At 39.9% G+C, this 144,179-nt stretch overlaps 1 long non-coding RNA gene across 1 annotated transcript; it reads left to right on the top strand.

The window, feature by feature from the left end:
• The first annotated feature begins 103,472 nt into the window (after positions 1–103,472).
• Positions 103,473–140,155, top strand: LOC113924247. Its single transcript, XR_003520605.1, has 3 exons — positions 103,473–103,558; positions 111,959–112,026; positions 139,997–140,155. It is a non-coding gene; the product is annotated as an uncharacterized LOC113924247 (long non-coding RNA).
• Positions 140,156–144,179: the final 4,024 nt, after the last annotated feature.

Here is a 144,179-nt window from a genome sequence, read left to right as displayed (position 1 = left end):
CCCCAGGCTCCTCACTGCGGAAGAACAGGGAGACTTTCTTCGCAGTCAGGTATGTCTCTTTGGGGATGCACCAGACTACCCAAAGGCTTGATCTTAACACTGTTTGGTTTCTTATGATCTTAGTCTCTCTTTTCCTATCAGGCTTTGGGCACTTCCTTTGTAAATTAAAAAGGACACTGCAGTGTTTTCCCCAATTAAAAAAAAAACCAAAACAACAAACCTCCAAATCTTCCGCAAAGATAAATCTGTTATACCATCTTGAATGCAGAAATAGCTATCCATAATAGCTTTTAAAGTACCAGTTGCCTCATAATTAAGATGACAGGGCTCCTGCCCACAACCTGAGCATAGTAGGAGAGGCAATGAGAGAAGCAACTTTGTAGTAGAATGTTATGAGTGATGTGACAGAGGTGTGTGTGGGCTGCTATAGCACCACACAGAAGGAAGCATTTAATTCCACCCACTGGTCCCTGAAAGGCTTTGCAGCCTCACTTGAGTTAGGAATTTTCCAGGAAGGTAATGGGCACATAGCATTCCAAGCAGCTAGAGGAGGATGTGAAAATTGCGGAGGCATTCAAAAGCCTGGCAGGTGGGGGGAGTAATAGGTGTTGGCAGGACAGGAGCATGGGATGGAAAGATGGGCAAGGACCACATGGCATGCTCAGGAGTTGATAAGTAACCTTGTATTGGTGGTGCCACCATCAGAATCGTGCTGTAAAGACCGCGGTGGGGCAGTGCGGAGGATGGGCTGGGGACAAGGGAGACAGGGGCACAGATGTGGCGTCTGCTGTGCAGTCAGCTCCAGGGATGAAGGCCTGATCTCCAGCAGGGCATGGAGATCAGATAAACGGCAAGCCAAGAGACTTCATCTCTAATGTGGGGGGGCTGGGGCTCCCCCGCTAACTCACTGCTGTAGCCAATTTGCCTAGAACGGTGTCTGTGTTCAGCACATAGAAGTCAACCAGTAAACATTGGCTGAAAGAATGAACGGTGCAGTTGGACGTTGGTGTCCAAAGATGTCCACAGTGACCGTTATGTCATATAAATGTGGCTGAGGAGTCTTCACTGTACTGACATGCAGAACATGAGTTTTTGAATAAATGTAACACCTTTTACTCTGCCATTTTAAAGGGATAATTTGAGGGGGGTTGAATACACAAGTTACAAAGGCGTGGGTGGAGTGTGGGGAAAGTTTAAGTGATAGTGAAGTGTCTAGTCGTTGTCATCCCTCCAAGCCCCAAGAGACGTGGGGAGGTGGTGTTCCTAGAGCCTGAAAGGAGGAAGCTATGCACAGTGGGCTGCCTTGACAGACCTGCAACCTTTGGTGGAGGTTTGCCATCAGCTGGAAGAAGCTGAGGGAGCGAATACCTTGCCATTTCTTTCCTCTTGCCCTCAGTCTGCTAGCAGGCCTTTCTATTGGCCAAATTCGACCAGAAGCAGAAGGTCAGGGGGGCCTGTGGCCCCTCCCAGACAGAGGACAGAGTTTCCTTGCCACTTCCTACAGTTCTGCCTTTTTTTTTTTCAAGGTCAGAATGCATGTGGAGGCAAATAGATTAGACTCTAGCCTGCCCTAATCTTATGCTTCAGCTGCTGCCTCAAAGCTACCCGGGCTTCAAGTAGACTTGAGGCAGTTACGTGTTCCTTCTTTCCATAGCTGCAGCCCACTTTCTGACCTCTATATAACTGAGCGGTAACCACCTGACTGACGAGCCCGTGTCAGTAGTTGAGAGAGAGTCCATTTAGTTGGGTGCTTTATTCACACAGTAGCAAAGCAGAGATATCTTCTTATCTGAAATTTGGTTAGAAAACAGAAAATCTCTGACATAATTTAAGGCTTTGTATAAAAATCCATGCCATGATTGAATAGAAACCCACAGTGTGGTCAGCTTGAATGGCAAGGGAAGTGTTATTTGTTGGAGGTCTACTATGTTCAGATTCTAGGTCAGGTGCTTTACAAGACCAAGGCCCTCAGGTAGTTGAACTTGGGGGGTCCACATCAGTCATTACCAGTCTGTCATAGTTCTGTAAAAATGACCTTGATCAAACTTCCCATCTCTGTGTATTACTTCTGTTAAACTAAAAAAAAGAAAAAAAATCGTAGAACTTTGAAAAATTAAACTAATGTAAAACCTCTGTGGGGAATTGTTGCCACAGCTGGATGGAATGTGTCAACTGTTAAATAACAACACTTCACAAGGCAGCCAAGCGTAGAGCATGGTGTCCCACTGAAGCCACAGAGAAATCTAAATAGAATGCAGAAACTCAGTAGGAATTTGACTAGGCTAATAATATGGTTGGATATATAAACCTATAATTTAGCCTCAGGATTTCTGCCCTTTGTTATCCTTCTCTGCTTGGTTTTCTCATGTACTTTCTGACAAGGAAAATAAGGTTGTCATAAACCTTCCACCTTGGATGGTGGATTCATTGCAAGCTGCACAGACTTTCACTACAAACCACAATTAGGAGACAGTGGGGGTCAATGTTACTATAGGATTTTATGCAGTTGAACTTGGCGGCCATTTGATTTGTTGGGAGTCTCTTGATGTTCATGAGCCCCCACTTCTGGGAATTTTGTTTTTCCAGGTGAAGCCAACCAAAGAGAATCTAACTTTGATCACTTTCTTCAATAAAATGACAAGAAAGGAGGTGAATGAAATCATGTATCTCTTTGGTAGACTTTCCTACCCTGCAATTCCTTTGCCTGAATGAAGACGACCGCCTACCAGTTTTCGAAGAGACAGAAGTACGCATCTCTTTAACACGGTGTGATTAGAAGAAACATACTGACCAGATGCTAACATTTAATTATAGCCTTTCTGGCTTAGATAAAACCAAATTGAAATTGCATTGCAATCAATCAGGAGCTCCCCTTCAAAAATATTACTCTTCTAGGAACCTTTTCTTTAACTGTGACTTTGGAAGCCCTAGTTACCCAGTCAGGCGTGCACACACACACACACACACACACACACACACACACACACAAGATCATTATTTTTGGAGACAATGTGTATTGGCTAACTCTTGCTCTTACCTGCTATGATATGTACTCCATGGAGCTCCTTGTGAAATCACTCCCATCTCCCCCAATAATTTCTGAAAATTTCCATGGTGTGACTTAAGTGTTGTCACGAACCACGGCAGTCACTGACTCCTTGGTATCTGGTGGGCACCATACTTCCTGCTCCTGCTTTTTCTGGGCATCCCTGTATCCACCAGATGCTGCTACTTATGTCACATCTGTTGATGTAATGGAACACTTTGTCATCAAAGCTTTACTGCATTTTCTGAGCCATCGGTGTACCCAGCTATGCTGTTTAGGCTGGGAAATAAGGATAATGTTAGTCCCTATTAGCCAGGTAATAAGGCAGCATTGCTTATGCTACAAAAACCAAAAACATTTAAAAAATGAAAACAGCTCCTTCGCTTTTAATTTGAAGTCTATCTTTTCCCCCGAGGACCATGAATTTATAGGGATTGGAAGAAACATCCAGGTGACAGACACTGTGTTCTTTCCCACTGGCCACTAGTCTTCCTGTCCCCTTTGTGTCAATTCACTCCACGAGGGCACTCATTCTCTCAGGTGAAAATAAGCTCTTGGCAGTCCCGCCTCACCAGACTTTTAAGACACACTCGTATGTGAGGCTTAGCAGTGGATACCATTTGGATTTCCTCATTATAGGAGTGCTTTTAGACTCTCTCCAGCTCAGACCAAGTAGACAGTGGGATGAAGTAAACTGGAGGGATGGCGTCTGTTATGGGTGTTGTGTGCCCCTCACCTCTGCTGCCATTCATTTGTTGAGAGCCTAACATCTCAGTATCTTAGAATGTGACCGTATATGAGATGGGGTCTTGACAGAGGTAATTAAGTTAAAATGTGGTGGGTCCTAATCCAACCTGACTGATACTCTTATAAGAAGAGGAAATGTGGGCACAGAGACACACAGAGGGGAAATGTTGTGTAGACATAGGGAAGAGATGGCCATCTACAAGCCGTGGAGAGAGGCCTGGCCGAGATCCTTTCTGCACAGCCCTTAGGATATAGAGATTTCTCTATTGTATGTTACTATAGGATTTTATGCAGTTGAACTTGGCGGCCATTTGATTTGTTGGGAGTCTCTTGATGTTCATGAGCCCCCACTTCTGGGAATTTTGCTTTTCTAGGTGAAGCCAACCAAAGAGAGTCTAACTTTGATCACTTTTCTTCAATAAAATCACAAGAAAGGAGGTGAATGAAATCATGTATCTCTTTGGTAGACGTTCCTACCCTACAATTCCTTTGCCCGAATGAAGACGACTGCCTACCAGTTTTCGAAGAGACAGAATATGCATCTCTTTAACACGGTGTGATTAGAAGAAACTTACTGACCTAGGGTTGGAGTGCAGGGAAAGTTTAAGTGATAGTGAAGTGTCTAGTCATTGTCATCCCTCCAAGCCCCAAGAGACGTGGGGAGGTGGTGTTCCTAGAGCCTGAAAGGAGGAAGTTATGCATGGTGGGCTGCCTTGACAGGACCTGTAACCTTTGGTGTGGGTTTGCCATCGGCTGGAAGAAGCTGAGCGAGCGAATACCTTGCCATTTCTTTCCTCTTGCCCTCAGTCTGCTAGCAGGCCTTTCTATTGGCTGAACTCTACCAGAAGCAGAAGGTCAAGGGGGCCTGTGGCCCCTCCCAGACAGAGGACCTAGAATCTGAACATAGTAGACCTCCAACAAATATCAGTTCCCTTACCATTCAAGCTGACCACACTGTGGGTTTCTATTCAATCATGGCATGGATTTTTACACAAAGCCTTAAATTATGTCAGAGATTTTCTGTTTTCTAACCAACATACTTCGATCTCAGACTTCTGGCTTCCAGAACTGTGAGACAATGCCTTTCTGTTGGTTAAGCCACCTGGTCTGTGGTCCTTAGTTATGGCAGCCCCATTGCCCTAAAATATCCTAGGAACTGTTTACACCCTTGTGGTAGGGCAGGTCCCGAGAGGCTGAGTCTGCCTGCAGGTGTGGAAGCAAGCCACCCTGCTTGCTATGTGTGGTTTCTGAAGAGTGTGGTGGCAGATTGGAGAAGAGCCAAGGTGGGCCAGCAAGAGGTGGGCAGGTGGTCTGCTTGCAAGGAGGTGGAGCCCAGTGGTGAGGAGTCTGGAAAAGGCAAGATGCTCAGACTCAAGAAGGCATACGATGATTTTAGAGAGTCTGTCAGAGCCCAGCCTGAATGAAGAAATAATGATAGGGCTCTGGTTTTGAGGAAGCTGAGGATGGGGTAGAGAGCAGGCTGGGACTCAGTGGCTGGAAACAGGAGGAATGTGGGCACCTGGTCATGGGAGAGGGGTCATGTTCAGTTACTAGAATCTGATCATGAGGTCAGACTGGGACTACCAAGGTTATTTTCCGTCCCAAGCACATTTCTGAGCTGGATGTCCCTAAATCACCCCTGACTAGGAATATATGGGGTTCTAATGTCTAAAGCAAGCCTCAACCTGTAAGAAATAATGTCAGATGGCTTCAGCAATGAGTGGTAGTGGCCCAGGGAGGCAGGAAGGTCATTACGCTGACAATACAATTCTGCTGAATGAACCAGAGGATACATCTTCCATAGGAGCCATTTGCTTGGTAGGCTTATTAATTTCCAATGTGCCATTCTGGGATCTTTCCCAGAAATGTCATCCATGACTCCTGGGAAGAATTTTTCCAAGCAGGTGTCACTGCTTTGCTGCTTATAGAGGGAACTTCTGAAAGCAACAGGAGTTGCCTTTCATGTACCAGGTATCCCAGGCAGAAGCAAAAATGCCCAACATAGGAGAGATTGTAGAAAATGTAACTAGGGTTTCAGTTTAGCTTTGCCTGTAAATGGAAAACAATTCAGGCAGTTGCTCCACTGGTTCGTGAAAATAATCAGAGCTACTAGCAGAGAACACAGCCTCAGAGTTGCTGGGCTTAATACTCTAGAACAGCACTTTTCAAACATTTTACAGCTATAGGATCCTTTGTTCAAATGAATTCTTGAGGGGAACTCATAATACGACAGTGGGGGGAAAAGGAACAGCTTTAGTTGAAGCTGGGGCATGAGGCCCACATCCTTGCCCTCCACCCAGAGAGAGTTTTTGGTAGAGTGCAGTTTGAACACCACACAGAGCATGGTCAAGGGGGTCAATCAAAAAGAGTAGCTTATTCATTAACTGACCAAATTAATATATTACGGATATTGAAAAATCTAGGAAATATTTAGATTTTAAAATATGAGACATGTAATCTTAAAAGAAAAAAAGTTAGCTCAGTCGTTGTCCTAATTATTTTCTGTTCTTTAACAAACCATCCCAATGATTAATGGCTTGAAATAACAACACTCATTTAATTTGCTTGTGCATTGCCATTCGGTGAAAGCTCTGTCCCACTGGCCGTGGGCTGGGGTGGCTCAACTGGGGCTGGAGATTTTACTTCCAAGATGGTTCACTTATATGGTTGGTAAGTTGGTGCAACTGTCAGCTGAGAGCTGCTGGAGCCTTGATTCACTTTCATGCTCTTCCCTAGCCTGGTAACTGGGTTCTAAGAATTAGTGTTCCAGGGTAAGCAGTGGAAGTTAGTCTTGTAAGAACTTGGCTTGGAAACTGGCACAGTGCCATTTTTACTTTATTTAATTGGTCAAAGTAGTTACAGAGCCTACCCACATTCAAGGGGAGGGAACACAGACCACACCTCTTCATAAGAGTGTCAAAAAATTTGTGGCCGTCTTGATGGCACTGTAATGGTCCTTTCTCGTTTTCCTTTTCTCTTTTTAATATCAACATCTTCTTCCTCCTCCACGATGATGAAAATGTATGGAATTATTACTGTCTACCAGACACTCTGCTCAGTGTTCAGCAACACATATGGGAGAAGAGAGAATCACACATTCGCAAGAGAAGCTTTACTTCCTGTACAATCTATCACTGAAGAGAAAGAGTCACTATGATTCCTTACATTTACCAAATACCTCAATACTGCCTATTACATGTGCTGGCTGCTGGAGGAATAAACAGGATCATTAAGACCCAGGACTTACTTCAGTGAATTTATAGTCAATGGGTATTATGCAAGACAGAATTTGGCCAATTTTGTCGTAGATCTATAAGCAGTGTGTCAGGAAAGCATGCTGAAGAGGAGATGGATTTTGGCTGGAGAGGGGTAGAGAAGGATTCATGGGGGAGGCAGCAGTTGAAGGAGTCTCAAATGAGCGCTGAGAATGAAGAACATTCCAAGACAGAGGAATCTGGTGAGCATGTGCTCAGAGGTTGGAAAATGCGGGTTTTTTAGAGAACAATGCTTCAGGTGCTTTGGCAGGAGTTTTTATACACGTGAAGGAGAGTTAAGGATGATGATGTTGGAAAGATGGGTTAGGGCCTCGTCAGGAAGTTCCCAGGATTATTTAAAAATTTTCATTATTTATTTATTTTAAAAGACTTTATTTATTTATTTTACACACACACACATACACAGAGGGAACACAAGAAGGGCGAATGGCAGGCAGAGGGAGAGGGAGAAGCAGAATCCCTGCTCAGCAGAGAGCCCGATGTGGGACTTGATCTCAGGACCCTGGGATCATGACCTGAACTGAAGGCAGACACTTAACTGACTGAGCCACCCAGGTTCCCCTATTAAAAAATTTTTAAAACTCTGTTTTGGAATACTTAAAATTTCTCATATTTTATTTGAGAATAAAAATTTGTTCTGAGCTCACAGAGCTGTAGAGTTCCGGAATGCTGTCCACAGCTGTCAAGAAAGGAAATGTCACTTCACAGAGGAGACTAGCTGGAGATGTGGGGCAGTTCTTCCTGCGTCTTTGTCCAGTGCTGGTGTGGCGGTGTGCTGAATGCTCTTGGAGATATTCCATCTCCTACTGCAAAATTTATCGCCTTTTCCTATGCTTTTCTCTTAGAATCTCAAAGGCCTGCCTGCCGGGGTAAAAAAGCTTTCCAGAATAGCTATTGCTCACTTTGGGTGAGATGCCTGTGGTCGGCTAGAGAAAAGTAAGCAGCATATGGACCCGAGAATCTGTAGAAGAGATTGCTGTTCCTGGGTCTGCTGCCAGTTGACAGCAGGATCTTGGAGAAGAACAAAGAAGCAGATAGATGTGCTGGGGATGACATGGGAAAGTATTTTTCAAATTAGAGGTCAGGGTCGCTGGGGGTCCTTTGCAGTTTAGGCGCTGAGAGGAGAGGAAGAGAGTCGGTGATTATTTTGAGTTAGAAGACATTGCCATCACCAGAATTGCTGCATAGGGAATTTAAGAAATCACTTCAAAGGGAAATAAGAAGGCCAGCATTAGGTGATTAGTAGGTGATAGCAAGGCCTGCAAACATTTTGAAGGAAAAGATAAAATGCTTCGAGAGCTGTAAAGACACAGAAAACGAAGGAAAAAAGAAACAGTCCTTCAAAACTTTATTTTAATATCCCTAAATTTGGATAGAAAAATTGAGGAGGGTCTTCAGGAATGAGGTAGGACTCATGGTAGATAAATCGTGCATTTTTAAATTTTTATTACTTTCTTGGCCTGTATGCTTATGAGTGAACAAAAATATAATTAATATATTAAACCTCAATTTTTGGCATTTTGTGTACAAAGAGAGAGGTCATTTCATTTGCTGGGGGAACTTCCCACCCCCTGGATGATGTGATCACAAGCAGGACATCCCTCTGCCCAGCAGGAAGGAACACACATGAAGTCACTTCTTGAGGAGTGGAGTAGTCACTGCAGGGTGATTGTGGAATTTGTTATGTGCGTGTTGCCGTTGCCTCCTCCCCAAAGTTCTGACCTATTAGGGGCTTGTGCCACAAGTCTATGTGTAGGGCTCATCACAATGTGTAGTTATCTGGTTTATTTTCATTTCCTTTCCTACTCTCTCTCTCTCTTTCTCCGGTCCTCCCTTCGAATGAGGTTGTAAGTTGCCTAAGAGCAGGGATGTTGCTTGTGTCATCCACGGCTGAATATCAAGTTCCTAGCACAGTGACTGGCGCAGGCCCTCACTCTGCCGAGCGTTTTTTTTAAGATTTTATTTGTTAGAGAGATCGAGCACGAGCGAGGGGAGGGGCAGAGGGAGAGGGAGAAGCAGACTCCCCGCTGAAGAGGGAGCCCGATGCGGGACTCGATCCCAGGACGCTGGGATCACGACCTGGGCTGAAGGCAGATCCTTAACGGATTGAACCACCCAGGTGCCCAAGAGAGTGGTTTATTGAATGAATGGGAGCTGCCTTCACACAGACCTAGTTTTTCCATAACTTTTAGAGGAAACACTTTCCCCCTTGCTAGTCATGTGCTGTAACTTTCTAGAAATTGTGTCTCCATTTAGAAACATACACAAGGCCTGAGAATGCAGAGGAAAGGGGAGTGTTGTTGTGGATGGTAATAGAGCCATAAACGTCCAGGAAGAAATGGTAGTTGGACCCCAGGGTGGGTGAGAGGTATTGTCTTTGGAAGAGTGACAAGTCCAAGAGGATAAAAGGATTGGAAACACCATCCTCTTGCATGATGTTGTTCAGAGTCCTCAGAAGGAAAGCAGGGCAGGCCCGGCATCTGTGCCAGTTGACACAGAAGAACAGGCTGCCCAGAGTTAGGAGACGCTGTTGGTGGAGCTTGATTCAGTGTTTTCCCCAGCAGTTAGGACATATGCGAGGGACTGACCTTCTTTCCTACTATATGACACCTTGTGTCTACAAGATGCACAGTGAGAATTTGAAGGAATTGCTTCATGGAGGACGGCAGGAGATTCCTGCTGTCTGTGTGATGGAACAGTTAGTGGTCCCCAGGGCAGAGGGCCAGAGAGGTGAATAATCAAGGAAATTCCTAGCTTTCCGACTGAGCTCAATTCAGACAGGCGAGTGTTGCCTTAAAAATATGAACCCGCTTCTTTCGTTCCCCCCCTTTTTTTTTAACTTTAAAAAATATGTCCACAGAGCTGAGTGGGGGGGCATGTGGACACCTGGTTTCTTGTCATTTCTTGCCATTTCCTTTACAAACATGAAATACCCAGGCAAATTATTTGTCTATCATATTTCTCTGCTGAAAGCTGTCGGTTTCTCTGGGACTAAGACCCCAAGGTTTACTCGGTGTTACTTGTACTTGGTAGAAGAGTCATCTCTCCAGGCTCCGTGGTGTGACCGGGCCTGGTGTGAGAAGCAGAGGGAAGCTCTGTGTTTTCACTGGTTGTGCAAAGGCCACATTGTCTGGCAAGAGCTTCAGAAGCCACTGTAAATACAAATCCACCACGATGTCACAGTAATCCCATAAATTCAAGGTCATGGAATTAGGGGGGGCAGGGGTTCTCTCAGTTCAGCCAAGTACACACTCTGCAAATGTACATGAAGAAGGTTTCTCTTCCCTACCACTAATAGCCTAGATGAATCCTTAGCAGGAACATGGGAATAGCTAATTTCTGTGAGGAAATTTAGTACAGTGGTGGCAGGCTAGCAAGTTGGACTTTTATTTTTAAAAAGTTGTGTGGCATTTTAACTTACTAGCAAAACAATTTCAGTCAAGATGAGGTCTTTTGAATTACTGTTGATTTGCGTGGTTTCTTTTCGTCACGTCCTCATGTGAAATATGGTAGGGCATTCTCTGTTCCACATTTTAATTAATCTTTCAACTCCATTTATCTGTGAGAGAGCAGAGATTTTCAATTGCTTTAAACAGAAGACAACATTAAAACCCAGAGCAGGCCAGAAAAGTCCAAGCTAAGTGAGTGTTTCACTTTGAATGAGGTTGTTTAGGATTTTGAAGTCCTCTAACTTGTGATCTTCAGATGTCTTTTGAAGATGAATTGTGGGCATGCCAGTATAATAGGGTCAGTCCTCAACTGACTGTGGGTAATTGAAGTGCACAGACAATAATACCATCACCTCTCCATCCAGTTGTATGTAATCCCTCCACACACCCACCCCTCACCTCATATTTGTTGGAACTCTTAACAGGAAGCAAAATGACATCGTTCAAGTTTCCCGATGAGGTTGTCTTAGTCTGTTCAGGCTGCTACAACAGTACGCCACGACCGTGTGGCTCGTAAACCACATAAATTTAATCTCTCACAGTTTGAGGCTGGGAAGTTCTAGATCAAGGTGTCCTCAGACTTGGTGTATGGTGAGGGCCCACTTTCTGGTTCAGAGACAGCAGAATTCTCTCTGTGACCCCACATGGTGGAAGGGGCAAGGGAGTTCTCTGGAGTCTCTTTTAAGGGCACTAATCCCATTTACACGGGCTCCACCTTCATGACCTAATCAGCTCCCAAGGGCCCCACCTCCAAATTCCCTCACCCTGGGGATCAGGTTTCAATATAATGGTGGGGCGGGGCGGGGACGGCGGGCAACAAATTCAGCCTGTAACAAGATTTGTTCTCTGGTGTGCAGTGAAATAGAGGACAGAGTAAATCCTAGGAGGGAGGGGAGAAAATGAGACACAGAGTAGGCGGCTGAACTGTCTACATTGTCCTGGTCACTACCGTGTTCGGTCCTGGTTGGAGCTACCCACACCCCAGGCTTTTCCTGCCTGGCCCACAGCTCTTACCAGCTGAGAGGGGCTTTTGCTTGTCCTGGCAGGAATAACCCTTGAGCACCCGAATTGGGCTGCTCGGTTGTCAAATGGACACACACAAATATTGCTGGCTCTTTGGTGTTCTGGAGACTCTCATAGGCCTTTGTTCGAGGTTTGGACCTTTTGTGGAATCTGAAGAATCAATCTACCTTCTCCTTGCTGCCTGCCAAGCCAGGCTCTGCACTGCTCCTTTCTCTGGTAGGAAAGATAAACGAAAATCCCATTATTCAGCGCATGGTATTGTGATGGCAGTTTCCTTTGAGCCTCCTTGCAAAACCCTGCTTGCTTTAGAACTGTACATCATATTGGATCCATTGAGAGCCATTATTTATCTGACAGGATATTTATAAAAGCCAGCATTAGCTGCAGCTCCAAGTCAATATGTTTCTCTCTTGCTGACACACATCACACCAATAGGATTGAAATATTTAAATACAGTAGTCCCTTCAAGAAATCATTAATTTTTCTATCACCGATAGAAGTGATAATGTGATGGAAATGGATTTAGTTGAAATAGTTGAGCCGACCGGAGTGGATACTTTCAAGTGTCTGGACTTCAGAGAAGCCTGCACCAAACGCAGTGAGGGTCCAGTGAGGACCAGAACCCAGAGCCCCAGGCTTGCCCCCCAGCGCCATCCCACCCACTTCTGTCAGGAGGACTGCGCCCTCCTGAGGGAAACATTTAAATATCAAGGAGAGGAAAAGAAACAGAGGACGAACCACCTCGTTACTGCCCTGTCTGTCTCTTTCTGTCCCAGCTTGTCTCCCTCCAGTTTCTCTTCTCCCTCGCTCTCCTTTGCCCTCCTCTCTCTTTTATCCCCCCTCTCTATTTTTGTCTGCCTCTTCCCCGGGCTTCATCTGTTGCTCTTTGATCTTCCCCTTCCCTTATTCACATTCCCTGCTGTGTGTGGCTGCGCTGAAATTGAGGACAGTCTTAAGTGTCTGCGCCACTGTCAGGGCTCTGGAGAGGGGAGGGGCGGTGTTGGGGAACGGGGTGCGTGTATCCAGGCGATGGCTCGATCCGGCCAGCATGCCTCACACGAAATGAATGCAGAAAGTCCCCCTGACCCTTCACAACGCGGGACAGGGAGTCAAACTTTGAAACTTTCTGGACTGATGAAGGACTTGGACCTTGACTACATGGGCAGTACCTTGTGTTCCTGGATATGTTTCCTGACCGGAGGACAGAGGTCTGTGCAATCCCCAAGCTAACGTTATGTCCTTTACCAAAGCAGCTTCATACTAGCCTTTCTGTACCAGAAATCACTCATCCTTGCCTTGAAGGTGAGGCAAGCAGTAAGACAGGAGCCACGTTTTCCTGCAGTTCTTGATGACAAATCTTCCTTGAGCCAGGAAAAAGGGGGAAAAAAAAAACCCAGTTCATTGTAGAATTAAATTATCATGTTGGGTCAGCCTTGGCATTTTTCTCTCAGCCAATTTTACAGCGAAGAAGGAAACCAGAAGCCCAGAAGAACTGTAAGCGGGACGGTGAGGAAGATCCTCTGTTGCCTTCTGCAATGCTGTCCACCCTGGTGGCAGCGCCACTGGGACTACCAGCCCCGCTCCTCCCCTCGCGCTCCCTTCTCAAAACAATCTTCTCTCGTATCCCATTCCTTTTGTTCTTTCTTCTGACCTAATGTCAACAATCATTGTAATTAACTCTTAGCTCTAGGCCATTCAGAAAAAAAAAAAAAGAATAACTACCTAAATTCTGAGTTCAAAGATTGTACAACATACTTGGGATTTAGCTGGAGAGAGAGAAGAAGGCTAACAAATACAAGCGATCTATGATGAAAAGTGCAAGGAGGAAGCAAAGAGGGAAGCTCACTCTACGCTGTAGTGGAAAAAGGTTCGGCTGGGAGGTGGGCATTTGAATAGAACCTTGGAGGGTGGACTGGATTCTAGCACGTGGAGAGGAGAGAGCAGGGCATCTCAGGGGAGGGGTAGGGAGGCAACAGAGCATCAGCAAGGGCCCAACGTTAGGATAGAAAATGTAAACCTCTCCCGGAGTATTTGCTCACAGGGAAGGATTGGAAATGGAATAATCAAATCATTACTGGTGTGAATTTCAGGCTCCAGGACAGGTGGGTGGGAACTATGCGCATGGACAGGTGGTCCTCATTTTAGTGTGTTGACGGTGATTCTCCACCAATGCTTACAGTGAATTCTGCAGAGCAGCCTATCTGGCGAGCCACTTACCATGGCTTCGTATCAATGAAGTCTTGTAAAGGTAGCGTTCCTCCCTCTCCTTGCCTTGGAAAATGTCATTGTTGAACTCCACAGGGCTTACTTAGCGCCAGTTGTGAGATGTATCTCCTGTTATTCTTGCTGAGAAAGCCATTTAATCTCTGGATTCAACCTCAGAGTCCATGAAGAAAGAAGTGATTTAAGGTTTAAGAGTGTCGACGGTAGCATTCAGGCATCAAACCATCTTTCTGGGTTGACTTACCTCAGTTCACTCAGAGGCATAGAACATCCGAGCTGACAAGGACCTTAGAGACCACTTAATTCACAGTTTCTCAAACTAGTCACAGTCTTGAAGATCTGTGAGTTATGCACAGAATTCTTAAATTTTGAGTTTTTACTTAGATAATCTAAAAAAATCAGGCCATATTCTAAATGACCACCTTATTACCAAGTCCTCTTCTTTCCATGCCTGATGGTTTTGATGACCAAAGTGGCAGTAAGCAGTACGACTTTGATTGTGCTGGCTGGTGAGTAAAGAAGAGAGGTAGCCTTCATATGGAAAAAATACATTTGGATTGGTTGGAGGCCAGGTGGCATTATGAACTCACATGTGAACAACGATTTAATGAGGTTTCAATATAAATGCCTCCCTCCCCTCCAATATCCTCAGGTGAATTTTGAAGATACCTGTTTGATATTACCCTCCCGTTGCTTTCTCTTATAAAGATTGGGTTAATCAGCTGGGTGTAGTAAATGATTTCGAAATGGAGAATTTGCATTAGAAAGAGCTCAGATTGGTCCAACTGGGAAAGAAAGGGGAAGAGGGCCGAAGGAACAGAGGAAATACCTGAGTCTTTGGAGCCTCTTAGAGAGTGTGGGTAGGAAATTGAGGGTAAGGAAGAGAAAAGGAAAAGATTTAGGCCAGTGTTGGTATGAAAAGTCTGGAAAATAAAAGGAATAAAGGAAATGGGATTTTAAAAAGAGCTATTCACAGTGATAAATGGGTTCTTCTTATATATTCTGGGGCCCCAGAAGAATGAAAACTCTCAGCTAGAAGCTCAGCTTCACCAGGAATTAAGTAGTGATTGTGTTGGTTCACATCTTTCACTCATACTATCTGTGTGAAATTTTAATGAAGGCTGAGCTTTTAAAGCTTTAAAGGGGCTTGGGATAGTTCCCTTGCATGGCAGAGGGATGGGGGTGGGGCGAGGAGGGGTGAGGTAGACGAGCTGGCAAGGAGCAGGCTGCATACCAGCGAAGTATGTGGCAGGGCACAACACACGAACATTTATCCAAGGAAAAGATTAAGATGTAACTCAAGTAGAAAGAAAAGTCTGCTTAGCTTGGGGGGATTTTGAACACAGATTGGGGCTCATTAAGTAGATGACCCTTAGATGGGAAAATCTGCCATTTCAAGTTCATTTTGAAGCCCGGTACTTGTCATGTTTCCACTGCTGGTGGCTAGTTCTTCGTATAATGGCATTTTTTATTTTTAGGGGCTTTAAAGAGAAGAGCAGAGTGTTCAAAACCACTGAAACTGCTCCAGGAGGCTGTAGAGCTTTCAAAGAATGGCTTTCTCCAAGGGGAGGGAATAAAAGAAAGCCCTTCTTTTCCTAGATTTTTTAAATTGGAGCCACTATGCTTTGTACTTTTGGGGACTCCATAACTGTCCATAGTTATATGATTGTTTTGTAATCCAGGCAGGTTGACAGGGTTAGTTTGATTCCACAAGTTATCTTGGTCAGAGTGATAAAATGCTTGGCACGGGTGCCTATACCAGTTCTGTTTACCATGGAATGGAAGGATGCTTTGAAACTGGCCAAGAACTCGTCAACAACACAACGCCCTACTTCTTGGATAGCTACATGGAAGCTCCTAAGATTCCTCCGCCAGTTATGAAGTGACTTTGAAGTTGGTGATTTTTTTTTTTTTTACACTATGGTTGATAGTTCTGGTGAGTGCTTTTTTTCTGAAAAGCAACCGTAAGACCATATTAAAAAGCTACAGAAGAAACTAGTTCTTGCTAGACACAATTATGTGGATATGCCCAGTTTTCCTTTTCTTTCTTTTTTAAAGCCTCTGGATTTTTCTGTTTTTGGAACAGTAACACATATTTGTTAATGAAATGCCTACAGTCGGGGATTGGTATTTCTCTAAATGCATGACTCCTCTGACTACTGAGATTCCAAACACTGGAAGCAATAAAGAAACTGTTTCAAATGCCTCTTTGTCATTGCCTGGAAGTGCACATTTTCAAGATATCGGCCAAAGGCAAAACCTTGTCTAAGGATGTTGCAGGCTACTTTATCTACTTTTTCTAACGTTACAGCGTCCTGTGATGTCATTTGATCTTTACTTTGTCCGAGCGTATCATTTATGCCTTGTCTGCCTCCTGGTTTTTTTTTTTTTTTTCTTTCCTCAGTTTTCTCATTAGCCGTGACAAAAAATAATGGCATTTGGCATGATTTCCATCATAAATATGGATTTAAACATAGTCAATGAAATCATAAAGCATTTCTTGCTCAAACAACTCTAAGATGGCTGTCTAGTTCAATATTTAATTTATATCAATAAGTTATAATCAATATGAAAACAAAAAATTTTAAATTTAAAAGTTTTTATAGAGAACTTGCAAACCACTGAGAATATATCTGTAAAACCCATTGCTAGTTGCTAACCCCATATCCATTCTACCCTTTTTCCTTGGAGATTTTGATTTTTGAAAATTCACCAGATTACTTTACATCAAGGGGTACCTCTTGGCATGGTTCTGACTAATGAGATAGAAGCAGAAAATTGTTAGAGATTTCAGGGAAAGTTTTGTATTTCTTTTCTCCTTCACTCCTTCTTTCCTTCTTCTTGTATGGAATTTGGATGTGATGACTGGAGGTGCAGTAGCCATCTTGCAACCATAAGGCAACAAGCATGCGAACAGAGGCCCATATGCTGGGATGGTAGAGTGGAAGGATGGATGAGGTTGGTCTCTGATGACATCATCGAGCCACTTCATCAGCCCTGGATTGTCTACTCCTGAATTCTAGTTGTCAAGACATCTATTTATTTCATTTACTATAGTAAGGTTTTCTGTTATTTGCAGCAGAGTACAATCCTAAGTGATATTCCCAGATTGTTTGAATTTGCTTGCAGTTGTTCTTTCTTCAAGGAAAAGAAGGAAGCAACAAAATGATTGATAGGCAGCTTCTGTATTTGATCTTTTCTTAAAGTTATATATCATTAGTAGCTACCCTCAGCACCATTTCTCTGAGTCAGCTGATGCCAGTACCCTTCTGACTTCCTGCTCTTTGGCATGGCACTATCTAATGTCTTCAAACTATTTGTAACAAGAGTCAGGATTCAGGTTAGGAGCTATCTAAAGCTAAGCATAATGGATTGTTGTAGTTTCCACATGCTGTCTAATTGGACACCTGGAGTCATTGTTATTTCATTAAAAGAAGCATTTTGTGGCTGATTAGACATAGCTAAATTATCTTATGGCATGTCCATATGTCATGCTCTGTTTGATTTGCATATCATATTTTTTCTCCCTTAGTATAGTCATTATTTACACATTTAATATTTTATTAATATGTCCTCAAACCTGAATGGATGTAAATACTGACAAAAGATGCATAACTGAGATTTAATCATAGTGATTTGGGACTATAGTTGCTCCATATTGAATGAACTATTATTGTGTTCCTTTGGTTATATTAATTATTAGAAATATTAAACATTCTTATACTCTGACATGATAATTCTCTTATCTTTCTTGTTTTGAATTTTCTAAAAATTTGAGATAACCTTATTGGAAGTGTATACCTTGAAACTACAACAAACATACTTCATTTTAATATGAAATTTTGTTATTCAGTTAAAAAAAAACCCATAAAACTTAGAAGGCAAATCTGATGGTTATTTCCTCTTTTTAAAAAGGGCACATATCAGTGACAGTTGGGGTATAAGGAAGGTTGCAGCAGAATGCTTCTTTTGTCATCAGAGTATATGATAAGGAGGACTCAGGACTGAGGCAGAGGGCAGGAACTGGAGAAGACGGGTTTGCGCTCCATAATAAAGCCAGGGGAATTATTTTTCTGTTGCTGGGGGGGAAGAAGAAAGGGAAAGAATGGCGACTGAGCAAATTAGTGCATGTCTGGAGGCTAGCTTGTGGAAATATCTGAGAACTTTTTTTTTTATATAGAACAGCTTTATTGAGATATAATTCACATACCATAAAATCCACTCTTTTAAAGCATGAAATTCAGTGTTTTTACTATATTTATGGTACTATGCAACCCTCACCACTGGGTAATTTTAGAACATTTTCATTACTCACAAAGGAAAGCCATACCCACTGCAGTCACTCCCTACTCTCCCTCCCCACAACCACTAATTTAGCTTTTGTTTCTATGGATTTGTCTTTTCTGCACATCTCATATAAACAGAATCATACAACATGTGGTCTTTTGTCACTGGCTTCTTTCACTTAGCATAATGTTTCAGGGTTCACCCGTGTTGTAGCATGTATCAATACTTCATTTTTTTTTTATTGTAGACTACTATTCCATTGTAGGAATCAATCATATTTTATTCACCCTTTCATCAGTTCATGGGCATTTGGGTGTTTCTACTTTTTGGCTATTATGAATAATGCTGCTATAGACATTTGTGTGCTAGATTTTTTGTGGACTGACAAAGACTCTCTCCTTGACCAAACTTTATAGTTAGGCTCCTCTGAGTCCTCTTCTTTTTTTTTTTTTTAAGATTTTTTATTTATTCATTTGAGAGAGAGAGAATGAGAGAGAGAGAGCACGAGAGGGAAGAGGATCAGAGGGAGAAGCAGACTCCCTGCCGAGCAGGGAGCCCGATGCGGGACTCGATCCCGGGACTCCAGGATCATGACCTGAGCCGAAGGCAGTCGCTTAACCAACTGAGCCACCCAGGCGCCCCTGAGTCCTCTTCTTGACTAGGCCTTGACCTTGGCTCTGTCCTTGCCAGGCCTGCATAGCCCAGTGGTTGTAAGAATCCTGCCAGCTGAGTTTGGCCAGAATCTCCCCACCCTTGATATCTGATTACCCCTGATAACCGCTCAAGTTCCTCAAAGCCACTTTTGATGTGTAAGTCCGTGATCTACCTTCAGAATAATTATTTAAATTAGTTTAGCAAGAATCCCTCTACCTTTGACACCTCCTCCTGTCTTTCCATCCATTGACTCCTTCGCTCTGCTCATTGACTATAAATCCCCAGCCGTCTTTGCTGGATTTGGAGTTGAGCCCATCTTTCTCCCTATTGCAATAGTCTTGACAGCTATAGCAATAGTCCCGAAGAAAGTCTTCCTTATAGTTTTAGCAGTGTCAGAATAATTTTTTCTTTAACAGGACATATATTTCCATTTCCCTTGGGCGTACAAGTAGGAGTGGAATGGCTGGGTCATATAGTAATTCTATATTTAACATTCAGATTAGTTGTATCATTTTACATCCCACTAGCAATGCATGAAAGGTCCAACTTCTCTACATCCCTGCCAACACAAATTATTGTCCACTGAGAAATGTTTTAAGGATAGAAAAGCCAAGTAATTAATTTTTGAATTTTATGGCTTATCTGTGATATGATTGCCTCTGACCTCATGAACCTTCAGTGAAGTCTTCTGTGTCATAAATGGTGTATACAGTGGGCTTAGGGAAAGTGTTGGGTGCCAGACCCTGCTTCTGCGGAGACCTGGTCCTGGGAGAAGAAACTGGGGCCATGAGTGAGGCTTGGCTGAGGCTCCTGTCAGGAACAGATCCCAGGGGAAGAGTGCTCAGAAAACTGTGGAGCATTGGGACGAGCTGTTTCATTTGGTATCTGGGTGACAACTTTAAGACCTGTGGAAATTCACAGGGAAGAGTTGCTGTTGACTCCTAGCTGCCCAGTGATTCACTTCCCACATTTGCAATTATCCTTAAAACAGAGGTCCTCTCTTATTATGCTGAGCGAAATAAGTCAATCAGAGAAAGACAATTATCGTATGGTTTCCCTTGTATGTGGAATATAAGAAACAGTGCAAAGGATCATTGAGGAAGGGAGGGAAAACTGAAAGGGAAGAAATCAGAGAGGGAGATGAACCATGAGAGACTCTTAACTATAGGAAACAAACTGAGGGTTGCTGGAGGGCCGATGGGTGGGGGATGGGCGTTAAGGAGGGCACGTGATGTGATGAGCGCTGGGTGTTATACGCAACTGATGAATCACTGACCTCTACCTCTGAAACTAATGGTGTACTGTATCTTGGCTAATTGAATTAAAATAAAAACAAAAACAAAAAAGACCGTCTTCCTGAGAAAGGTACCTGACCCACACATGTTTTAAATAAAATGACTTTAATTTTGCTTTGCTAAGTTTTTGTATATCTTGTTCTATTGTTGGAATGATTAAATATACTACAGGAGGTAGGCAAAACCGAGATTAAGAATGACTGTTTTGCATAATATTCAGGCACAATCTGACTCTCCGGGTGCCTGTTCTGTTCTCAAAGGACACCAAAGAACTAAGAGAGAGGAACAAAGGCCTGTAGGAATAGGAGTTAGTGCCCTCCCTTCCACATGTTTGCTTTACCAAATGCGCTTGTATGTGTGTGCGTGGACATGCAGGCACTGGAATGTGTTTTCTAAGCACCGTGTGTGCAAGATTAGAAAAACTCTTCATAACCTTCACGATGCTCTCCACCGCTGTGGGGTTGGACACACAACAAACACAGTTGATTGATTCTCCCAGCTTCTGCTCGCTCTGTTGTTAAAAGCCTCAATACCTAAACAGCTTTCTTTCCGTAATATATATTTTTTCATAAGTCAGACACGGAACATTTATTTTCTTTTGAAATGGGCTCTTTTATGGACAAAATGTTGTAGATCAATTACTTCATTTAGAAAGATCTGTCTTTTCAGAAGTTGAAGAAGAGCAACAACAAAAGAACCTATAATCTTATTGATTAAAATTTTTAACTGGGGTAAATTTTTCTGTAGCACTGAAACTCAGTGCCTTTGAAGTAGGAAGTAGATGGTTTTCCATGAAGACACAGAGCTTTTAATTAATATTCATAACAATTGATATGTATAATTTTGGTCACCGGAGGACTACTCCAGTTTCCCATTGATGCAATAGAAATATATTGAGGACAACGGAAAAAGTAATTAACAACTGAATATGAGGGTCATAAAGTTAAATTATTCCCTAGTTCATAGTAAGCTCTACATGCATACAGAATTATTTTCTGAAAGTAAGACAATACTGAATGTCATGTTTTTCTTCTCTAAACTGTGTATTTAATGCTTTTCTTGAACACAGATGACTCTGGGTGCAGTAAGGATAATTAGATGCTGAGTGGATCAAGCTTGAGTGTTGAGACAAATTTAGGAATACTGATAAGAGATATAATAGATAAACGAAAAACTCTGCTCTACTTAAGTTTCCCACTTCTGAAACATAAATAGTGTTATTATAACTCAGAAATCAGGAGCGTTTTAGTGTTTGAAATAGTCATGTGGAAATCTCTGATCCCATTCAAAAAAATCAGAAATCCCTGATCCTTTTTCTATAACTGACTAAACTGGTGAAAATTGATAAGCTCTTTATGTGTTTGTAGGCCAGCAAATAAATACTCATTCATTTCAATTTAGTTGAATTCAACATAGCTAGAGAGCACCTTGTTTTGTTTGAGGTTTCTGGTGGTTCTGAAAGTCCTTTTCCGCAAGAAGCTTAGGAAGAAGCCTGTGGGATGGGATAGTTAAGGTTTACGGTGCCAACAAGCATTCGACATCTTTTCTCCCTTTGGTTTCCATTCTTTCACTGTGCTTTTCAGAATAGTTTTTTTGGATAACAAGGATGCTAGATAAAATATAACTTGTGGCATATGACAGTGCCCATTTGAAAATATGTTCTCTTTTTAGATGCAGATCTAACTCTTCTGTCCCTACGATTTGCTAATTACATTATAAAAAAGGTGAAAAGGCATGATTCTCCTAGGTGCTGGATGCCACACCAGAGGCTGGCTATGCAGAGATCTTCTTACACAGACTGTAATGTGCTTAGAGTCAAGCTGCAGCTTTTGAAGCATAATATTTAAGAGAACTTACGAAAGTAGGGACTTGTGTTTTGCAATGTGTATGTTTGTTGTTTTTTAACAAGGATTCCAAGGATTCCAATCCTTCTCTCCCAGAGATGACCTTCCTCGTTTTATTGAACGCCGTGTCTGCGGCCTAAGTGAGTAGTAATGTAGGCTTTGAGTGGGAAGGGGAGGAGGAGATGCAGGATTAAAAAGAAGCCTATATATGTTAATTTTGAAAATCCAGCATGCTTGTTGGGGGATGGGACGGACAGGAAGGGGATGGTGATGAGTTGAAGTAGAAGGTGCAAAAACCACCCAAAAGACCAACCCTTCTTACCTCTATCCCCGGTCAACCACATGTTCTATTAATTAGAGTGTGATTTTAGTTATTCAGCTTCTCTAAAATGCTATTTATTCTGAGACAACCAAAGCTGGTTATTCCAATAACCACGTAATCAAAAGAGGAGGGGGATAAGAGACACATAGAACATGAGTTTGGGAAATGGAGGATAGGTGATTGAGACTTTCCATGCGGACAGTTGGACAGTGAACTTTGAACATGGAGAGAAGAGGATGTTGGGTTGAGTGTCTTGGGGTCAGAGAGTAGGTATTATAATCTGAATTGTATCCTTCCCAAATTCATATATTGAAGTCCTAACTCCCAGTACTTCAGAATGTGACTAAATTTGGAGACAGGGCCTTTCAAGAGGTAATTAAGGTAAAGTGAGGTCATATGGGTGGGTCCTAATCTAATTTGACTGGTGTCCTTATTAGAAGAGGCAGTTAGGACACAGATAATGTACAGAGGGGGAAGACCGTATGAAGACAGAGGGAGAAAATGCCAGATACAAGCTCAGGGGAGAGGCCTCTGGAGAAACCAAACCTACTAGCACCTCGACCTGGGACTTCCAGCCTCCCAAACTGCAAGATAATAAACTTCTGTTGTTTAAGCCGTGCTCTTTGGGGTATTTTATAATGGCAGCCCTAGAAAACTAATACAGTAGGGGACAAGGAAGGGAGACAGATCATAAGGAAATAGGAAGATGATAGTGTTGGCCTTCTTTGCAGTTTGTCTAAGATCCTCAGAGCAGGTGGCGCGGCTGGCCACAACCGGTCGATGGCTGTGGTCTGAAGCCCGAGGCTGCCAGACTAATGTGGGAGGCTGTGGAAACTGATCCCTGACTCCACAGGCGAGGCTACTCTAGCAATGCTCTGCAGGAGAGCCTTGCTTCTCCCTGTTCTATACCTGCTCTTTGTCTCTGAGAAGGAAGTGAGGAGAGGTTATAATACAATGGAGAAACGAGAAAGGAGACATTTCCTATAAACTTCACTGGGGCGGCAATAAAGAGATGTATTGCCTATAGAGAATCTAAAACCTATAATAAAACCGATGATGAGTTGGTGTGCTTCTTGTCACCATGCCCCAGCAATCTTAAACAATGCCTGTGGTAAAATACTTCCCCTCCCCCTAAAAGAAAATATTTGGTTGGTTAAGTACTAAACAATTGCTGTGATTACTGTCAGTTTTATGAGTGTGTATCTTAGCATTCGGTGGAACACGTTTTTATCACCTCTCTAATAAAAACTGCATTCTACGTGGAAATTGATTTGGAAGAGTCCCAGCTATGCAGTAGGCCCTGACACAGACCAAGGCAGCTGGAGGCGTTGGCTGGGGGCGTAGGTCTGCTCGGGCTTGGAACCGCCTGGGCCCCCTTGGAGCGCAGTTTTTGCCTCCTGGCCCCATGGTACTTCATATTCCTGCTTTTAAACAGTAGGCTAGAAAGTACCAAGGAGAGCATGCCGTTGTGAAGATGGAGAAAAGGAATTTGAGTTACCTCAATTCTGTCACCCACGTGACCACGTAGAGTTTTTGTGTTTACTATTTTAAAGGGGGAGCGGAGTATGAATTTTGAGGTGTAATGCTTTTGCTTGGTAAGGGCACCTTTTCATTCTTACCTGCATTATTTTACTGACTTTGAATACTACCGTGAACATGAAAATGTGTTCTTCATTTTAAGCTGGTAATTTCCTAAAACGACAGAACACTGTAAGAAAATAATGATTATTATGGGAGAGAATTTTATTGTATGGAGGAGAGGGATATTAAGAAATGATCTGCTCCAAGTGTTAAATACATCAGCTTCCCCGCTGGGCCGCTCTTTGCTTCTATTCCTCTCTCTTATCCCTGAGGAGAGTAGGACATTGATATTGTTCCTGTATTCAAGGCAATATTTAGACCTCATGCCCTCGGAGCTTAGATGCTAACCAACTTGGGGAATGGAAATCCTATTTCCTCACATTAGCATTATCTAGACATTCAAACGTAGGGTGTGCTAAGGCCCAAATTAATGTGAGATTAATTTCACTCCTTCTGGTTCATTCCACAAACTCTCCTTGAGGGCTGACTGTGTGTCTGGCAGTTTGCTTAGTACTGAGAATACAAAGATGATTACACCTACGCCCTGTTTTGGGAACTCCTAGTCTAGTAGGGGAGATAGACACTGAAGCAAATAATTGCAACACAAGGAATAAACAGAGAGAGTATAGGATAATGAGCAAGTAATATGCCCTATTGGGTTGAGACTGGATGGTGGTTTTTAAGCGGTTTTTGTGTGTTTTTAAAGGAGTGAGTCTTTGCCAATGAAGACAGGACAGAACACTGCAGGGAGGAGGAAGAGATAGGGAGATAGGGAGGCATGGAAGCACAGAGAGAGATTAGGGGAGAGTGAGCACTTCTCTGTTGAGTGGGCACCGTGAGCAGGCTCAGGAGACAAGGCTGGGTGGGTAGTAGGGACTGGGTTTCATTCTGTAGTCTGGGCGGGGCCATCAAAAGATTTAGAGAAGAAGGAGGACTTGATTCACTTTGGGAATAGTGCTCAGGTAGCAATGAATCAGAAGGAGAGGCCAGAGGAAGGGAGAAAAGTTGTTAGGTAAATTCTCTGCCTGCAAACAAGGTCGGCCAGGTGGCTGGCACCAGGGCCACTAAGACCCCCTTTCCACAGATGATACACTCCCAAGTGAACACCGTTAAGCGTGTGTGAGTCTGCCCTGGCTGGGCTGCTTCAGCCTAAAAATTCTAAATTGCGTATGTCATTCTGCGTAAATTTTATTATATTCCTTATCTGTTAAATTAATCTTGTTTAGCTAATAAAATCAAAAGTGGGGAGACAATATTAACTCTTCTGAATCTATACTCTGGTTTCTTGGAAAAGTGAATTTTTAAAAAAATATGTTTTTTCAAAGTAACAGATATAAGTGACTTATTAGTAGGGTTTTACTGCCTATAAAGGAGATTGCAGCCCTACTGGGCAACCCCTTTTAACAGTTGCCTACCGGGCAACTCCAAACACTTCCTGTTCTCCTGGTATTTACTCCCATATTTCTAAATCACTGAGGAGAGCACAGGCAGGGCTTGCCCCCTGTTTGTCTTGGTGGTATATGTCAGATAGTCAGGAATTTCAGGCATGGAGTAGAAGGGGCACTTCAGCATTCAGTATTTAGGCCTATGCGTAACTCTTGATTTCTGTCCACTGTTTCCTTCTTTCTCTATATTGTGCCGGTTACTGTGAGACAGGCAGGGGCTTCTCACAGGAAAGGACTGCAGGAGGCCTAACTGCTCCTGCTTCTCAGACTTCTACTAATGCCCAGAGTCGAGCCCCTCCCTGCTCTCCACCGCCACCACCCCCACCCCCTCCCGCCGTGAGATAATGAATGCCTGAAATTCTCAAGCCTTTCCTAGTTTGGGGGTATAATTGATTTTTTCTCTAGACACTTGGCACTCAGCTTTCTCCTCACCCTGCTTCCTTGACTAGCTTTATATCTTCTAAAGACTTCCTGGATATTTCTCGTTCCCTGCTGTTTCTTTGATTTTTGTGAATTGTGGATTTGTATCTGTTAAACATTTAGTATTCTTTGGTGTGATTTTAGGGAGTAGAGGGAAATGCATGTGTTATTTCACCTGGTGAACTGGAAATCACCAAAAAGCAAATCTCATAACAATGACAACAGCCATGACAATCAATTATTGGTGTAAACTGTTGAATGAACTTTCACACCGTTCATTTTGTTTGATGCTTAGAAATCTCTGCGAGGATGTAGGAAGGGTTTAGTGTGCCTATTTCATGGATTCCTGTAAATGGGTAAAGTAACTGGTCCAATTTCATGGGATGGGTTAGTTGGTGGAAGAATTAGGACTGCAACTTGGTTTTCTGACTCCCAGCCAAGGCACCTTCTCTTATCCTGGCAGGTTTTCTGGAGGTTAATATTTTGAGTAAAGTATTTGTATCTCTTTTAGACATGAAACTGCAGATAATTTTAACAAGAAATAGGTCAGTTGTTCTCCTCCATGACTATTACCACTTTACATCATTGCATATTTCTACAGATAAGCATCTTTTCAGCATTTGTAAGGTACTACTTGCTGAGTAGATCCTAAAAACAAATTCTCCCTGTGGGCTTATGATCTAATGAGACATAGATGACTGTAAAGGCAGAAAGTGAATAAGGAGAAGTTGAGTAATTGTCCTTGGGTAGACATATTTGGCATCTGGCATGATGTTTGGAGGCATTTTGTTGTTCTCCAATCTTCAGGCCCTCCCCCACAGCCACTTACTTATGGAAAGGACTTCTGAGAAGTTTAAAGGAGGCAGAAAAAAAGGAATCACTGTAGACTTGGATATGGAGCAAGAGTTTAGGCTTAAGTTAGGTGAAATAAAGCATAAACTCTGCTTGTTTACACACGACAAAATAACCCACATAGAAATGAAAGCTCAATTAACACAGGGCAGATATTTCCAAATGTTTCATAAATGTTTGTTTCAAAACATTTCTTCCTTATTTATTATCTCAAGATAGCTAGAGTGTTATTCTGAAGACCGCTCCTATATGGTGCAGGAACATTTTCAAGCAAAGATGGAAAAATAGTAGGAAGCTGGTTGCCACTTTGAGAGATTCATGAAATAATCACACTAATTTCACATCTGTTTTCCCAGTCCCTCATTTGAATGTGCACTTTAATATCAGGATAAAAACTACCGAAGTAATATAGGCTCCAGTGCCATTTTTAGGGCAGTTTTTGAGGTTTATTAAAGTAAGGGACAAGGGAGGAGGTTGGGGCCTAAACAAAGGAGCATTGGATTGGAAGGGACAGACTTCATCACACCAAGTACTTCAAACCATAAATTTGCAAATTGCAAGGGTTTTCTTGTACTATCAAATGCCTTGTTGCATAATGGCTGTCCAAATTCTCCCCTTGCTTTTACTCCCTATTTCTAATTAACATGCAATATTTTTCTTGGAACATTCTGGGGCACTGCCTCTAGTGTCAGCCCACACTAGTTTACTTCCCTTTTCAGAGTCCTTGCCTTGTCATCATAGTTCTCCCAAAAAGCAGTTAATGAGGAAGGACATAGTGGGACACAGTTGAGAGAGTATGAGCTCAAGTATCAGACAAATTTGGCTTTGATGCCTGGCAGTTGCGCATAGCTCTGTGATCTCTATGGTCTGGGACTAATCACTGCCCCGAGACTCAGTTTCTTTATATGTGAAATGGATATAAAATAGTATTTGCTGTGTTGCACAGGTTTCTTTAGGAGATTAAATGGTATAATGAATGCATAATGCTAAGTCAGTGCCTGGCAAATAGTAGATACTCAACAAAAGGCAACCTTATTGTTAATATAAAATGTGTAGCTTTTAAGAGCCAGATTTATGAACAGAATTTTATTATGCTCCATTTCCCTCCAAGTTAAAAACAAAGCCCACAGATATGCCTAAGCCTTTTAATTGTAATACTTTTGGGTAAAGCTTGAAAGCTAAAAGAATCAAAATATAAAATAGTACTAAGCTCATATCAGATACTAACTTCAATGCTGATATGAATTATTCTATCAAACTTAAAATAAATGTTTACTCAACAGCTAGTATATGCCACATATTATATATGTAGAAAGAATGTAAACATGAATAAAATTAGTCTCTGGCTTGGAAAAATATTATCTTGAGGGCCATAAAGCTTTATCTATAGCTGTGTTACAAAGTGTGATAAGTCCAATATTAGGGATAGGGGGTACCATTAGAGTACAAAGAAGAAATGGCTAATTCTAATGAGTGGCGTGAGTGAATCTTCATAAGGTGATGGGTGTGGTTTGGATGAGTAGGGTTTGGATTTAGTCAGACAGGGAGGATGAAGGGAAGTCCAGATCTAGGGAGAAGCATTAACCAAGGGTATAAGTGCTAGAAACTCATGTTCAAAGGTGAGGCCTGGTCTGGCTACAGTGAAGTTTTAAAGAGGGAGATGAATGGAGAGGAAAGGTTGGAAAAAAGATGTTTAGGTCATGTTCTCAAGACTTTAAATAACTTGCAAGACATTCCTACTTTAGTTGGGAGGTAATGGGAAGCCACCGAAGGTACCTGAACCTACTGATGACATGATCCAATCAGAGTTTAGAAGAGATAGTTTTGTGGAAGAGTTGCGAAGTGCTGAAATAGAGTCGAGAAATTTCATCAATCAGCCAGCTTCTGGGGCTGCTCAGTTAATGTCTGAGAAGTCCTGAGCACGGGCAGGGGTGAGGACAGCAGTCAGGAATGGCTAGATGCGAACATCATTGCAGAAGTAGAATCCATAGTGTTGGATGACTAATTGGATAGAGGCAAAGAATTGTTGACATTTGGAAATCCTCACTGTTTTTCTTAAAAAAGTAATATATCCTGAATGTAAAAATTCAAATATCATCAAATATAAAATGAGGTAGATTAAAGTCCCTCAAAGACACCCTCTGGGTCTTTGGGAATATTTTGGGAGAGAAACTCTTAAAAAGAAGAGGTATCTTTTTAAGACCGTGGGCCTGTATGGTGTGTGAGGTTGTGTCTGTCTGGACTGTGGGCCTGTATATTGTGTGAGGGTTGCTCTAAGATATATTTCTGGAAATGGACCTGTTGGGCTAAGAAGTTACTTCTATTTTGTGAAGAAGCAGGGTGGGAACAAGGAGAAGAGACACCACAGAGACAGTGGGGAAAAGAAAAATGGGTTGACTGATGCACCTGATCCTGAGTGAGCCAGGAAGGGCTAGGACTGTGATATAAAGGACCTGGTTAGCTGGGGAAGGAGTGGGCCCACTACTTCTTCTAAGGCCAACAGGAAGGAGGGAATGGTGGATGGAGGGATGGGAGCTGCAAGGTGAGGGATTCTGACATTATCTCTTATTTCAGTGAAGAAAGTATTTCAGGCCAAGATAATTGGCTAAGAATTAATAGGGTTGGAAACGTGTGGGTAAAAAAAGGAAAAGGCTTGAAAAACTCATTTGGCAGGATAGACAAGAGAATCGGTTGGGCGTGAAGTCAAATATTTTCAAACAACAGCTGGTTGGGACCCAACTGAGGTTGTAATGCATGAATTTGTAGAACATCCAATATGCACGTAAAATCTGAACAGAAGTGGGCTATCATTCTCAATCCTATAAAACCTTGAAAAGTAAGCCTTCAGGCTTATCCTGAAGGTCTCTTGAGAAGGTAGAAAGGAAGAAATTATATCATACAACATACAGTAAAATTTTCTAAAGATAAATTTTAAGATATTTTTCCTTCCGTGTTACTTATTATGGCAGCCGCTGCCCCCCTGCACCCCCTCCCCCCAGTCTTTCCTCTTATAAAACCCCACCCAGCTTGGTTCTTGTCCTTATTTCTTCTGTCCCTTCTTTCCTACTGCCTCCTGGAGCCTCTTAGATTTTTCACTTTACTCTGAGGATAACTCCATGGCCTATTTTGTAGAAACCAATTTTAGCTTTCTGGACTTTCTCCGGCTGCCTTCTCTATCCATTACCTTGGTCATTTCAGCAAATGCCCCGGACTTGGACATCACAAGCAGAGAATTCTCTGGAGAAGGCAGGACAGAGGGAGATTGTGGACACTTGGTATTTTAGTATTTTTGCCTGACATACAGCGCTTCTCAGCAGCTGTGGAGCAGCAACAGAGAAAACTGGTGGTTTGAGCTGATCCAAGGGGATATGATCAAGCAACACAAGTATTAGACGTGTAATTATCGAAGATATATCTGAAGCTATAGAGTTATAGGGATCAACATATTTGCTAGTACTCTAGTTATCATAGTTGATGTATACGAATATGTCAGGGGTACGGCATGTATGAATTACTTTGTGTGATCTTATTCTCAAATGTTTCTTTCACCATGCTTTTATTTTACAGCACCTTCTCTGGCACCTTTCTGGGCATGTTACAGATAGCTCTAGTATTTTGAATTGCTGAGCTTTTACTTTAGTCTCGAGATAGATTTGCTTTGACTGATGGCCCTTGTTCCTTTTGATCTTTGGGATGTTGCCCTTGACCATCCTTTCCCTGAATTGTTCTTTCTCCAGGTCATAACTGGATAATTCTCATCCTTCTGCTTCTAATCCAAATATCACTGCATCAGAGGGGCTTTTCTGACTAGCTTATCTAAAAGAACACCAAACTTTCTCCTGATCTGTTTAGTTTGATGGTTTATTTGTTGGCTTATTACGCATCTCTTTTCACTAGAATATAAGCTCCATGAGGAACGGAATCTTTCTTGTCTCATTTGCCTACACAGTCTAGCCCTGTGTGAAGGACAGATATATTACAATCTCACTGTGAATGTGGTTTCAGTTTGATGGATTCTTTATGGATGTTGAGGTTGTTTATTTGGTAATTATGAAAGGTTGAGTTTTGATACTTTCTACACTAATATGTTCATAAACTTATGCTCCTTTTATTCTCCTTTTTTAAAAAAATTTATTTATTTTGTTAGTAATCTTTACACCCAACATGGGGCTTGAACTCATGACCCTGTGACCAAGAGTCCCATGCTCTCCAACTGAGCCAGCCAGGCACCCCTATTCTCTTTCTAAATTAAAAGCCAGTAGATAGATTTATAATAATAACTTACAGAAACATTTGAAATTCCTTTTATACTCCTGCTATTAAAAAAGTTTTTCTGAATTCTATGATTCTGTGATATTATTCTTCACTGAGGCAAAAAACCTAGATATGATATCAACCAGGTAGTTGTTTTATAAGAGAAAGTTGACTCCAAAAGGAAAGGCAGTTCAAGAGGGATGGGCCCTGGAGAGGAAATTTGGAATGCCCAAGTATGGAAGGTACGGTGTACGAGTTGTTCTGTGAACACAGATTTTAAAGGAGACCGTATAGTAGAGAAGAGAAAAATATGACAAAGAAGCACAAATCATGGGGAAAGAAACTGCTAAGTTTGTGAAACACAACAAAGAGATTCTTTTGGAGTTACGATAACAATAAAAGAAATAATCAAGATTTTCCTGCTTGTTATAGATGGTGTGATGCAAACAGATGAAAGGCAGGAGGGAGAGACTGTTCAAATTCTATTTTGATTCTCTTTTCTCTCTCAAGGAGAATGTGCTTAGACTGGGGAAACTGGAGCAAAAATAGGTAGTTGCAACCTGTGGTAGAAGAAAAATCATTTGATAATCTCTGACTACTCAAAAATAAAACCTTGATTTTTGATGAATGATATTATCCCAGGCCACTAAAAAACCTAGCACGTGTAATAGTGGACTTTTGTTTTGGGCAATTATTTTAAAACCATGGAGCAATAAAGACGATCCAAAAGATTAAACATGGGAAGATGATATCTGTGTTATCAAAATGGGCAAACCTGTCAGATATGTGGATGTTCAGCACAGTTCTAGAAATACACCGTGAATGTGAGTAGGGGGATTTATGACTAGTTGATTTCTATTCCCAAAGAATTTTGTCTAATGAGTGACTCATTCACCTGGAAAGCAGTATTTAGAAACTTTTAACAGGGCTTTAAATCTGTTTAAATATTGTTTAAAATCTGTCTTGTACATGTTTTTTTAATCTGTGACTTGTATTAAGACGTAGAAGTTTTGCTTATCAAATTTGTGGATGACAGAACCTGAGAGAGATAGATAATATGATGGATGAGAATCATCATTCAAGATGATTTCATCAGGTTGGAAAGATAGGTAGAACTCAACAAGGTAATATTTCAAGAGGATAACAGTTTTAGGGTTTAAAGCAAAAACAGTTTTGCAGGTATTGTTGGGCAAACACACATGATGAAAACACCTGAGACATTGTGTCCGCCCCAACAAAAGGCAACGAAAGTTTGCATTTCAGGCAAGCATAGAATCTAGATCAAAGTTGGCAGCAATACCTATGATAATCTGACCATATCTGGAGTGTTGTATTCACTTTAAACGGGACACTGACTAAACTGGATGGAAAGACAAAGAAGATAAAAGTCTCACAAATCACATCCCATGTGGAATAATTGGGGGAACTCTGCACGTTTAGCCAAGAGAAGAGGACCTACGAGAACTTGAAGATTCCTTCTCAATGTGTGAAAAGTCATATGAAAGATAAGGTAGTAGATATGATACCATAGAGTAAGAGCTTATGGCAATTATGAATGTAATATTTCAGTTTCCCAGGAAAGACTCATTGGAATTACTTGTGAATCCCTTGGCACATTTGCATCCCATTTTTGCCTCTTATAGCTTTTTTAGTATACCATCATCATCATACTTCCTTATGTTATATTGGGTTTTATAGGCTTGGATAACATTATATTGATTTGATTCTTATAACAAATGTGGGAGGGGCACCTGGGTGGCTCAGTCGGTTAAGCGTCTGCCTTTGGCTCAGGTCATGATCCCAGGGTCCTGGGATGGAGCCCCACGTTGGGCTCTCTGCTTAGTGGGAGCCTGCTTCTCCCTCTCCCTGCCACTACCCCTGCTTGTACTCTCTCTCTCTGTCTGTCAAATAAATAAATAAAATCTTTTAAAAAACCCCACAAATGTGGGAGATGGTGAGGGCATTGTTAGCATTCCCACTTTGTGTAGGGAGAAACAGTCTAAAAGAAAGCAATGATGCATTTTCTTGGAGGAGAGATGGCTCATGAGTGATGGAACTCTAGCCAGAATTTTGGGTTTCTGATTCCTAGGGCTAATGCTGTTTCCACTAACGTTTACTTCTAAAAATAATGCCTTTTCAATTAATTAGGACTCAGGTAGTATTTTTTTTTTTTTTGACAAGAAAAATGAGCAGTTCATACTCTTTCCAACAAGTCTTTCAGTTGGTTGCCTTGGGCATGTGGCATGGCATACACCCTTAATAGTTATTAACTGAGGTGACAGAATGCCTTGGGTGAAATGTACAAGTAAACAATGAGATAGCACACAATTTTAAAAAAAATGGGAAAGGCTCCCTCTTAAGGAAAGCCGGGTCAGTGTTGAGAGCAGAAAGAGCTTGAGAATGATTAGTTAGCCTTGTTTTCCGATTATACATTTTTTTTTTGTTTCAGCACCTTTTCCCTTCTTTCAGCAAATTGTCCTCTTTTGAAAGATGAATCACTTAGAGCATGTAAATCCTCTTGGAGTATGTAAATACTGCAGCAAAGACAGAGACAAATGTTCAAATTGTTGCTAATTGCCTGTGTTTATAAATTATAACTCATGCTATTGTCCAGCTTCCAAAATGTTGACATTCACTAATATTATAGTGGTGAAGAGGGTGGTCTCTGGGCATTTTGGTGCATGATTCCCCCCAGTTTCTATCAGTGCGGCCCTAAGCAAGCTACTCAGTCCCTCCAAGTCATGGTTTCCTCATCTGTGAAATGGGTACAATAATATTTACAGAATAGAGATGTAGTGAAAATTAAATGAGCTATCCTCTATAAAATGCCTGGAGTAGGGTAAGGGGTCTATACATATTAGCTATTTTTATTGCTTACTAGTTCTTAATTTTTTTTTATTTGAGTATAGTTGACACACAATGTTACGTTAGTTTCAGGTGTACAGCTTAGTGATTTGACAAGTTTATATATTACTGTGTGCTCACCACAGGTATAGCTACCATCTGTCCTATTGCTCACTAGTTCTTAATTAAGATTGGGGCAACAGTGAGGAAAAATAATGATTAAAGAGTTTGCTCAATTAAAAAAAATTTTTTTTTTATTTGAATTCAGTTTGGGATGCCTGGGCAGGTCAGTTGGTTAAGCATCTGCCTTTGGCTCAGGTCGTGATCCCAGGGTCCTGGGATCGTGTCCCATATCGGGGGGGGGTCCCTGCTCAGTGGGGGGTCTGCTTCTCCCTCTACCCCTCCTCCGCTTGGGCTCTCTCTCTCTCTCTCTGACAAATAAAATCTTTTAAAAAAATAAATTCAATCTAATGAACATACACTCTATTATTAGTTTCAGAGATAGAATTTAGTGATTCATCAGTTGCTTGCCCATGTTTTCTTTGTGTATGGGGATATAGAGGATTAGTGATCCTAGAAATGCACCCTGGACCTGTCCATTAGTGTTTAGGCAGAATATGTGGAAAGTTCATTTGTGCATACTGAGATTTGTGCGGTCTCTGGTAGAAGCCAGATCACCAACAGAAGTGCATTTTCCTAATCTGTTTTGACACACAGAGGGGTAGATTCCCCCATTATGGGGTTTCATAGCAACTTACCTTTCCAGAATGCACTGATATTATTTATGACTTTATTTGTTCCTCATAAAAGGTAGGCTGGTACAATGACTTAGATTTATATAAAGGCAAGGAGCTGAAGACAGCCCTCTGTTAACTGACTTGCTAGACAATGACACTCTAGAGCGTCACCCAGGAAGTTTTTCAGGGAAGTTCAGCATTCTAATCATACAGGAAACTGAAAAACAGAGCTACCTTGAGTATGGTTGGTAAAAACAGCAAGAACCATCCTGAAATGTCAGGCATTAATGATGAACTTAAATAGTTTTTTTTTTAACAACAGAGTTATATTTTATTTATTTATTTATTTATTATTTTTTATTATTTTTTAAAGATTTTATTTATTTATTTATTCATGAGAGACAGAGAGAGAGAGAGAGAGAGGCAGAGAGAGAAGCAGGCTCCTAAGGAGCAGGGAGCCCGATGCGGCACTCGATCCCAGGACGCTGGGATCATGACCCGAGCCGGGGCAGACACTTAACCATCTGAGCCACCCAGGCGACGAACAGAGTTATATTTTAGATATGACATTTGTAAATGAGCTCCCAACCCAGGTGATTGCTTAAATATTTTTTCTCTCAACTGTAATTTTTCTCATAGCAGATATTGATATTCTGGATGTCCTTGTTGCTTAGCTTCTGACACAGTGACATATTTAGTATATTTTAGTCCTGGAACAAATCTTCTTTTTCCATTTGTATGGGCCCACTGCCATTCCTCCTTAATGGTCTGTGACCCATGGGTACTCAGCGCATGGAACAGTGAAACATCGTCCACCAGAAAGCACCAGAATTTAAGAGATTGTAACAATCTCTGATGAAGTTTGTGTAGCAGTGGTTGCATACTTCCTTGCTTTCCTAAATAAAATATGCAGAACATAATTTGAACACTTGTTGGGAGATTCAGAATCATTGGAAACTGAGTCAGTGTGTGGTGTGTATTGATGGGGGATCGTCTTAGGGTTTATTGGTTGGCACAGGTGGCAAGCCTATGACATAATTGGCCCCACTTTGCTGAAGTTGGCTTTGTCTGTCTTCCTTTTCCCTCTGCTGCACGGTCATACTGCTTCATTTGCTATTGGTGTGACTATCTTTAGTGGTTTCTGTCTCCTCACTTGCTTTTTTTAATCACCTGTGGGCCAGGATAAAAGATAAGCACACATTTTAGGACATAAAATATGGGACAATGGGCACTGAATGAAGGTACATGAGGCCCTCCAAATACTTGAGTTTCAGTGTTCAGAATTCGTTACATATCTTCCGATCATGAGACCTTTTTTTTTTTTTTCTTTCTTTCCAGCTCTTGAGTGTGTTTTGAATACCAGTTAGCTGGGTTTTTGAAAGGTGCTATCTATGTTCCTGTGTTGTCGTCATTTCCTGAGCTTTTTTTCACTGTCACTATTGTTTGTGGCTCTGTTACAGAACTCATGCTTCTTTCTCGCATTATAGTTAAGTGTATGTCTGATGTAAGCTGTGGGTTCAGTAAGCATTTGTGGAATGAATGAACGTTTCTCCTATTTGTGCCATATTAGGTTGTAAACTCTGTGAAGGGGGCTGCCGTCTTATTCATCCCTGCTTCCACTCAGTGCCATGTATACATTCAAGGTTTGCTGTGTGATTGACTGAATAAAATTGTTAGACTACCCAGGACTGTTGGTATTATATAACTCCCAAAGATTCCCAAACATATTATTATAGAACTTTATTACTAACGGTAGAAAGCTATAGGAGAGAGGAATATATGGAGAAACATCACAAATGGAAGAGTTTACAGTAAAAAAAATGTTAAATGCCTTCTCAGTACTACTGAACGTTCTAGAGATGTATTTCTCTTTTCTTGGGTTGGAGGGTGGGAATGGGTGAGGCTGGAGGTTTGGGGAGCAGAGGGAGTCTGGACTTAAGCTAAAAGGGAGCATGAAGAGGAAATCTATCCACCAGGTAGAAACATCTAGGACAGGGTGAACTCCAGGTCCTGGAAGAGTTGTTCCTGCTGTCACTCCCGTTCATCTTTACTTAACATCTGTAGCTGCTAGAGAATCAGAGAGCTTTCACAGATCATTCTTTATGGTCTATGTGATTGCTTGCCCTTTTTGGGAGTAACATCTTTATATCGTTTCCTAGGGCTACTATACCAAATCACCACTAATTTATTGGCTTAAAACAAAGTAAATTTATTATCTTCTAGACCTGTAGGTTGGAAGAATAACACGGATCTCACTGGGGTACAGTCAAGGTGTTGGCAGGGCTACATTCCTTTGTGGAGACTAGGGGAAAATCTATTTCTTTGCCTTTTCTAGCTTTCTAGACTTGTGGTCTCCTTCCATTTTCAAAGACAATGGCTGATCAATTCTTTTTCACATTATATCATTTAGACACTAAGTCTTCACCTACCTCTTCCAAATTTAAGGGACCCTTTACATTGGTCTCACCTACATAACCTACACAATGCCTTTATATTAAGGTCAGCTGATTAATAATTTTCATTCCATTTTGTCATTTTACCATGTAATGTAACATATCATAGATGTGGGACTTGGGACATGGACATCTTTGGGGGCCAATATTCTATCTACACAATCACCAAACAGAATATAAAGAGCTGAAGTTGAGAATATAAATAATGATAGATTTTTGAAGGTAGAAAAAATGGGAGGACAGAGAATTTGAGCAGCTGGGGTTAGAACAGGGGACAAATGTAGCCCATTGTTAGAAAGTCAGAGGGCCGGCGATTAGCAGGCATGTGACCAGCAGAGCAGGCACGTGCTCTTTGTCTCTCAGACCCTTGTGAAACTAGCTGCTGGTGCAGCCAGTCTTTTCTCAGGATTTGGGCGGTAAGAGCTCCAACTGAGGTGCAGCAGGATCTTCAGATGAGAAGATGGCATGTTTCTGAACAGGAGTTTGAAATGAAAAAACCACGAGTTCCTTATCCATATATAATACCATTTTCTTGTTTAATATTAAGGAGAAACTGAGAATCTCAGAAATGAAATAACCAAAGATAATTAGTGCTGAATTGAGATACAGAACTTATGAATCTTGTTTTCCAGATGCTCGCCAGGTATCATGCCACAGTAAGTGGAGCAGAATGAGTCGCTTCCACAGGCTTGATTCAAGTGGAAGGATGAATTGCTGTGTAGCTAGTAGCAAATGTAATGCCAGCCCTCTCTCAGGAACTGTAGAGATTTCAGATCAATATGTAGTCAAAGAGTACATGGTGATGACTTTCTGAAAACTTGATCAATAAGTATACATCACCAGGATCAGAATTTATTTAAAATTATGAACAGCCTGGAAGACCGCCAGTGTCTGAGTAATAACTCCAGGCAGTCCAAATTCATGCCAGCTTCCTCCGTTTATAGAAATTGCTGGAATCCCTCATGCCTGACCCTTCTGAAGTATCAGCTTTGTTATGTCAGTTTAGATATAGGTAAATTTCCTATGGGCATATATTAGCTTTATTAAAAAAGAGGCAATTGTCCAAAGGCCTCTGGGTGTATGCACCCAAAACATAAAACAAAAGAATGAAATTAAATACTAGGGCTGCCAAACACTTCATAAAAAAGCCAGGCCAGTCCAGCCTACTGAGGCATGCCAGATTGGCAGGCTTGAGCTTGTGTTTTTTTCCCTGAAGGTTCACAAACCTTTCTACTGTCTGGTTGGATGGAGAAATGAATTACAAAGGCAAAGACCATCAGCAACCTTGTTTCTGGGATTCATATCTGGAATCCTTTATTAGAAGTAGAATGGCTGATATTAATATATTTGAATGAACCAGTGGATAGGAGAAGCCTTCAGAGGGAATCTGGGTCTTTATTAAAATGTGATCCACCCAACACTCTCTGATTTAAAGTACCACTTTATTGAGGGGCTTTTACCCCTTAGACTTCTTTGTCACTTTCACAAAGCCTGACACTATTCCCTATTCGCCTTCTAGAACAATTACTCAGAGACCCTATTGCTCTAAATCAGTGATTTCCGGCCCAGAGTGATTCTGCCCCCCGCCCCCCAACCCAACTGGGGACATTTGGAAATGTATGGAGACATTTTTGGTTGTCACAGTGGTGGGGAGCAGGGAAGCTACTGGCATCTAGTAGACAGAGGCCAGTGGGCATTGGCGTGTTTACCAAACTTCAGTTATCATCTACCACCTTCACTATCTTTGCCAAACCCATGTACCACCTGTGCTACTTTCCCTGGAACAATTTTTTTCCCCCCAAATGGAACTCCTAAAAAAAATTAAATATATTTATTTTAAGGAGAAACTTTATATTACTGTCACAAACAGAACAATAATCATAGCTGCCATAAATGGAAAGCCACGGTGAAAGTACATACAATGAAGACAAACCAGTATTATTAAATTACAAGTTGATAGCTGATGGCTGCTATCTTTTTGATAAAACAAGAGATTAGCAAGTTTTAAAGAAGTATGAAAGAAAGAGAAGCAACCAAACTGAGACTCTTTCCTTTGTTATGTAAAATGGGTTGATGGATTGAAAAGAGAATAGCTTTCTCATTTTGTGACTCACTGGTATTCAGGTCCTTGTTTTACATCCATTTACTACTGAGAACCATCTCCTACTTTAGTTAAGCCTATTGTGAATACATGCCTTCCATTTTAGGAAACACTGCTATATACACTCTTCTGCCTGGAATCTTATTTTTCTGTTCGGTTGCCACAGGTTTGAACAGCTGTTCCAGGGCTATTTTTAGGATGTGGATTTCACAATGATGCATCCGGGTAATAGCTACCCGTAACAGAGGATTCGGAGGGCTGTTCCTCTGAATCCAAGAAAATCAGAGAAATCTTAGATGGCAAAGAAATCTAGAATCTGCTCTTGGCAAAGAATGACAAATGCTCTCAAGGAGTTTTATTGCCCAGTCCCACCCCATTAACAAGACCATCTAAGATGTACTCATAATCCTTTTTGTAGAATTCAAGTGACTCTGCTTCAGAGTGCTTATTAATGTAATTACTCTGGGTCATCATATTCTAGAGAGGAGGATTAAATTCTTCGATATTAACTGATTGCCCATTAAATGTTCCAGCGCACGTTGATGAGTTAGTACCATTATGCACAATACCTACTTTTGGTTCTAAGTTGTTACACTGTGAATCAATTCACAGGGTAGTGTCATCTTTGTGAAATGCAACATACACAGTAAGTTATGCTGCATCCTGGCCGCTTTGGCAAAAGGATGGAAAATTATAACAGGCATTTAAGGCTTCGGAGTTCCTACTTGCTGCCTGGTGCCCTAAGTCGGACTCTCTTAGTCCAGGAGACCGCCACAGAGAATTTCTCCCCCTCCGGGAAAACCCGTTAAGGTTTCACGTTAAGAGGGAGCTATGCTGCATTATGAAAACACTCTGGGCTTGGCTGAATTTTTTCTTTCTCTGGAATTGGTTTCTATACCTATAATTATCTTCAAGCACCACCATAAAAGCCCTCCAATCTTTACCTCATGTTGTTCTTCCTTTGGGGCACTGGTTCTGGACCCATGAACTTTTATACCAAGCCATAATTAGTCGAATTATATTTAATAATTCCCCCTCATTCTGAAGGGAGCAGAGGCGGCATCAAGCGAGTATGGCAGCAGATAATGAGGGCTACAGAGGTTCTCCGTGAATTGTATCATCACAGTTCAGCAAGCAATATGCTGCCTCTGTCAGCCAGCATCAGCCTCAACGGCTCAGCAGCCTCTGCCTCGGTGACAGATACGAGGGAAAGACGCACACTACGCCTGTTTTTTCTTCTCCCTTTGACTTAAAAAGCCATACACTTGAAAGAACATGCATGGTGCTGCTCTGTTCTGCAGCCACAAGATTTTTCTAGGTGTGAAACAAGGTATTTCCAAATTTCCTTCCTTCAATCATGTGTTGCATTATTGATTCATTTTATCAGTGGGATTCAGGCCCCGTCAAAGATACGAGGTTTAGAGTAAGATGAACAAAATAAGATCTTAGTCACCCGAGAGGTTATTATCTCACCCTTAATGTTCACCAACATGTCTGTTACTCTGAATGCTTATTACAATCTTATTTTTGTAGGAAATCAACATGTATGAAATAATTTCCCCAGCAGTAAAAATTATATATTTAAGGGCACGGATGCTTCCATTTCTGCATTCTTACAGCAAAAGAAAACATATTCAGGTATTTTTTTTTTTCTATTTGTTCTAAGAGGAATCTAAATAAAATGGTTTTGTGTTTAGATTCAGAGGATGTCCCATCTGAAATAAGCTCAGATAAGAGAAAAGCATTTGTGTGTAATCTCTGGCAGAGAGTGAAACTGGTTCTTACATAAAGACATAAATTTTACTGCTGGAAAGGACCTTAAGGAACATTTAGTTCAACCCCTTGTGGGTGGTAAATGGAGGCAACCACATGATACCTTCAAGATTGAAGTTAAAATCACTTTCTGAGAAGCAAGTTAGGAAAAGCAAAGCAAAACAAACAGTCAAAACATGTAATAAATGTGATCATTCATTTATAGAAGCACTTGACCAAAAGAGATAATCTGTAAATGGGCAGCTGAAGCCCAGTACTTAAATCCAATTCTGGAGACCTGGTATTATACGAGGCGTGCATGGCTTGGAATATTAAGCCTAACGCATTGTATTGTGTTACAGACTGGGGTAACACATGGGATGAGGGCAACATGCAGCAGAGATAAAGAGGAGTTGAAGGGGGGGTGGAGCAAGACGGTGGAGGAGTAGGAGACCTGGATTTCGTCTAGTCCCAGGAATTCAGCTGGATAGGGATCAAACCCTTCTGATCACCTATGAACTCAACAGGAGCTCGAAGAAAAGAATAGCAACAACTCTGAACAGAAAAGCGACCACTTTCTGGAAGGTAGGACGTGCGGAGAAGTGAATCCGAGGCGATATTCGGGAGGACAGACGGCGGGGGAGGGGTCCTCCGTCGGCCGCTTCTGGCAAGTGATAGAGCCGCGGAGCACAAAATCGGAACTTTAAGAAGTCAGCTCCGCTGAGGGACATCGCTCCAGTGGCTAAGCGGGGGGTGGAATCCTCCCGGGACAGTGTGGTCTCAGGACCTTCGGGGTCACAGAAAGACCAGGGGTGCCTGAGTGCGGCAGAGCTCCCAGGTATCGGAGCGGGGAAGCCGGCTGCAGAGACGGAGCAGAGGTGCGGGCTCTCAGCTCGGGGTTGCCATAAACTGTAATCCGTGGCACAGTCGCGCCACTGCTCCTCCAGCAGGGACCCAACAAGCGGCAGATCCGGGTAGACTCCCCTTCCTCCCCCAGGAGGAGCGTTGGGGGAGTGCACTTGGAGACTCCACACCGAGTCGGGTGCCATAGAAACGCTTGGTCACAGGCCGGGTGAGCACGGAGTGCGGCCGGAGACTGGGGAGACGGGAGTGACTGACTGCTTTTATCTGGGGGCGCACTGAGGAGCAGGGCCCCGAGTTCTCAGCTCCGCCGGGGTAGAGATTGGGAGGCGCCATTTTCCCTCTCATCCTCCAAAGCTGGACGGAAAACTTGCAGGGAACAAAAGCTCCCGAGAGCAAACCCGAGCAGATTACTTAGCCCGGACCCAGCAAGGGTAGGGCAATTCCGCCTCCGGCAAAGACATTTGGGAACCACGGCAACAGGCCCTTCCCCCAGAAGATCAACACGAACAGCCAGCCAAGACCAAGTTTACTGATCAAGGAGAACGGGAGAACTCCAGCGCTAGGGGAATACTGCACATAGAATTCATGGCTTTTCTACCATGATTCTTTAGTCTTTCAAAATTAATTGTTTTTTAACTTTTTTTTGAATTTTTCTTTTTCCCTTTTTCAACCAACATCTTATCAATCCCCTTTTTAAAAAAACATTTTTATTTTTCATTTTAGAGTCATATTATATCCCTTCATAGTAGTTACCCTTATTTTTGGCATATATATATAAGTTGTTCTCTCTTTAAAATTTTGAGTTACACTTTCTTCTAACAGATCAAAATATACCCTAAATCTCTAGTGTATGGCTTTGTTCTGGTCTCCTGCCTGATCACATTCTCTCCCTTTTTTTTTTAAATCCTCTTCTTTCTTTTTTCAAACAACTTCTTATCAATTCCTTTTATAAAATCTTTTATAATTTTCATCTTTACAGTCATATTCCATTGCTTCATTGTATTAACCCTTATTTTTGTAAATATATAAGTTTTTCTTTCTTTAAAATTTTGGGAGGCACTTTCTTCTAACAGACCAAAATACACCCAAAATCTAGTGTGTGGCACTGATCTATGCACCAACCTAATCATATTTGATCATATTCTGTTTTTTTGTTGTTGTTGTTTTGTTCTGTTTTTGTTTGTTTTTATCTTTTTCTTTCTTTCTTTCCCTTTCTTTTCCCCCAGTTTCAGATCTTTTCTGATTTGTTTAGAGTATGTATCTGGGGATGTTGGTACCCTGTTAGCATTTTGTTCTCTCATTCATCTATTCTGCTCTGGACAAAATGACAAAATGGAAAAAATCACCTCAACAAAAAGAACAAAAGGCAGTACTGACTGCCAGGGACCTACTCAATACAGACGTTAGTACGATGTCAGAACTAGAGTTCAGAATGATGATTTTTAAAGATACTAGCTGGGCTTGAAAAAAGCCTGGAAGTTATTAGAGAAACCCTTTCTGGAGAAATAAAAGAACTAAAATCTAACCAAGTCAAAATCAAAAAGGCTATTAATGAGGTGCAATCAAAAATGGGAGCTCTAACTGCTAGGATAAATGAGGCAGAAGAGAGAATTAGCAATATAGAGGACCAAATGATGGACAATAAAGAAGCTGAGAAAAAGAGAGATAAACAACTACTGGATCACGAGGGCAGAATTCTAGAGATAAGGTATACCATAAGATGAAACAACATTAGAATAATTGGGATCCCAGAAGAAGAAGAAAGAGAGAGAGGGGCAGAAGGTATATTGGAGCAAATTACAGTAGAGAACTTCCCCAATTTGGGGAAGGAAACAAGCATCAAAATCCAGGAGGCACAGAGAAATCCTCTCAAAATCAGTAAAAATAGGTCAACACCCCGACATCTAATAGTAAAACTTATGAGGCTCAGAGACAAAGAGAAAATCCTGAAAGCAGCTCGGGAGAAGAGATCTGTAACCTACAATGGTAGAAACATTAGATTGGCAACAGACCTATCCACAGAGACCTGGCAGGCCAGAAAGGACTGGCATGATATCTTCAGAGCACTAAATGAGAAGAATATGCAGCCAAGAACACTATATCTAGCTAGCCTGGCATCAAAAACAGAAGGAGAGATAAAAAGCTTCCAGGACAAACAAAAAATAAGGAATTTGCAATCACGAAACCAGCCCTCCAAGAAATATTGAAAGGGGTCCTCTGAGCAAAGAGAGAGCCCGAAAGTAACATAGACCAGAAAGGAACACAGACAATATACAGTAAGTCACCTTACAGGCAATACAATGGCACTAAATTCATATCTTTCAATAGTTACCCTGAATGTAAATGGGCTAAATGCCCTAATCAAAAGACACAGGCTATCAGATTGGATAAAAAAAACAAGACCCATCGATATGCTGTCTGCAAGAGACTCATTTTAGACCCAAAGACACCCCCAGATTGAAAGTGAGGGGGTGGAAAACCATTTACCATACTAATGGACACCAAAAGAAAGCTGGGGTGGCAATCCTTATATCAGACAAATTAGATTTTAAACCAAAGACTGTAATAAGAGATGAGGAAGGACACTATATCCTATTTAAAGGGTCTGTCTAACAAGAATATCTAACAATTGTAAATATCTATGCCCCTAACATGGGAGCAGCCAATTATATAGGCCAATTAAGAACAAAAGCAAAGAAACACATCAACAACAATACAATAGTAGTGGGGGACTTTAACACCCCCCTCATTGAAATGGACAGATCATCTAAGCAAAAGATCAACAAGGAAATAAAGACTTTATATGACATACTGGAGCAAATGGACTTCACAGATATATTCAGAACATTCCATCCCAAAGCAACGGAATACACATTCTTCTCTAGTGCCCATGGAACATTCTCCAGAATAGATCACATCCTAGGTCACAAATCAGGTCTCAACCGGTATCAGAAGATTGGGATACCTGCATATATTCAGACCACAATGCTTTGAAACTAGAACTCAATCACAGGAGGAAAGTCGGAATGAACTCAAATACATGGAGGCTAAAGAACATCCTACTAAAGAATGAATGGGTCAAACAGGAAATTAAAGAAGAATTAAAAAACTTCATGGAAACAAATGAAAATGAAAACACAACTGTTCAAAATCTTTGGGAAACAGCAAAGGCAGTCCTAAGAGGAAAGTATATAGCAATACAAGCCTTTCTCAAGAAACAAGAAAGGTCTCAAATACACAACCTAACCCTACACCTAAAAGAGCTCGAGAAAGAACAGCAAATAATGCCTAAACCCAGCAGAAGAAGAGAAATAATAAAGATCAGAGCAGAAATCAGTGAAATAGAAACCAAAAGAACAGTAGAACAGATCAACAAAACTAGGAGCTGGTTCTTTGAAAGAATTAACAAGATTGATAAACCCCTGGCCAGACTTATCAAAAAGAAAAGAGAAATGACCCAAATCAACAAAATCATGAATGAAAGAGGAGAGATCACAACCAACACCAAAGAAATACAAACAATTATAAGAACATATTATGAGCAAGTATATGCCAGCAAATTAGATAACCTGGAAGAAATGGATGCACTCCTAGAGATGTATCAACTACCAAAACTGAACCAGGAAGAAATAGAAAACCTGAACAGACCTATAACCACTAAGGAAATTGAAGCAGTCATCCAAAATCTCCCAACAAACAAAAGCCCAGGGTCAGATGGCTTCCCAGGGGAATTTTACCAAACATTTAAAGAATAATTAATACCTATTCTTCTGAAACTGTTCCAAGAAATAGAAATGGAAGGAAAACTTCCAAACTCGTTTTATGAGGCCACCATTACCTTGATCCCCAAACCAGACAAAGACCCCCATCAAAAAGGCAAATTGTAGTCCAATATCCTTGATGAACATGGATGCAAAAATTCTCACCAAAATACTAGCCAATAGGATTCAACAGTCCATTAAAAGGATTATTCACCACGACCAAGTCGGATTTATCCCTGGACTGCAAGTTTGGTTCAACATCCGCAAATCAACCAACGTGCTACAATACATTAACCGAAGAAAGAACAAGAATCATATGATCCTCTCAAGAGATGCAGAAAGGGCATATGACAAACTACAGCATCCTTTCTTGATCAAATCTCTTCAGAGTATAGGCATAGAGGGTACATACCTCAATACCATAAAAGCCATCTATGAAAAATGCACAGCAAATATCATTCTCAATGGGGAAAAACTGAGAGCTTTCCCCCTAAGGCCAGGAATGCAGCAGGGTTGTCCACTATCACCACTGCTATTCAACATAGTACTAGAAGTCCTAGCCACAGCAATCAGACAACAAAAAGAAATCAAAGGCATCCAAATCAGCAAAGAAGAAGTGAAACTCTCACTCTTTGCAGATGATATGATACTTTATGTGGAAAACCCAAAAAACTCCACCCCAAAACTGCTAGAACTCATACAGGAATTCAGTCAAGTGGCAGGATATAAAATCAATGCACAGAAATCAGTGGCATTCCTATACACCAACAACAAGACAGAAGAGAAATTAAGGAGTCGATCCCTTTTACAACTGTACCCAAAACCATAAGATACCTAGGAATAAATCTAACCAAAGAGGCAAAGAATCTGTACTCAGAAAACTATAAAATACTCATGAAAGAAATTGAGGAAGACACAAAGAAATGGAAAAACGTTCCATGCTCATGGATTGGAAGAACAAATATTGTGAAGATGTCAATGCTACCTAGAGCAATCTACACATTCAATGTAATCCCCATCAAAATATCCACTTTTTTCAAGGAAATGGAACAAATAATCCTAAAATTTGTATGGAATCAGAAAAGACCCCGAATACCCAGAGGAATGTTGAAAAAGAAAAGCAAAGCTGGTGGCATCACAATTCCAGACTTCCAGCTCTATTACAAAGCTGTCATTATCAAGACAGTATGGTACTGGCACAAAAACAGACAAATAGATCAATGGAACAGAATTGAGAGCCCAGAAATGGACCCTCAACTCTTTGGTCAACTAATATTTGACAAAGCAGGAAAGAATGTCCAATGGCAAAAAGACAGTCTCTTCAACAAATGGTGTTGGGAAAATTGGACAGCCACATGCAGAAGAATGAAACTGGGCCATTTCCTTACACCACACACAAAAACAGACTCAAAACGGTTGAAAGACCTAAATGTGAGACAGGAGTTCATCAAAATCCTAAAGAACACAGGCTGCAACCTCTTCGACCTCAGCCGCAGCAACTTCTTCCTAGAAACATCACCAAAGGGAAGGGAAGCAAGGGCAAAAATGAATTATTGGGACTTCATCAAGATAAAAGGCTTTTGCCTAGACAAAAGAAAGTCAACAAAACCAAAAGACAGCCGACAGAATGGGAGAAGATATTTGCAAATGACATGTCAGATAAAGGGCTAGTATCCAAAATCCATAAAGAACTTCTTAAACTCAACACCCAAAGAACAAACGATGCAATCAAGAAATGGGCAGAAGACATGAACAGACATTTCTCCAAAGAAGACATCCAAATGGCCAACAGACACATGAAAAAGTGCTCAACATCGCTCGGCATCAGGGAAATCCAAATCAAAACCTCAACGAGATACCACCTCACACCAGTCAGAATGGCTAAAATTAACAAGTCAGGAAACGACAGATGTTGGTGGGGATGCGAAGAAAGGGGAACCCTCCTTCACTGTTGGTGGGAATGCAAGCTGGTGCAGCCACTCTGAAAACAGTATGGAGATTCCTCAAAAAGTTGAAAATAGAGCTACCATATGATCCAGCAATTGCACTACTGGGTATTTACCACAAAGTTACAAATGTAGGGATCCGAAGGGGTACATGCACCCTGATGTTTATAGCAGCAATGTCCACAATAGCCAAACTGTGGAAAGAGCCAAGATGTCCATCGACAGATGAATGGGTAAAGAAGAAGTGGTATACATATATATATATATATATATATATATATATATATATATATATATACACACACACACATAATGGAATATTATACAGCCATCAAATGAATGAGATCTTGCTGTTTGCAAGGACGTGGATAGACCTGGAGGGTGTTATGCTGAGCAAAATAAGTCAATCAGAGAAATACATGTATCATATGACCTCACTGATATGAGGAATTCTTAATGTCAGGAAACAAACTGAGGGTTGCTGGAGTGGTGGGGGGGTGGGAGGGATGGGGTGGCTGGGTGATAGACACTGGGGAGGGTATGTGCTATGGTGAGCACTGTGAATTGTGCAAGACTATTGAATCACAGATCTGTACCTCTGAAACAAATAATACAATATATGTTAAAAAAAAAAGATGAAGATAGGAGGAGGGAAAGTATGAAGGGGGGAAAATCAGAGGGGGAGACGAACCACGAGAGACTATGGACTCTGAGAAAGAAACTGAGGGTTCTAGAGGGGAGGGGGGTGGGGGGATGGGTTAGCCTGGTGATGGGTATTAAAGAGGGCACATTCTGCATGGAGCACTGGGTATTATACAGCGACAATGAATCATGGGACACTACATCAATAACTAATGACGTAATGTATGGTGATTAACATAACAATAAAAAGTAAAAAAAAAAATCTGAGCCAAAAAAAAAAAAAAAGGAGTTGAAGAATGTATCCCTTATAGTTATAACCAAAGTTATCTTGCTCACATAATGAGAAGACAAGAAGACATCATCTCACCTAGCGAGGGTCCAGAGGCTGGGCAGGCCTCAGACACAGTACCTCAGGCTCCAGGCCTCCTACCTTCTCTTATCTTCCACTCTCTGTTGTAGGTGGCTTCATCCTGGGGCTAGATGTAAGAAAGGTGCAGTTGGGGATGCCTGGGTGGCTCAGTCAGTTAAGTGTCTGCCTTCGGCTCAGGTCATGATCCCGGGGTCCTGGGATGGAGTCCCACATCAGGCTTCCTGGTCAGCGGGGAGCCTGCTTCTCCCCCTGCCTGCCGCTGCCCCTGCTCATGCTCTCTCTCTCACTAGTACTCTAAAAAAAAGAAAAAGAAAAAAGAAAGGTGCAGTTGCCTCACATAAATATGGGAATTTTTGTTTGTTTGTTTTCAGCGAAAATCAAGAAAACTTAACCATGGTACAGATTGGTCAGGTTATTCATAATCTGAATGCAATAAAAGTAAAAACTTGGAACCATTGCTGTGAAATGTTCTGAGACTTTGCAACTATCATGGGGAGGCTTCCTCTGGAGAAGTAATGTAGGCTTGAGCCTAGCTTATTTATTTTATTTTTGTCCATGGGGCTGGTTGGCCCCAGATGACATCTGAGATACAAGGGAAAATTTGTACATTTGCTTTCTTGGGGGGAAATCAAGAACATGTCTTTTGCTATACTGTGAACAATAATCTTCTACCCTTCATCTCAAGATGAGATATACATGATATTTGGTAGCATGTAAGCTACAGAGAGCTTGTAGATATGGAGTATGGCTTGGGGTCAAGGAGGGGATCTAAGTTTTGGAGAAGGATAATGACCTAGAACAAGTTGTTTAGAACATATTTTCTCCAGATTCTCAGGTCAGGAAACTGCCCGAGCAGGTTGAGAAAGTCTGCAGGGGTTTGTAAGAGCAGATTCCTAGTTAACAAAAAGTGAAATTTGTAGCAGCTGGGAAGATGGGTGGAGGAAGGTGCCTGATGCACGTTCGATAAATTACCATTTTAGGCTTAGCGGAAAGTATGAATGAAACATGCTGGAGTTACAGAAATAGGGACTAACAGAACTGGAAAGGAGCATAGGATGGAGCCTTCCTTTAAAAGAACAATACAAAAGACGGAAGGAAGGTTAATTAACCAACAACTGAAAAAAAAATGTTAAAAAACTGAAAATGTAGTTTAGGAAACCTGAATTTCAGAAAGATGTAGAACGATTCTAAATAAAGTTTGTAGAACAGGTCCAAGTGAAAGAGCTGCTCCAATGTAGCCTGAACCGAAATGTTCAGTTAATCCAGACACACACTTTGACAGACTGTTCGGCTTTGCCTGGAGCAAGGACAGTGTGGTCAGGCGGTCACAGTGCCAGGGGCAAATGGTATAATGTTGATCTGATGACCAAAAGGAATGCACAACTACACAATTCTGAATTTTCTCCTCTCCTTTCCGTAAAGGTAATTGGTTTCGAAACGGAGAAGGGTAGGAAATACTGGGAAAGAGGGAACTGAAGAGATAGTGAGAGGATCTCTATTTGTGTTAAATGAATTTTAAGCTTTCAGCCTGGAGGAACCACGTCCCACCACGCTGAGAGTTCTTGAAGACATGGTCATGAAACACACTGTTGGTGACCTTGGAGGAAGGGTTGCAGGAGAGCAAAAATGTGCTGACTTTTAGAAAGTGGGAAGATGTGGGCTCTCAAGTCCTCAGCTGTAACTTGGTGTTAATTGCCATACAATTTCAGAGATGAACATGTGGAAAGGTGCCTGAGTTCGCCCCAAACATGTGATGTTAAACTAGCCTTGAATACCATTTGATAGAACTAAGGAACTTAGATATGAGAAATGCTCAGGCAAACCATTTTCTAGGGCTTTTCAGGATACCTCATGCAAGTGGGCTGTAACCAGAAGATTACAGAATTTTACGCCAAGAAGAAAGATTAGTGGATTAGTGTCAGCCTGGGGGCAGGTCTTTGGTGACATCCTTCAAGATTTTGTTCCTAGGTTTTGTTTTGGTTTGGTTTTTGCTTTTCTAACAACGTGGATTAATACATAAAATAAGTGCTTTATTGCATATGGCATATTATCCAATATGTCAAAACAACCAATATGCCAATGTCTCAGACTGAGATTAGCAATACCAGAGTAAATGACAGATTCAGAATCCAAGATAGACTTATGGGTCTAAATGAGTAAGGTTTACTAATGGAAGGAAATGAAAGTATCACACCTAAAAAGGAAAAGAAAAAGGTAATAAACAGGAGAGTGAAAAGAATAGCTTTCATTAATTTATTACCAAAGATACAAACCAAATCAAACACAACCTGGGATTTTATTGGACAGTTAGTTAAATGTAAGGCTTGTGTTGTGGTTCCTAAATATTGACTCCCAAAAGGTTAGTTAATGCCACTGGTTGGACCACCTCTATGATATTATCTTTAGTCCTCAGCACCACATTTTCATGAGGAGATTAAAGACATTTAGTGGGCAACAAGCAAGGGAAAGCAAGAGTCTGAAAATCATGTTGATGAAGAATAGCATATTTGTTTAGTCATGATCTCAGCAAGTGTTTTTTGAGTGCCTGGTATGTGCCAGTTACTGTGCTAGGCATAAATTAATGCGTATCGTTTGCTAGCTAAGGAAAGCGTCAGGGCAACTGATATGGAGGCCAACAATAAAGAACATAATGCCCAAAGAGTGGGGTGGGGGGACAGCACAGAGATGAGGTTACCCTTCGGTACATTCTTGATGGACAATAATAATGAACCAGGTAGAGACAGAGGGAGAGGAATGGTTGCCCTGCAGAGGGAAAAGCATATGAGAAGATCATGTGGGAAAACACAGTGGCGTAAAAGATCTTGGTGTGCTCGGGAGTGGGAAGTAGTTTGGTGTGGCTGGAGTGTGAGGTATGCGTGAGGATGGCATGGGATCATGCTTGGCATAGACTGGTGCCACCATTGACCAAACTAAGCGCTTTCCCTTCATCCTGAAAGCATGGACAACCAATGAAGAGGTTTTAGTAGGGGATGCGATGAATAATGTAATTGAGAATGATTGCTCTGACTTCAGTTGGGAAGACAGATTGGAAATGATAGTCAAGAAGACCAGTGAAATGACTGATGGAGTTGTCCAGGCGAACAGTGCTGAGGGCCTGATCTGAGGCAGTGGCTGTAAAGGTAGAAAGGTGGGGTCAGATTCTCAAGTTCGTAAGGAGCTAGCACTAACAGAACTTTGATTAGGTTGGAGGGAGAAAGAGGGAAGAATCCAATTTGATTTCCAGATTGTTACCATTTTGACTTGGCGGCTAATAATTTGATAAGAGAGGAAATTTAGGGGGAATAGATTTGAGAAACATGTTCCACTTGAGGTTCCTTGGGAAGATACCTATTGATGGCCAATTGGCAGTTGGATATATGGGTCCGAAGCCCAAGAAAGGCTCCAAGAGTGGAGGTAAGACTGTGCGGTTAACCTGAGGTGCTATCTGGAAGTAAAGAAAGAAGGAGTTAGACAGAAATACTGAAAACAACAACACTGACATGATAGAGAAACGGTAGCAGTAAGAGTCTCCTAAGTGATTACTGAGCAGCCAAAGGGAAGGGAAGCAAAATTTCAAGCAAGTATAAGACAAGGAATGACATTAGAAATACAAGGATAGAGACTTGCCGTCCTATGGGGCCACCTGCAGGTCATGGGGGGCATGCTGAGAACAGATTGCTTGTGTGGGAGGGTGTGAGTCTCCTCGGAGGGCGAAGTGAAGGAGAGCTGAAGAAACTACCACCCTGAAGGCTGGCTGTTCGGAAGCTGGAAATGAACCCAGAGCAGGCGGAGCAGGATTGGTTCCGGCTCTGCTCCTGCTGTTTCTTTGACCAGGCACTCCTGCTCCTTCACCTGGCCATTTCTGCCCGCTCAACTCCTGTTAAATCGTCAGAGCTCAGATGACAGAGAAAAGTAAATTTAGGCTGGCGTGTCCTTCTCAAGGTGACCTTGGATGTTGCATTTTCTTTTTTGTCTCACATTCTGAGAGGGTCACGGACAAACTCCTAAGTGTGAAAAGTGATCCTAAGCTCCACTCCTTGCTCTGGGCTCCCTCTGTGAGCCCACCTATCTTTGCATCACTATTTCTTTTCCCGTCTTTCTGCCCAAGGCCACTAGGCATGTCTTGGGAACAAGGATCATGCTTTTTTTGTTCGTTTGTTTTTATTATTATGTTTTACATGTTGAGCACCTCGTTTACTGGCCAGCCCCTAAATTTCTCAAGTGCACTAATGTGTCATTAAGCCATGTTATGTAAAGAGTTGTTGAAGGAACTGTGATGTTTATTCTGGAAAATGCAAACATATGCAGTGTCACATCATGAACACATTCTCCCAAGGTAGTGCTTTTTCAGATTAGGAGAGCAAACAGGAAGTGAGATGTGCACAGAAGACCATCTGAAGATGGCATCTTTTGACCGTACTGGTAGATCCTGATTTAGCTCATGGCCTTTGCCTTAAAATGTTTGATGCTACTATCTGAGCATTTTTTATACATTCTACATCCTGTATAATAGTAAGCTTATTGGAGGCAGGGGTCACATTCCACAGATTTGCAAATCTCTTTGTGTTCTTCATAGTGCTTAGCAAATTACCTGTACAGCATAGAGTTGATAAATCTGAGGTTGAATCTGCATGGACTACAGGGCATTTAGCTTTATTATAATTAGGAGTAAAATCCCACTCTAGGATGAAAGATGGCTAGAATATTGTTATTAACTAGGAGCCTCAGTTTCTTTATCTGTAAATGGACTGATAACGATGCCTATTTCCAGCTATGAGGATTAAGTGAGATGATACATTTACAAGGCTTCTCAGAGACGTGACATACAGTAAACACCTAATAACACCTATTTTTGTTATTAGGAGGAGATGTCAAGGAATCTGCCTCAGTCCGTAGACTTGCATGGACCGGCAGGAGGATCTGACATATCTCAGGTGCAGGCTGTGGGAGCCAGATCTGCAGAGAAAATTTCCGACTAATGAGTTTCCACATTTTGCTGCCTCTCTCCCTGCACGCCTCACGTTCCACCTGCCCTTGCCTTTCCTTGCATGCTCTCATGACCTCATCCAGCGCCTCATAACCCCTTGCTCTTAAGAGATTTTGTAACTGTGCTCCCCTTCAGTCACTCCTTTCTGTCAGGAATCTTCCACAAGCATAGATCTGATGTTAGCACTCCTTGGTTTAAAACTTCCAATGGCTTTCCATTATCTATTTAATCTCCATAAGCAGTCATTTGAGGTGTTCAGGGCTTCTCTGTCTGTGGCTTACTGAGACAAATGCGGGCTTTGGTATTAGATGGGCTCTTGTTTAAACATGACTCTGGCACAAGTATTTGACCTTGGTCCTTATCTAAATTACCCAAGCCTCTATTTTCTCATTAATAAAATGGGGATTATGGTATTTGCCTTACGGGTTGCTATAAAACTTAGAGATGATGAAAGTACAGTTGGTAGTGCGATGCTCCAAAATGACAGTGATTATCCTACTGAAACTGTTTTTGTTCCTCCCTGTCTTTTCTCACCCTGGTGCCTCTTTTCGTGCCCCAAACATAGGTTACCCACTTTACCTTATTCTACACTTTCCCCACACCCACCTTATAAGCATCCCTAATTTTAGGAATCCAAAATCATTATCCTTGACGATCTCTACCCAGACTGATATCAAATCTAAACATGACATGATAGTAAAGTCATATTCTTAGGTTTTAATGTCATCAACAATAAGATTTAACAGTTTTTTCATTTGCTTTGATTTTAATGGGTGTACTTCCTCATATCAGAGATCCAGAATATATTTGAAAATGGGGAATAGAAAATACTGGATTCAGGAAAAGCAAACACAGACAGGGATTCTGCCTGTAATGATTGCCAAGAAGACAACAGAGGATCAAATTTTCTGTCTCTTTCACTTGACTTTTCAGCCTACTAGGTGTCCCCTTAACTTAGTAAATATTAATATTTACTGATTCTACTGCACATTTGATCTCCCTCAGAATCGTGTTCAGAATATATCTTAAGTGAATACATTATCAGCGAGAGTGATGGATTTAACAAAATACCTGAGCAAATATACCTTAATTTAAAAAGTTTCAAATGGTTTGTTTTGACAACTAGAGAAGACATGAATTCAATTTGGAATTGAATGTGTGAATCCTCTCATATAATCTTTTCAACTTTTGAGGGACTGAACTGTGTTTATTAAAGAGGGTAGAGGAGCATTTAGGTTTAAGCTGTTTCTTTCTGAGAGGTCCTGGCAGGAGGAATTTGTTGACTATTGGGTGTACAATATTTCCATCAATAGAGTCAAATACAACTAAATGGCATTTGAGAAACCCAGAGGCAGATATTTAGTTTCATTTGACAATCGGACAGGCAATGGGTTTCTTCCCTTACCCACCTGTGTTCAATTCACAGGCAACGATTGAGCCTAGATGTTTCCATAATTCCCGAGTTACTTTTAGTTCCACTACTGGGTCAAGGCTGGTCACACAATAGATTATATGGCATTGAAGATCAAAATGAAGGAATGAGCATTGGTCCTGCTATTATTCAAAACTGATATTTTGTCTGTGGAAGAATACAGGGTGTTCCCAGGCTCATATGATAAATTGGCTTTCTAGCATCTAGGTTTCCTCTATATTTTCAACATGGGAGTAACAATAATGCCATGTCTTATTTAGTGGAATTTCAAACAATCAAAAATTTCTGTCCATCATGCACATTCCTCCCAAACTCACACAGAATCACTGGGCTGCGATGCGGCAAAGTGTTCACCTTAGAATGTTCAGATGATTTGATTATGTCTTACTCTACTAACATAGGGCCACCGCATTCACTGTAGTCTTTTTTGAACATTGACAAGCTGCCTGTATTACATGTGGTAAGACTTACTATTCTTGACAAATACGAGTTAGCTGTACCTGCTAATGTTGGTAATGCCTTTGAGGAGTCCTCAAAGGAGATTTTCAAGGTTTGTTTTTAACTAATGTTCCTCCTGAATATGTCCTTGTTGGTAGTGGTCTTTCTCTTAGTCTGCTGGTCTGGGTGCTCACAATGGCAAGTGACTTGTGCAACATTCTTCTCAAGTTGGGAGTCAAGATAAGTAATTGCTGGGTCATAACCAATCAGATCTAGAAAGGAACTACACCTCTTTAGCTTACACTGGGTATTAGTGAGATTATGTTTATATAGTTCATGAGATTGACAAACTGCAGGTCACTGATCTTCTATCCAAATTTATTCACTTCTTGTACATTGCCTCCAAACCCTCCACTAAAATTTAGTATCCTCCTTTGTCTGGTTGTAGTAGTTAGCATTAATAACAGTATGAATTCACTTAATGGACAAATCATTCTCTCTTTACCATTTCTTATTATTTGCATCTAAAACCCAGATGCTGGAATTCATCTCCCTGTTCAATCTCAACCAAATTCAGACAAACAGGGATCTCATGCTTCCACCCCTAACCTGGACCATATCCAGCTGCTGCTACTGTTTCATGTCCTACTGTTGCCTTCACTCCCCATTTATTCAGTTTTAGAAGGAACTATTAACCTTGGATCACAAAATAGGAAGAAATAAACTGCATCTATATGAACCATAGGTACTGAATATTTATGCATTTAGCTTTTCTTATGACACTTCACCCATGCACAGACTGAATTTCCTCAAAACATAACTTGACAAAAATCTTTGAATCAGCTAAGCTATATTCAATAATCTAGCATGATAAAATAATGTAATTTGGTTAGATGATAGTTCTTTATGAGAGAAATGGAGTGGGAAGGAAAATAGAATGAGCTTAAAAAATTATTTTCTCTTAAATTTCCTTTTGTAGAAATCTGTCTTTATACATACAGTCTTTTATTTGGAATACAGCTTGGAGTCACTGAAGCAAACATTGCTTTATATACACTATGATACCAGATCAATAATGCAACTGGTGCACTGAGCAAAAGGAGCTCCAGATTATGTTGCTGGTTTCTTTTACTGTTCAGTCAACAGAAAAATAGCCAAAAGAAAAGAAATAAAACACAAAGAAAGACATTTTCATTTCCCATTTTCAGAGCTTCCATTCTCTTTTATCTCCCAGGGAACTAGTGTGCATGATTATGTAATTACCATTTTAAAAGACAATTATATAACTTTTTTTTTTTAAAGCATCCGAGATGTAATGCTTTCACATATGCAAATAACAAGGCTTCTTTAAAGAAGTTTCAGTTGGGCTGTTTATAATATTTGACTAGCATTAGCACAGTATATCTTTTTCCATTCTTTTAGCCTATTTATGTTCTTATTTTTAAAGTGGATTTCTTATAGCAGTCATCTAGTTGGGTTTTGCTTCTTTTAATCCACTCTGATACATCTGCTTTTTAATTGGGGTCTTTAAACCATTTACATTTAATGTGATTATTGATACAGATGGCTTAAAATCAGCTATCTTGCTATTTGTTTTCTTTTTGTTCCATATTTTTGCTCTTTTCAGCCTTCTTTTGGACTTATTCCTTTTTACTCCTTTGTTGACTAGTATACTAGCTCTAACTATTTGTTCTTCATTTTAAGTTTATAGTTTATAGTATACATCTTTAACTTCTCTTAGTCTACCTTCAAATGACATACCACTTCATGTGTATTTAAGACCTTACAACATTATAATTATTATAATTCCATTTCCCACATCCTGGCCTTTGGATCATTACATTATTGTTACACATTTTACTTCCACATATATTTTGAACCCCACAAAACATTGTTATTATTTCTGCTTTAACAAGTCACTCATTTAAAGGTATTTAAAAGCTAAGAACAAAGATTCTTTATATTTATTCACATATTTCCCATTTCTGTCCCTCTTCATTCCTTTGTGTAAGTCTAGATTTTCACCTGGTTTTCCTTCTGCCTGAATGACTTTCTTAAATATATCATGTAGAGAAGGTCTTCTGGTGATGAATTCTTTTAGGTCTTATATATCTGAAAAGTCTTTATTTTGACTGTATTTTTTGGTAGGGAATTCAAAATTGACACTTTTGTTTCTTTCAGTGCTTTAAATATGTTGTTCTTCTGGCTTGCATTATTTCCAAAGAGAGGTCTACTCTCATTCTTACCATACTGTTTCTCCTTACTCTGGCTGCTTTTAAGATTTTTTTTCTTTATCACCGGTTTAAGCAATTTAATTATGAGAACCAAAAATGAGTGCCATTCATTTTTTCTTTGAAAGGATGTTTTTTAAACCACTCGTTTTCTTTTTCTTTTTCTTCTTCTGCAATGTCTAATCTGTTGTTAATTCCATCCAAGGTATTTTTTTCTTAGTCCTATTTTTTTTTTTTAATTTCTAGAAGTTTGATTTGGTCATTAAAAAAAATTCTTAACAGGTCTTTATTTAGCATGTTCAATTTTTCATCTAACTTTTTGAAAATATAGACTAGAATTATAATAAACATTTTAACATCCTTGTCTGCTAATTCTACCAGTTGTGTCATTTCTGGGTTAGTTTTGCTTTATTTATTTTATCCTCATTATGGGTCATATTTTCCTCTCTTTGTATGCCTGTTTTTTTTTTTTTTTTGTAAAATTTATTTATTTATTTTAGAGAAAGAGGGGGAGGGAGAGAGAGTGAGAGAGCACAAGCAGGAGGAGGGGATGTGGGTGAAGGAGAGGCTCAAGCAGACTCCCAGGTGAGTGTGGAGCCCAACACAGGGCTCCATCTCACAACCCCGAGATCATGACCTGAGCCAAAATCAAGAGTCAGATGCTCAACTGACTAAGCCACCCAGGTGCTCCTGACTGGTAATTTTTGATTAAATGTCAGACATTATGATTTTGCCTTGTTTAGTGCTGGATATTTTTGAAATCATTATAACCATTCTTGAGCTTTGTTTTAGGATGAAGTTAAATAACTTGAAAAGTTTGATCTTTCTAGGTTTGCTTTCAAATCTTGTTAGGCAAGATCAGAGTAGCATTTATTTGCCTGAATGACTTTCTTAAATATTTCTTAAATATTGTCTCCATATTGAGGTAATACCTTCTGGACACTCTACCGGATATCTTATGAATTGGGTGATTGTCCACTTTCACTAGTGGGAACAGATACTATTTCTGATCTGTGTGAGCTCCAAAGATTTTTCTCTCTGCTTTTTTGAGTTGTGCTTCTTTCTTCAGTCTCAGGCAGTTTCCTCACATATGTGCTGACCAGTATTACCCTAAAATTTCAAGTGGGATCTTCTGCAGATTGCTGTAGTTGTCTATCTGTGCAGCTGTTTTCTCTCTGGTACTCTGCCCCACAAACTCTAGCAGTCTTGTTCTCCCTGGACTCTCAGTTCTATTTCTTCAACTCAGATATATCTCTAAGTTTTTCTTGGATTCTTCCTCCATGTGCTGTATCCTGGAAACTCCAGTCAGTTAGCTGGAGTATTATAGGGCTTTCCTCATTTATTTTTCCCTCTCTCAGTAATCGCAGTCCTCTATTGCTTGATGTTCAATGTCTTACAACTATTTTTTCCTATATTTTGCCTATTTGTTTTAGTTGTTTTAAATGGGAAGATAAATCAGTTCTTTACTCTCCATCATGATTGATAGCAGAAATCTCTGTTAATGTATTTGATTTAAATCTTGTCGACCTACAAAAGTACCTTTCTAGAACTAGAAAATTTTACCTGCCTTTTCAGGAAGTATTTTGAATGATTAAGTTTTTCCATTACTGGGGCTCACATCTGTTAATCTGTCATCTGTTAGCAAGAATGTATCAACAAGTACTCTATCATCAACATATTAGTCAGTTTTTTAATATGCAAAATTGGTACAATTATATCAGCCTTCAACTTTCATACAGGTATACCACATATAAACAAACAATGTCCTGCAATGGTTTAAAAATCTTTGGCGATAAAATATTGTGAATGCAAGCTACAGTAGCACATGTTTCATGACTAAAAATTGAAATTGTATTAGATCTAGATTCTAGGATTCTATAATTTTATTTTTATGATATACACAAAGTGGGACAAATTTAGAATTACTGTCTTTTTAATACTGGCTCAGAAGAATTCTTCAAAAAGGAGTCTACCATGTTCAGCATAGATAGAATATCACAGGCTTTTGATAAAATGAAATGAAAGATTTAGGGATATATTATTTCTTGAATAATTAGCTTTGAGAATAAAAAGCCCAAAGAAATAACAAAAATTAAATTCTTTAATTGTGCTCTTCTGCAAGGCAGTACTGGTTTTTGTGAGTTCTTTCTCTGTCTCTGTCAGCATGCATGTTTGCATGTATGTATATGTGTGCATGTGTGTATATAATAATATTATAACTAAAATAACTATACAAGTCATTTACCACCAGTCTGATCACTTAGAGAAAACTCTACTTAATATGTCATACTGCATGTTCCTGGCAGAGTAGGACTAGAATGCACATTTTCTAACTCCAAGTGTAATAAAGTTTTCTTTCTGCTTGTTTCTGTATTTCTCCTTTTTATAATGGAGAAGTAAAGGAAAAAGTATCTGGAAAGATTATTTATGCCACATCACAACTTACTTTATCCTATTGAAATTTTTTTATCCTACCTATTTAAGAAATCTATGTGAGTAACAGGTTATTTGACAATTAGGTATGGTTAACTACAGTTAAATGTGGGTTTATTATATTATGTACTCAGTACTGAATTACAAAACCATTATATCTTAGATGTTACCATTGACATCATATTTGTTAATCCGCCAACTTACAGTAGTCATTAAAAACAGAGATAACAGTTTCTTATATTTTTGGTACTTCTTACCAAAATAATTTACTTGAGGGACACATACCTCATCAAGCATTCCATCTATCTTTCTGCACGTCCCATCACTAACAAAATACAACAGCTCAACAGAGAGTTACAATCTACATTTATCCACTAATCACTCTTTGGTGTTCAGGTCAATAGTCTTAATGAAGTGCAGTCTCTTCTCTCTAAAAATTGTCTTGTGTTGAATGAAGTACAGTTTTACAGAATAACATCTTTGGTGGATGAGAATGGCCACAAATATTTTGCAACTTCCTCCATCAAGAGGTAGAGTCCATTTTCCCATTGTTTGTGTCTGGGCTCTCTTGTGACTCGTATCATTATGATAATAAAGCAGACATGATGTTATGTGAGGTATGAGCCAACACCTTATAAGGCTTTGAAGTGTTTTTGATAGTCCTCTTGGAACTCTGTTTCCTGGAGACTGAGAGACCATGTGGAGAGAGACTCAGATACCTCAGTCATCTTAACCATACCAGTTGTCCCAGCTGAGATCACAGACATGTGAGTGAGCCCAGTGGACATCACATGGAGTAAAGATGAAATTGTTCCAGCTGAATCCATTCCCAACTGCTGACCCACAGAATCGCAAGCAAATAGTTACGTTGAGCTGCTATGACGTTTTGTGGTAGTTTCTTACACAGCAAGAGGCAACTGGATATTGTACAGGTGAATAGTGTTTCCATCTCTGCCTTCCTTTCTCCCTTCTTTTAATTAGCCCTTCTACCAACTTCAGTTTCTCTTCTCTAGGCCCTTTAAAAGTCTTTTGTTATAACATACTCTATGCAGTCATACCTGATGCAATCCATTTCCTATTAACTATTTATATAATAGGTTATGTAATATGGACAAAGTGTTTTTTAAAAATCTCAGTTTATTTAATTCTTCTAGAACACTTATGAAATAAATAAATGGCAATGATATTTAATTTTAAGACGATGAAGCAATACTTTGCATTAATATAATACTTTTCTTTTTAGAGAGGCTCACTTTGCTTTGTAGACATGATCTCAGCATTCCTTTAATTGTGCAATCAGATAGATAAAATGTGATGAGCAAACCTAGTATCTTCATGGAATTTCTGGTACTGCTTGGACCTTGCTAGTGTTCTTTTCTGCTGGATTATTATATATGATACAGTGGGGGGACATGATAGAAATAATCACAAAGACATACAGAATGTTTTACTTTGTTTATATGGAGCCAAAGAATAGACAAAATTAGAGACTTTTAGGTTTATTTGAGGAAGATAAAAATATTTCACTCCCTTTTATTCTACTCCTAACATTTTCTTTCTAAATTCCTGTACTTTAGCACTTAAAATTACTTGCTTTGGCTATTTTTGTGGATTGTGCGAACTGGTTGGCTGCTAAACTTTATTTTACCTTTGAAAATTTGGAAGCGGTGTGTTTGTTAACAAATTTTTTTTATTTCTTGGAATCGGAAGACCTGTCTCACATTTCAGCAACACATTTAAGCTGTCATCGCCACCTCATCACAGAACATACTGTCTTCACATTCCTAAGCTCAGATAAAGATTTGCCCTTACATTTGTGACCTAGTTGAGGATGGAAATCTCTATCCTGAGGTCTGTAAAACTACCAAAATGGTATAAAATTTGTGTGGATGTGCCTTTTTTTCTTGGAAAAGAGTGTATAGTTTTTCAACAAACCTGTTGCCCCCCAATTTCTTAACCAATATCCTAGGAACCAGGATTTTATGACATTTCTGTATTCCCACTTCAGTTCCACCAAGAATTAAGGCTCCATAGCATCATTCAGATAATCCAAATATGTACTTTCCTTCCAAAGAGCAGACTTTTCAGGGGCACAAAGAGATCAACTGTCAGTCTCAGGAAATGACCAATGGAATCATGTCAGGGAGGAAATTCTTATATGTGGTATTATCTTGGTTAGTTTGGGCTGCTATAACAGAATACCATAGAATGGCTAGCTTAAACAACAAGCATTTGTTTTCTGAAGTTCTGGAGTCTGGAAGTTCAAGATTAGGGTGCCAGTGTGGTTTGGTTCTTAGTGAAGGTCCTCTTTCTTGTTTGGTTCTTAATATCTAAGCTAGTTGTCTTTCTCTTCTTGTAAGAACACTAATTCCATCTTGGGGAGAATCTATCTTCATGACCCAATTACCTCCCAAAGGCCCCACCTCCAAATACCATCACATTTGGGCTTCAACTTATGAAATTCGGGAGATGCAAACATTCATTCCAAAGCAGATATTAAGCCATATTATATTTCATTAGGATTATAATGTAATGTTTTCTCAAACCATGGTATGGAAAATCAGAAATTACCTGGATCTTACTCCAGACAAAGTGAATAGGAATTTTGAGGGATCTGTATTTAGTCAAATTTCTTTGGTGATTTTAACATACACTGAAGTTGGAGAACCACCGATAGACAGTATATTAGAAAACTGCAGTCTGTTTTTCTTCTTTTAAAGACAAATGAAATCAAATACACAAAGAATGTAGAACTTTTTCAAAATATAACAAGAGTTATAACCAGCTAGTCATGTGATCAATTAAATATAATTAATTTCATGCTGGATTTGGTTATGGTTATTATTATTATTATTATTATTATTTTTAAAAAGTGACATGCATGCACAGTAAAGGGCGAACTCACATCCCTTTGTTGAGACTGTTTATGAGATGCTTTCTTTTGAGACAACATTTAGATGGCACTGTGTCTGTCTGGTGGGAAAAGGTTTTCAGCTCTTGTCTGTTGATCTTGAGGTTTTGTTGCACTAGGGAATGAAACACTCAGTGTGTTATATCCACAGAAGCAGAAAGTGCTTTCTTTCCCCCTAGCCCCTTCTTCCTAAGATGTCATATCTTGAAGAAAAACAAAACAGAAAAGGAACAAATTTATTCTCAGGGAGCTTGGAGGAGCATGAATTATTTATTCTCAGAAATCCTCTACCATCTTTGCATGAAAGAGAGCCCTATTATTAAAAGTGAATGTTTCTTTTTCTGCATGTCAATAACTGGGAGATCAGAACGGACTGGCTGTTAGATAGCTTCCTCCTTGGAGACTGAGCTCCCCAAGGCAGCCTCTGCAGCAGCTAAGTTATTTTTAAGACAATAAAATCATTGGAATTGATATATTAACATCCAAAATTGATGTGACAGGGGTCTGCCACTGAGGCAGTCTAAAAGGAAGAAAAGGCCATTAAAATGATCCCAATTACCTTTTAATTATGAATTAACACATTTGCATAAATCATAGCACAGAGAATTTCCGGGTGCATGTGCATGTGTGTGTTTAAATTGCCTGGGTTTATGAGGCTCCTTATTTTCTTTCAGCTAGGTCGAGCAGTAAATTCTCCACTACCTTCATCCTGGAGCACAGGAAGTCAATTCTTCTTGCCTGGGGAAAAATTTAAATTCTCCCTTGATGCCAGTAATCTCATTTTCTTTCCAAGCAGTTGTGCAAATGAGAACAATCGTTTTTTGTCTTTTCCAGTTCATACTGGGCTTCTCTAGAGCTGAAAGAACATGGTGCTTCCTTGATAAAATAAATTTTTGTTAGGAAGAGGCAGCTGGGCATTTCAATCCTGGAGGGATGGAAAATAAAGGAGAATTACAAATTGGGCTTGTCATTCTGCTGGGCAGTGACTTTGGGAGTCACAGCCTCTGAGGGCCCACCTAGCAACTCGATTCTCTTTGCTCTAGGGTAAGTGGGCAGCTGGAGACTATTGTCATTTTATTCGTGGAAATAAAATACTAGCTGTTTGAAATCCGCTCTATTTCTGAGTTGAGGGAGACCCAGGCATTTGAATCATTGTTATATAGACTCCTATATGTCCAATAAATGCATACTATCCAGCCTTCCTAGAGAAAAGGCAGTGTTTGTTGACTTCCATTTGTTAAAATAGGTAACCTTTTACAGAAAAATGTCTAGGCCGGAGGAAGGCAAAACTCTACAGGAAAACAGCTGATCTGCCGTGTCACCGCTATCCACCCCCATCTTAGACGTTCCCACCCCCACACGTGCTCAGGGCCTTTGTGCCACTGACAACCCTTTCCCACTCGGATTTCCATGTCGCTTTCCTTTCTCCCTTCCTGCCTTTTCCTCATTATTATCTAGGAGCTTGACATATTTCTATGAGGCAAAAGATTAGAAACAACCCAAATGCCCATCAATAGAGAGGGCTGGCTAAATAAAGTGTGGCACATCCATTTAATGAAATACAATGGAGCTGTAATAAAGAATGGAGAGCTCCATACACTGATAAGAAGAGATCTCCACGATTCATTGTTAAGAGAAAAATAAAAGACTCAGGACAGTGTGTATATTGTATCTTTTATGCTATCTTTTGGGCAAAAAAGTGGTGGGGGAATAAGAATCTGTATCCTTATTTACTTGTATATGCTTAAAAAAAATCTGGAATGATCATCAAAACCACAATAACAAATGAACAACAGTGGCTAATGCTGAGATAAGAGGTGGTTAGCTGGAGAGAGAGATTTCACTGTTTACCTTTTGGTTATTTATTTAATTGTATTTTTTAAATTTAAAATGAGCTTTTCATTGAAGTGTAACATACGTTCAGAAAATTGCAAAGAGCCTTCATCTACAGCTCCAAGTATTCCTCTGTGTAGTCAGCAACCATATCTAGAAATAGAACATACTACCACCTCACCAGCCCCCGTGATGCCAGGAAGCTTATTTGCCTCAGGTGCCCTCCAGTCATTATCTGCTCCTGCTATCACGACTGCTCACTCCTGTTAAAAATTCATCTTTAGAAAGAAGCCAAATCATGACTCTCACACAAATATAAGATGCATATGGGTCAACGATTTTAACTCATTAATTAATAAGAAAACTGGTAAAATATATTAAAAAAAACCCAGAAAACCAAAAAAATAAAAAACAGAACAGTTCAAAGAGAACCCAAAGAACAGACACTTATATAGGTAATTAGTAATGTTCAAATGAATCAGCTAATAGATGCAAAATTAGCCAATATCCACAGAGCAATAACCGATTACATCTTCACCTGACAAAATTCATTGGTGTATGATTAAACAAGAATAATTTGTATTACTATCCTTTGCTTACAACTTATACTGCTGTAAAGTAGCTCAAAGACAATGAAAGGTACAGGCCCTGTAAAATCAGATAACCCAGAAGGGGAATACATAAAAATTCTGACTTCTTTCTCTCAATATTGTGTTGATTAGATTCATTTATTTCATCATATGCAGTTTTTGTATATTCATTTTCATTGTGTGATTATACCACAACTAATTTGTTAATTCCATTGCTCATGGTGGACATTTGGATTGTTTTCTGTTTTGAGTTGAGAAACCAAACCAGGGGTCAGCGGAATTTTTCTGCAAAGGGACAAATAATAAATATGCGTGGCTTTGTAAGCCCGTAAGTTTTAGTAGCAACATCTGGACTCTGCTGTTGTGGCAGGAAAGCAGCCATAGTCAATATGTAGATGAACGGTTGTAACTGTGTTACAATAAACCTTTATTTACAAAAACAGGTAGAGGGCTGGATTTGGTTAAAAGACTAGTTTGCTGACTTCTGATCTAAACCTTCTACACACATACAAGCTTACCGTCCATTTTAGCATAACTTTACTATTGCAGGAGGTGTTTGACCATGTAGGTACAAGTTGCAAGTAACTTTATTGTTTAGGGAACTTACCAAAAGTCCCATTTAAACAAAAATCAGACTTTTCAACTTTTCAGTAAATAACCCCAAAAGGTGGTTTACTTTTCAAGACTCTTTGGAAACCTCATCTCAAAGTACTGGCTTTCCTGTGTCCACCAATCCTGTACTATAATACCTGACACTTACCAAATCCCCTCACATGGAAAGACCTACCTTAAATCTAAGCAAAAACATCCTCAATATCTTTCCCCCCGACTAAAATGCTAAGACCCTGGCAAGAGAGTGCTCTCCTTTACTGCAGTAAGCAATAGGCTCAATGTTGTTTTAGCAATAGATTATGTGGAGGTATTTTCGGGGAGCCAGCATCTGACAGAGCTCTTATGAATATTTCTGTGATAAACATTCTCACAGTGACTTTTGGTCATATATGCATACATTCCTGGTAGGAACGTATCTGTGGGAGGAACTGCTGGGTCACGGGGTATGTGTATGTTCAGTTTAGTAGATACTGCTAACCAGTTTTCTAAAACAGCTGCTGTTAGACTTTTGATCTCTGAATGCATCACCTATTAAAAAAAATCAATAAAAATGCAAGAAACAAGCATATAAAAAAAGTAAAGTCAGTATAGCCAAAATTGTGATTATCTAGCAATTAATGAAGAAAAAACTATATTTTATGGACAAAAATATCCTGGTTTTTGGAAAGATGTATGCTATGTCGAAACAAATCCAATTCTTGAAGGGCTATAGCAGCTAGCACTGAATATACCACACGAGTGTTTGGGTCTTTTTGCCCTAATTCTACATTCACTAAGCCTACTTAGAATTATGAACTGGGTTTCCTGAGACACCTTGTGTGCCTGATACCTCTTGCACTTTGCCTCACATCCTTTCAGACTCACTTTTGATTTTAACTATAGCTAAAGGAACGAGCTATGATCTGTATAGGCTTTGACTCACATCGTGCTGAAAGTATCATGCCCTAAGCATGCTTTGGGTGATTTTACTCTTGGCCAGAGGGCTTCTTCAATGACACAGCATGAGACGCAGAAGGGAGCCCAGAACTGGGAGTTTTGGGAGTCAGTATTTCCTGGGACAATGCTCAGCCATTGGGGAATAATGGCAAACACCTCTCCAAAGTGAGGGAAAAGTGCCTGAGCTGACCCTCATCCTAGTCCCTGAATTAATTCCAGGAGGATTTGTCTTAAGCAACATGTAAGTTGAGTTCCTTTATCATTGAACCACAGCACAGATATGATATTTGTGGTCCATACTCAGTTGCATAAAAAAAATTATGGGAAAATTTTGTGAATTCTATGTGAAATTTGGAGCCAGAGGGCTGGACCAGTGAGCACTAACTCCATAGTCTCTGCTTATCTCATGAGTGAAAGTGACTTCAAGTCCTCTCTAGATTTTGGAAGGTCCTCTGGGAGATGCTGCGGTCTAAGCCCACATATTATCCCTGAGCACTAGCCCCTGGCCTGTAGCCCTGTGGAATTCCTAAAGCATACACTAGTGCAATAACTCAGATGCTCTACTTTCTATTTTCATGGCAAACAGGCTGTTGACCTCCATGTGACTCCCATCTTCTTATACCAGCTATTTCTCAAACCTTCACACGAAAGTAAGTGCCTCATACAATGATAGCTTTAACTTCTACAGTGGCCTCATACTATTTAATGAACATTTCCCCACACTAGCTGATGGGGCTTGCAAGACTTCCATGAGCACAGGAGGAGCTCTACAGAGCAAGGACAGCTGTAGAATCGTGGCTTGGAGGTAGCATCCTGGAGGGAAGGGATCCCAGTGGAAGTCTGGGTTTGGCTCTTCTTATGCCATAGGCACGCTCTGAGCATAAAGCTAGGAAGGCTCCTGGAAACTTCTCAAGTATTTCAGGTCATAAACAGGGAGCTATCCCTTCTCTTGCTTCCTTCCTCCAGGTGCGCACTGGAAGATCCCGCGTGGACCCTGTCTTGTCCCCCATTCTTGCATGCCTTGAAGGTTACCAGGGGGGGAGCAGCACCTGGTGGGATGAGAGGTCTGTGCGCCAAAGACAGAGCCTCAAAGCTCATGTTTCATCTTAAGCATACAACTGCTATGCAGAAGCCTTTCAGTAGCCACACCCACACAGAGAATAGAATTCTACGTTTCAAGTGCTTCAACATAATGAGGCCAACTTTGTAATTTAGCTTGTGGAATAATTTTTTCCACTGTAAGCAAGTGTGTGCTCTTGGTTATTTCAGGGGAAGTGAGTTTTGTTCTGGACCTGGGAGTGATCTCATTCGGTAGGAGTGTTCTGATCCCGTCCCTGCTACTCCTATTGCTAGAATGCTGCTTTTCTTAGTGTGACAGGTGGGAACTGTCCCATTTTACTTTGGAGCTGTGTCAGTCAGGGTCCCAGCAGGAACAAGATGACACACTTGAAATAGGTTTATTCAACGAGGGCTCTATTTAAAAAGGTTGGGTATAGAAGAACCACAAGGCATGGTGAAGTAACCTGGTGCTGGCAGAAGCAGAGGTGTTCCTACCCTCAGGCCCACAGAATGTGGAGAGAGTGGTGTTGCTTTAGCTTCCTGGGGGACAGTAGTAACTTTTCGGGGGGCATATCCAGCTTGAGCTGATCTTACAGGGAGGGAGCCCCTCCCCTCCTCACAGAACCACCTGGTTAACTTCCTATTAACCAGACTCAACTTGAAGCCAGAGGACTTGGGAGCCTACTGATGCCATCCACAAGGCAGCTGTGTCGAAGCAGAGACAAAGACAGTGAAGAAAGGAGAGTGGCTCTGGAGGGGCAAATGGGTGCCATCAGGCCCAAGGATTGGGGCATACAAGTCTTTTTTCATCTAAGTCATGATTAGATATCACTGAAGCTTCACCACTATGGGTAGGAAACCCAATATTAGTCCATTTGGATTACATACAGAGCAACTTCTGTGGTTCTGACAAGATGGCCTCCGGCTGTCACTCTGGCTCCACATGGTGCCCTATGCGGGGGGAGGGGAGTCCTCTACTGCCTCTCTGGACTTGCTGCCCAGGGCAGGCTGCCACACCATGTGTGAGTGTTTCTTCCTACCGCTCACAGGTCCTTCTCTTGAAACTGTGAGCCTTCTCCTGGTTCTCCTACGGTGGTCCCTTCGTCCACACTTGAAACACAAGGTCTCCTCTACTTCCCCCTTTTGACAATCTGGCTCAATCTCTTAGTGGACTTGGATCCGCTTAGACGTGATTTAGTACATCTAGGCAGGGGCCAGCTAGGTGTATCACACGAGTGTGTGGTGTTAAGTATAGGGAAGAGCTGGGGTCCACGAGGTGTTTCACATTCTTCTTCCTCCACAGTCGGGTAAATCACAGGGCAAATATGACAGTAAATGACAGCTAAAGTCTGAATTCAAGCAATAGTGAGGACTGGCTTCTCTGCTTTAGCTGTTTGCTGTCATTTGGGAATGTAGGCTATTTTAAGATACACTGGCATCCAGATTTTCATGTAAAACCTCTCAATTTTTAAATGCTGGCTCTGGGGAGCTATGACAAGGTATGAAGACAAATACTACAGTGTCACATGGAAGGGATTAAAAAATAAACTTTTTAGGGGGGCTGGTTTACAAAGCTGGGCGTGGAGAAGAATAGGAGTTTAGTCTTTTGTCCTTTCATTGCCACACGGGGGAGCAGGCTGGGGTCTGGTAAAGCTGCTGCACGTGCAACTTCCCTGGGAAGGACCCTGCACACCTGCTACCTTATCTTCTGATAATGCCAAGTGTGAGGTCACCCACCGGTAAGGGATAATGTTTTGAGTTTAGGCATCAAGCAGCCAACTTGAGCTTATCAAGAGTAAACTCTTAATCACCAAGAGTAAATACCAGCTATGCAGAGTGGTTTGGGAATGCCAGTTGCTACCTGGCAAAGTCACAAGAAGTTGGATTTGGCCTCCTGAGAGAAGCAACCCCCGGTCTCATGGAAAGTTGGGCTCGCCAGATGCTGGTCAGCTCATTGCTAAGAACTTGAGCTCTGTTGTCCTTCATTGGATAATCCTGTTTGTTTCTCTCCACTGCAACTAATTCACAGATTTTAGAACACTGAATACAAGTCAAACAAACAAAACAAAACATGTCTTTCGGCCACCGGTTTGAGAACTCTTGAGCAGACGCTGGAAACCAAGAATGCCTAAGTAGGGAATTGTCTACAAGGGGGAAGACCTGCCTGATGTCTCCTTTTCAGCTCTCACACTGAAAAGGTGTCCTCCCATCCTCTGGAGTCAGAGAAAACCCAAATATTGGGAGGAAAAATTAAATGACTTTCTGTTCTCCTGGGGAGGGGACAGATACACTTAACTGAGTTCTGATGAATCTGTAGCAGATTAAAATAAAACATAGGTAATTTTACAAAACCCTGGGGATGCCTGAGTGGCTCAGTTGGTTAAGCGTCTGCCTTCAGCTCAGGTCGTGATCCCAGGGTCCTGGGATCAAGTCCCACATCAGGCTCCTTGCTCAACGGGGAGCCTGCTTCTCCCTCTGCTGCTCTTTCTGCTTGTGCTCTCTCTCGCTATGTCAAATAAATAAATAAAATCTTAAAAAAAAATTTTTTTTAAAAATGGCAGAATTTTACAATACCCTGATACAGTTGATTTCTAATGAATGACTTTTCTACACTGGTAGACAAATTAGAATCTTTAAAACTCACTAGAGAAAGAGAATGTCCTCATGGGAGGAAATGACTGGACTATAGGATCCTTTCCTTTTCACCCCGAACCCATGTTTTTTTGGAGTACTTGCTCATGATTGCTGTGCTGCCCGCCCTAAGTAGCTCAGGGCTGGCAGGCTGGCAGCATTAACGCTCTAGACCAAACGTGGATTCAAAGCCCTTTCCTTTGTCTTCGCAGCACAGCTAGACAAAACTGTCCTGTTTAAATAAGACTTCAGTGATGCCAAAAGAAAATAGGCACAGTCCCTGCCTTTCTGGTATGACTCCAGGGCTCATCAGTACAAGATGATATTGGATAATCTTGATTCCAATACATGGCTTGTTCACAATCCTGTGTTTTATCATATAGATCTTTCTTCATTTCTGGCTTTCCTCCAGGTGGTGAAACCTGCCTTACTCATACTTGACTATGTGGATATCCACTTTCCTCCAGGCCTAGGAGAGAAGGTGCCAGACTTGTTCTTCCTGCAGCCTCCGTGAGTCAGCCTTAGTGGGCCTAGTTTCCTCTTTGAAGACATTTTTCTTCCCCAGGTGGACTTTCTCTAATCACAGGTGTCTGGCATTTTTCTAGCCTATTTCCAAAGGATAAATGTATTGGGATGCAACACAGCAACCCCAGATACATAACACAGAAATGGGGTTTGGTGAGGTGTCACTTCACAGTTACACGCTTGAAATGTCCTGCTTTAAAGAGAAGAGTAAGAGTTGACATGATATTACAGAAAAATAATACAATAACACAATAATATCAGGAAAATAATACAATCTAAAATCTCTGAATATTATTTTGAATAAGCATATTATATTTAGTTCCATGTTTGAAAATTGAATTTAAGAGCCTTTTGATGTTTGATGTAATTTCCCAGCATTACTGAACATTGACTTCCACTGGGTGGAAAAATATTTGTAAGTGATCCGAAAATTAGCTTCCCATTCATTTTGCTTTAGACAAATATCGAGCACATATTTTGTACCTAGGTATTGTGCTAAGTACTGAGGATATAGCAAATGACTCAGGAACTTAATATATAAGAACTATATGATATAGTAGAAATTTAATGACTAAGTAAATATATATGTGTATGTACGTGTGCATGCAATGTGTGGATTTGAATTGTTCAGAATTCATTCGGAAAAACAGAATCACTCTGTGTGGTATGGAATGAAGATGGAATTATAGGAATAAGTCCTTACACAGCTGGGAGAAAAGCTGGGAAATGAAGGTCTGGAAGTGGGAGTCAGACCAAGGAAAGAGTCCTTAGCCTGCCTGGAACCCTGACGTGGGGGGACAAACCGGAGCTTCCACATCAGGCTCTTGCACTGTGGGAGCTCGTGGAGAGGCCTCTGAGGAGCTCTGGGCTCTGAAGGTCCACAGCTTCACGTCTGGTTGTGGGCCTGGGGCTGCCATTAGTCAGCAAGGCCAGCAGTCAAGAAGAAGAGCTAGATGCAGAACAGAGGAGAGTGAGGGAGGGCTGGGACCCATGGGGCGTCTTGCCCCTGACCATGACCACCTCTGACAATGCTTGCTGTTTTACTTCAGCATTCCAAATTTTCATACAAAATTCCTTTATTTTGGCCAGCTTTAACCTGGAACCATACAGAGAAAGATATTTTGAGAAGCATAGTTTCCATTTTTAATCAACTTGACACTGCATATTCCAACTAACTAATTATATAAGTGAAGGGTGGCAGAATATGCCACTCTAAAATCTTTGGCATAAGGATTATTTCAAGCTGAAGGCCCTCGAACAACAGCAAATGGCAGGTGAGGCTTTCTCTGAATTCTACTTATCTGCCTAAAGACAAATCCTCCAAAGGGAACTTAATTGTCATAAATCCCCTGCCTGGGAGTTCCATCAAGGAGGGAAGATTGACTCATATCACAGGAGAGGAGCCTAGAAATCATACTATTTTCACTTTGTCACAAACTGACAAACTTTGTCACAAACCATCATACTGCCCATCTATTCCTTCAGGGCCCATTCATCTTTCCTAAAAATCATTTACTCTCTTAAGTAGCTTACATCTCCACTTAAGGCAGAATGTAAGCTCTCAAATCTTACCACTTTTTCTTAGTAGTAGTCACTTTCTTCTCAGTGATGCTCCCATGCACATAATATTAGAAATGAAAGATATGTATGTGTGTATATATATATATATGTGTGTGTGTGTATATATATATATATGAAAGTTATATATATATATTTTTTTCTCTTGTTAATCTGCTTGTTGTCAGTTTATTTCATAGACACAGTTATGGAACATAGGAGGGTGCCCCTATGTAAAGATCTCCACACATGTGATATTGGCCTTTTCTGATTGATTACACAACTTTTCTGAAATGGCCCCATGAATACATTTACACGTATACTAGAATTTCTAAGAAATGGTTACTCTTTTCAGTGATAACTTGTATTGAAGGCATGCTAAATAGGATTATTTAAAGCAAGCAAAAAGTCTGATAGCTTTTTGTCTCTCTTGGGTGCATCATATTTGGCAGAGAATCTCCCGCATCATACATACATGCTTCAAATAGCGTATATAACCCTATGACAGATCCCGCCCAATTTCCTCCATTTCAGAGGCTGTGTGGATGTCAACACACTTGCCATCAGTTAGAAACTCCCATAAGTCACAAGTTCTTATTGTCTTATTATGTGTTCAGGTATTGTTGAGTAAAATCTATTTAGAGAACATACTCACATACCTTATTTAACTCTTACGGCCACCAGAGAACTGGCAAGGAATATTGGTGTTCTCCAGTGACAAACAAAAGGTTTTACTTGGCAAGGGCTACAGAACCAGAGGCAAAAGCAATCACCAGGGATGTTCCTTAATGATTTCTGTCAACTCAGGACTGCAGAAGCCTCAAAATTCTTGAGTAAATAATGCTAAAACGAACACATGATTACAACAAAAGGAATTACATATCTTTTCATTCACAATTTCTTTTCTTGTATTGAAATAAGATCCCTTCTCCTATCCTGAAAAGCTTATTCTAATACTCCTTTCACATTATTCAATAAGAAAAAACTCCAGGTGATGCAGGGGCACAAACTTGAGGGAAGAGAGAACTGGGTTTCTATCCATAGCTTTTACTATCTGTGGCCTTGGGCTATTAACCATTATGGGCTTGGCGGCTTTTTCCCCCCCAAGTTGGCACCTTTAAAGGATTTTTGTGATGAGATAACTAATTCAAGTACTTGGCTAATTGTAAGTAATCCATAAATGTTAATTTCTTTACAGTTCTACTCAATACGAAGTTATTTTATCATGGTAATAATGTGCCTTTCTCTCATAAAGCTATCACTAAGAAGCTTTTGTGGCTGTTGATTTTCCTCATAAGTAAGGACCAATGCTTCCTACATAGGTAATAACAGGTTTGCCATAGGCTGATCATGAGCCTTCTCTTCTGCTTTTTGCATTGGATGGACAAAATGTGGATTGAGGAGGGATGATAGCTACTAAAGATCATCAGAAAGAGAGACGCTGAAGTAACTTCTAGGCCCAAGATAGAGCTGCTCTTTCTTGGGATGCCGTATCAGCAAACTGAACTTGCAAGTTTCTGTAAGTGTTCTGACCAGTAACTAAGTATATCCAGTCAGCCAATCCCTAAACCCCAAGCCAACTCTGGGTTCTGTACATATTTCCTTGATCTTTCTAAATAAAGTCAAATGTGCAACCCTAGCCAAGCATGCCCTGTCTCTGCATTGCCTCTTCTAAAGCCCTAGGAAACCGGCTCTTGCCTCAGATCCCTTGGGAACAGTGCTCTGTTGCTTGCGAAGCCCTGTACTCCCCTAATCCGTTATTTCCTTTGAATAAAGGACATCAGATTGGTTGCTAAATTGTTTTAGATTTGCCATTTGACAGAGGCTACTGGAGAAATGGAAAGAAAACTCTCTCTTTAGTCTTGTTTTGGAAGATGTTTGACATTTTTTTAATGGGGTGAGTGGAATATTGTTTTGCTTAATAGCAAGAAGAAAGTCTAAAGTTAATATATTAAAATCTTGGACAACTAGACATTGGATTGATTCAGTAATTTGTAAGCAGGGATACTGTCATGGGAAAATAACCATTGGTGGACTAGAATTCTCACCAGGAATCTTTATGCTTTTTTCACTCTAGACATAGATCAGACATCTTGATGTTTTCATCCTATTCTTGAAACCCGTAAAAATACTTCTTGACTGGAAATCTCATATTCCTGTTAAAAACAAAGGAGCCTGGAAAAAAAAAAAAAAAGAACAAACTTGAGTCCTCCAGCACCTCAAATAAAATATTTTCCTTATGTTTATGCAGATAAGTAACAGTTTCTACCTAGGATATTTCATTGCCAGATGATTCTTCACAACCCCAGGGGGATCTCAGATATGAGTCAAACCCCAGATTTAATTTAGGTCTCTTTGGAAATTATTTAAATAAGACATAATATAATGTACCACTGAGGATATAGCTTACTTTAGTGTTATGTTCTTATTGTAAAAGAGTTAAATAGCTTCTGAGTATACCTTATGAGTTAGGAGAACTTGTCTCTATAGATAATCATTAAATTTTATATGAATGTATATATAAAATTATATTGTAATCACAAATCACACACATTAGCATATCAAACGCAGCAAATGTATCTATTTTAACTTTTCCTGGGACCAGAATTATTTAGAAGTTCCTTAACTGAGATGGCAATCTCTAGTAAAATGATTTGAACTGTGGCTTGGCTGTAAGCCATTTGGACAAGGAGCAGAGGACCTTGGCATGCGTGTCACCCCCCTGGCCACAGCGGCTTTGCCTGCAAAACGAGGGGCTCTTCTGATGGCCTCTCAAGTTCTTTATGGCCTGGTGGTTATAGGAAATCACTTTAAACACAAGTCATTGGAGGATTTCCTTGTTGATTAGGTTTTCTCAAATTAGATACACATCCCCCCCATTTATTGTATTTAATTGATTTTGCCTTACAAAACCCCAAATCTTTTGTTTGGCCTCTTTTCTCCCAGTTACTAATGGTTCACTTGTTAGCCCTTGTGATAGGTACTAGGGCAAAAATGAAAAATCACAAAATAAATGGAGCTGGAAGGGACTGTGACAGATCGTCTGGCCCAGCCATCTGCAATTGCAGCATGTTTTAGTGTGCGCTTGCTCTATAAATAACTGGGAAGATCCAGCCAAATCCATCCCACTCTAACATGGCCTAAGTGCTAGGCAAACTTAGAAACTTTTTCCTTTATTTATCCTTGGAACTCTTTTGCTTTACTTGGCTGAGGTTTTTGGAAGACCATCTAATTCCAGAATGGAGTCTGAAGTGAGTAAGTATAGAAAACTGGGTTCTCTCGGCAAGGCAGAATCCAGATCATTTTGCATAAATCTTCTCCATATCTACCTCTGTCTTGAGGGCAGTCTTGTCTCTGCCTCCAACTTCTTGTTTCATCGCCATTTCTTTGGGGCTTAAAAAGATAATGCACAGAGCTAAGCGCCATATTGAGAAGGGAGTAGCAGCCAAGAGTGCCTTTGCACGCATTCTACAATGTGAGTTTCTTGTGTCTTGTTTGCTGATCTTTCTGCACACTGACAGTAGTGTGCCTAGTGGGTGCTTGGTGAATACTTAGCTTACTACCTTGTTCATGTGTTCTCCCTTCCCTCCTCTGTCTCTGTGTGTCGCTCTGTCTCCTCACAGAGAGAAGTATCTGCTTCTCTCTCTTTCTCTCTCACTTGAAGAGACCCAAGTTATTAAGGGAAAAAGGAGATTGATACAGGGGCCTTCTTCAGTCACTGGTCATTGACCAGAAAAGTGGACAATTTTGATGACTGTGTGTGTGCAGGGCAGGGTGAGGGAGCTTCTGGGGGAGCTGCAACCTATGTTCATTTGTGAGCAAGGATTCCTAGAGAGAAAAGCTCACATAGGCTATTTTTATCCCAACCACAAACCCCACCTTGAGATGTTTCAGAGGAGGCCTGCAGGGCTCTGATAAGGAGCAGTTGGAGGTTAGCAGTTAGCTCCAGTCTCCGAGTTCCCCCGAAAGGCCCTAGTCACCCTGTGGGCACACAGTTCCCTGCACAAGAGGCCTACTGGCTTTTTGGTGCATGACAACCCTAGTCCTTGCAACAGTTTTCTGTCTCTTTCATGTTCCTTAAGGCCTATGTTTTCCTGTCTCTCATGGCCCAGAGTGGTTTCTCGTGCCGTGTCCCACCAAGGGTGTGCAGGGCGCTGAGGCCTGCTTCTTGGCTAAGGCAGCTGTGAGCTGGTAGGCTTGCCTGGCAGGTTCCAGCACAGCCCTCCCCTGTATATCGCCACACTCCTCACTGATGGGGGCTCTTGTTCTGCCTTTCCTTCTTATTGGCGTCCCTGGCCCGAGATGTGTAAGGTCTATTCCTACTCTCTCCCTCTCATGTGAGGGTCTTCAGCCCCGATATTCAGTTAATTCCTTAATGTTCTTTAAAGTCTGTCCCCTGCCTCTTGTCTTCAGTGTCCTTGTTGCTCTACAGGCCGCTGCATATCATTTGTACGGTGGGGCAGCCTTGTGGTGAGGTCAGTGTTTTGTGAAGGTTAACTTCACGGTGTTGTTCAGGCCATAGGACGGGGAGAATGACTGGGCTTCTGACTTTTAGTTAGGAGGTAAGTGCAGGAATCTGGGTTCTGGAGCCACAGTGATGATGGTGTTAGGAACAGAGTGGGAAGGGATAAAGTCAAAAGCCATTCTATTGTTTCTTGCGTTTCCAGTCCATAGCAGTCTGAATTTTCTATTTGAGTGTAAATGGTCATTGATGTTGAGTGAGCAGCCGCTGTGATTTTTGGGTGTGAGATCCTCTTATGGCCCTCTTTTTTTTTTTTTCCTTCTGGAAATCATATCTTCTGTCTGCGGGGTGGTTCATCTCCCCACCTCTTCTTCTCCAGGCTCCTTGTCAAACAGCCCCACCCGGGTCTCCATCTGTTAACTCCTGAAGCTCTAACCTACTCTTACAGCCTGGAACAAAAGCTTCACTGTTCTGGCCCGATTTTTCTTTCATCCCATCATTCCTCATTAAGTTAGGGTCTTTCTTCTTTTTTTAAAGATTTTATTTATTTGACAGAGAGAGACACAGCGAGAGAAGGAACACAGGCAGGGAAAGTGGGAGAGGGAGAAGCAGGCTTCCCGCAGAGCAGGGAGTCCAAAGTGGGACTCGATCCCAGGACCCTAGGATCATGACCTGAGCCGAAGGCAGACGCTTAACGACTGAGCCACCCAGGCGCCCCTTAAGTTAGGGTCTTTACCGAACTCTCTACACAGAATCGACACTAGACCATGAATTCTGTTAAGATTTTACTGACAGTTCAGGGACAATGGGAGAAAACGCCATGGGAATTAATGTACGACCAGCTATGGAACTTTATTTCCATGTCTCACTGTCCCAATTTGGCCTCTGGCCTGAACCCCTCACCTGACACTACCGGTCCCCCTTCCACAGCTCTGAGCAAGCTGCTTGGGAGCCTAAGCCCAATTACCATGCCACTGAGAGAGGGAGAGATGCTCCTCAAACTGTTTTCTGGTTCAACACAATTGGCTATGGGAATGTCCTCTCCCTTCAGAGGAAACCATGCAAGGTCTTGTAACATAGTGCCCAGCAGTCCAACGTCTGTGCATTCTGGCTCCACTGCCTTTTGAAAAACCACAGCACGAGAGCTAACAATAGTTCAGCATAGCTCCTTTTTTACAACATCTCCTCCAATGTGAATTGAAGACAAAGTCTGCAAGGTTTTCTGGCAAGCTTTTCAACGTCAAGATCTTTACTCATTGTAAAAAGGCAGTGAAACAACCATAACACAAAACAAGCAAGCAAAAAACCCCTCCACAGTAGCAAGGAATAATTTGAAATCCAGTACACTGCATCAATCATATAGAAACTGAACTAATATCTTCTCTGGCCCCTTACCTTCCTCTTTTTTCTCCTACCCAAACAAGGGCAGCCAGCTCATGGGCAGAATCTTACTTGCATTTTTTAAACAACGCACTCAGCTTATCTAAAAACATCTTTTCTAAAACATAAAACAGGTTGCCAGTGACTTCAAAGTTTCCCTCAGGATCAATGGATCAGTTACTTATATGTGTGTAACTAAAGGACCCATTCTGTTGACTTCTCCCAAAGAAACTGTGTGCCACAGGTGCGTGTCTGCTTTCACCACGCAGGAGGCTTAAAAAGACCTCGAGGCTTTGGAATGATAGTTTTTGGCTTCTGTTGATTAAGGCTTCAAAAACCCTAGTATCCAGTCTCAGGTAATAGAATAAACCCTTTCCCATATGTAAATTCTGAGAGAACACGTGGCTGTCTGATACAGTAATTAAAGTGGAAGGAAGATGAATGTTCTCGAACCTGGGTAAATGGGAATAGCTTATGCTGTTTTTGGACATGTGGTGCTAAAAAGGGAGAATGGTTTTGGTTGATAAGAAAAAGCTAGGGTTCAGATATTAATTGATAACTTTTTTTGGACCAACTCCAATTCCCAGATGTGGAATTGGAAGCTCTAGCTTTTTGTTTCCAAATCTAGCAGCAGACACGAAGAGTCATGCAGTGTTTTCTTGCCATTAGTATATAACATATATAAAATGCCTCTTCATTTTAGGCTATGGAGGTGAGAAACTCGATCATGTTTTTCAGTCCAGTGTTCCCCTCAACATAGGGATCATTCTGTAGGACTATTTTTTTTTTAAGTAGAATTCTCATTTGAAATGAGATTTTTCAGAATTTATAGCTTTCTATGTAGTCCAGATTAGACAAGTTAACAGATGGTTTTAGTAGAGTTTAAAAAATTATATTAATATTCTCATTAATACAAAGTGACAATACCCATTAAAGATTATTATCTTGATTGCCCAGGGTTTTCTAGAATTTGATAATGTGAAGCAAGGTCTCACCAATAACACTTTATTCCATTTCCATCATTATGCTTGATTATATTACTGCTTTATCTGCATATATACAGAATCTAATCCATTAATTCTAATTTTATTTTAATTACCAAAGTGTTTTATTTTTGAAACTACCCTGGAGGGTTATTTTATTTTCTCAGGTAGTAAGCAAATATCTATTTCTCACCCTTATTAAGATGACTTGTTTTTCTTATCAGTTTAAAAACTTAGTAGTAATAGTAATTGTTCTTAATATTTAGTTAGTATATTGCACTATGATTTTCTGTTTGTTAATAAAATGTTTTTCTTTCTCCTAGTTTTTCTTGTCTCTAGGCATTTCTCTTATTTAGAGACAAATACTTAGCTTATTAACAGTACTTGTTAATCTTTCTGAAATGTATTCCTTGATGTCTTTCTTAGTCTTTAAATAAGCTTCTCTTTCAATTTCAATACACTGGAAATAAGTCCCTTTAGCTTATTAATGACTTATTGATTGACACCTATTTTCTTGTTGGATTAAAAAAATAATTATATTGGCATATGCTTGATAAACTTCTTAGTAAATCACTTCGATGTTCTTATCCTCCTGTCTTCAATTTAAGGTAATGAGAATTAATCAGTCTGCTGTAGGTGCACTAAAATGTAACTTTGCCCCACTGGGTCTCAATAACCTTCATGCATCTGCTACCTAAAAGGCAAAAGTAATTTCTCATCATTTCAGAAAAAGTTGGGAAATGACTATTAATGACAGTCTCTTAAAGTATCCCCAAATTTTCAATGTCTCCATTCAAACTCATTTGAGGTTGTGAGAACTTCAGCTGTTCTTTGATACACTTTTATAGGGGTTATAATAAGAATAGTGGGAAAAAATATTTTCAAAGCATGTATCCAACAAAGAACTTGGATCTATACTATATAAAGAACTCTCAAAACTCAAAAGTAAAAACCCAAACAATCCAATTAGAAAATGGACAAAAGACACGAACAGACATTTCACCAAAGAGAAAATATGAAAGGCAAATAAACACATATGTGAAAAGTTGTTCAACATCATTAGCCATTAGGGAAATGCAAATTAAAACCACGATGAGATCTCACGACACACTTATTAGAACAGCTAAAATTAAACCTAATGACAATATCAAACACTGGCAAGGACACAGAGAAACTGAATCAGGCATATATTACTGATAGAAATGTAAATTGATATAGCCATTCTGAAATATAGTCTGGTGATTTCTTATAAAACTAAACATGTATTTAGCGTAAGTCCCAGGAATCACACTTTCGGCATTTATGCCAAAAAAATAAAAACCTGTCTTCATGCAAAAACCTACACATGAAGGTTTATAGCAGCATTATTTTTAATAGCCCCCAAATGGAAACTACCCAAATGTCCTTCAGTGGGTGAAGGTTGAGCAGATATGGTATATACAATCAATGGAATACTACTCAACAATAAAAAGGGACTAACTACTGATACATATAACAACTTGAATGCATCTGAAGGGCATTATGCTTAGTGAAAATAAAAGCCAGTTTCAAGGTTACATACTGTATAATTGTATTTACATAACATTGTTGAAATGATAAAACTGTAGAGATAGAGCACAGCAGTTGCTAGGAGACAGGGACAGGGTTGAGATGAAGTGAGTATAATTATAAAGGAGTAGCATGAATGAGTTCTTCTGTGGTGATGGAACAGGTCTGTTCCTGATGGTGGTTGTGGTTCCATGAGTCTTCACATGGGACCAAATTACACTGAAGCACATACATATGCACACGCACACATGAATGCATTAAAAACTGCATCAAAAATTAAAAAATGCATCAAAAATGCAAACTGGATAAATTCTGTGGTCTAGTTAACAATATTACTCCAATGTAAATTTTCTGATTTTGATAATGTACTACAGTTATATAAGATGTCACCATTAGGGAAGCTGGGGAAAAGTTTCAAGGAACTCTATGTACTACTACTACTTTTTCTTTTTAAGATTTTATTTATTTATTTGAGAGAGAGGGAGAGAGAGAGAGAGCACACACGCACACACACTGCAGCAGGGTGAGGGGTAGAGGGGGAGGGAGAAGAAGAGGGAAAGAATCCCAAGCAGACTCCATGCTGAGCATGGAACAAAAAATAATCTCTAGTTATAATATGAAATGAAGCAAAGCTTAGGAATTTGTTAGGTATGGTGAGAGAAGTGAAGTAAAATCAATCTAAAGGTTTCATTTGTTGGGAGAGTAGAAAAGACAAAATATCCTAAAGGTCTAATCTGATTGGATTAGGGTGGAAGCAACTGGGACACAGAACATCGCATTTGTGATAATAATTGGCAGATTAGGCAGATTAGGAGTTTCAAGAAGGAAAGTTGCCCTAGTAGAAGTAAAGAGCACAGTAAAATGTCTAAATAAAAAGAAAAGAATGAATAAATAGCAACTTCATTAAACTAGCTCAGAATCAGAGAAAGAAAAGAAGCAACAAAGTTAATGAATACTAAATGTAATGGAAAAAATAAAACCTAGCAAATGAAATGTGAATAGGTTGTCAAAGATAGTTGTATCAGGTTAAAAAACAAAATCCAAAAATATATTGTTTTTACAAGAAACACTTAAAGCAGAATGATAGAAAAACTGCCCAAAGTGTAAGTTGGATAAAGGAAAAAGCAAACAGAAAACAATGTTAGTGGCAATGTTAATATTAGACCATAATTAATAAAACTAAAGTTTAGCACACTAAACAAGATTAAAAAACAGTAACAGAATAAATAGGGATATTATGCAGTTATGGAAGGAAACATGAGTAAACTATAATACCTGTATGCACTAAACATCAGAACATTAAGTAAATAAAGCAAAAACTGTTAGAAATACAAGGAAAACCTGATAAATAGTAGTTATAATGGGAAATTTCCATACACCTCCTGCAAATGGGCTGAATCTAGTAGCCCCAAGGTATGCAAGAAAATACAAAATAGAAATAATATAAATAATAATTTTTTTTAAAGTTTTTATTTAAATTCTAGCTAGTTAACCTACAGTGTAATATTGGTTTCAGGAGTAGAATTTAGTGATTCATCACTTACATATAACACCCAGTGCTCATCATAACAAGTGCTCTCCTAATCCCCATCATCTATCTAGCCCATCCCCCACCCACCTCCCTCCATTTAATGCTCAGTTTGTTGTCTATGGTTAAGAGTCTCTTATGGTTTGCCTCCCTCCCTCTCTCTCTCTCCTCTCTTTTAGCTTCCCCTATGTTCATCTGTTTTGTTTCTTAAAATCTACATGAGTGAGATCGTATGGTATCTGTCTTTCTCTGACTTATTTCACTTAGCATAATGCCCTCTAGTTCCATCCATGTCATTGCAAATGGCAAGATTTCATTCTTTTTGATGACTGAGTAATATTCCACTATGTGTGTGTGTGTGTGTGTGTGTGTGTGTGTGTGTGTGTGTGTGTGTGTGTGTGTGTGTGTGTGTGCCTGTGTGTCTGTGTTCTTTATCCATCATTAGTCAATGGATATTTGGGCTCTTTCCATAATCTGGCTATTGTTGATAATGCTATCAACATCGGGGTGCATGTGCCCCTTTGAATCAGTGTAATTACCTTTGGGTAATTATAATGAATAAATTTGACTTTATCTTTTATCGTTATGTACTTCACAGCTAGGGCTGCCATAACAAAATACCACTGAGTGGCTTAAACAACAGAAATTTATTTTCTCACAGTTCGGGAGGTTTGAAGTCCACCGCTAAGATGTCAGCAGGTTGGTTTCTCTAGAGGCCTCTGTCCTTGTTGCAGACAACAGCCTTCTTGCTATTTCCTCACATGGTCTTTTCTCTGTTCCTGTGAGGTCCTGGTACCTCTTCCTCTTCTTTAAGGACAACAGTACTGTTGGATTAGGGTCCCATCCTTATGATCTCATTTAACCTTAATTACCTCCTTAAAGTCCTTATCCCAAATATATTCATGCAGGGGGTTAGGGCTTTAACCTATGGAATTTAGGAGAACACAGTTCAGTTCATAACATTCTCACATTTTAAATCTACATATGGAATATCTACATTTTTACTTTCATGGAACATTTATAAAAATTGTGTACTTGACTGCAAAAGAAAAAAAATTTAACAAATTCAAAGACAAAAATGGTGAGCCAAAATGTTAGTGATAATTCAAAGAAAAAATAAGATGAGCAAAAAATATTAACTACTTGAAATTAAGAAATATTCCTGTAATTAACTCTGAAATCAAAAAAGAAATTCAAATTGATATTATAAAGTGTCTTGAAATAAACAAAAATTAATTTCATATGAAAATCTGTGTTTGCAGTTGAAATTATACTAAGAGGAAAACGTTTAACACTAAATGCCATCATTTTTAAAGAATGCTAAAGATAAAGGAACTTTTAAAGAATGCTAAAGATAAATGCTAAAGATAAAGGAACTTGACATACATTTTTAGAAATTAGAAAAAGGAGCAATGAAGTTAACCAAAAGATATTGGGAAGAAACATAATAAAGATAGAAGCTGAAATTGACGTAGAAACAACACCAAAAACAGTGGAAAGTAAGATAAATCCAAGGGCTTGTTCTTTGGAAAGACTAACCAAATAGATAAAATCTTCCAGAAGCTTGAATGTAGAGTAAGAGAGAAAATATAAAGAGTGTATCAAACACAGATATGGAAGGACTTAAAAAATTATAAAATAATACTTAGTGATGCTCTTTGGTGATGCATTTGAAAATCTGGATAAAATGGCTGTTTTCCATCAAAAGGCATGTTATGCCAAGGAATAAAAGTTTGAATGGACACATTGCTATAGAAGGGTTTGGAAGGGCAGTTAAAGATTTACCCTCAAAACAGGCACCCAGGTCCAGATGGTTTCACAGCTGAGTTTCTAGCCAATCTTTAAAGAACAGATGATCTCAATGTTACTTATGCTATTCCAGACCTCACAATTGGAGCGAAAATCCCTCCGTTAATTTTATGCATATAGAATAACATTAATAGCAAAACCTGATGAACATAATACAAAAATAACCCCTCAACTAAAAACTATTATCACTGATGAACCTAGATGCAAGCACTCTAAATAAGACAATTTCAATTCAGCGCTACATGAAAATAATATATCCTCTGGCCAGCTAGTATTTATTCCATAATAAAATTATAGTTGGATACCAGGAAGTCTGTCAAATAATCACATCATAGAATATAAACTTTACTAGATGTTAAGCTGCATGAGGGAAAGAATTTTGCATGTTTTTTTTTCATTGCTGTATTCCCAGTACAGAACCACATATTATAGAACAACCCTATTATATAGTGTCTGTTCAATAAGCATTTGTTGAATAAATGGATTATATTAATTAAATCAAAGGAGAAAGACTATATGATTATGTCCTGTGCTGTGTGGTAAATGTTTAACAATCAACTTTCCAAAATACAAAAACAACCCTGATTTGTTGCATTTGCTGATTTCCAAGGGGCAAATACTTCCGCCATTGCCATTTAAAAATACTTCAACCATTGGCCAACATGATAACACTGAGTGGAGTTGAATAGGGATTTTATAATTGGGTTTCCCCAACCCGGGTGAGCTGGCTCAGGCACACCACTGATAGGTAGATAGGGGCTGAAGAGGGACTTGGAAGGTCAGTAGTCATTTCTAAACAAGTAATGGAGGGCTGTTACTTAAATAGGATAAATTATATTTGCTAAAACCTCCAAATAAATAGGAGCCACTGAAACCATTTCAATCAAAATCAAGAACTAACAGAGTTTGCTGCTATCATCGTATTATTCAACAGTGCTTTGGAGAGACTTGCAAATGTAGACAAATAACAATGTAAAAAATGAATGTAAACTGGAAAAGAAAAGATATCTCTTTGGGCAAATAATGTTTCTGGAGAAAGCAAGGTACTCTGTTGAAACAAACAAAATCCAAAACAAAGTATAAACAGTCTAACAATAACAAAATGAAAGAGGGCAAAGCAAAAACTGCTAGAATTAAAAAGAAAATTTGGTGTAGCATTTGGATACAAAATGAAAACTTGATAGTTTTTCTGTATTAGCACTACATAACTAGAAATGGAAATGGCAAAAGTTGTCCATTCTCAAAGACCTTCTATTATTGACTACATCCATACTCAGACAAGTACTGCTCCTAAAAGGTGGCATTGTGATTTGGGCTAATCAAAAGGAAGCATGTGAAGGACAGGGTGGAGATCAAGGATATGTAACTAGGGTGAGAGAGAGAGAGATAGGGAGAGGATGTCTGTGACCTCGTTACTTAACAATATTTAAAAAATCAAAATTTAAATTTTTTTAAGGTCGCAAAACAGGAGCAAATTTTTTGTTTCTCTTGCTACTGCCAAATATTATAATTAGACCTATTTTTCATACTTACTTGGACCCTCTTATAGTAGCTGTTATTGTCCTTTAAGGTTCTGAACAGTATGGAGAAGACAGAGGCTGGTCTGGCTCATAAGAGAGTTCTTTGCTCTCTTGATGACTGGTGCACCAAATGATCATAATACATCATGTTCCGGGTTTGTTTCATTCACCAAGATGCCAGACAGCCTAATATTTCAATATCCTCTCTGACATTCTTCTATTTTACTTTCTCTCATCATCATAACCCACCATATGTCAAAAATGTGCAGGGGATGGGGAAACACTTTAATATTATATTGCTTGGCTTTGACATTTTTTCTGTTGATTCCCCTGGTCTATAATACTTTCAGTGAACAAGACAGACATTTCCAGTGATTCCAGATTTCCTGGTAACCCTATAATATAGTACGTCTTTGATTTGTATATAAAAATTCCTGTATTTCATAGATTTCATGCAACAAACAGTGGAAAACAGAATCTTTATCCAGGGAGCCATAAAAATAGGGAAGGGTGGAGTGGGGTGGGTGGTACAGGGAAAGTATTCTAAAGCACTTGCTTCTGTACTTGACTGTGCTTTTGAATCACATAAGGAAGTACAGTTGGAATTAAAGTGAAGTTTGGGCACTTTAGTACCTTGAAGATTTCCTTACATAGGATGGCTTATGCACTGTGTATTTATGTATTGAAATAAATCACAATGTTTTTCAAAGCTAGTGTTCTAACACATTGTTGGGTGATGTTCAGTGGGAGATAAAGAGATGATTTTACAGCTTGTGGGCATATATAATGAACCCTAGACAAATAATCTTAGTATTTCCAAATGTGACTATCATCAAGTGTATCCTCATGGAAGAAAAGATTTGGCAATGTTGATATATAAGATTTTACTAATACACCTTTGTGCAGAGAATATCAATTGTGGGAAGAAATGAATATATAACTCTGAGAATGCATTTGGCTCCTGGCTATATCTCAGAGTGCTCTATTTTTTATGACTTTAAAATTGTTTAGATATTTGGCTTAGTTTTGCTTGACATTGCTTTAAAAGAACATTCCATAAATTTAAAAACATCTTAACACGTATGTAGGCAATATTACAATGAAAATAATATAAAAATGGAAATTGTGTCTGGGTTGATGAAAATGTAGTCTAATACTGCATTCTGGTAAGTAATCTGGTACTAGTTAGATTAGAATATTTGAATGCTGTTCTTTGACATAGATCCCAAAGGGTCCCACATAGGTCCATAAACAGAATGACCACACACCCTGGCTTCCCTGAGGTCAAGTAATACTGCTTCCAATCACTTTCAGAAGTGACTTACCTTGGACAATATGGTCATCCAACCCCTAAATGTACGTGTATGAGGAAGTTCATTGCAGTGGTGGAGAGAGTTCTTCGTGGGGACAGGGAGTAGGGAAAACATGATGGAAATAGACACAGAGTAAGTTTTAAGTGGCAGTCAGAATCAAATGATTCTTAACATAAGTTCATCTTAAAAAAAAAAAAAAAAAGCAATACATTGATTACTTAGAAAGGAAATAGCCAGACTGAAATATATAGTATCTTATAGAATAAAATACATGGGAAAAAAATGAACAATATGCATGCTACAAGCACATGCAAACAGAAAGATACACATCAAACACATTACAATTGTTGGCTAAGGGGAGAGAGAGGAATGTGAGTGGGTTATAGGATTAAAAGGGAGTGAAATAAAACAAGGTAGTGTCTTGTACAGACCAGCACTAATAATGTACTATGAACTGAACAGTATGATTAAGACAAAACCCTGTACCTGATGTCCAAAATAGCACCCTGTAGTCTATAATTATATTATACATGATACAAGTATAAAGAATGTATCTCTTAAAATATTTTTTACAAGCCAGAATTAAGACATTATGTGTAACTAACCCAGGTATGAGAAATTAGGCATAAAATAATATTAATAAATCTTTGCCAAAATAGACGCTTCTGTTTTAAGACTCTCTAATTTGAGAATTTATAAACCTATGGGTGGGGTAGGGGGGCTGGCTGAAAGAATTAAATAACCTCTGGATAGAAAAACTTATCTTAGCCTTTCATCCACACTCACTGCCAACCTCTGATCAACAGTAATTTTTCACAATTTCTGTAATTATAAATTCAACCTTTCATCCTCAGTACTCAGGCATCTCACACCTAAACTCTTTAAAGAAAATAAATACCTTAAGTTTGAATCTCTCCTCTAGATCCTTAATGATACACTTGGAGGATTTTGCCAAGTAAAAGAAACTGTATTGATTTTCCCAATGGACTTTCTGGGATTCCCTGGCAGGAGGCCCTGGCTGACAATTTTAGCTAGATTTGGGGATGACCTGGGCTTGACAGTTGTCACCTACAATGGTTGATGAAGCTCTATAGGTGGGCATTCCCTCCCTTTTCTTGTGTGTCCCTCTGGTTCTGAATACTTGGTAGAAGAATGTGGCTTTTTCTGCAAAGAAGGACCAGTTTTCAATGCAAAGAATATATGTCCCTGAACCTCCTACTGAAAACTTGGAACAAATTCTCAATTCCAGCTGGCTGAAGAACGTATGGTTACTACAAGAATGGTCCCCTTTATGTCACTGATAATTGTGTTTCAGGAGGAAGCTTGAAATATCATTGGGGAGTTACAGTAGACTTTTCAAGAAGGCAGTTCTCTCTGCAACTAGGTTTTTTGAACCACAGGGAAATAACCTAATTATTTGATAACCTTTTTAGAATACTACAGTTGCAGTATGTGTCAATGAAGGGGTAAAAAATGTTGACTATCATTGTTCTAAAAGACTAGTGTTTATCAAACTGGCTTGTGATGTGAGTGGACTCTTGGGTATCTAAGTTATGTAGGAGACATTTTAAATTGAGTGTTTTATTTGGATTATAACCTAAAATTTAGTCTAAACATTCTGGACGAAGTGCATTTCAGATGATTTTGGTGCTTGTGTGTATATTTATGATTGTGTTTCATACCATGTAAGGGCTAAATAGTGTTTTAGCACACTGTATATGCGGAGGTTTTTCACAGTTATTCAAATACAGAAAAACAACGGACAAATACACTTGACCCTAGAACAACGCTGGAGTTAGAGGCACTGACCCCCCGCACAGTTGAAAATCTGTGTACAACTTTTGAATCCCCCAAATATTAACTACTAATAGCCTACTGTTGACCGGAAGTCCTACCAATAACATAAACAGTCAATTAACATGTATTTTGTGTGTTATCCATATTATATGCTGTATTCTTAAAGTAAGCTAAAGAAAATAGAGTTTTATTAGGAAAAATCAAAGGAAGGGGCGCCTGGATGGCTCAGTCAATTAAGCGTCTGACTTCAGCTCAGGTCATGATCTCAGGGTCCTGGGATCCAGCCCCGAGTTGGGCTCCCTGCTCGGCAAGGAGTCTGCTTCTCCCTCTCCCTCTGTGATCTCTCTCGCTCTCACTCTCTCAAATAAATAAATAAAAATCTTTAAAAAAAGTCATAGGAAAAGAAAATACATTTACAGTACTGTACTGTAAAAAATCCACATATAAGTGGACTGCATAGTTCAAGCCCATGTTGTTGAAGGGTCAACTATGTTTATAATGTGGCAGGTTTCAGTATAGGTATGCAAAATTCAAAAGCATCTGTGCCATAGAAATTTGTGACATATTATGATTTGGGGGGAATATATTGTGTGGATCCCATCTTTGTTCACACCATTCTGCAACAATTTATTAGAAATTAAGTATAATAGTACATATCTACATATGCACACACACACATACATACATACAAATAAGGAAATTTCTTTCCCTAATTCCTGCCATAATTGGACCAAATGCCAATTGCAATTTGAATTTTAGTAATTCTACAAGTCTATTTTTATGTTTAAGGAAACAAGATATCTCCACAGAATTATCAAGAGACACTTCTTTTCTTAGTTGCTGGTTTGCATAAAGATGGGATCTGAATATCCTGGTATAGACACAGAGATTTGAGGTAATTAGTAACTTTTTTTTGGAAAAAAATATCATTCTTTGCATCATTGTCATTGAAGTTAAATTCTAGACACAATAAATGGGAACTGGACCTAAAATATATCTTTCTCATTAAACCTTCAATTTAGTCAGTAAAACAACATCAGTTGTCATTTGAAATTAATGTGATTTTTATATAAAACAGTAAGTATATGTCTATACATTTTATTTATATCTAATTTTCAATGTGCATATTAAATTGATATTGGAATAAAAAAAGTCCATATTGTGAGCACATGAGGACCTTTTCTTTTGAAAGGAGTACACATATTATTCATTGAAACATTCACTACCCAAAGAATATGCCCATTAAAGTATTTCATTATTCAGACAATAAATCTGTAAGCATTTTTAGCTGAAGAATTTAGTTGTCTAATCATATAAGTCATTTAAAATGAGTTGTATAAGATATTCCTGAGGGACAGTATTTACAGAAATATATTTTTAGATGTTTTATAAAACATATGCGTCTTGTACTTATGCATGTCTTAGTGCTTATGGGTGTATGGAGAACTAAGAAATTTGCACATTTTTCAAAATTTTGTCTAGCAAAAACCTGAAAGCAGTCATAGTGTGAAATAAATTGATAACACCTTTGAGTCTCCATAGCATTTTAGCTGGATTTTTACCCAAAGTTTATTTTATCCAACGAAGGCCGCTTCATGATCTGCTGTTTTCTAAAAAGGAGCGCCTAGAACCCATCTCCAGTCATGCTGTGATTTTTTTTTTTTTCCATTTTAAATCTAGGCTACCTTTTGACTTTCTTACATAAAGGCATAAGAGGAGGATGATGGACACAGGGATTCGACGGTGATTATACATAATTCTTTCCTTAATCTGCTTTGCAGCTTTAAACTACTCGGTAGCTCGAAGTATTGTCTCCTCTTCTGTAGGATATATCTAATCTGGGGATAAAAATTGAGAAGTAAATGAGGTAAAAATAAAGCATTGTTCAAACTAGCCTTTTACTGCCTTGAAGTTTGGGAATGATTGCTCTCTACGTTGGCATTTGAGAGAAAAATTTGGCTATTATGGTTTTTCTTGTTATTTTTATTAAACGAATGAAAAAGGGTGGTAGCAGTTCAGCCACTGGGGTGTTGGAACAGCAAATTGAGGGGCCCCCAGAGACCTTGCTACCCATTTTTGAAGTTCAATTCCAGTCACTAAGATTAGAGCAGCCCTTCCAAAATGAGGGTCACAAATGCATTTGTGATTTAGACTATTTGTCTGGATGCTGTCAGGGAAACAATTGGCTATTATTGAACAGAACTGCTGATTTTCTCTTTGTACCATTTTTCCTTTTGTTTTGGTCGTCTCTGAATGGTAAAGTCTGACAGCAAGTAAAAAAAAATACTAGTTATGTGGAAGAGAAAGGAACATGGAGAGGAAAGGGAACAGATGAAGAGAGATATGGGAGAAAAGGGACAGCCTTTCAGTTTCATATGGTATTGATTTTAGTCCTGAGTAACTTAGTTTAATTGAAAATATATTTATTGAGCATGTACTATGTAACAGACATTGTTAATTGATGTGGGGTTACAAATGAGACAAGATGAAAATCTGTGTCGTCAAGAAGCTCATTCTGTAGTGTGGGAAGTTGAAGAGAGGGAATGTAATCAATATTTTTCTTGGAGTTTGCCTCATCCACAGGTTCTCCAAGGGCTAGCCCTTACTCTGTCCCTGGTGCCTGTTCCTAATCATAGCTGGTACAGAGTCCAGAAGCTAATCCACTGACTAAGTGGTGACTCAAGAGTCATAAGGTGGAATCTTGAATGAGTGAGCCTATTACCAGAATCTCTCCAATCTATCGGCAACATTCTTCATTTCCCCTGAAAAGTGTGTCTCACATCTGCTCGCTCCTCTCTGCTACCATGCTATCCTTATCAACATATTACCATAGTCTCCTACTTGGTTTCTTTATTTGCAGCATCTCATCTGTTAAGTTCATTCTCTAGTTAGAGTGACGTTTTAAAAATATAATCAGAACATGTCATCCTTCTACTTAAAGAATTTCCATGCTTTCCCACTGTCCTCGAAAACAACTTCCCAACATGACCCTCTCCCCCCCAACCTCCCCAACACCCACTCCATGATCAGCCCCTGGGATCCTTCTTCTTCCTCATCCTTCTGTTGGCTTCCTCTCTATGCTCCTGCCACTCTGGCCTTGTTGCAATTCCTCCAGTGGGCTGAGGTGATTTTTAAAAAATTAGGGCCTCTGCGCGTGATGCCCTTCCTTGGGCATGACTCTCCTTTCTGCTCACTCTACATGCTGACTCCTTTGGATACGTTCAGTCTTAGCTTAAATTTTATCTTCTAAAGGATGCCTTTCCACTATATCCTCGCTAAGGTAGGTTCCACTTATTACTCTCACTGCACCCTATGATTTTTTTCACAAAATTTTTTTTTTTTTTCAATTTCGAGCGTGCGTGCGCACACACACACATACACACACATTCTTACTTAGGTCCTGTCTGATCATCTCACTAGATTGCAAGTAACATTATTCCCTACTATAATTTCTGTACCTCACATAGTGCTTAGACCCATATAAGAAGCCCAATACATATGTTCAGTAAATAGTGAATTTACATTAAGACACACAGCATTTGCCCTCAGTGGGGAATCCTGGAGTTAGATAATAACGCTCTTGGGTGAGGGTGCACATTTTGGGGTCCTGAGTAAACTTGGCAATATCATGTAGAGGCCGACCATGTAAGCTCTGGAGTCAAAGACATCTGGGTTCATGCTCTACTTTCACCTCTTATTAGCAGTGTAACCTCAGGCAAATTACTTAACATCTATGAACTCTCTTTCCCAATATGTCACATGGAGGTAATAATATCTTTTACAAGACTGTTTTAAGGAAATATAATAATGCAGGCAAGGTAATTCACCTAATGATAATGAATAACATTTATTTAATACTTCTCTGTGCCAGGCCCTAGGCTAGGAGGTTTATGGTGCTGTCTCTCACTGGATCTCTACAAATGACCATCACATACATGTACATGAGGAACTTAAAAAAAAAGGGGTAAATTTAAGGTCATATAGCCAGTAAGTGGCAGAATCAGGATAAACTCAGGACTTTTCATTGCAGAAGATAATATTACAAGCAGTAAGCTATACTGGTTTCCATATGGCATATGGAAGAATACTTGCAAATGGAAGTAAAAGGTTATTTATGATGTGAGTATAGTATTTAGTATGTAAGTGGATAAAGGTAATCTGAAAAGAACAGAGAATTAAAGAAATGTACCATAAGAAGCCATATCAAGGTAGTATGTAGCTCCTAAAAGAGACAGTTTTGCAAAGAGTGGTTGCCTTGTTTTGATAGTTTTTGATTTCTAAGACTAGTCCCTTGAGGCCCAGTTGAACTCAGTGTCCTCTCCTTCCACTGTTTGTCAGATTTTTCTATTATCTGTAGTATTTGCTGAACTGCTCTTTTGTTTGTTGTATCTTCTCTGGGTCATGGTGGATTGTTTTTCTCTTGGGGTCTGTAATTTTTTTATTTATATCTTCTGTGGGTTTTGTTGTTGTTGTTGTTGTTTTTCTGGGACCTCTCCACTGGCACTGAACTGTGGAAGCATCCTCACTAAATAGGTTTCCATTTGCATCTGCCTGGGATCAATGGATTTAACAGCACAGACAAATTTTTATTTGGGGTTCTTTTATAACACAGGAAATACAAATTTAGACTCAACCCCCTTCTGGCATAAGCCTCAGGTTTTGAGTTCTGATTGGAATCTTTCTGCCTCTACCCCCATCGACCCCTACTCTCCACAGCAGCCCGTCAAATGGCAGTCTTCCTTGCAGCTTTCTCTGGCTAATGGGCAGAGGTCTCACTTTCATAGACGGGCCAGATCTTTGAGTCTGTTGGATTTATTCAGGGCTTTAGCCAGTTTCCTTTTTAATAGACCAAAAGTTACCTAATTTTTCCACATGCAGATGTTAGAACCACAGTCTCTACCCTCTCAAGCTCTTATCTGGAGCGGAAACTCTTGGGGGCATCACCCTCTTCTTACTGTACAGGCTTTCCCAACACTCCTTGTTTATATAACCTAGACCTTTGCTTTCTTTTGCAGTAGCTATGTATTTGAATTCCATGTGTGTGTTTTATTTTATTCAGAATTTCCATGAGTTATCATGAGGTGAGCTCATTTATATCATCTCAGTCATCGTGTTACTGGGAATCCCAAAACACAGATGCACAAAATGAATGATTTCTTGTGTGTGTGGATGGAACATGTTACATAAACAGGTAAAGAGGATTATGTGGCTAGAAAGGGAGAAGGGTGCTAGAGAAGCCATGCAAACAGATGGCCTTTGTTCTGTAGGCCTTGGGGAGCCACGGAAGACTTTTGAGTAAGTGTATCATATAATAAATTCTGTATTTTCTAAGAAACTAACTTGGTAGTATTGTAAAAAATGAATGGAAAACTGAGATACCAACGGCAGGGAAATGAATTAGAATACTATTGGAAATGTTTAAGACAAAGACAGTTGAGAGATTGGCCCAAGCTTTGGAAACCAAAGCGAGAGGATAGACCCAAGAAGAAAAGAGAAGACACCCTTTCCAGCACTTGGAGACTTACTGCATAGGAGAGAAGCAGAAGAGGAATCAAAGATAACTCCTAGGCTTCTGACCTGGATGACTAGAAGGCGATTTCGTTGAATTTATAATACTTTCTTGGAAATGTAGGTTATCACTGACAGCAGGCATGGCATTGTTCCAGTCCCATGCTGTAAATATCCCAATTTATGGTAGTATCTAGGAGAACCCAAGGTTGTGGCATGACTGGGTAAGTAGGCCGTGGAATGGGCTGGCAGTGTTACTTCTGGCTCAGAGGTAATGGTTACCAATCCTATTTAGTAGATTATGTTAAGTGCATCCATATTAGGTAGAAACCTTCTAATGTTGTGAATTCCATACTGAGACTGTCAGGAAGTAGGGTTTGATTCCTTTAGTTACACTCACGTTAACTGTGTTCTATGATCTCCCAATATTTTATGTGACGGGAGGATAGTGGGTTTCAAAGGTGAGTAGTTTTTTCTTTTCTGTCTGGGAATGAAATATTTGGTCTATAGGTGGAGAAAAGTGAAATTAAATGAAACCATACAAATAGACTGAAAAAAAAAAGTGCCTGTATGTTAGCAGTTTATAAACATTTTATGCTGACAAAGCTCAGCATGCCCGGACAGAAATACTCGCACAAATCTGATTATAAGGCTTCCCCCACTGCAGCAGGAACTGGCTCAGCAAAGGGAATCAAAAGAATAACCTGATATAATTTATCCTTTTCCTTTCTCTTTTAAGGAGAGATGCTTGGTAGGAAGCACGTAATTTCGCCATACTGTACCGTGCAAACCTGCATGATTTCTTTGTTTTATGGAACTGCTGCTGCATTCTAGAGATGCAGGGAGGGGTCATGTTTCCGTCAAGCTAGTGGAGACTTCATCGGAAATTATCTCCATCAACAAAGGCTCTTTACTTGCTTCCCCTAATTCTTTCTTCCAACTGCTTTTATTTCCTTCGGGGTTGAAACCCATAAACTCCAGCAAACATTAAGAGACTTGACTCTTTGACTTGAAAAGTATGATTACAAGCTAGTGTCTGCGTTTTCAAAGACCAGGTCTCCAATTTAGCCCTGAGCTCTGAGGACAGTCACAGCTGCATGGCAGAACTCCATGGGAAGCTTCGGGGTTGAATACAACAGCATTTTAAGTTGAGAAAGCTTTGAAGATCAAGATTTTTTTAAAAAAACAATCCTACTGAGAGTCAACCATTTATGAATTGTGATCAAAGAAAGCTGAACTGGGAGTCAGGAGAGCCAGATTCTGGTCTTTTCTCTGCCACTACCTATCAGTGTGACCTTAAGCAAGTCCCTTAACCTTGTGGGGCCTCAGTTTCTTCATTTATAAAATGAGGGCGACAGAACAGATTAATGGGTCCCAGACGCTGGTCAGTGGATGAGATGCATTCAAACCCCTGAAAACTTTGAAAACTTACCAGGCAAAACTCTCAGAGACTTTGATTTATAAGACTGGAGTGTATGTCAAGAATCTTTTGTTAATAATGCTCCCCTGGGGATTCAGCTATGCAGCTAGGATTGGGAACCATGATCCCCGTGATTTTTATTTTGTTTTGTTTTGTTTGTAAAGTTGTTTTGAAAAATAAATCTCAAACCTAAAGAAGTTCCAAAAGAGTACAATGAATTCCCATATATTCTTCATCTAGATCCACCAATTGTTAATATTGTCACACTTGTACTCTCGCTTTCTCTGTATGTGCGTGTGCATTTTTATTATTAATATTTTTTTCTGAACTGTTTGAGATAAATTTCAGACATCACCATCCTTTACCTCAAAATACTTCAGCATGAATCTTCTTAGAAAAAGGACATTCTCTTTTATGATCACAGTGCAAAGATCGAAATCAGGAAATTTAACATTGGTTCAATATTATTATCTAGTTTATAATCTGTTTTCAAAATTTGCCAATTTCCCTTACACTGTTCTTTAAATAGTTGATTTTTAAATAACTTTTAAAAAATTTGAAATAATCAGAAACTTATAGGAAAGTTGAAAGCACAGTACAAAGAATTTTGTTCCTGAACCGTTTGAGAGTAAGTTGCCAATCAACGTTCTATTGCCTATCCCCCCTAATGCTCTAGTGTGTGTTTCCTACGAAGACTTTCTCCTACATAATCACAGGACAACCAAATAGAGGAAACTAATATTGATACATGATTCTTATCTGGCCCTCGGTTTTGCCAGGTAGCTTGATAATATCCTGATAGAAATTATGCAGTTCAGGCGCCTGGGTGGCTCATTTGAACGGACGTCTGCCTTTGGCTTGGGTCATGGTCTTGGGGTCCTGGGGTCAAGCTCCGCATCGGGCTCCTCACTCAGTGGGGAGCCTGCTTCTCCGTCTCCCACTCCCCCTGCTTGTGTTCCCTCTCTCTCTCTCTCTGTCAAAGAAATAAGTGAAATCTTAAAAAAAAAAAACAAGAAGAAATTATGCAGTTCAGAATCGTGTGGTACATTTTGTTGTCGTATTGCTTTAGTCTCTCTCAGTCTGAAATAGTTTCTCAGACTTTTCCTTGACTTTCATGACCTTGACATTTTTGAAGATTGCTGGCTTTTTATTTTGTAGAATGCCCTTCAACATGGGCTTGTTTGATGTTACATCATGATTCAGGTTATGCATGTTTGTCAGGGATATTGCAGATACGATACTGTGCTTTTCTCACTGCAGCTTTATTAGGTGGCACCCAATTTTGATCTTATTACCTGATGAAGGTGGTGCCTTCCAGGCATCTCCACTGCAAAATTACTCTTTTCTCCCTTTGTAATTAATGAGTATTTTGAGAGGAGCTACTTTGAAACTACATAAATGTCTCATTCATCATCAGGCATTCAATTTACTCATTCATGGGCTTATGGTTTCCTATTTTATTCAATGGGTTATACTCCATTACCATCATTATTTATTTTGATACTCAAAATTTCTGATTTGGCAGTAGAAGCTGCTTCAAGCTTTGACATATGTCCCCATCATTCTTTGAGTACTTCCTTGTTATCTGTTATAAAAGGATGTTCTAGGATCATCTTGTACTTTTTCTTTGCAGTCCTGGATTCAGGTAGCTCTTTAGGGAGTCCGGGTTCCTTTAATCGGGGAATAGTATTCAGGAGGCGAGACTGTAGGTGTGCTCATTGCTATCAGCATATCACTGCTATCAGTCCTAGGGAATATGTCTGTGTGTGTGTATGACATATACGATATAAAATATGTACACACATTTATGTATATGTATGTATCATATATGTACATATTGATATATAAGCACAAATACCAGCTCACCAACACCTCACATACATATTCAAATATTCAGGCACATATTTACACCTATATTGATTTCTCTTTCTATCTATCTATCTATATGAACACAAGTTCATACTGATACCTTCAGTTCCTACTCAATACAGCAATACCACATGGTCATTCTAGTTTTCTTACTTTCCATATTTGTGACCTACTATCCAATAGTGAGAAACCTGTACCCACTATCCTTATCTATTTACTTATTTGTCACTCCCGTATTAGCCAATTTTCTACCTCTGTTGCCATTTTCGTCTCATACCTTGAAACTCTCCTCACCCTGCTGGGGCTCTAGCACCTTACACTATGCCATGCCCTCTTTCCCCCATGTGGTAGAAGCTCTTATTACCCTATTCATGGTCTGGTACCTGTACCAAGCCATCCCCCATGTGGGTCCTATCCTCTCTTCACTGGGGCTGTCCACTCATCATGGGGTCATCCCCCAGTGTGGACACCCTCTTCACACTTCTCAGGCTCTGAACCCCAATTCCAGGCTGATCCTCACATGAGGCTCAGCTCACCCTGCTTGAGCTCAGACACTCCATATAGGCTGCCCTCATGGGGATACCCTCCTTGCCCTGCTCAGGCTCTCACACCCTTTTCTGAGCCATGGGGGCTACACGCACCCTGACATGGGTGCCTACTTGTTCTGCCAAAAACGAAAAGGTACCCCCTTTCCACTTTTGCAGTTTCACATAGAAAAAGGTAAATTAGGTTGCATAGACTTCATTAACTCCAAATTAAGGATTTGGGCTATGGGGCATTAAATAAGGGCTGTTTTTTTTTTTTTTTTTTCTTAAGTGAATCCGGATATCAAATAATCTGGAGAAATAATAATTACTTAAAATTATGTATAAGTTTGAATAGTCAATGCTTGATAGGCAAAATTTCATTGTATTTGAGCAATGTTTCTAAGTTTATTGTGACTCTGAAAAGACTGCATTTGATTTAGGATTGAAAATATTACCAAAGAGGGGTCTTATTTGGGGCAGGAGATATTTCACAATATCAGATTCCTTTAATGAAGACTTAAAATTTGGGACAGTGAGCTACTTCTGCTAGCAAGAAAAACCCTCCTTATCTCCTCTAAGGATTCACCTTCTGAAAATGTCTTTGTTGGTAAAAGGATGGATTTTGTTATAGAATAAGAAGAAATTGTGACCTTAAGAATGTGATTATTGGAATGGGTAGCCATGGAAGGTGAAGATCTTCTATGGAGATTTTTGAAAAGAGATAGGACTCAGGGAATAAGCTGGAGGCCTAAGGAACCCTCTGGTATTTTGTACTATAAAGTGGACACCAGGGACGCCTGGGTGGCTCAGTCGGTTAAGCATCTGCCTTCGGCTCATTTCATGATCCCGGGGTCCTGGGATCGAGCCCGGCATTGGGCTCCCTGATGAGCAGGAGGCCTGCTTCTCCCTCTCCCTCTGCCCCTCCCCCTACTTGTGTTCCCTCTCTCTCTGACAAATAAATAAATAAAATATTTAATTTTAAAATAAATAAATAAATAAAGTGGACACCAGTTTGGTGCTGTATAAACAAACAAATCTTGTTTATTTTAAACACTGGAAGCCTCATATATGTTATCTGTTAAATTATTTGCTATATAGATAACCAATACATTTTGATAAAGACAATTATAAAACCATAGTTACAGTAGTTGCAAGTTATTTATTTGCTTTGAAGTTATATAAGTTGTGACATTATCAAATAGTCAAAGTGAATGTCCGTATTATAAGGAACTCATTCAAGACCTTGCCTTGGTTCCAGTTACTGGGACCTGAGCTCCCATTTATGGCCTCATGGCTTGTGCCTCCATAATTCCTAGGGGCACTGTTTACACAGACTGTGATGTGAAAAGCACCCGTGTATTTGTGCAGTGGGGCAGCTCTGTAAGGAATACATAATCCACCATCACTTGTCTGCTTCCCATATTCTCAAGCAGCGGAGGAAAAGGGCTTGGACCCAGGAAAGGGAGAGAAATATTGCCATTGGCTGTAGATTGCCAATATTGACAGGCTCCTTCTCCAGTCTGAAGCCCAAGTCCAGAGCCTTTGAGTAGATGTAGGTACACTGCCGCTGGATACGGATACGTGTGTGAATACCATGACAGTTAAGCAATTTAAATTGCAAAATCTTTGTATATCAGTAAGAGGAATTAAAAAGGAACTAGCTTTCTGCAGTGTAATTATGTTTTACTGAATTAGCAAAGCAGCATGACCTTCGAGCTAGTCTTTGGGATACCAGGAGAGCTGTGTCTTTGCCAGTCAGCCCGCCCGCCCTGCTGATGCAGCATCTGTGGAACTCCGGGGAGTCCATTTTGAGCGTGTTAGGAAGAAGCTCTATGAGATTAAATTCCTTTCTCCATTAACAAAAAGGGAACACTTTCTGCAAAGCCAGTCTTAACCAGCAGAGGGATTTGAAACATTTGGCAAGATCATTTCTGAAAAATAGGCTGAATCTTGAGTCTTGCTCCACTGAGGGCACAGCCAGCCACAGGCCATGGCTACCTAAGCACTGCAAGGGCTATTTCTATTGGCTTTCTCCCTTTACTTTGATGCTTGCATTTTTGACATTGATTAAGAGAATTAAGTAATTAGCATGTCGATCTGTTTAGTGACAAGTAGATGCCAATAGTACGACCAAAATAATAGTTACCAGTTGTTGAGTGTTTATTTTGTGTCATGTACTGCTCTAGGTTCCTTCCATGTATTATCTCACCTCTGCCCTCTCAGATGTCTTCTAAAATGTCTTCAACTGGAAAGTCACAAGTTAGGAGGCCTTCATATAAAGCTGAGACCTCTGCCTCAGGATAAGGGTAAATGAAAATAAATTTATCATCCAGAAGAGTAAACAAAGAAAACTTGCATGGCTTGGGTCATGGCCCTGGGTGCAGGGAGGGTAGAAAATTCTCCTGGCAGGAACACCTGAAAATCTTCAGAACTTAGCTTCCCTTTGGTGCATTACCAATTGTAAGACACCCCGATTTCAAGAATATTAAAATGTAAAAGCTTTTGTCTTCCAATTAATGAAATAGGGTATTGTTCCGTTTTTACAGATGAGGAAAATGAGGAAGAGAGGTGAAGTTACTTGTCTAAATTTATTGAGTGAAAGAGCAGCTGGGATACACAGCCTGTACTCTAAACCCCTGAACTTGACCCCTTCCAAAAGTTTATGATAGTCTGGTGTAAAGATGTTGTGTGTGAGGATGTGATTATATGTATTAGTTATGTCAGGAAAAAAAAATTCATATATAAGGATAGAGGGTCAGAATCACAATGGATTTCTTAGGTATAAAAAGAAGCAATGAGAGTGTTAGAAACTCTGTGTCCTATGTTTGGCCCCTCTTGTCATGCTTTTGCCAGAAACATTTTCAAATATTCTAGAATCACATTTTTCCCTGAAAAAGAGGGCTTTTTCTTCAATGTCCTTGTGGGTGTTTAATTAGAAGATAAAGCACATAAAGAAATAAAATTTCCCTACACCCTTTTTAAAATCCCTGTTTATCAAAGGACATGCTATGTATTTCTTAGGCTAATAATATTCCCTCTGATGTGCACTGTGACTATGTGAAGAATATCCTTAGTATTCAGAACTCGTGCTAAATAACACAGCATAGGCCTTTCTTATAGAAAATATTTGAAATTGAAATAACTAACAGAAAAATAATTTTTAAAAAGATTTTATTCATTTATTTGAGAGAAAGAGAGGGAGAGAGAAAGAGGGAGAGAGAGAGAGTGAGCACCAGAGGGGTAGGGGGAGAGAATCTTAAAGCAGACTCTCTGTTTGAGCCTGGAGCCCAACGTAGGGCTCAACTTGAGGCTCAACACAGGGTTCTACCTCACAACCCTGAGATCCTGCATGACCTGAGCTGAAACCAAGAGGCAGATTCTCAACCTACCTGCCTGAGCCACCCAGGTGCCCCAGAAAGGTAATTTTTAAAGAGAAAATTTTATCTCCTCAAGGTGTTTTTCTAGACCCTAATTTTCTCTTTCTCTCTTTCTCTTTCTTTTCTTTCTTTCATTCTACTCTATTGTTATATTGAAAGATGATAAAAGCCTATAACTTTTGGCTTGCTTTGGGTTACTCTTACAATAGTATTTAAATAGCATTTTCAACAAAATAATATGGTTATGGAACCATATGATGAAATTGGCTCATGGAAGGATTGAGATGCTTCTGTCATTCAAATTAATGGGATTATTGCTTCTAGTTTAAAGTTGTTTGTTTTTTATTTTAGATTTATTTATTTTAGAGAGAGAGAGAGAGAGAGAGAACACAAGTGTGAGTGGGGGGAGGGGCAAAGGGAGAGGGAGAATCTCAAGCAGACTCCCTGCTGAGCACAGAGTCTGACACTGGGGCTCAATTCCATGACCCTGAGATCATGACCTGAGCCGAAAACAAGAGTTGGATACCTAGCCAACTGAGCCCCCCAGGCTCCCCAGCTTTTAGTTTAGACAAACAGATAACTCCTGCTGAGTAGAAGAGTTTCTGTAGTTTCCTGCGTTTTAAACTCCTCAAGGTATAGAGGCCCACTGTTTTCATGCATTTGTGTTTTTAGACTTTTCATGACAGTATATATTTTTACATTTACTTTATCAACAAAATTTTTTCAAAATATGGAGGCATATTACTGGTTCTTAAGTGTTTCCTAACATGTCTTTCTAAGATGTCTCTAATTTTGGGCATGAACTACAGATTGCTTTTAGTTTTCTTGTTTGCACAGAGTCAAGTACTTACTTAACTGGGCACTGGGTATATATACTGTTGATGAAAGCCCATCCCTGCTCTAAAATATCTTACGTGCTAGGGTGGAGACATATGTACATAATTATCATTAACGGGATATGTGCTAAGTAGGTGTTTTTTTTTTGTTGTTGTTTTTTAATAAAGTTAGAGTTTGCTTGCAGGACAAAAAAATGACCTGTGATTTAAGTAGGGTTGTTGGAAAAGTTATTTGAACAAGGCCATGACATACAAATAGGCATTTACCAAATAGAGTAGATGATCCAAATGTGCAAAACCACGGTGCGTCTTTGCAATGATGTGGACCTGCAGTGTGTGGCGTGGGGTCAGGGAGTGGGTGCTGTGGATGATACAGAGAGTGGATGAGTCTGCAAAGCCGCTGGGGTCAGATTCGCAGGAGCTTTGTATCTGATATCAAATAGGACGGTAATGGTAACTTCAGGATAACTTTCCAACCCTTTCCAAACTGTTTTCCTTTTTATATCCCTCCTCTTAGCTTTGTAAGCTTTTGAATTTTCACTGGCGTTCCTGCTTTACGATAGGAAAACCAGATAGAGAGGAATTTTCTAGTGAAGGGTTTGTCCTGGGGCCAGCTGGGGTGGGCAAAGCTCATTAAGCTCATGTTTTTGAACGCACACGCATGATTTAATAGTTAAGAAATGTGCCCAGGGGGGCGCCTGGGTGGCTCAGTCGTTAAGCGTCTGCCTTCGGCTCAGGTCATGATCTCAGGGTCCTGGGATTGAGGCCCACATCGGGCTCCCTGCTCAGAGGGAAGCATGCTTCTCCCTCTCCCACTCCCCCTGCCTGTGTTCCCTCTCTCGCTGTGTCTCTGTCAAATAAATGAATAAAATCTTAAAACAAACAAACAAACAAACAAAACCAAGAAATGTGCCCAGGGACTCGGAGGACTAAAATACTGAGGGATGATTGCTGAATTTTTTTGCCCACGCTCCTGGGGCATTTGCTGCTGCTGAGAAATGGTGAATAAAGTGCTAATGAAGGGTGCCGGCGGAACCTTCCATTTCGGGCTGTCATCCCAGACAAAGTCTGCAGAGTGTAATGAGGCGAACAATGCAGTTGCTATAGTCTGAAAAGGTTAAAGCAGCTTCAGGGATCACTATTTGTGCTTCTTGGGTACTGGAATGTCATGCCAGTAATAAGCAATATGCAATCCAGAGAAAAGAAGCAATTAGTTCCCTGCATTGGTGAAAAGGCTCGCCCAGCTTCAGAATGGATGGTGAAGACCGTGGATTCTTTTCCTCTGAGGTGGAGCTGAGTCACAAAGACTCAAGCCAGCGGTGAGTGAATCTTGTCAATCTGTCAGCAGCATTTATGGAGTTCCCACTATTTGCATACCATATAATCAGGTGTAAACAAGTCCTCAAAAGTTTAGAATATGTACTCCATGATGTCAGAGAGTAGCTTTGAGTCACTAGCCTAACGAAACTATGCTTTTGTTGAGATTTAGATTTGGAATGGGCGATAAATTCCACAAACCAATAGTTTTGACTTGGTCAGAAACAATGAGACCTATGAGGGGAGGTAATCTCATGTTGACCCCACCAAGAAGGCTTGTTCAAATTATTGAAATGTTTATATATTTCATTAATGATTTTGGTGCTCTTTAGATGGCATTTGCAATTTGTTAGTGAACACCTATTATATGCCAGGCACTGCCTTCTGCACTGGAGAGATGATGGTTTCAAATAGCTAGTTGTTTCTCTAGAATTTTTCCATTTATGTGGCCTGCCTTAGAGTGCTAAGTGACACCTTAGTACTCTCCCCACTAGGGAAGAACATGGGAGAAATATCCCCAGCACATCTTCCACCCGCTCCATAGAGGACAGTCTCTTAAGGCAGGGTAGCATGTGAATCCTGGGAACCGTGAGCCGGATGTGTGCATGAAACACCTTCCCTGGTGATTCTGATTCTCTCCTGCTCCTCTCCGTACTCCTTGCTGGAGTAAGAACTGCTCTTCAAACTTTTAAAGCATGTACTGTTGAAAAAAAATTAAAGAAGACAACTTAGGTGATACAAACAAAATTTATTTAACACATCATGAAGTGGACAATCTCTATCCAGAGTACTGCAAAATGGAGTGGAAGGCAGGAAGGTTTTATAGGGTAAAGAATAAAGAACAAGGAAGAGAAAAATGGAAAATATCTCATTGGCTGGGGTCACACGGTCAACCTTGTTTGGGGTGAGAAGGAACAAAAAAGTAAGTACAGAGCCCAGAGTTGGCTTGGTGTTTGGGGACTGGCTGACTGGATATACAGCGGTTTTGGTCAAGCAGAGCATTTGCAGGGACATGAAAGTTATCTGAGTTTTGGTTTTCTGAGGTGGCACCTTGGGTTGGAGTGGCTCCATCTTGGGCCTAGACATCTATTTCAAAAATACGAAATGTGTTGGGATCTTATTAAAATGAAGATTTAGATTCTGTAGGTCTGGGATAGGTGTTGAGATCCTGCATTGCTGCATTTCTTCTGGGCAATGTGGATGATTCCACTGCAGACCATACTCAAAAGGCTCCTTAGACAAGCACTTGATTCCTCCATACACCACTTCAAACCTGTTCTTTTGTAGGGGGCTGTCCATTTTTATGGGTGAGACATCATGTGGCAAAACAAGGAAATAATACCATGGCAAGGTAGAAAGACATAGTCTCAGAAATAAGTATGGCACAGAACTGACTCTCTAAGGAAATAAATCCTGTGGAGGATACCAAGATGAAAGAGACAAGTGATATTTGATTCACTATTGAAACATGGATGCCTATGTAGCATGTGGCTTGGAGATGAGAGTAGATAAGTAGTAGTTTTTACTCTGGGGATGTGAATTATCTTCCAGGCCAGCAAATTTCAGTGTTCCTGTGTTTCTTGGCTAACATGTTTTACTGAACGGGAAGCATTGAACTTGTAAGCTTTTAAAAAGCAGAAATTGTGAGTGTTGCAAATATTTACTAATATTTGTGCTGCTCAGCAAGTTTATTATTTGACTCACCCATCCCAAGTTGACACCCTTGGGGGAGGGGAGAGCAGAGGTTTTGCAGAGGTAAGTTTCCTAAAGATTTTTAAAAATGGATTTACCTTTGGGAGTGTGAGGCCTAAGTGTAAATAAACTCTTGCTGCATTCACATCAGCAGTCCTGGATTAGTTAAGAGCTTTATTTGTGTGTGCCAAAAACCACTTTTTAAAAATGGCTGAAACTAGGTAATCAGCAACTTTGAGTTTGACAGAATACTACATAGCAATCAGGACCCATTTCCCTTTGTCTTTGCACCTTGTACTCAACTAAATGACGACTCTTCCTTCTGAAGAAGTGTTTACTATATTTTCTAAATGTTTACAGATTGTTACCATGCTTGCCCATGGCATACTCAACATATTTTCTCTTTTCTCCTTTTTTGTTTCCCATTTTAAGTCAGATCAATACTTTTAGTTCCTGTGATTCCTTTTTTTTTTCTCCACGCAGAATGTGCCCTCTTTAATACCCATCACCAGCCTAACCCATCCCCCCACCCCCCTCCCCTCTAGAACCCTGTTTGTTTTGCAGAGTCCATCGTCTCTTATGGTTCGTCTCCCCCTCTGATTTCCACCCCCTTCATTCTTCCCCTCCTGCTATCTTCTTCTTTTTTTTTCTTTTAACATACAATGTATTATTTGTTTCAGAGGTACAGATCTGTGATTCAGCAGTCTTGCACACTTCACAGCGCTCACCATAGCACATACCCTCCCCAATGTCTATCACCCAGGCACCCCATCCCTCCCACCCCCCACCACTCCAGCAACCCTCAGCTTGTTTCCTGAGATTAAGAATTCCTCATATCAGTGAGGTCATATGATACATGTCTTTCTCTGATTGACTTATTTCATTCAGCATAATACCCTCCAGTTCCATCCACGTCATTGCAACTGGCAAGATTTCATTCTTTTTGATGGCTGCATAATATTCCATTGTGTGTGTGTGTGTGTGTGTGTGTGTGTGTGTGTGTGTGTGTGTGTGTGTGTGTATCACATCTTCTTTATCCATTCGTCTGTCAATGGACATCTTGGCTCTTTCCACAGTTTGGCTATTGTGGACATAGCTGCTATAAACATCGGGGTACACATACCCCTTCAGATCCGTACATTTGTATCTTTGGGGTAAATACCCAGTAGTGTAATTGCTGGATCGTATGGTAGCTCTATTTTCAACTGTTTGAGGAACCTCCATACTGTTTTCCAGAGTGGCTGCACCAGCTTGCATTCCCACCAACAGTGTAGGAGGGTTCCCCTCTCTCCACATCCCCGCCAACATCTGTTGTTTCCTGACTTGTTAATTTTAGCCATTCTGACTGGTGTGAGGTGATATCTCATGGAAGTTTTGATTGGGATTTCCCTGATGCCGAGCGATGTTGAGCACTTTTTCATGTGTCTGTTGGCCATTTGGATGTCTTCTTTGGAAAAATGTCTGTTCATGTCTTCTGCCCATTTCTTGATTGGATCTTTTGTTCTTTGGGTGTTGAGTTTAAGAAGTTCTTCCTAGATTTTGGTTACTAGCCCTTTATCTGATGTGTCATTTGCAAATATCTTCTCCCATTCTGTCCGTTGTCTTTTGGTTTTGTTGACTGTTTCCTTTGCTGTGCAAAAGCTTTTTATCTTGATAGGGTCCCAGTAGTTCATTTTTGCCCTTGCTTCCCTTTCCTTTGGTGATTTTCTAGGAAAAAGTTGCTGCAGCTGAGGTCGAAGAGGTTGCTACCTGTGTTCTCCTTTAGGATGTTGATGGACTCCTGTCTCACATTTAGGTCTTTCAACCATTTTGAGTCTATTTTTGTGTGTGGTGTAAGGAAATGGTCCAGTTTCATTCTTCTGCATGTGGCTGTCCAATTTTCCCAACACCATTTGTTGAAGAGACTGTCTTTTTGCCATTGGACATTCTTTCCTGTGTTATTGAAGATTAGTTAACCATAGAGTTGAGGGTCCATTTCTGGGCTCTCTATTCTGTTCCATTGATCAATGTGTCTGTTTTTGTGCCAGTCCCGTACTGTCTTGATGATGACAGCTTTGTAATAGAGCTTGAAGTCCGGATTGGGAGGCCACCAGCTTTGCTTTTCTTTTTCAACATTCCTCTGGCTATTCGGGGTCTTTTCTGGTTCCACACAAATTTTAGGATTATTTGTTCCATTTCTTTGAAAAAAGTGGATGGTATTTTGATGGGGATTGCATTGAATGTGTAGATTGCTCTAGGTAGCATTGACATCTTCACAATATTTGTTCTTCCAATCCATGAGCATGGTGCATTTGGTCCAGTGTGTCATTTAAGTCTTTATTTCCTTGTTGATCTTTTGCTTAGATGATCTGTCCATTTCAGTCAGGGGGGTGTTAAAGTCCCCCACCATTATTGTATTGTTGTCAATGTGTTTCTTTGCTTTTGTTATTAATTGCCTTATATAATTGCCTTGCTCCCATGTTAGGGGCATAGATATTTACAATTGTTAGATCTTCTTGTTGGATAGACCCTTTAAGTAGGATATAGTGTCCTTCCTCATCTCTTATTACAGTCTTTGGTTTAAAATCTAATTTGTCTGATATAAGGATTGCCACCCCAGCCTTCTTTTGGTGTCCATTAGCATGGTAAATGGTTTTCCACCCCCTCACTTTCAATCTGGGGGTGTCTTTGGGTCTAAAATGAGTCTCTTGCAGACAGCATATCCAGGGTCTTTCCTTTTCATTGAATCTGATAGCCTGTGTCTTTTGATTGGGGCATTTAGCCCATTTACATTCAGGGTAACTATTGAAAGATATGAATTTAGTGCCATTGCATTGCCTGTAAGGTGACTGTTACTGTGTATTGTCTATGTTCCTTTCTGGTCTATGTTGCTTTTAGGCTCTCTCTTTGCTCAGAGGACCCCTTTCAATATTTCTGGGAGGGCTGGTTTCGTGTTTGCAAATTCCTTTAGTTTTTGTTTGTCCTGGAAGCTTTTTATCTCTCTTTCTATTTTCAATGACAGCCTAGCTGGATATAGTATTCTTGGCTGCATATTCTTCTCATTTAGTGCTCTGAATATATCATGCCAGTCCTTTCTGGCCTGCCAGGTCTCTGTGGATAGGTCTGTTGCCAATCTAATGTTTCTACCATTGTAGGTTACAGATCTCTTCTCCCGAGCTGCTTTCAGGATTTTCTCTTTGTCTCTCAGACTCGTAAGTTTTACTATTAGATGTTGGGGTGTTGACCTATTTTTATTGATTTTGAGAGGAGTTCTCTGTGCCTCCTGGATTTGGATGCTTGTTTCCTTCCCCAAATTAGGGAAGTTCTCTGCTATAATTTGCTCCAATATACCTTCTGCCCCTCTCTCTCTTTCTTCTTCTTCTGGGATCCCAATTATTCTAATGTTGTTTCATCTTATGGTATCACTTATGTCTCGAATTCTGCCCTCGTGATCCAGTAGTTGTTTATCTTTTTCTCAGCTTCTTTATTGTCCATCATTTGGTCTTCTATATTGCTAATTCTCTCTTCTGCCTCATTTATCCTAGCAGTTAGAGCCCCCATTTTTGATTGCACCTCATTAATAGCCTTTTTGATTTTGACTTGGTTAGATTTTAGTTCTTTTATTTCTCCAGAAAGGGTTTCTCTAATAACTTCCATGTTCTTTTCAACCCCAGGTAGTATCTTTAAAATCATCATTCTGAACTCTAGTTCCGACATCTTAGTAATGTCTGTATTGAGTAGGTCGCTGGCAGTTAGTACTATCTCTTGTTCTTTTTGTTGAGGTGATTTTTTCCATCCTGTCATTTTGTCCAGAGCAGAATAGATGAATGAGAGAACAAAATGCTAACAGGGTACCAACGTCCCCAGAAAATATACTCTAAACAAATCAGAAAAGACCTGAAACCGGGGGAAAGAAAGAAAAAAGAAAAAGATAAAAACAAAGAAAAACAGAATAAAACAAAAAAACCAGAATATGATCAAATATGATCGGGCTGGTGCATAGATTGGGCCACACATTAGATTAGGGTGTATTTTGGTCTATTAGAAGAAAGTGCATCCCAAAATTTTAAAGAAAGAAAAAAACTTATATATGTACAAAAATAAGGGTTAATACGATGAAGGGATGGAATATGACTGTAAAGATGAAAATTATAAAAGATTTTATAAAAGGAATTGATAAGATAAGAAGTTGTTTGAAAAAAGAAAGAAGAGGATTTAAAAAGAAAAAAGAAAGAAAAGAAAAAGGAGAGAATGTGATCAGGCAGGAGACTAGAACAAAGCCATACACTAGAGATTTAGGGTATATTTTGATCTGTTAGAAGAAAGTGTATCTCAAAATTTTAAAGAGAGAACAACTTATATATATATATGCCAAAAATAAGGGTAACTACTATGAAGGGATAGACTATGACTCTAAAAATGAAATATAAAAATGTTTTTTTAAAAAAGGGATTGATAAGATGTTGGTTGAAAAAGGGAAAAAGAAAAATTCAAAAAAAAAGAGGCACTTAAAAAAATTAACTTTGAAAGACTAAAGAATCATGGGAAAAAAGCCATGGATTCTATGTGCAGTATTCCCCCAGCGCTGGCGTTCTGCCGTTCTCTTTGATGGGTAAACTTGGTCTTGGCTGGCGGATCTTGCTGACCTTCTGGGGGAGGGGCCTGTTGCCGTGGTCCCCAAATGTCTTTGCCGGAGGTGGAATTGCCCCACCCTTGCCCGGTCCAGGCTAAGTAATCTGCTGGGGTTTGCTCTCGGGAGCTTTAGTTCCCTGCCAGCTTTCCGTACAGCTGTGGAGGACAAGAGGGAAAATGGAAGCCTCCCAATCTCCATCCCAGAGGAGCCAAAAACTTGGGGCCCCACTCCTCAGTGCGCCCCCAGAGAAAAGCAGTCAATCACTCTCATCTCCTGGGTCTCCGGCCGCACTCCGTGCTCACCCGGCCTGTGACCGAGCATTTCTATCTCTGGCGCATGACCCTGTGTGGAGTCTCCAAACCCAGCAGATCCCTGCGGTGTGCTCCCGCGCCGCTCCTCCCAGGGGAGGAAGGAGAGTCTCCCCAAATCTGCCGCTTGTTGGGTCCCTGCTGGAGGAGCAGTGGCCTGACTGCCGCAGATCACGGTTTATGGCAACCCCGAGCTGAGAGCTTGCTCCTCGGCTCCGTCTCTGCAGCCGGCTTCCCCGCTCCGATACCTGGGAGCTCCGCCGCACTCAGGCACCCCCCGGTCTTTCTGTGACCCCGAGGGTCCTGAGAGCACACTGTCCCGCAAGGGTTCCACCCCCCCACCCCCCGCTTAGCCACTGGAGTGACGTCCCTCAGCAGAGCCGACTTCTAAAAGTTCCGATTTTGTGCTCCGCGGCTCTATCACTTGCCAGAAGCGGCCGACAGAGGCTCCCTCCCCCGCCGTCTATCCTCCCGAATATCGCCTCGGATTCACTTCTCCGCACGCCCTACCTTCCAGTAAGTGGTCGCTTTCTATTCAGAGAGTTGTTGCTATTCTTTTCTTCGATCTCCTGTTGAGTTCGTAGGTGATCAGAATGGTTTGATCCCTATCCAGCTGAATTCCTGGGACTAGACGAAATCCAGGTCTCCTACAACTCCGCCAAGTTTTCCGCTCCTCTGGGGCGGAGATTGGGAGGCCTCTGCCATGTTGCTCCACCCCCCTTTCTCCTTTTTTTTTTTTTCTTAGAAGCTACAGCAGGTATTTCTCCTGAAAACAAAATACAAGAAACTTTTTATACTGCTTGAATGAAATCTGGAACTGGCTAAAAATATGTCCTTGTACAATAATCTCAACTTGGTTAACTGCAACACTCAACGTCTACTGGGGGTTGGTACTTTTAGAACTGAACATGAACTCAACTCCCCAAAGACATCTGAGAAAGGTCTCAAACCAAATGCTGCTTTAAAATATAGATCATATCTGTGTGTAGTTGTGTTCCTGTACCCTTTAAAAACATTTCCTTTAGGAGTAGACGTCTGTGAACAGCAATGAATGGAACAACAAAGAAACTATTTTTCAGACACCTAAGGCAAACACATGTCATTGGAAAAAAATCACAAGAAAGATAACACTTGTCTAAAGAATATACTATTATCCCATTCCTCTACCTTTTGGAATGGTAAGAGCCTACTGCTGTAAATCAATGAAGTTTATGTCATCATTTCCAAAGTGGTCCACAAGCTCAGGATATTTGTTAAAAATGCAGATCCCTGGGCCTAACTTCAGATCTTCTGAATGCAGAATCGGATTCTGCATTTTCAGTGAGCATCTCTAATTAAATATTTGCAACTGAAGTTTGAAAGCTACTAGCAAATTAGGTTGAAGGGAAAAGGCTGCTTGTAGCTTTCCTTGGGATTAGAAAGGAAGCTCTTTCAAGAACGATAGGTTAAAAACTAGCTGAAAGTGTCATCTATCCTTCCCACCTTAAATTTCCAGAAACTTTTCCTGTACCCAGGTATCCTGTGAGGATTTGCTTCTAGATTTATCAATTAATTAAGAAAGTAAATGATGGCCCTGAAACTTATTTTCATGCTTAAGGTCATAAGTAACTTTTTCAGAGCTCATAACCATCCCATGGGTCTTAGAATTTTTCAGTACTTGTAAGCATATAAATAATGAAAAAACAAGCAGTTTTTCTTCCTTTGAAACTAAAAAGAAGGATTTATATTTAACAAAAGTAGAATAGATGTCATTTTAAATATAATGAGTAACATACTTTCTTTGTGCCTAGGTGTTAGTATTTCTTCGAGCATTACTGTCACTTGAACCTTGACTTCCATTCCAAAACCTGTAGTAGAAGTAAGTAATACTATCCTTTGAATAAAGATATATATTTTTATAATAAGTACTTATTGAAATAGTTTTCAAAGTTTTATTTATCTGTTTTTCAGAAGTAAAATTAGTTTTAAACCCTATCTCACATGGAAATTCAATATGCAACATAGATAAAAATAAAGCTCCTTAGCTGAAGTGTGTGTGTGTGTGTGTGTGTGTGTGTGTGTGTGTGTGTGTGCGCGCGCGCACGTGCACACGTGTTGGGAGCGGTGAGGCCCAGAGCCTACTGGCTCAGTTGTTTTATTCTCCTAGAGTAAAAATCAGCAAACTATAGTCCATGGCTAAATCCTACCACATCCTGTTTTTGCAAATCATGTTTTACTGAATACAGATAGCCATACCCATTTATTTATGTATTGTTGATAGCTGTTTTGGTGCTACAATATCAGAGTTGAGAAGTTCAGATAGAAACCTATTTAGGCAAAATCTAAATAGAATATTTGCTATCTGGCCCTTTCCAGAAAAAAGTTTGTTTATCACTCTTCTAGAGGGGGATGGTGTTTGAGATGCATATCTCCTTGGGCCTTGAGGTGCAGGTCATCTCTGTCCAAACTATTTACTACAGTATGCTTTGCAGATATTATTATTATTTATATTATTTATATTATTATTGTTATTTATATTCTTTTCTGTGCATTCCATGCCTTGAAAAGGTGAAAAAACCCTTCCTTAGGAGCATGATTCAGCTATTATAAAGCCGGCCTTGAATTTCCTAATATATTAAATGACAGTGCATGATGTAATTCTTATGGAATATTTTGGGCATATTTCTTCCCAGTATTTTTAAGTCCACATGGTTTGATTTTATCTTTTCCCTAGGAAAGATTGTTTTTTGACACAGGTTTATATGTAAACAGTATTAATTATTTCCTTTTTCCCTAGCCTTTAGCTAGTGGAGGTGGGTCCTTCTAATCAATGGCCAGATCAGTAAGATTTTGAGGACAGGGTCATAGAAGACTACTCTCTCTTTCATGTCCTTTTTAATATGTTAAGAACAGGCAGACAAAATATGTGAATTGTCTTATCAGTAATGGGTCCTAGTGACAAGAAGTTAAAACCTAGTCATTTATATCTTACAAGATTGGTTTAAACCCAATATGCCCAATCCAGCATACTTTTTAGTACCCATGAAATATATTTGTTTAATCAATGGTGTTCTGTGACTTAGCTATGTTTCTCCACCTGGTCTTGTGTATAAGGAGAGCCAACTTGCCTTTGAAAAGTTGTTCCTTAAAGGTGACAATTTGGATCACCCTGCAGTAGGTGGAGGGCAAAGCCTATTTCTTTTCCAATTAAGTGCATCATTCCTTTGTAACAAGGTCACACAAGCAGGGTCATGTGGGGGGAAATACACTGAACTGTCGAATTTCTAGTCTCCTTAAGAAATCCATCCTATTTTATTTAATAAGTACTTGTGAATTGCTAACTCTAGACACTAAGCTTGGCGATGCAGGGCTAATAAAGTCATGTGACCGTTACTGATGGTCTGAAATGATGATGTAGAACAAGAGAAGTGATCTCTCTGGCTGGTAGTGCATTAGGCTTAATCAAAATCTTTGTAGTATAGACTAAAGGAGACATTCTAGGTGCTTCTGAATGATACCATAAACAAAACCCAGTTCCAGTCTGAATTCTACATCCTGTGCACTAGTACTGGTATCCTGAACGTCAAGGGTGTTGCTGTTCATAATTGCTTTTGATGGTACTCAAGAGAGAACTATCTTTTCCTTCCTGGGACTTATCACTACAGTTTACTCCTAGATCTTGACCTGGACCCATAAGAAGGCCCATTTTAGCAGAGAAATAGCTCATTGTAATGCCTCGCCTGTCAGGAGAGAAAATGGAATTAGTTACTCCTCATAGTACTTAGACTTTTAAAGTAGAGGCCCATTTTGGGGGCATATAGTGGACCAAGACTAAAGTAGAGGTGCCAACCACTCATCCCATTAACAGTCACCTGTAGGCCCAAGACAAGATATGTTCAGTTTCCAGATGTCCTTCACTGGGCTGAGACTGGCTGGCAGTGGGCACCATATCAGTCATGCCTCCTGGCCTGCAGCTTGTCTACTGCTGGGCTTCTATCCAAAAGACAAAGAGTTGAATTGATTTTCAGAGCACCTTCCACAGGAGCCAAGTGTGCTCTAGCCAGAGACCAGTTTCTGGTCCTCTTACAGTGGTTTTTCAGTCCCTCCAGCATTAGGGTGAGAGCCTGATCCTTGCTAATCCACCTCTCTCAAGGTGGCCACATCAGAAAGTGGCTAACTAATAGCTGTCTCATTCCTTCCACCTGAGAACATTCTAGAAACAGAGGCACTTCTTATTGGATGCTTTGTCCTTCCTAGCAAAGCAAAATGTGGTGAATGCTCAAATGCAAAGATAAAAGATCTATTGCCATTCATTTCCTTTTCTCAAATACATAACAAACTTAAAAACAAGGTCCTTATTTTCCTTTATCCTAAGGTAAGATAATCAAAACGGTATGAAGAAATTCTCTTGTCCCCTAATAGCTCATGATCTGTTAAGTGAGATAGCACTGTGATGATCAACGCTTGACGAATAGTGCTGTCAGGAAATAACAAGTAGCTCCCTAGTTGTCAACTCCTCTCATGGAGGATCAGGATGTTTCCTCTTCCTCAGAGATACACTTCGGGGTTCCTCAGTGGGCACAGGACACTAGGTAGGGTTAAAAATGTGCCAAGTGGTTTTTAACTTCCACATTTTATTAAAATGGAATTTCACTGTGAAACAACAAAGGAGAATGGAAAATATAATTTTAGCAGGTTTTTTATCAAAATTTTTAAAAAAGTTTCTTTTCAATCAGAAACCTCCAACTTGCTTACTTTTCATAACACACCTGATCCCTTCACTGAGAAATTTATGTCCCTCAGTCTCTGTGTTACTTGTGTAGCAATTTACAAAAGAAAGATTTTCATAATTAAAGAGCCTTTTTTCCCCCTATAAAAGTACCCTAAAAAAAAAACAAAAACAAACCAAAGTAGCCTACAGCACTGAAACAGGAACATTGTTTCCTTCTCTCCCTTCAAACCTTTCTCTATCCTTGATCATAATTGCCTAATTGCACCCATTCTTTATATATCCCTCTGTGCCTTCTTAGCAGTTCCCCAGGTGGTTAGAAATGTTATTTGAAAGACACAGATACAGATGCCTGTTATGCAATTAATAGGCCTTCACTAAGTGGAACCAGTAGACCATTAAAATGAATTCGTGCTGTCCAAGCTCTCTCTCTCCATCTTTCTTTCTCCGGCAGTAACTTGACCCCGTGGCTAAAGAGATATGAAAATCCTGCTCTTCAATCCCACTCTGTCCTAAGCGCCAAGGAAGAACAGGCCACAGATAATGATTTCTTGCTCTCAGCAGCAAATGTGCAAATACTTCCATCCTAAGTACGCATCCTGTCGATGCTCCTGAATCAGGAGTTGCACCATGTACAATCGAAAATGGAATAATTTGCCTACTCCAACCCAGAGAGAGGCAGTATCTTGCGATAAATGGCCTGGCCGGATAAATAATAAAGTAAAAATGGACCCGAAGCTGCTGGGATTTTTGTTTGCAGGAAATAGGATAACTCTAAGCAATTTATGGTGCTGTTTTCCAGCCAGAGTCCGGGGGCTATTTAGTTAGTAATGGCAATAACAGAGACGACTTCACGTCAAGATGAAGCCACAAGTGCTAGGCAGAAAGAGAGCAACAAATATTAAAAGATGTCAACTGCCAGCATGAGTTGCTTTTGCCTTGTGGTGCTGGGAAAATGGAGCGTGCTAGGAGCCCAGCCGGCGAGAGGAGCGGCCTTCTGGAAACCTCCAAGGCCCACAACAGCTCAGATCCCCTGGGTCCCCGAGATACTTGCTGGGGAAAGAGAGAAAGAATAATTTATGAGCACCGGAGGCCTGATCTGTTAACACATTATTTTTTTTTGTCAGGCAAGGTAATTACTGACCTGACAATATTATGGATATACATTCAGAGTAACAAACATTCCTGGGGTGATGGCAGGAAGTACAGGTTTCAGGTTGCCAAAGTGACCAGTCTACTCTTGCACATGTCCTGGAGCAGAAAGGAAGAAATGCTGAACTTTCTGAGGTGTTAAAATACAAGGGAGATTATCTCCCCGGAAATTTCTCCAAAGATTATGCAGTGGCAAATTTTCAAACCTTCCCAATATCAGATCGTACTCGTGAGATAATAGTATTAGTAGCTTCTACTTATTGAGTGCTTGCAAGGTGCAGGCGTGCCAAAGGATTTATGTGCTTTATTTTATTCAATACTCATAGTGACCTTCTGAGGCAGGTGCCATTATTATCTGCATTTTATCGATGAGTGAATAAGGCATAGGAGACTAAATAACTGGGAAACAACATTGGTACATGTGGTGTCAGGAGTCAGACCCAATTTTGTCTGATTCCAGAGCTTGCGCTTGAACCACCAGGCCATATTGTCTCATGTATTAATAACAGTAAAACCACAAATAACAATTCTAGCATTCTCAGCTAACATTTATTCAGTGCTACCGTAACAAACAACCCCAAGTGCTTAGTGTTATAACACAATACAATACTTTTGTTTTTTCTTTTTCTTTTTGTTTTCTTTTTTCGGCCACCACATGTCACAGCCCAGTCAGGTTAGCAGAGGGCAGGTGTGTGGTAGAGTAAAGGGGTTCTGCTTCATGTAGTCATTTAGAGCCCCAGGCTTCTTCCCAGTGAATGTTCAACATGTGGAGTCCAAAGTTATCAAACGAGGAAAGGGAGAGATGATGAGAAAGGCACACCTGCTCCTAACTGCCTTAGTCTAGGAACTGACACAAGCCTTGGACTCACCCTCTGTTGTTGGTAATTAGTTACATGGCCCACCTAGATAAAGGGTTGCGGCAAAATGTAGAGTACCTGTGCCCAGTGGGAGTAAAACATTTGGTGAGTGTCCAGTTCATCCCTGACTTGGCATTTTACCTGCATTAGCTCTATTTCACACCAGCTTTATGAAGTTATTATTCCCGTGATAAAGATGAGGAAACAGAACAGGGAGGCTCCGCTATCTTAAGATCACATAGTCAGTAAATGTTAGAGGTGGGATTTTGAGGGGAAACTGATAGAATCTCTCACACAACAAAAACGAAAATTTGGGTGCCTGGGTGGCTCAGTCGGTTAAGCGACTGCCTTCGGCTCAGGTCATGATCCCGGGGTCCTGGGATCGAGTCCCACATCAGGGTCCCGGCTCAGCGGGGAGCCTGCTTCTCCCTTTGACTTTTTCCCCTCTCATGCTGTTTCTCTCTCTCTCTCTCAAATAAATAAATAAAATCTTTAAAAAAATAAAAAAATAAATAAAAAAACAAAAACGAAAATTTGTAAAAAGCCTTTCTACTGTATTTATTGATCACTTAATGGAGTCATCACCAGCATTTTCCTCTACAATCATTCCCTATATCCGATAGCTAGTTCTCAATCTCTGCCCATTTAGTGTAGCTCTCTGAATGAGCTTTGTTCTTCCTTATCTCTGGGCCTTTGTGTGAGCTGCTCTTCCTGTTTCTCAACTGGGGTCCCTCTGATGTATGCTTCACATCTCAGCTGAGATACCACTTCTCCAGAAACTCTCCTCTGATTTCAAAACCTGGGTTAGGGATTCTTCTCTAAGCTTCCTTAGCATCCTGGATTTCCCTTAACATAGCACTTGCCGCACTACGTTTTTTAACTTTTGATGAATGGATCGGTCTCCTTTGATGTAGGCTAAGTTCCATCTGGGTGGAGATTTTGTTTAGCTCGGTCATCTCTGTATCCTAGCATCTAAGGTTCCCGGCACATAGCAAGAGTTCAAAAAATATTTGTTAAACGAATGAATGAATAGTGACTCCCCCAGCATTCTGAACCTACCCTTACCCATCCATGACTGTAGCCTGAATAAGTTGCTATTCCTTCTCTTATGTATCTGAACTATCCGAGTGAGCCTGAGTACTTAAATGTGGCAGGCACTGTATGAAGTCCTGGACAGATTCAAAGAAGAAAAACACTCATCCTGAAACCCCAAGGAGCTCCCAGTCTGGGGATTGATAGAGATCTGTACCTCTGAATTATATGATATGATCTATGCCACTGGAGTGGGATGTGAGAATGAGGTCTTGCAAGAGCTCAGGGAAAGGAGGGGTTGGGGAAGAAGCTGCGTGGGGAAAGGGACCTATGAACCAGACTTTAACATATTAAATAGAGATAGAAAGGAAGGTCATCCAAGGCATAGTAGAGCATATCACACAGGACAAACTGGGAAGAAAGATTTCCTTTTTGAAGAATACAAGACAAACAACCCAACAGGCAATGATTTGAAGAGATATTTCATGAAAGAAGATGTAGGAATGGCCAATAATACATGCAATGATGCTTGACATCATTAGACATGAGGAAAAGACAAATTAAGATCACAGCGGGACATATCTGTGTACCCACTCGAATGGTGAAGATTAAAGAGAATTACATGCCAAGTGCTGGCTGGCAAGCAAGTGGAAGACCTGAACCCTCGTGCACTGCTGGTGGGAATATAATGGTCTAATCATTTGGGAAAAGAGCTTGGCCATCTCTTATAGGATTAAACATATCTTTTCCCTAAGACTCAGAAATTCCACTCCTAGATATTTATACAAGAGAAATGAAAATATATATCCTCCCAAAGATTTTTACACACGTGTTCCTAGCAGATTTATTCAAAATAGTCAAATTCCTCAAGTAACCCAAATGTTCCTCAATAGGAAAATGGATAAACAAATTGTAGTATATCCATATAATGAACTGTTTCTCAGGAATGAAAAGAAACTACTTCCATACCCAACAGCATGGCTGACCTCAACGCATTATTCTGAGTGAAAGAAGGCAGACATAATGAATATAAGCTGTATTATTGCATTTATATAGTATTTTAGAAGGGGCAAAACTAATCTATAGTGATAGGAAGGCAATTCGTGGTTACCTGGGGTCAGAGGTTGGGAGTGAACGACTAAATGGTCATTAGTGAGAATTTGGAGGTGATGAAAATATTCTTGATTTCGCTAATAGTTAACATTGCTGCATATATCTGTTAAAATATCAAACTATATCTTGGGTAGCAGAAACATTGAAGTCCATTACAGAGATTATTCTTGATTGAAGCAAACAGGACTACTTGTTGATTCCCAAACACCATGTGCATTAGAGTCTTTGATAACACTGTTCCCTCTGCCAGGAATGTCCTGCCCGCCCCATCTTTGTTGGATGAAGTTCTACCAGCTTTCATCACATCCTTTCAATGATGTCAATCTAATTAGATGATCTTGAGCTGCCCTGCCTCTGAACCTTATAATTATTTTCTATCTTTCTTTCAGGCTTTTTTTTTTTTATTCTGCTTTATATTCTATTTATTTGTGCCCCTTACTTGTATTGTTCTCCAGTGACCTATAAGCTGCCCAAGGGCAAGGGCTCTCTACCTTCAAGAGCACATTGCCAACAATGCATGTGAGAGTGGGTGTTCAGGATAGGTTTGCTGACATCAATCAATTGAAATGAATTGTTTTGCAAGTCTGATCTGAGACATGTGCGAAATCGTTTTTTTTTTTCTTCACATGGAGATACATTTGAAAGAGACCCACTGTTTTTCACTGTTGTTTGTACCAGGTGTTCACAATGGAATCAGGAGGATTTGCCCTTGGATTAGATTTTAAAATTGAAACAGCTACATGTGAGCTGAGCCCAGAAAGATATATGACAGCTGTATAGAGGCATGTGGTGGTTGGGTCATGAAATGAAAGGGTTGCTAATGTAAAACTATTATTTGTTCTGGGGACCTTCTAAAACAAAAGAAAAATAATTTTGCATTTGTAAAACATGAAAGTTGATAGATGGTAATTACTTTTTGCTTGACTGCAATTATGACTTCATAACACAATACAGTGTATTAATGACTATGCTGTGTTAATTGGAGAAACAGGTGTATTAAGAATATCTATTAACTGCCAAATTCTATACAGATATTTGTTATTTTAAGAAGGCTTTTTCACATATATTACTTTATTTAACCATGTTTCCAGGTCTTATAAGTCTCATAAACTGCAAGAGATATTTTAATCCTCAAGAAGAATCTTTTCCATAATTAAAAAGTTATTTGGATAAATAACTTAACCTTAGTTTCTTTACCTGTGAAACAGAATAATAAATGTTTCCTGGTGATGTATAGATAGCAGATCTACGCACAGAACCTATCTTTACAAAGGATAAACCTTAACTCTAATTATCTAACTCTTAGCCATGTAATTGCTAGTGCATATAATTGTGCTTTCTCCGCCACCAGAATTCAATATATATGTTTATAAGGCTTAAGGCTACAGGTACTAGCTTGAATAAAGTAGTAAGTTTATAATAAAATGTATCAAGCAACATGGAAAAAAAGGACTATCTATGAGATTTTAACACTGGTAATGTATTTGTATCCTTAACTCTAATGGAAAATGGCATGAAACATTATTTTTCTATGCCATGACTTTTATCCTCAAAGCCAAAGAATTTGAGCAGTGAGTTTATAGCTTATCAACACAGAGAATCAACTAATTGACAGATTTTTTTATACAATTTGTTGCAAGAGATGCTAAACTTGAGATTGGAAAGATGAAAATGCTGTAACCCCTGGTTACAGAGGAGAGAAAACTAACCCTATGGCTCTCTCCTAGTGCCTTCCGACCGTCACTGTCTTGGCCGTAAGGTGGCTAAAAGGTGTTCTGGGTGTTAAGTAGATGTAGACATGGAATTAAATTTTGGATTTTATGATTTTAGAGCCCAAACTTTTTTTCTGGTTTTATCAGGCCTTTGTGTGCTTCTCTGCGTCTGTGTCTGTTTCTCAGTTGTGTTGAGGGACATCATCACATTATACCCCTTGGGATAGCGGATCAGAGAAACTGGAGAACACAGTTAATGGCAGCTCCCCTAGCTTCTCTCTCTTTTTAAAAAAAGATTTTATTTATTTATTTGACAGAGAGAGAGACAGCAAGAGAGGGAACACAAGCAGGGGGAGTGGGAGAGGGAGAAGCAGGCTCCCCGCGGAGCAGGGAGCCCGATGCGGGGCTCGATCCCAGGACCCTGGGATCAGGACCTGAGCAGAAGGCAGATGCTTAACCACAGAGCCACTCAGGCAACGCCCCACCTTCTCTTTTTCACACATCATGCTCAGTGTTCCCCGCTGGCATACTAGTGAGGATCCTGAAGTAATCATCACAATGAAAGTAGCCAACATTTATTGAGTGCCAGTTGTATGCCGAGCCCTTTGCATACAATCCTATAGGTGGGTATTATCATTATTCTCCCTTTTTTACAGGTGAGCAAACTGAAACTTGGTTTAAGTAAACTGAGCCAGGTGTACACATTAGTAAATATTAGGATTCAAACCACAAATATTTTTCTTACTTTCAGGTCACTGCTGTGATCTCTGGCCCTAAGATGAGCTTAGAAAGAGCTGAACATATTATCACAATTTAACCAAACAGGACTTAAAAAAACACACCTTGATCTGAAAGCTTTTTGCTCTGGATGGGCAAAGTGAATTCATATATAGCCAAAGTGGGAAGCACTGTTCTTATTTTTCCATCTTCAAATTAAAGTTATAGCCTTTTGAGGCTACATAAATATACAAATATCATCAATATATTTGCCCTCTTAGTCTTTGGACTTGAAAGTTTAGTTTTAACAAAAATCTGTCGATGCACGTTTAACAGATTCAATGTATATACTCCCCATCTTCAGAATGTATAAGGTTGTGATTTTACATATTTGTCATAAATGGCTGCAGCATCCATATATTATTGGAGCGAGCTTTTCTAATGGGGATAAATGTACCGCACTGTGGACTCTCAAGATGGCAAGATACACAACTCGTGCTCAGTGAAGCAGGGGGAAATATATTATCCCTCTGCCATGCTGTGACTTGCATATATTCCATTTGAGCTTCATGAGGGCATTAAATCCAGAGAGAGATCAAAAGAAAATACAGACACAGACTTCCACTGCTTTTACAGCAGTTTCTGTTGGCTCAACATTATTTGCATAGAGTGCAAAAGGCTCAATTGCTTCTTCAAAAGAGAAATTTTGTTAAAACATTATATTCCATGAGTTTTTTCTCTTGCAGGGGTTACATTTCCCTAAATTGCCTGAAAGTCCAGGGAGATTTTTAATAAATGATAACTCAAGGGAAAAAGTTCTACTCCAGTTTAAAATGATGGAGTATGGAAAAAAATTTAAAAAGTTACATACAAATTATCGCAATAAGTTCAAAATTGTATTTCCTAAAGACACAGTTTTCACAAAGCTTGCTTCAAATAATTGTTTTTGTCTGGTTTTTTTCCTTCCATTCTTTTGTTGTTAGCACTTTACAAACAAAAATAAAGGTGCCCCAGGTTAATTAATAAATTCTATGGGCAAATACTGTTCACTTTCTTCAAAGTAGCAAAACAAAACAAAAACAAACATAATGTGGGGAGTAATTTTTATAAGAGTTATCATTTTCGATTTTTGTATTCTACATAGTACAGTAGACTGTTCAAGCCATTGAAATTGTGGAGCAGGGTGAGGGTTCCAGAGGATTATAGAAAGTACTCAGCAATGCCTCTTTGCTTCACATACCAAACTAATCCTGGTGTCAGAACCGTGTTGTCGAACCAGAGAGATCAAGCATTGTGGTTGCCTACCTCTGTGGAAATGTAAGTGTGAAGAGAGGTGTTAAAACTCTGGGTAGCAGTCCTCTTGGCAATACAAAACAAGCTTCAGGATGGCATTAAACTAAGGGATGAAAGCCAGAAATTCTGCATTCTAGCCATTGTAGATTCTACTACTATGACCTCTGAAACAAAAAGATGGCATTTTAAGTGAGAATTTTGCATTTGCACAGGAAACTTGACAGTAGCTTTAGTCTAAAAAAGAGAAAACTGAGGCTGAGGGTCTATCAGTCATGATTAAGTTCAGTCAGCATGATAGAGATATAGTTGTCTCTCACACTGTTGAAGGCTGAAGTTTGTGGTCCAGGGCTGTGGCGGGGGCACTACACAATTGCTAGGGACTCAGGTTCTTTCCACCCGACTACTTTGCCCTTCTTAGGGTGGTTCCAGATGGTCACTGGAACTCTAGCTAACATGGTGAAAAGAATTTAAGAGCAGATAAGGAGTACATGACATGTTCTAATGGAGTTTCCTAGAACCTGCCCAATACCATTTTTCTTTACATCTCATTGACCCTAACTTAATCCCACCATCACATATAGCCATAAAGGAAGTTTGGAAATATAGTCTTAATTTGGGGAGTCTTCTGCTGAGCTAAGAATCAAAAGTTCTGTTACTGGTCACAAGGGAAGAAAGGATATTGGGGAGGTAACCTCTTATCTCTTTTATGGTGAGATTACATAATTGCTAAGGATCACACAGTCTGCTAATTGTAGAGATTAGAAGTAGGTCTCCTGATGGTACAGGAATCTTCTTTTTCTTTGAATCAAAGAAAATGACCTTCTAAGCTCAAGGAGGAACAGTTTATGTATAGAGGGAAATGAGAATAAAGGGCATTATGATTTTAAAGTTGGGTTGGAAAGTTTGGTTTTAAGCATTCTTTTACTCGTGCATTTTTGCCTATTACAACACGATTCCCATTCTATTCAGTTTTATTCTCTCTAGTGTAAAATAGAAAAAAAAAACTTGGAATATAGAGATGATATCCAAGTTTCCCATCCAGCAGCATTGGTGAAGCAATAAGAGGCAGAGAGTCACTTAACTTGTGACTACAAATCTCAAGTGGGCACTGTGTACTGCCTGGAGAGCTGTGAGGTCCCCTGGCCAACTCGCTCCACCACTCTGAGAAACTGTTACCCGTGCCTTCTCTCAGTCCCCTAGCATTTGATACTCTTTCCCCTCACTGTCTGCTGATGACCTTACCTGCGATTTCACTGAAAGAATAAAGACAAACACAAGAGAATTTCTGCCATTCCTGCCATCCCAGATCCACCTGTCAATGGATCCATACACTTGGCTTTCCCTTTCATTACAATGGATGAATTGGCCTATTTCTTTCGAAGCCCAACTCTACACTCATGCATGGATCCCATCCCTTCTTCCTTCTCAAGGACTTGGCTCCTGCGGTTATGTTCTCTTTCTCCGGCATCATTTTCTCTTTCTTTATACAATCATTCCTACCAGCATTCAAAGATATTCTAAAATCTCCCTTGACAAAATCACCCACTCTCTACCAGATTTCACATCCCCTTTCAGGCATTTTCTTTTCTCATTGAAAGAAGGGTTTTATGTTTTATATTCATTCTTTGGCTCTTTCCGCTCAGGCTTTCATCTCCAGCATCCTTCTTGTTGAGGCTACTAATGGTTCCTATCTTGCCAGAGCTTATTGGCATTTATCAACCTTGATTTTACTTGACCCATTCATTAGTAGCACTTAATCCCATTGTTCACTTCTACTCTCTGGAAGCATATTTTTCACTTGGCTTGGGTAGCTCTATTACTCTCTTGTGTTCTTCCTATGCAATGGCGGTGCCTTCCCATTCTTCTTTTCTGGGTCCCCTGTCCCTGATCTAACAATTTTGGGGGTGCTCTAGGGCTCAGCCTCTTGGTTGTTTCCTCTCCTTTCCCTGGTCTTTGTCTCTAGGTGATCTCATTCACTATTATGGCTTTATATATCAGCTATATCAAGGTAGTTCTGAATTTACATCTTCAGCCCTTTCCTTTCCTCTGGGCTCCAGATTTGTATGTCTAACTCCCTCTTCAGCATCTCCCCCTGGATATCTAAAAAGCATTTTCAAATTTAACATCTTCAAAAGAGAACTCTTTTGATTCTCGTTTTTCCCAGAGAAATTCTCGTTTGCCTTTCTTCCTCTCATTTCATTCTACAGCACCATCATTCACTAAATGAATCAGGTCAAAAACTGGGAATTATCCTTGATGCCTATCTCACAAACCACACATGTAATGTATCAGAAAAGCATAATCTCTAACCTCAAAATATATCTGGGATTTAATCAGTTCCATTGTGTTCACCATTACTTTTCCTAGTACAAGACCTCCATTTAGACTCCTAATTGGCTTTTTTGGCTTCTAATCTTGCCCATCCCATGTCACAAGCTTCAGAGTTATTTGATTGAAATGTAAATCAGGCCATGTAAGTCACTCTTCTGCTCAAAATCCTCCAGTGGATTTATTCAATCAGAATAAAAACCCAGGTCCTTACTGTGGTCTTCAAGGCTCCCTTGGATCTGCCCTCTTCCGGTCCACACGATCTCATCTCCTGCCACTCTCAGCTCTACCACACCGGCTCTTTATTCCTCAAAAATACTTAGTTTGTCGCTACTTCAGGACCTTTGAACACATTATTCCCTTGGCTTGGAGAGCTCTGTCCCCAGATATCCGTAAGGACTGCTTTCCCATTTTATATAAGTCTTCATTCTGATACCACCTTCTCAAATGGGCCTACTGTGGGTATGCACCTTCACATTGATCCCCTTGCCCAGGGTTATTTTAACTCGCAGTGCTTATTACTATACAATGTTGCATTACATGTACACAGGATTTTTTTTTTTTTTATTGTCTATCTCTCCTGAAGTGTAAGTTCCATGATGGCAGAAGTTTTGTGTTGTTTATTCTTTTATCCTCTGTGCCTAGAAAGGTTCAAGGTGGTGTGTGTGTGTGTGTGTGGTGTGTGTATGGTGTGTGTGTGTGTGCATAATATGTGACTGAATGATTCTGAAGCTTTGGAGAGACTTTTGTCAGCTACCTGAATAAAAATAAAAATTTATTTCTGTTTTCATTTAATCTATGCTGGGCTACCTAACCTTTATGCCTTTCCTTTTTCTGGAAGAACAAATCAGTATGCAGCGAGATCAAGAGCAGTTGGGAAGCAAAGGTCAATCTGATGCCCACTCTATAAGCTTTGCATCTCAAAGATGGCACTGTGGCCAGAAACAGATCCATTAGCTGCTTGAGCACAGGCTACACTTCAAACACTGAAAAATAGGGAGAATTATCTTCTGACTCAAGCAATTCACTAGAAAGCCCTGGTTGCAAAGGAACATGTGCAAATTTCATCTTTTCTTTCAAGCTCATCTCTATTTCACAGAGGCATCCGTTCCACACTTGTCGAAATGTATTGGGTTTGAAAATCATTCTCAGGATGTTCGGAGGTGCATCAAGGACACCTGAGGGGGGCGGACAATGTGGTTAAGCAGAAAAAGAGACTCAGAGGACCAGGAGAATTTGTTTCTGGCATCCATTTAAAGTCTTTTGTGTGTGTGTGACAGCATTACCTGTGGCACCCATTCCCCCGCCATTTACATAAAAAGCAACATGCATACTTTTCAGCCTCAAGCAACTCCTGACAGGTTTTGGCTGGATAACTTGAAGGAGGGTGAATCACAGCCATTTTTAAGGGGGAGGTGAAAACAGCTGTTTAATACCAGAAATGCTATCTTGCCAGAGGGGAAAACATGTTTCCTACGTGTACATCAGTGATCCTGGGTATTAGGGACTTTGTTTCCTGTCTATTATGAATACCTCGGCTGTAGATAAGTTTGACAGTATTCAGTTAAGTTGTTTTAAATAAATTTTGTGACATAATTAATGTCAGTCCTTGTATGCTTCTAACTGAAAAGAACCACTCTTTGGGTTCCATGTACATTTAGCTTGAAGTGTGTAGTTCCAGCTTTGGCCTGCATTCTGTGATTGCTTTCATCCCACTGTAGGGCAGAAATATAAAAAGTGTTAAGTTTTGCCTTTGGCAAGGGGCCAGTTTAGGGTTCAGGCCCCCAGATATCTGAATGCCCTTATCACCACCCCTGCATGGCTTGCTAATCAGTCCTAGGTTGGCTCTGGACCTGGCCTTTCCTTTGCTCCTTCTCTCACTCCCTTCATGAAAACAGAATCTATCCATGGCTGGATAATGGCAGGTGGCCCTAATGATTAAATCGGTGCAAATATATCAAGGAATCAAAAACAATTTAATGTATACTTCCCATGGGTGTTAATTAAGAGGAAATAAGGGGTTTAATTTGGAATTTTTGGCAAATGTATTTTGGGCCTGGGACAGAGGAAGAGTCCCTAGAAATGCTTTCATTTTATATAGGTGGCCACCTCCTTGGCTCACCACTTAGATCGCCCTTACCTTGAGTGTATTATTATAAATCAGGCCAGGTTATATTTGACTCTCATCCTTCTAATTAGGCTCCAGCCCAGGCCTCTAGCATAGATTTGGTGCCATCCCACTTGGCTCTTAAACATTTGTGTTTAATTTCTTTCAACTTTTTACTTATAGCATTGATAGATGTTTTTGGAAAGTCAGTGAAAAATGTTTCTCTATAAATTTGGCTCAAGTCTCTGACTCAACTAGACAGAACTGTTAGCTTACACATACCTTATTATTTTTTAGATAGCAACTGCTCTTGGACAGAGCAAGTAACTCACCTGGAAGACTTTCAGTAAGATCAATGGAGCATTCTTTGAAGAAACAAACCCATCTAAGCATAAATCTACTATTTTAGTCTTGGATCTGAAATTCCTCTTCTTCTAAGTCGTTGGCCATGATCTCTGTTAAAACAGCCAGCTCTTCAAACCATAGATCATTAGGATCTTTCATATTGGACTTTTATCCTGATCCTGAAGGCTAGAAGGGAGTATGTTTTATTTTAAGTTTCGCTACCTGGACAAGAGCAGGATGATTTCTAACTGAACTAAATCCCTATTATCATTTATTTTTATGATAATTGTAAGATCTGTGAACATTTTGAAGGCTTTGGGATAAAAGAAAATACCGTTTTTAACTTTCACTACACTTGCCACTTGGGGACACGTATTGTTCATTCTCTCTTAAGAAATCACCTAAATAGATTAAGTGCTCCATATGGCTTTGGAGAAATGGAAAATACTGATGGAAAAGGTGCCGGTGACCACAATACACTTGCAATTGCCATTTAGCTTATCCCTTTGTAATCCTCTGTTCCACCTCACTGAGGCTGGTAATGTGAACACCAAACCAAGTGCCCCCAACGCTCAGCACAGGGATTGCTAAACTCATCGCACCAACCCCATCACCTCCCTCAATCCTTTTCTCATGCGGATGTAATCTTTTTAGGGACAGAGAATGCCACTGTGGGGCTCCTCAGGCTTCTTTATTCTTTGAGGCAGCTGATGCAGATGTGGCATCCGTGCCTGCTTTCGCCTTTTTTTGCTGGAAAGAACTCAGAGACTTGCTGTTAGAGGACATGATGGTCAGTGGCAGGTGGCCTAAAACCTTGGTCCATGCAGTATGAGCTCTGGACCAGCAGACTCAGCATTGCTTGGAGGTGAGTCCGAAAGGCGGAATCTCAGGTTCCAACCCAGACCCGGTGACTCAGAATCTGCATTTTGACAAGATCCCTGGTGATTCATATGCGGTGTAAGTTTGAGAAGCACAGCCCTCAATTGCTTCATTTACTTCCCTTCAGCTTCCAGAGAAGTCTCCGGGAGGAAGTGCCACAGGCATTACCTTTCTCACTTGTTCCTTAGGCCTTGCGTTCCAGGGTAGGGAACCATAGTCTTCCTTCTCTGCCTTTTGCCCTGGTTTGACAATGTAAACCTTTCTATTTCATGTTTAGGTGTTCTTTTATACTGAATAGTTGATCTTTGGGAAAAAAAAATCAATATTTGCCCACAAGTCATTTGTTTTTGGGCCCGTTTCAAAAGAAGAAAAGGATTGATGAATATTCTTAGCATCTGCCACAGCCTTTATAAAGCTGCAAATCTCTTAGGTTAGCAGAGAATCTATAATGACTACTAAAGTGTACAAATACCATTTGAAAAGGCATTGCAAAACTTCTTACCTAAGGCATGCCTCTCTATTCCTTCTCTGAAGCAGCTCACACAAAGACCACTGAGGCAAGTCTTCAAAGGGGGCAGTGCTCTGCAGAAAGCCATGCGAGGGAATTTGCAACAAAGGACTTCTCAAGATCAACAGCAGCTTGCTGACACTAGAGTGGGTTGAGGGATTGAAAAAAAATGATTAAAACAAAATTAAGACACAACAGTAGTAGTGGAGAGATCCTGTGGGGTCTGTAATGGGGTCCTGTGGAAGGAGAGGAATAAACCAGCAGTTTTATGGAGATGGGGGATAGGAAGCTGTTGAAGTTGATGCACTGAAGTGGTGTTCCTTTTTTGTACTCTTGAAAATAACTGTGATTTATCCCCATAGATATCAGTAAACACACAAAGTTTATAATGCCACATAATAAATTGCTACGGAGTTTTAAAATAGCTAAGTTGAATAACTTATTCTATACTTGAGTAAGTGTAGTTCCTTAAATTCAGACTATTTTTGAGGTTTCCCAGTTCAGTTAACACAATTTCCACGCACAGATCCAGACGCTGACTCTTCTAGCAACGGATGACCGTACAAGATGTGCTTATTTAAGACTTGGTTTCATAATGCTTATCATATCAATATTCTCTACTGTCAATTTGGAAAATAATCTAAGGTATTAAATTCTTTAAGGATATTTGGAAAACCAAATAGAACAGGACTCCCTGTCAAGAGACGACAGCTTGGGATAGGAGTGTAGGTAAAAGTAGATTTCCCTTGGAAGACATTATGACCTCAACATGTGGTCGCACACATTGTACACTGTACAACTCCAGGGGGTGACATTTATGTGGCCTCCATGAATACCATGCCACAGTTACAAAAAATGAGGCAGCCATGAATCTTGTCATGTTCCCAATATACTCCTTGTAAACTTTAGTCTCACTCATTCTTGGTAATATTTAAAATTCTCCCATTAGCCTAGAGCCATATAAAGTTTATAGGCTAGCTCCAAAAATGCTCCTTACATATCCTGCCTTTTGATGTATGAAAGGAATCTGACAAAGTTAAAAAGTGAGTGCTATTATTTTTTTAGTGGGAAAATGTGCTGGAATGCTGTTTTGGAACCCCCTTCTCAAAATTACACTTGTGAAATGGCATTTATTTAAATACACACATTCAAATGGTATTTATAATAAAACACTTTACTGATGTTAACTCACTATCATATGTTGGTTGGCAGTGTGGGCTCTGGAGTCCACAGCTGCGGCCAAATCCTTCCTCTTGCACCATTGAGTTCTGCCATTTTCTTAACCTTCTTCATCTCAAGTGTGGAGGTGATCACAGTATCTACATACTTCATACAAATGCTCTGAAGATGGTATGAGACGATACAAACCCCACTAAGTGTAGCATCTGGCATAGAGTCTAAATGAATGTTAGGGACCATGGGTCTTAATCTAACGTTCTCAAGTCCATACTGACCTCTTCCTAATTTTTCTGGGAGGTTTTGAAGCTAGCCAGGTTCCCCTTTAGCAATATCTTGGAAACCCAAAAGGAGCAAAGGATCACTCTAAGGTGCATATATGCATTTACAAGGAGGTGATGCTCTGAGGGAAAATAGTAACTCTTAAACTCTACTCACCCCCTACCTCTGGAGTCTGAGTTAGAGAGACTGGGATGAACGTCACTGAATAATTTGGGGCTTTTGTTGCGCCAACTGTTAAAACTCCTGCCACTTCATTTCATTTCTTTTTTTTTTTTAATGTTTTTTAAAGATTTTATTGATTTATTTGAGAGCGAGCGAGCGTGAGTTAGGGAGGCGGGGGGGGGGGGCGGCGGGGAAGGAGAGGCAGAGGGAGAGGAAGAAGTAGGCTCCCTGCTCAGGGAGCCTGGTGTTGGTCTCATGGGGCTCAACCCCAGGACCCTGGGATCATGACCTGAGCCGAAGGCAGAGGCTTCACTGTCTGAGCCACCCAGGCGCCCCTCATTTCTTTTCTTGGTGACAGGGTGAGTGGAGCTCTGATAGCCGTGAGTGCCGCCCACCAAATGTGTCTGGTTCTCTTTAGCACATGGAAGAATCTTGTTTCCCTGTCCACATAAACTTGGGTGATCCATGGGCTTGCTTTGGCTAAAGAAGTGTGAAAGCACATGGAGTTTCTGACTTTGAAGAGGAATCTTTAATGCTGAGTGCTTGGTTAATTAAGCTCTTGCTCCCTTCTGCTTTAGTGATTGTATAAGCATGAGCTCACATGGAGCAGCCAGTGGCTTGGATCCCTGTGAGGCTTTAAGGAGCAGAGGTCCCTGCTGGCCTGTGATGGACATGAGCCAGGTACAAAGCTCTGTGGTCTCAAGCCACTGAGATTTTGGAGGTTGCTTGTTGTTGTGGCATCAGTTGCCCACCCTGATTTCTCCAAGGAGCGCTGTGAGGGCACATGCGGTGCTGCCTCTGAGCTATTCTCTAAGAGCTGCAGGTTATGTGCTGGCGATGGTCAGTACATGGTGCTTCTTGTCAATATCAATTTTCTGATTTTTTTAACACATTATATATATAAATAATATGTAATAAATCAGCTAGTTTATATGTTTTGAACATTAGGAATAAATAATTAGCATTACTTATTAAGATGTGGATCATTCATTATCTTAAAAATCAACATATGATCTTTAACAAATTAATCTTTCTTAGTTAAGTCGAATGTTATTGAAGAGGAACTGAGGTAGAATAAGTTTCTATATCCTAGCCTCGATTCCTTTTACTTTTAAAGACCCCTGAGTAAACTTTATCTGATTGAGGATTAAAGACTGCAAAGTTACTGGCTAATTTTCTTAAAAAATAGAGAAGAATATTAAAATCTACACAAAGAGATTCTTTCCTACAAAATGGCATTGAACTAGGATAAAATTGTTATTGATTTTTGCATATTATTTATGGTGTTGCACAAAGGTGACAAACGTGGAATGCAGCAATGATTGCTGTATTTTGAATGCTACTCACCTCTCTTTAAAGAAGACAGAAAAGTATCTCATAAAGAACCTTTGTAAATTAGGAAGTGGAAAACATGGCTACTAAGAGACTCATGGGACTAGAAAAATAAATCTGTTTAGAAAACAATGAAGGTGTTGTTCAATTATATCTTGGATAGAAAATTTGTATTTTATATACATTAAAAATATTATTCCATAGCTCACTGAAAAGTAGAAATAGAAAAAAACCCATAGATTCATAACAAGTAATTTCTCTGCTAAAAGAAATTTGATTAGGACAATAAACATAAATGATATGAGAAATAAGTTTTCAACAACCAAACTGAAAATATGAAAAGGAAAACAGGCAATTGATTTATCAGAAATGAAATTCTGTTTCTACAGGGCAATTTAAATCCTTATATTCACTGATCATACCCGCTTTGATGTATTTTATAGGAATTTGTTCTAAAATTCTAATGTTGGTTTAAAGATTATTCTTGATTATTCTGTTACCTTAGTGATAGATGACAGATGTAGCAAGGGTTAGATGAATTTTTACTCACCAAGATTTATAGTTTTGGTTACCTGTTAGGGATGATACTGGCTTATTCATTCAGTGACCCACATGGAATGTTTTCTGTGTTCCTTCATAATAGTATATTCTTTTTATGAGAGTTCTTTCATTTAATTATCCTCCTTCATTTCAGAGATGAGGGAACTGAGCTTCAGAGAGGTTAAGGAAATCACTGAAGGACACTGTTGCCGAATTGCTTCTGTGGGCTACCTTAAAAAATGTACAGCCTATATCATTTCTCCAATCAAATAGTCATTTCCCTACTAATTGGCCTTCTTATGCTTATTTTAAAAATATTATCCTTCAGCCTTAAAATGATTCTTTGCTTATTTTACTCATATTTCTACTCTGTGCTTTCAGGCCCAATTACGGTTATTAAGAATTTACTGAACTTACAAACCCACTACATGTTTGATGGCTGTGGTATACTGTCTTTAAAGCCATTTCTTTCCTGCAGCCTTTCATATACTTCTCTAAAATTCACCCTGTTGTGTGTGCATATGTGTATTTTTTAAACAATTCCCTGAGGTTTAGTTTCCAAATCTTTCTCAGCATATTGTTATAGCCAATGATTCCAACTAAGAGTTCCCCGGGTGAGTTCAGAGAGCATCCTGTCGGCTGGCTTTTGATTTTCAATAAAATCCGAGTTCTCACGGCAGTGTTCTTCCTGCCCAGGGGCTGGTGGGCCAGTATAATTTCAATAGCCATTACTGCTAGGCAGCTTCAACAATGCAATGTCCTTGAGCGGCTGTGCAAAGACGAGGTTTTATCACCTGCTCCAAGTTCTTTACCACTCTGGTTTCTCAGGAGTATTCCATTTCGTAGAAGAGCAGAAAACTTCAAAAGCACACCAAAACAGGCCCCTCCATATCTGTGCAGATGGGGAAAAGTTGTACAGACCGCACTGAAAAAAGAATAATACAGCCCACACATTAAAATCTTACTGGCTTTCTGTTCATTTGCCTTGGAGCTGAGGAGCAGGTGAAGAAAAATATGAAAATAATATTCTGTGATTTGAACCAGGGAGTTTAGAGTCTCCAAAGTTGCTTCTTTGGCCCGCTGAATCGTTTGTGAGATTATGCAGCATTGAACTGGCCACCTGAAATTACCGGGATCAGATGAGGATATATTCTATGCCAGGGAATCATAGATTCTGAAGTTCAGCCTGACTTTTTCCCATTTCCCTTGTTTTAGCACCCTTTATGTAACAGAATTATTTTTCCTGTAAAACTGCAGGCATATTAACTGCACCTTCCCTGGATTATCCATCTTTCTCTCTCTCCTCTGTGTCTCATTTTCTCTTTGTTTCTTTTTTCTTCCCTTTCCATTCAGGACAGTACACATATGGCAGCTATTTTGCTGGAAAGAACATTGCATTGTCTATTTTGTTTTAACATTTAAATGCTCAGCTTGAATTTCTGTCTCTTTAGACATCATATAAGAATGGTACGCATTGGAGTTTTAAGATATAATTTCTTTTCTCCTCTCGCCACTCCTTGTCTCCAGCAGCCCTGTAAGATAGCTCATTGCTTTGCATTTCTCAACCATTCAAGGGTTTATAGAATCTAACGATCCTGAGCTCTCACTTCCTTTTTATAAGCAGAAAATGATAGCTGTATATGGCACAGTTCCCAGGGAAGCTGCATGGAAAGGGACAGACAAGCTGATGCCAGGGTGTGGAAAACAGCCACAGGTATGTGCTTTTACAGGAGTCGTCCCACCAACTCAACTGCCACGTTTAATGGTATAAGGACTGTTCAAGTTCATTTTCGGAGAAAAGAAATTTGAAAGTTGCATTTGAAAATTTCCCTGATCAGTCTCCTTTTGAAATTCAGCATAATAGCACAGAGTGGCTCCATAGCAAAGAAAAAAAAAAAAAGAGTAATGCCAAATGAATTAAACAACTGAGGTCCCAATGGGAAGTGAGGGCTACTGAGCAGGACAATTGTCTATGGAGAAGCAAAGCCAAATATGAATAGTAATTAGTAACTTATTTTTCTGTACACATTACCCTACAAGAAGAAGCCCTTAAGAAGTAGTGCTGTGGTAAGAAAAACTGGTTACAATCTATAAGAATCTTCCTAGCACCAGATTTGTATTTCTTTAGGTTACAAGATTATATTAGCTATCTCCTTTCTGGGATTCCTGGAAAATCCCAGTGCCTACAGCTGGATGTGAGGAAGATCAGTTGAAAATCAGAATAACTGGGGTGAGGTGGCTAGAAAGACCCTTGGAACGGATTCAGGGTTTGGAGGTTACAGGTGGTGATCTAAATAGACACAGGTTCAGTGTGGATTTGGGGTCTTGCTATTAGGGAGGGGGGAAATCAGGCAGTAGGCACGGACAAAATTCATGTAATGATTCCAGTAATTACGTGCCAGGCCCAGTTCTAAGCACTTTACATGGTTTATTTCATTAGTCCTCATAAAACTGTGGAATATGACTATTGCCTCCACTTCACAGATGAAGAAACTGAACATGGAGAGTTTAAGTAACTTGCCCGAGGTCACACAGGAAATAAGTGCCAGAGTCAAATTTTGAACATGTGCTCCTAAGTCCTACATTGTCCTTCAAGTAGGCAAACAGGTTCAAGGAGATCTAGTCCAGAGTCTAGAGAGTGACTCATTCAGAGACTCGAAGTGGAGGTGTATGAGAGAGATCATCTGGGAAGCATTTGGCGGCGAGTAACAGCATACAATTTAAACAAATCGATTGCCTCAATAACTGCAAGTTCAGAGTTAACTGAGATCGTCAGGGCTGAGTCCCTGATTAACTTCTCTGTGATTCTTTGGGCTCTGTCCTCCTCTTAGTGATGGCTGGTAGAGAAGTGGCTACCACAATTTTGGATCTCATATCAGCACAGAACGCTGGCTGGAAGAAACGAAATAGCTGTTCTCTGATGCTGTCCCAGAGGAACAAGGAAGAACTTCCTCGGATGGTTAGCGCCAACCTCTGCCTAAATCTCAGGACTCCTGAACTCAGTCGCCTGCTCACTGCTAATCTAGTCACTGACAGGGGCATGGGATTGCATGTGGACTGTCAGAAGCTTGGGTGGGGCTAACTTTCCTGAGCCACATTAAGTTGTGGGCACAACTGGGTACCTAGATAGAATTGCAGATCCCTGAAGGGAAAGGAAGAGGAATAGGAGTGAGGTGGCCACTCACAATGACTATGCCAGAGAGGCTTCACATTGTTCTTGGATCTATTGATTATCATGTAAATCCAGGGGCCCACTTCTTCGAACTGGTAAATCTGGGTAGAGCCTGATTCAAAGCTTGGTTTCTTGGTCTAATATAGATTTCTAGGATGGAGTGATACACAAGGTGAATTAGATGCTGTGCCATTTACCTGCTAGCTTAGAATTTCTTATCTCCCTTTATGCTGGCAAAAACCAGTTCGAAGCAGTGGTCATGGTGAAGCAAAGGTAGAAGGTCAAGCGGGTGTTCCTATGACTGGTAGAGCCACGTTGATCACCACAAAATGAGGCTGAACATTTAGCATGTCAAGCTTGCAGACCTGATTTACTTTCAGTACCATATATAATGCCCTCTTCTATTTGCTATATTTCTCAAAATTTATTTTTATTTTTGGGTCCTGAGGCTTTATTTAGGGAATGAATTTTATTGACTGATTTTAGGGTTTTTCCTAAACACAACTGTGAAGTTGGTAAAATGTTTTTTTGGTCTCTGGCCTTGTGTTTTGGGCAGTAGTGGCAAATACAGTGTCCCACATTGCCACTCCTGCCTCCAACTTCCATGGCAGACATTGGTCATTTATCACGGTCATCTTTCTTGCTGAGCATGGTTGCAGCTAGAAATTATTCTCCATTCAGTGCTCAAGGCAGCCACTGCAGAGCTGGCGCAAGAAGTGGAAATTATTTCACATCCTTGCTCAGGGAACTCTGTCTCTGAGAGGAGGCATGGGAGAGTGGAGGAACATTCTAGAACTATGTATCAAACATGTAACTCAGCTTTGAATCAGACATATTAGGATTCAGACAAAGTTGGGTTTGAATCCAGGCTTTGCCACTAACTAACCTGGCAAGTTAACTTACTTCTCTGAGCCCACTTCCTATTTGTAAAGTGAGATTAATGATAGCAATTTCCTAGACTATCTGGTGATACTAAATGAGATGGAATATATGCTATTCTTACCAGATTGCTTGGCTCTCTAAATATTAGTTCTTGTTGCCTTTCTATCAAAACCTAGACCAGGGAGATGATAAATTTATGCAAAATAACTGCATTTACATTTAATTATTTAATTAAATACATTTAACACATGTAAAACTATTTGAGTTTTAACAGGAAAGTCCCTCAATAAGAGGAATTAATTATTGTAATGTTTTATGTTTTGTTTAGGGGTCGAATGTTTTAAGCTGGGCTTCATTTTCTCAAACCTCTCAGACCATCATTGGTTCTGTCTAAAGACACAGCTTGATTTTAGTTTCCAAAATGTCAAACTTGGCAGAGACTAGTGTTTTAGGGAATTACATAGGGAGGAGAATCCATAATCTTTGCCCTTGAGGAAGTCAAACCAGAGGAACAGAGTGACAAATAAACATACTGTAGAATACAAATAACTAAAGCCTGGAAATATACCCACACATGCTAAATTATAGCTCCATAAATGTATTCATTTTTAAAATATCTGCATAGGCAGACAGATCAATGGAACAGAATGGAATCTTAAGTAGGTCCAAATACTTCGGGGAATCTAGTATATGGTAGAGGTGGCATTTTAAATCAGTGAAGAAAGATAGGTTATTTAATAAATGGTATTAAGAAACTTTTTAGCCATTTAGGGGAAAAATCTGTATGCTTTAAAGAGAAAATACAAAACTGTAGTTTTATAGAACATCATGGCAAAAAATTTTAAGTAATCTTGGAGTATGACTTTCTCAGGTAAGAAACAACTGAAGTAGACATTTAAAAACAAGAGTGATAGAGATAAATTTTGCTATAAAATATTAAAACTTCTGTGTGGAAAAATACGGTAATTAAAGGCAAAAGACAAAACTGAAAAATCTGTACATGTCCAGTTGTGTTCCAAAAATGTTATGCCAACTTTTACCACACCTGCACTGTATATGCACCCATATCTTCAAAATGTATATACAGGGTTCTTATATATCAACAAGAAAAATACAAACAGATCTCACACAATAGGCAAAGGATATGAAAAAAGAGTTCAAAGGAAAAAAATACCTTTTTAGGCATATGAAAAATCTTCAGTCTCATTTATAATTAAAGAAATGTAAATTCAGACCATGAGACAGTTTTCACCTGTCAGGTTGGTGATAGTTATAAAATTTGGAAATTCATAGTGGATGTTAGTGTGAGACAGGGATAGATATACAGTGTAGAAATGGTAAAAATTACTGTAGCCTCTTTGAAATGCAACTGGATAACAATCAAAATTTAGAGTGTGCAAATCTTGCAAGTGGTACTTCTAAAAATTTGTCCTCTGGTTTTATCTGCATCTCTTTACAAAAATTTTTCATTGTGGTCTTATTTATAATAGTAAAAAAGAACAGGACACAACCTCCATGTCCATCAACAAGAGACTGACAAAATATTTTGATGCAGACATACAGTAAATTGTTATATAGCCATTAAAAAGAATGTATCTACACATGCTGATTTGGACAGAGCTGAAAGATACATCGTTAAGTCAAACAAAAGGAAAGTACTTAACAGTGTTTATAGACATATATTTACATTAAAAAGTTCTGGAATGTCATACAAGAAACTATTGACTATGGGAGTAACTCTGAGACTGGGAAGAAGAGTCACTTACCTTTGGATACTTTTTGTACTATTTAATTTCTGACCAAAGGCATGTGTTATTTTCTTAATAAATGGATGTGGTTGATGGGCACACAGGGTGATAAGAAAGCCAATTGCAGAGGAATTTTTCCAGCTAGTTTCTTCTTCTTTTTCTTTTCTTTTTTTTTTTTTTAAGATTTTATTTATTTATTTGACAGAGACAGACACAGCGAGAGAGGGAACACAAGCAGGGGGAGTGGGAGAGGGAGAAGCAGGCCTCCTGTGGAGCAGGGAGCCCAATGCAGGGCTCGATCCCAGGACCCTGGGATCATGACCTGAGCTGAAGGCAGGCGCTTAACGACTGAGCCACCCAGGCGCCCCTCCAGCTAGTTTCTTCTGTCCATACCACACTTAGAACCTTCCTCATATCACTCAATCAAAAACAAGAACAAATTCTTATTGGTGGACAAGAAATTGAAGCATTTCTGAAAAACAGAAAGTAAATGGATTCAAAGATTTATACCAAATTCACATAAGGAAGAGACTCCTGCGCAAATCCTCTCAGCTCACAGTCAACAGAGCACTGGAGGAAAGGACCTTGGACCAACCCAGTCTGTAGCATCAGTTAGAACAGCTGGGTCAGTTGCTTCTTCCCTGAGTCTTGCTTTCTCCAGAATGGGTCATATAATGTGAGTTATATGCCCACAACAGATGACATCACTGTGTGCTGGGTGTCCAGAGGCAGAGCCGCATCCTTGGTAGTTGCCAAGACTAAGAAGTCTGCGATTCCTCTTCACAGAAAAGTCTATCAGTAGAGCCCACCAAGCCCCATGTCTCACTATCCCTCCGCTATAACCTTGAGCAGACTGAAGCAGAAAGATCGTAGACCTGGCATTTTCGAAAACAGAGGTGCTCAAACATTTGAAGACAAGCATCTCTACAAAAGTGAGACACTAAATCCAGTGGGCAGAAGAACTAATATCCAAAAAAAAGAGTTAATATAGCTAACAGATATATTAAAATAACTATACTTATCAATATCTCCAGAAATAGGCAATTGGATATTAAGGATATTACAGTCATGAACCATAAATCATCTTTCATTAAAATATGTATATTAAAATAAAGTCATATGGTAAGTTTTCTTATGAGTGGTTAAATCTTCCGCCAATTCAACAAGTATGTCTATGTTGGGCACTGCCACATTTTGCTAGTTCTAACAATTGCATACTTCCCTATATTATTTGGAAAGTGTTTTCTCACTTGTTTCTCAAAACACCCTTGTTTAGGTGAGCAGGGCGGGGGCAGGCTTTATTATATCTCAGAAGATTTTGGTTTGGGATACAGTTGAATATTTTACTTACAGTAAAACAATCAGTGACAAAGCTGAGATTCATCAGGATTTTTAATTCCCCATATAGTAGCACTTCTAAATCACATAGTCTTTGTAAGATATATAATGTTTATCCTACTTTATAAAGTGGAACAGTCCCTATGACTTTTTCTGAAGTCAGGGCACAAGTGCACTGAGGTGTGCATGTGAGGAGCTATTGGATTTTTGTTTTCTACTTGTATTTCTTAAACATCACCAAGTAAGTACAAGATTACTAGAGGCAGCTTCTATGTATACATAACAGCTTGGATTTATGGTTTCAGGAAATAACATAGCAGAAAACTTAGTGACATGCCTTTAAGAAACTTTTGTAGGTTGTCTGTTTCAGCCTGAAAGATAGTAGGTCATGAGGGTGACCACAGATTTATCAAGAAACTTAACATTTTTTTTTTTTTTATTTCAGATGAAACTGTGCTTATCCCCAGATTCTGACAGTGATGGCATGAACTATATAGCTAAGGAAAAGCTCCTGATCCACCTGTGTCGATGTTCAGGACTTATTTTAAGACTAAAGCTCAAGTTTGCAAGGACACTGGGGTAGCCGTCCAACCTGATCACAAATGTTCTTATTCCCATGTACATCTTTCAGAAGTAAAATAGTTTCCTTAAATTCTGTTTGGATTCCAAGAACTTGTAAATAGACCCAGCCTCTGCAGGTGATATAGCACAATGGATGAGCTTGATGCCATTGAACTGTAAGGTACCATGAAGAGTGTCTGAAAGTTGAAATTAACTTTTTATTAGCATGACACAGCTGTGGGCTGTTTCATCTTGTCAGCAGCAAATTTCTGGTTCTCTCACTCGCCTTTTCATAGACCGCACATTGGTTCACCTCCAGCTATTCCTGCCATCCTAACAGGCACTGTCCTGCTCCTTGTCAGCTTTTTCTGGTCCTACGGCTTCTTTATGTGGCTTTTTGATGCTTCAAAAGAATGTGATAGACCTTTCATTTTCAAATGTGCTTTTACTGGCTTTTGATGCCTTATAAGAGCAATGGCCTGGAAAGATTGGGTGAAGAAGAAATGGGGGACCCGCTCTTCCAAGGGCTGACTGAGTAATCTCAGTGATGCTACCTTTTCCTATCTATGTCAAGAATGTGGGTTAAACAGTAAGTCTTTGCCTTCCCAGAACTTGCTAGCCACCTGCCAGGTTTGTTGCCAAGACACCTGACAATATATAGACCTCCAGTGGTCAGACTCAAACCAGATCTGAAATGTAATAATCCTTGATTTAGCAGGGTAGCAGATTTTTAATTTCTCCCTTCTGAATAATTAGGGTTAGGTGGGCAGTTCATGCCTTGTTTTCTGTATACCTTGTCCATCTCCATTTGGTCACCCAAGTACGCATCTTGCTTTTGCCTGTGAGTATTTAAAGCCATGATCTCTTGAAAGAAATAACCTGAAACAGCTGAGAATGTATGAATATTTGCTCTGTTATGCAGTTTTCATTTCTGGAACATCATGTTTCGAATTGTGGTGGAAACAACAGGCCTCTTTATGGCATTCAGTAAAGTACATTTTGTTCTCAAAAGATTCGATGAGCTGAGATGCTATACCTAGTCTCTTAAGTATTAAGATAGAAAAACAAAAAAAAATAAAAATTCAACCTAAATTGTAAATATTTCTGGTTTTAAAATATCTAGTTACTTAAATTTTCTGTGATTTTAGCAGCTTGGGAAAGAGAACTATTAGAATCTGCCTCGTGGAGCCACGTCAAATTTAACAACAGTGAAAATGTTCTTCCTAAAGGACATAAAGATGTCTGCCTTAACACCATTTGAACTCCTTCATTTGAATAACTGTAATCTCACACAGTAAATCCACCAAAAAGTCAAATTCACAATTAAAAGTAGAGGCAAAAATCAATGCGCCAAAATCATTGCAAGGATAACAGAGTTTTGATTGTCTCATATTTAGACTTGAACCATTGCTTCATTAGGTTTTTCCAAATTCATTGAATATTCTTGTCACCTTGAGAACGATGGTTCATTTGTCTTATAGGGATCTAAGAAGAATATACAACAGACAAGTTAAATGAAAGCGCAATCTAATTACCTAAGGAAAATATACTCCATTTATTCAAATTACTGTTCTGTTCTGTAGGCTCCGTGAGACAGTAAGATATAGAATTGAGATGAGAGTCTTGCAGTTCTTTTAATCCTTGACGAAACTCTTCTAAAAGTGTTAATTTGGTGAATATGTGATGTTAAAAATGACAGAAACTTAATAAACAGAACTGGGAAATATGTTCCAGCACCTATTGTGAATTAGAACAGATTTGGTTGTGAAAACTATGTCTTCAGAATAAAGCAGCACTGGAGACCCTGGTCATTTTGTGTGACCTCACAGGGCAAAGGTGATAAGGATTTGTAGTTCTAGGTTTCCCAGGGCAAGGACCCCTCCCTCACCTACGTGGATTCTTCCTTACTAGTGAAGGCTGCCCAATAAAAAATCCTCCAGGTGCTTGTATTCTTGATTCCAAGGGATAGATCTGGCGCTATACAGGTTTTTGTTGGGTATTTCTGAGTCATTTTAAAATTCTGTTTAATATTTTAAGAACCGAGTTTCACAGTTATGGCACATTGTACAGTTGGTATAATAGACCTTAAAGAGTTAGGCTTAGACATTTTATAACTGGAAGTCTGGCCATTCACCTTTTGGAGTTAGTGATACAGAATATGAAATAAAATACCACAGTTACGGAGAAGAATGTCAATTGCAAATGATGTTCTGCACTAGAAACTCTGGAGACAATTACGCATTTGGGCTTTTGGTTCAGACTCTTCCATGTTTAACAAGCGAGCTAGCCTGTTTTCCCTAAGTGCTTCTAGGGATTCCCTTTAAAGAAAAACACAAAGTTAGAAATATAAGAGTATAAGGACATTGGATAAAATCCAGAGGTCAAATATTTAAAACTAAAAATTAGCTAATTTAAAAATGGTCCAATACATTTTATTTAAAATGCTGTCCTTGAGATGTGGCTTATTCCATACAGTTTGAATATTTTAGGTTATATGTTGAGAAGTGACACTGACTTTCAGTTCTAAAGGGGAATGTGCATTTCAGTCCTGCCATAATTTTGAAGACCGTGTCTAATATTTTGAGGGCTTTCTATATATGTTTTTATATCTTAAAAAAGAATATGTATTCTCATTGTAGATGATTCAAACAATGCAGAGTACACAAAAAAATCCTATGCCCCTCTCTTGCCTTCCATCCTTCTTTCCTGTGTTCTTTCCTATGAGTGTTACACATTCTTGCATCTTCTTTTCTATCCCTTAGAAAGTATTCATACATACCATGCTATGTATATACTTACACATACGAACACATAAATATTTTTAAAATACAGGTGATTAAGTATATAAATTGTTATGTGACTTGCAACTTGCTCCCCCCCCAAAATATATTTCTATATTTTTCTATATTGGTCCATTTTGGTCCATCTCATTCTTCTTAATGGCCACATAATATTCCATGGCATGAATGTGCCATAATTTATTTAACCACTCCATTTTTTGGTGATCATTAAGATTGCTTCTGTTTTTTTTAGCTATTTGATATGATGACAAACATCAATGTATGTACATGTTTGTGAACTTAAAAGAGAATTTCTTTCAATAGATTCCTAGAAATGGAAATGCTGCATCAAAGGGCATGCACACTTTAAGGCTAGATAAATTCTGTTGGGGTTGATATTCAGTTGGTATGTATTCGGAGGACTGTACTGCCAGGACATTATTACCTGGTTATAGCTGGCATGTGTTTTGATGAATTAGGGCCCATACCACATTGGATATTAAATACCTTGAATTTCATCCCTGAAATTGCCTTCCTAAAAGATTTCATTAATTTATACTCTTCCCAGAAGTGTACAAGAATGACTGTCTTTGCCTTCCTCATCCTCACTTAGGATGTCTTTTTAACTATTGTCAATCTGAGAGATGAGAAATTAAAAATGGAGAGTTGCTTCTTAATGGGCATAACATTTAAGTTACACAAGATGAGTAAGTTCTAGATCTGCTGCATAACATTGTGTCTATAGTTAATAATATAGTATCATGCACGTAAAAATTTAAGAGGGCAGATCTCATGTTAAGTGTTCTTACCACAATAAATAAATATTGTATTTTAAATCTTTATAATGCCCTGATTACCAGTGTGGTGGTATCTTTTCATAAGTTTATTGGTCATTTTTGGTTCTTCTGGGAATTACGTCTTTATTTGCTGTGTTTAATTTCTACTGAGTTGTTTGACTTTTCTTACTTGATGGACAAATGATCTTTATATATTGTAGACATTAAGCTTTTGTAAAATATGTTATGGATGTTTTCTGTCAGTTGCTTGTATCCAACTTTGCTTTTGGAGACTTGTGTTGTAAAGATACTTTAAAATTTTTTTAAAAACCACTTTGTTGAGGGGACACCTGGGTGGCTCAGTCGGTTAAGCGTCTGACTCTTGATTTCAGCTCCGGTCATGATCTCAGGGTCCTGGGCTGGGCCCCTTGCTCAGTAGGGAGTCTGCTTGTTTCTCTCTCCCTCTGCCCCTCCCGCTGCTCACGTGCACACACACACACGCACTTTCTCT

The sequence above is a fragment of the Zalophus californianus genome, chromosome 2 (genome assembly GCF_009762305.2).
Source record: "Zalophus californianus isolate mZalCal1 chromosome 2, mZalCal1.pri.v2, whole genome shotgun sequence".
In the NCBI taxonomy this organism is placed as follows: Eukaryota; Metazoa; Chordata; class Mammalia; order Carnivora; family Otariidae; genus Zalophus; species Zalophus californianus.
This window is presented reverse-complemented; position numbering and strand designations above follow the sequence as displayed.